The sequence below is a fragment of the Diadema setosum genome, chromosome 6, assembly GCF_964275005.1.
Source record: "Diadema setosum chromosome 6, eeDiaSeto1, whole genome shotgun sequence".
Lineage (NCBI taxonomy): Eukaryota > Metazoa > Echinodermata > Echinoidea > Diadematoida > Diadematidae > Diadema > Diadema setosum.
Genome location: NC_092690.1, coordinates 6111467 through 6255645, shown reverse-complemented (window position 1 = coordinate 6255645; position 144179 = coordinate 6111467). Strand labels below are relative to the sequence as shown.

The 144179-nt window shown below is 36.8% G+C and overlaps 3 protein-coding genes across 3 annotated transcripts; all 3 read right to left on the bottom strand.

The window, feature by feature from the left end:
• Positions 1 to 59153: 59153 nt before the first annotated feature.
• On the bottom strand, positions 59154 to 92300 carry LOC140230196 (uncharacterized). Its single transcript, XM_072310377.1, has 24 exons — positions 92214 to 92300; positions 89569 to 89640; positions 88937 to 89008; positions 88385 to 88456; positions 87832 to 87903; positions 86731 to 86808; positions 85627 to 85695; positions 84617 to 84700; positions 82329 to 82400; positions 81762 to 81833; positions 81342 to 81413; positions 80735 to 80806; positions 78418 to 78489; positions 77654 to 77725; positions 76821 to 76892; positions 76395 to 76466; positions 68141 to 68212; positions 66291 to 66362; positions 65365 to 65436; positions 64631 to 64702; positions 63316 to 63387; positions 61906 to 61977; positions 61451 to 61522; positions 59154 to 60234 (listed from the first exon to the last, which is right to left on the bottom strand). Exons 1-24 carry the CDS (start codon positions 92216 to 92218, stop codon positions 59154 to 59156), a joined length of 2685 nt encoding a protein of 894 aa, XP_072166478.1. The 5' UTR covers positions 92219 to 92300.
• A 7236-nt stretch (positions 92301 to 99536) lies between these two features.
• Positions 99537 to 112497, bottom strand: LOC140229830 (uncharacterized). The gene is made up of 6 exons (XM_072310059.1): positions 112425 to 112497; positions 108039 to 108090; positions 105688 to 105759; positions 104127 to 104201; positions 102229 to 102300; positions 99537 to 99609 (listed from the first exon to the last, which is right to left on the bottom strand). The coding sequence occupies exons 1-6, from the start codon at positions 112495 to 112497 to the stop codon at positions 99537 to 99539; spliced, it is 417 nt and encodes a 138-aa protein (XP_072166160.1).
• Positions 112498 to 130727: 18230 nt separating this feature from the next.
• On the bottom strand, positions 130728 to 135089 carry LOC140230194 (uncharacterized). The gene has a single exon (XM_072310376.1). It carries the CDS (start codon positions 135087 to 135089, stop codon positions 130728 to 130730), a length of 4362 nt encoding a protein of 1453 aa, XP_072166477.1.
• Between the last annotated feature and the right edge of the window lie 9090 nt (positions 135090 to 144179).

The window sequence follows — 144179 nt, the reverse complement described above, 5'->3', positions numbered from 1 at the left end:
GTAAAACGTTTTCCTATACTTACAATGCCGCAAGCCTTTCACCAAGTCCGTCGAAAGCATCCTTTTCGAGCATTTCGATGCCATTGTTGCTCAGATAGCTTGTGTTTTCAAAGTAGGTTTATTGAATTGGTTTTAATATCAGCGTACGGCACAAAACTTCCACATGGGAAATATAGAACAATTCTGAAGATATCATGAACATGCAAAAATACGGATCTACTGCCTCTAGTTTCTGAAGTGTTTTGCAAACCACATAAGGATGAAAATAGAGAAAGCCAACCTTTAATTCATGGTTTGTCTATGCCGAGATCACACTGAAGGGGGAAACATCTAAACCACAAACCACTTTACTTGACCAGAAACGTAATAGTTCTTTATGGAACACTTGAAAGACACGTAACCATACATTTTATTATGTGGTTTGTTTTATGTGTGTGTGTGTGCGTGAGTGTATTGATATTACTGGTATCACTCGGGTGAAGGAATCAAAATGACACAAAGATAGAAGGGCAATCTTTGAAAATACTATTGTTCTCAACCATCTCTATTATATCTATAGTTTTATGCATTTGCCATATAAAAACAAGGACAATAACAAGAAAAACTTTTCAGAATATAATTACTTCAAATTCTGCTTCTTCAGCAAATTTCAAATAATGTTAAATGAAATTGGAACAAAAAAAAAAGATGCCAAATCTGACTTACATGATTTTCAGTTTATGGTTGCCATGACAACCAGCAAAATGAAAAATAGCTAAATTACATATCAAAATGTTTGCATTAACATTTCAGGAAAAGTCACCAAATTTGGTTTAAATTGGTTAAGGACGAAAAAGAGACAAATGAAAATCTGGTGGGGGCACAATGTGCCCCCCCCCCCCCCGGGTTTTATAGGGTTAAGGTGATTGTTAATAAGTTTTTTTTTTTTTATTTGTAATTTCTACAAACGGTTTCATTTGACTCTCATTCTTTTGTGTCTCGATACATTTTATCGGGAGTTTATAATTTGGTGAGCACAGACAAGTGGAACATTACAAATGTGACCCTGCATCACAAAACAAACAGAAAGTCGCCAGACATGAAATTCTAGTTAAGAGCATATTCTGAAAGAACAGACTTTAAGCTTTAAAATGGTGTATAACTTAAATCAAATGGACTCGCCTAACCTATCTAAATATTGGAAAGAAAACACACACTCAGGAAATGTGTGAACTCAGAAAAGAGGCTCTGACGAACAGTGCCTATTCAAGTGCTTAATCTTCACCAAGCCGTGCTGGTTGTGCGATGAATGGGACAAAAAAACGGATGTAAACCATCGGAGTAACAGCAATAAAGGGATTATCAGATTATACTGAAATGGAGCATGCCTTATTAAAACAGAAGAGTGTGTACAAGGTTGCTAAGAAATGAAAAGGGGACTCTAAAGACTCACCTAATCACACTATTCTACCAGAAAAAAAAAAATGTTTGAGATAAACTGCAAAAAACACACTTTCCTGCCCGTTTTATGATCCCAAATTTTAGCATAATGTAGAAGAAGATTTGCTCTTTTAGAAAATATGAAAAAGTCAAGATCGGCTACGTTGTCCCATTTCACCTATTTTCAGTCCTCACACAAAATCAGCGTGTGCGACTTTTTGCTCGTTTTGTGATGCACGGTCACAAATAGTCCTGGAGTTTAGCTAACATCACTACGTGTTTATTTACCCATCCTGTTACATGTCAAGTAATTACATAACTAATATTGAAATACTGAACTTTATCGAAGGTTGGCTCATGTAGAAACAATGCAAATCCCAGAATACTAGACTAGTATGTATTCAGTTAACCACTGGTTTGTAAAAATTCGACAGAAAACAGAAGAATTGTGAAAGTAGCGACGTTCACAACATACATTGTTTTGACGCTGGAGAGTGCTAGAAATGATCCCCGGTGTATTGTTGATATGCTGTTGTTCAAGTTACCTCTGCATATAACCAAGAATATCATTGGACACAAAATCACAGAAAGGGTGAATTTTTAAAACACAAGCAAAAGAGGAAACAAACAAAACACATAGACACTCACACACACACACACACTCACACACAAAAAAAAAACCCGAGCAATTCTTTAAAACAACGAAGCGTTTTTTTTTTACTCATCGACTAAATTGCCTGACTAGAATTGCCATCACAAATGTATATATTAAATTGTCGTTAATCATTTTGTAAATGTCATTATTATATGTGACCGTGCACCTCAAAACGAACATAAAGTCGCACACACTGATTTTGCGTGAGGACTGAAAATAAGTGAAATGGGTCAACTTAGCCGAACTTGACTTTTTCATATTTTCTAAAGGAGCGGGTCTTCTTTTACATTATGCTAAAATTTGGTATCATAAAACGGGAAGGAAAGTGTGTTTTTTAGCAGTTTATCTCCAACATTTTTGGTAGAATAGTGTGACTAGGTGTGTCTTTAGAATCCCTTTTTCATTTCTGAAAAACCTTGTCCACACTCTTCACTTTCAACTCTAATAACTTTTGAAAGGATAGTGCTACTGCTTTGAAATTTGGCATTAATTAAGGACAGAATGTGTTAATGAGGCATGCTTAATTTCAGTTTAATCTGATAATCCCTTTATTGTTGTTACTCTGGTGGTTTACTTCCTATTTTTTGTCCCATTCATCGCATTAAGCGCTTGAGTAGACACTGTACTTTAGAGCCTCTTTTCTCAGTTCACACTTTTCCTGAGTTTGTGCTTTTTTTTCCAATATTTCGATAGGCTAGGAGAGTCCATTTGATTTGAATTATACATCATTTTAAAGCTTAAAGTCTGCTCGTTCAGAATATGGTCTTAACTAAAAATTCATATCTGGCGACTTTTTGTTTGTTTTGAGGTGCAGGGTCACATATATGTCATAATACATAATAGGTTTGTTAAATATTTTTACTGTCTAACTATAATTTCAAAGTGCAGAATAAACATAGTGTGGTGGAACTGTCAGTCGAGCCTTAGGTAAGATCTTTTTTGATTTTTTTTTTAATACTTATTTTTCTTCCAACACAATTTCATACATAAATCAAGATTTTCTTCAGTAATATCACATAAAATATCAGTATACGGATTACAATGTACATGTTTCGAAGAAGGAAAATAAATTTGTAAATTAATTTTATTAACAAATTATACATTGTATTACCAAATTTCCGAATAATTACCTGAGATATTATGCGGAATACCTATGCAGCTTCAGGAAGTAAATTATCAGAAAATATATATACATAAAAAATGGCAAATATATTTTGCTCATTTGGTATCATACAAGAGAAAAATGGTGGTACACGTAAGAGCATCAGGAAATAAATTGAATGCATGCGTTGGTTATTGAATTACTTTTGGCACTTATATGGCGCAATGTTGCATTTACGCTTAGACACAAAATAAATCAACATTCACTATTGTTCATTAGCATAACCAATATACTAATAGACGTATCGTGGCACTGAAGATCATTTTGTAGCAGCTCACTTTCGGCATTCTCATCTTTGTGCGTGTGTTTGTGTGTGTGTGTGTATGTATGTATTCGAAGGGTATGAATGTGTATAGCACAGAGCCAGGCAATGGTCATTGTACAAGTACTTAAGTGTAAATACTCTCTAAAAAAAAATCGAGTGAAAATTTTCACTCTAAAAAGAGTGAATACAAAAAAAGAGTGAATTTCGAGTGAAATTGGAGTGAATTTTGAGTGAAAATGCTCATTTTCACTCATTTTGGAGTGACGTCAGGGATCACTCCAAAATCTTCGGGTGATCCCTGACGTCACTCCAAAATGAGTGAAAATGAGCATTTTCACTCAAAATTCACTCCAATTTCACTCGAAATTCACTATTTTTTGTATTCACTCTTTTTAGAGTGAAAATTTTCACTCGATTTTTTTTAGAGAGTATTATATATATATATATATATATATATATATATATATACTGTATATATACAGTCAGACCATTATGTTATGTTACTCCCGCACGCACTGCGCACGGGGTCGCTTCGTGCGGCTGCGCGCAGGTTCGTGCGATCTCGCACGGGAGCGTATGGCTCCGTGCGCCCCTCACGTATTTCCGCGGTACGTAGCGTGCGCATCAACTTAGTGCGCGTCGCCATTTTCAAGGTTACCGACATGAAAAAGAACGTTGGTGGCGTTTTTCCATTTCGTGAAAATCGCGTCACTACGTACGTAGCAACAACAAATATAAATACAATCTGCACTTTTTGTGAAAATATCACGTTCATGGAATTAAGTCTAAAATTGAAATTCACACACAACCAAAACTGGAAGGTGCTCTTCCTATCTCACAAAACAGAGTGGTGAATAGTCCTCACAATCAATATGAAATACACGCCGATCGTGGGTCCTCCGAGATTGCGTTCGACCACACTCGCACCCAAATAAGTACACTTATTTCCGGATGTTATACATTCATATTTTCATATCTTATGAAATTTCTGAACTTTTTTGTGGTTAAAATTTCAGATCCTTGAAAAATTCAAATATCAACCTTTGTCAAGAAAAAAAGAAATCGTGGTGTTGATTTTTTTAATGTATTGCTGTGGACCTGCAAAGTAAAGGCTTTGGATGGTATGATGCGTGTGTGTTTTGAATAGAGTAGCAGTTTGTATGTACAGATAGTCCAGTGTACATCATGCAGTAGGTACAATGTACCTGTATATGCATGGCAGGTGGAATTGAGGGGAAAGGGTTGACAGGTTTGTTTCTTCATAAAATGTGAGGTTTTTTTTTATTTATTTATTTATTATTATTATTTTTTTCTTATTTTTTTTTCTTTTTCTTTTTATTTATTTATTTATTTATTTTTTATTTTTTATTTTTTTTTTTTTTTGGGGGGGGGGGGGGGGGGGAGGAGTTCACCCAAACAGGTTGTACCGGTACAGATTCTTTGCATGTAAACATATGCAATGGATGTAGAAAATGTTCATCCCATTAACACATGCCAGCTTGTTATTGCAAGGCTATAATTGACAACTTCTACTTTTTTAAAAACCTCCCCCCCCCCCAAAAAAAAAAAAAAGACACAGGTTAACAAATTGGGGAGTGAGGAATATGGGTGATTTTTTTTTCTTCAAAACAATAGTATTACGTAATGCCTATCAAATTTATAAAGAGCAAACACCCTGCAACCCAGAAAAGTAGGCCCGATAATCAATCATCATTTCAGTGATCCAGGCTAGTAATACAAAAGGACTGAAAGACAAAATGTGACCCTGATCAGATTGTGGTAGCACCATCAAAGACTTTTCGATCAGTCTGTGACGACTGCAAATTGATTGTGACCAGCCCTGTTGAAGTACACCTAGTGGGCATTTTTCAATGCATCCGATTGAATATTTGCCCAGTTTGGTCATGTTCAAACCAAGTACACGTATCCAAACCAAGTACTGGTACATTCATCATGTGACAGGAGTGCTCAATTACAAAGACATAAATCCACTGCACCACACTACATTTCCATCATTATATGACAACCATCAGGCAACTCCTCACACACAATTAAACATGCAAGTTTGCAAACATACAGTTGAATATGACCAATAACCATACTACAAGTACAGATGTACTAAAATCCAATCGAATCACATGCATAAAAATTACATTACATTCCTTTTCTAATGGAAAGTGAAAACTCTAAACAGTTCCATCCAAATTTCTTGCTTTGTATTTTTTTTATTATTTGATCAAGTTGTAGATTTACCGCATGGACTGCCAACAGATTTTTTGCATCACAAAACATTGCTATCTCCACTCATTGCATGTCATTAATTCCACTGTATACAATAAACTATTCATGGGTACATAACACTGTACACGTAGGGGCCTATGTTTTCGTAGGAACTTTTCCATTCGTATTGAGTATCATTTGTTCATGCAACCCTGATATACATGTAAATTAAAGTTAAAACTTTTTCACACAAGGACAGACTTTCTATCCCCTACGCAGTATCAAGTCATAACAAAAGCTAGCACATAGGAAATAGAGAATACATTAAAATAAGTTCCAACAATGCAATTTTTTCATCTATGATGATGATGATGATGGGAATTATATATGATAATCAAATAGAATTGCAATAAGGGTATTTTTAATGTCCTTTACCACTCAGTCTGAGTGCTCACAGGGCATGAAAATACATTCTCATGGCATGCAATCTGTGGTCTAGTCTATCATTACCTAAAGGAGATGTATCCTACAATATTCATACAATACGGCAGAATTGGCGTATGCTCAAAGTCAACACATCATTTGAGGTCGTTGATACGTGAAAAGCAATATCAGGTGGAGGTGATGAGGATACACAACAACGACGCCCAGGAAGATGATGAGGCTGAGCTTGCTGGACTTATGAAGGAGGCAGGGTGACAATCCCAACAAACCATGCTGCACAGCTTAAGAGCTTCTTTAGACTCAAGAGGAGGTTCTGGATTGCCAAGACTCAGATGGCATCCCTGCTGAAGGAAATAATGTATTCAAGAGAAAATATGTGAAAATATACTTAATAAAAGAAAAAAAAACATGATTTCTACATGTTCATATAATTCATATGCACTGTTAACTGAAGTCTATGGACATCACTGCTTGCAGTGAGTTTGCATGATTTCCCTCATGGTTACTTGGCTCAATCATGGGATAAACTCATTCCTAATTCAGGGGTAGAGTAATGCAGTACTATGATTTATGTACTGTTTATTGATATTCAAACTTTTTAGTGCACTATTCTACTGATTTCATTCAGTCTCATATATAATAGTATGCTGTAGAAATGGGTTCCACGGCTGTATCGCTTTAAAACCTCCTCCACCACCGTGTTACTGGTTTAGCACTCACATGAATTCAAGTTTGCACTGTGGTACTTGTGTCATGGTGTTAGAAGATTTTGTCATGATCAAACCATTTCAAGTTAGGTTGAATGAAATAAAAGATCCCAGCCCATTAAACATTGGCAACAATATACATAAGATTTCAGTGGTGAGGATTCCTTCATCGGAATTATTTAGAGTTTAGTATCATCAATTAGACTCTGAGTTTTGTGGTACAGTGATAGAGTCCCTAAATGTAAAAGAACATGACATGTTTGTTAATTTTTATTTGGGATGGATATCACAGTATGAGCTTTTTTTCTCTTACAAGTAAATCTATAAATGAGTAATGAAGTGCTTTGAAATAATACAGCACACTGTCATCCAGTGTAAATAGAAAACAAACAGACATTTTTTTCAAGATTGTCAAATGTAGTGTAGATTCTAGAATGAGAAATTCCGCAAAGCTGGTGTTGGGGTAGACGGTCTAAATCCTTCCATCCCATCACTGTAATCAATTGCGATTTAATCTAATAAAATAATGTGTCATTTTAATTTGCTAAGCAATCCTAATTACTAAGATCAGTAGCACACATTCAGCTGCTCGAGTCGAAAGTATGGCGTAGGGCTAATTTTCTACTGCGTGCAGGTCCGAGAGACGTGTCGATGCAACGTGCAACACTGTACAGAGCAAGGACACTCAACGGGACAACCCGGGCGTAGGGCCGTGCGTCGTCCCGCTACAAAGCACGTGAAAAGAAAGACGGGGTCTCCTTGCCTTATAACCTTGAAAAAAAGTTACTAAAGTGAGAAAAGATCACCCTTTAATCGAGTTTATCGTTTCTTTGATACAATATTACTGACCACGATGTGTATTTGTTCGGTTAAGTTTCGGATCTAGTAAATTATGGGGATGATTTCCAGAAATGAGGAGTGCACAACACGAGCGATTTTACATCGCAGCATATGGGACTGGGCTGTGCGCGTTCGACGAACGGTTACGAGAAACCGCACTAGCCCGCCGCGCTAGGCGATAACGCGCACGAACATATGTAAATTCTTTCTTTCACGTGCTCAGATTTATCGTTATTTTACTTAATATTTCTTCTAAAAAGCAAGCTAGGTCTAAATGTTACTGTCAGCATTACAAATAAACATGTATAATGTAACTTCAAAGCATATCCGCTAAATTTCCACATTTTTAAGTATAAAATCTTCATCACGGGATTTCACCTCTTCGTTCAGACATAAAATGTTCGAAAAATTACCTCTTTTTAGGTCGAAATAGCACGTTTCCAACTTCTCGGGAAAAAATCAACACCAGGATGTCAGCAATTCTGTCATGGGGGGACTTCCCAAATAAATGTTACACGTGGATGTCATATTCCAAAAAAGTTCAGAAATAAATTGAATTCACTTTTAGTAAAAGCATAAATTTTTACGAAAAAATCAGGTCAGTCTTGTTTGATAATTGTGCCATTTTTAAGTAGGAAAATATGAATATTTTAGAGAATTATGTGCAGAAATATTGTACTCTCATGAAGTGTAGGATTCGAGACTGCTATTCACAGTATGCATGTGGTCAGCTGCCAACCAGTTTTTTAGTGAATAAATAAAGAAAACATATGAATATTCATTAGCGTCATCCTTTTTGTAAACAAAATGCCGACATCTAAATTCCGTGCGCGTTGCGTACAAAATGGTGCCAAGCGCTAACACTGGAGCGCGGAAATACGTGCCCTGTACGCGCCCGTGCGTAGTCGTGCACCTCCGTGCGGATCTGCACGCCCCCGTGCAGATCCGCACGCCTGCGTGCGGATCCATACTCCCTCGCACGCTGTCGCACGGACCCGTGCGGGTCTCTGTGCGGGTCGGGCGCACGGACCCGTGCGGCTTTTGGGTGCGATTTCGCACGGCCCCGTGCCGCCAGTGCTTGGTTCCCGCATGATCCCATCTCACCTCCCTGGTTCCCGCAGTGCTTACACGGTACGTGTGTATCAGGTGTATACCGCGTGCCAGTCCATGCGCCATTCCCCGGCCGACAGTTTCAGCGCAAGCGTGAAATGAGACGATTCCCGACAATATGAAAGGCTTGTTACTTGCGCCAAGGAGCTTCAAACCCTTGCTTGCTTATTGCCAGTCAGTCGGCAAGCCGAAAAACCCCGTCTAGAATATCCAAGTTCTCGCACGGGTGACCTCGAGTTGACCCCGCAGATCATGATCACTGAATTACGTTTTCACATGATTTTTTTTTTTTTTGACAGGTTAAGGTTAAAACCTGAATGCAATATTGTTTAAATTTTCCAAGAGACATGAAAGGTCATCGACTTCGTGCATGGCTAATTCATTACCGATGTCCCGGAAATAATGGGTTCACATACTCGTCTAAAATTCCCCTAAGAGTCTTCTTTTTCATTGTAGGGCACTAACGAACGCATACCATGTAAAAGGAAAATTATTATCCAGCTATAAGATGATACCTAAGGTGTAACGTGATGATTAGATGGGTCAGCAGCGAGCGCCAGCTGAAATCATAAGGATATCATTCCTTTACTCGGCACGAAATCGCGAAAATATTGTACTGTCCCACATAGAAATTGACGTGTTCCATGGAGGCCCTTTGTGTGTTATGAGCGACCCCAGCGTAACTGACATGGTCAATTATAAGCGTCTACTAGCTGTGATAATCTGTGTTTGTGTCTGTCGGTGGGCATTATGTACAAGTAGCCTATTGCCTCTTGCTTGGCCTCTCTCTCTCTCTCTCTCTCTCTTCTCTCTCTCTCTCTCAACAAGTCATGAATTCACTTTACCCATCATGCCTAATCGAACTACGACATGATTGAGGTAACCGCGCCTTTTTATTCTCATAGTCAAAATCAAACTAATTCTTTACATAATAAAAAAAAAAAAATCTTCATATAATTTCTCAAAATACTCAAAAGATGGCCTCAGTCAAAACTTTCTACAAAGATTGCATACGCCAATCTTTACGGCCTAAACAAGTTTTTTTAGAGAGCTATTAGTTCACCCTGTGACGATGACTTCGATTGCGTTTTGAACTTGTACCGAACTACTTTCAACACAACTATTACCTTTATAGTTCGATTGATGAACTAGTCTTTTGAATTGATAACCGACATTCGTAATCGTAAGCATACAGTAACAAAATACTGTCAATAACAGTTGGAAAATGCAAATGCTATAATAATAGCGCGAAATACACGAGTAACGATCATCTTCATACATTCTAATTCCCAAGTGATGTCGCTTCGAAAATGACACATGGTTTGACTACAGTGACTGCTTCAAGCAAAGAAAAGTAAAAGGAATGGGATATACTTCTAATGATAATATCACGCCGTACAAGGCATTCCACTGTATTTGGTAATGTCGGTTACGTTTTTGTGCGCTTTACGTACGGAAAATAAAAGGCAGATTGATGCTATTAAATGCTAACACAACGCATTCAAATGATTTTTTTTTTTTTTTTGAAATAGACCGTGTACAATGTAATGTTTTAGTATTCGGTTTGAAACTTTAAATTTGCGAGTCCTTTATAAAGTCATATGGGTTATTACATTATCAATTCAAGCAAAAATTACAGTACTTTAAGGATTCGGATTTGCTCAGAAGATTAACAATGCTATCTTTGGCAATAGTTTGCAACAGAGACAATCCGCTTCAATAGATATACAATATAATTCTGTTTTCATAAATAGAAAGGAAAACGTAAATAAGTCAACTTTATAACTTCAATGAGCTTTCTCACCAACTGAACTTGATTTGATCTGCCGTGCATGATATCGTTGTGTGTTCTATTAATTCTATGATATTGTTTAATTTGATATTGTTTAATTGGCACGCGTGTTTTTTTTTTTTTTTATGCAGAATATTTCAGGTAAGTATAATTCATTGAAGCTAATAATGTTTGTACATATGACGTGTTCGTTGTTTTGTATTTTCATTTTTATAATATATCACGTGTCCATTATCTGATTATGACTACGAAAATATGACAACTGTTTAAATGCGGAGTATGTACTGGAACACTAGTGTCTCCCACCAGTATAGACAAACTAATTTCTAGTCGTCTATCCCCGTTTGAAATGGAAATGAAATTACACATCAAAAAAAAAAAAAAAAAAAGAAGAAGAAAGGAAACGAAGTTCAATTTTCAGTAGATTTCAACTGTTTTGTTTAGTGCCTGATACATATAATGGGCAAAATTCTTTAGCGCATAAGCAATCACACAACTTTTGGGAATAAATGTATGTCTTAATGATTGTATCTTATGGAAGAAAACTCGTCTCCTTGCCTGACTTTTAGCTTCTTCTTTTTCAAGCTTGCGGGAAAGAAATAGTTGAACATCAACCGCAATCATAAAGAGAAACCACATCCTTAAAAACAAACACAGGAGTACTGAGACGCACTACGAAATGCTTCCTTTTGTGGGGGGGGGGGGGGTTATTGATTATTCTGAAGGTTCATAGATCACACAATTCATATGGTTCGCTATTAGCTTAGGTTCGTTAAGAAAAAAAATAAACAGATAAATGCGTTCCTTTTCCCGTGGTTCCTTTACCCGAAAGTAATCAAGCAATCACTTATTTCAGTATAAGATTTGTGAATACAAAACGATACTAATTCCGAATATAATAATAAATATGACTATCGGTCTATACTCAACTTCTCAAATGCAGAAAGATTGCAACTGTAAATGTGGTGTTCTGTTAAAAAAAAATAAACAAAAATAAAAATAGGTTGAAGCTACAAGTTAATGGTTCTTTATATGCTATGGTATCATAAAAGTGACCGAGAATAAGAAGCACTATAACTTTAAATTAATATGATACAATCATAATTATAAAAAAAAAAAAAAAAACAACATGAAGCTGTTAGGCCTATACATCAACATTTGCTTCTGATACGTATAGTATAAATTATGTGCAGCTTTGGCAAGCGCGATAAAAGATAATGTGGACGCAACGCCTATAAGGGAAATGTGCCTAATATGGCGGGAATTCAGAATGTTACGGCTGTATACAGCTGCAGCAGAGCAGGCACGAAAGCAGTCGTTGATGCTCTGCAACATTACGACCATGTGCATTATTAGAGGGTTTTTAGTACACGCAAAGAACACGATCTGAAATGACGACTATCGTTAATTAACTTCATTAACTTCCTCTATTGATGCTGTCTTTTGAATCCCCGCCTACAATGGGTTCTCAGGTTCTATTCACTCTAGTAGTCCATGGGCCAGGCCAGATATTGGTACCATCTGAGGTGGCAATACCTTTTTGGTGTCATTTTGTTTGTCGGGCATAGATATGCCTATCAAGCTATGATAGCATTTCCAAATGAGTAGCTTAGTCATAGTAAATTAATTTTAAACCAATTTGGTCTCGTTGTTATATCCCTCTACTTCTGAATCGAGACCAACCGCTATACAAAGAAGAGTACTGTCTTCTGTATGTTCACAGGTGTTCTGTTGTAAACGCGGTGCGCTTAGTCTTTATTCAAGGCAGCGAAGGGAATATCCAAGGGTTATGATATCCACGGCGCTTAGTTTAATATTCAAGACGGCGAAGGGAATATCCAAAGCTTATAAAACAGTGTATATCCCTTTATCTAAAAACAACAACAACAACAAAGCAATTATTTATCATTTTCCGCTGAAAACGCTACGGTGAAAACGCTAATACCATGCCAATGTCGCTTTATTTCCATTCAAACAATGAAATATTATGCAAAAACAATGTACCGGTACACTACAATACATTATAATTGATAATGTTGTAAATGAACAGAGTGGTTTTTGTTTATAATTGATGTATTTGTTGAGAGGGTGGTATAAAAACAGTACAGATAATCCCTTTTATTAGGAACTTTAGATATGATGACGGTACATTGTTCTAGATAAAGACTAAGCGCATTGCACCGCGTGACAGCTGTGGACATCATAACCCTTTGGATATTCCCTTCGCTGTCTTGAATAAAGACTAAGCGCATCGCGTTTACAACAGAACACCTGTGGACATACAGAAGGCAGTGCTCTTCTTTGTATAGCGGTTAGTTTCGATTCAGAAGTATAGGGATATAAAAACGAGACCAAATTGGTTAAAAATTCATTTATTATGACTAAGCTACTCATTTGGAAATGCTATCATAGCTTGATAAGCGTATCTATGTCCGACAAACAAAATGACACCAAAAAGGTTTTGCCACCTCGAGTGGTACCAACAACCCATTTTTCGGGTCTTGGCCCATGGCTATAGGTATTGGTACTTGCTAAACGCATCTCCTTTAGTTTCCATTGACAACAATATGGGAGGAGAATGGAAGCGATCAAGGCCCTCGCTAAAAGACGCTTGTTGTAATACGCATTGTGTGCCTTTCTTTCTTTCTTTCTACTGTTTCCTATTGTTTGTGAGTTAAAAACTTGCGGTAACTAAGTCACCGCAGCCGACACAACGCTTACCGACTCATTCATGCGGCGGCAGCGGCACGGACACAAACGCACTTCACTTTACATTCGGGCTGCCGGATTGGTTAGAATAGTTAATGATAGACCTGTCCTGCGATTGGGTCATTATCTTACACATCCAAGCTATGCCGTATACGGTAGTGCGTGCGATTGAGCGTAAACGCCGTCGCTAAGCAGGACTGTTGTATTGTTTCGTCTATAGTGAAAGAATCAGGTTGTTAGCTTGAACATAGCCCGAACTTTAAGAGCGATTTTCTCCGTTATTTAGAAAATGGACTGACATCATAAGCGTAGATAATATTCGTTTCTATGATCCATAAGGATGTTCAAATGAGTTGTATTACATATCAGTGTAAAGCTTAGTGTCTGTAGAATTCACATATAGGCATAACTACGATCTCATTTTTTGCGACTTTTGACTCATTCCGACGGAGCGCATCACGTGTGTGGCGCTCCGACAAAATGAGTCATAAGTCGCACGGCGAGTTTTCCCGTAATGAGCCGCAAATGAAGGGGAAGCAGTGCTCGGGTCGAAATTTTTTTATACGGATTTTGATTCCTTGATGTTTTATCTGTTTGTACAGAAAATTTCAGCGTGTAAAAATGAGTACAAGTGTCCCAAATCACAGTTTTTCTGAGACAATTTTTTCGGTTACATTTTTTTCGAACGCTCGCCTTTGCGTTGCGTTTCGCACCTATTGTTCTTGCCCGATTGAGACTCCACCTCCGTTTCTAGGGTGTATGCTAATGAGGCATTGCTCTTGACCCCATTGAAGACAAAACAAAGCATGGTGCGCGCGGCGGTCAAGCGGTGAGGGCTTTAGAATTACGCAATAATAGTGAGCTGACCAAGGCTATCGATTGCATGACCAGCGAGTTTCGTTTGATACATGCCCTCCATTTCATGAAGTGGTGATTGATGTGACGCACAAATCGCGCTGAAAAAAATAATTCCAACGAACGATCACGCAGAACTTATGATACTTTATCTATGAGCTAATACAATGATCATAATAATCGAACTTGAAACCTCTGTATGCGAGTGTGTACTTTTACAACGGTTATTAATTGGCCTCATTAATGAATTCATTCAAATAATCATAACTTTCTTTCCCTGGTATGTGCCTTGCTGTTTAAAGTTCATCTCTGGAGATATAGTAGGGCCTATAAGTTGTCAATTACATGTATTCTCGTTTTTATTAAGTCGACAATTCGTGTGATAATTCGCCAAATTTATGTAATGCGTGCTATTGTTTCCCTGGCTAATAAAACTTATTGCCGTATTTCTTATGATGGTTTGGGCCGCGACGGCATGGAGAGAAATCGGAAGATAAACATTATTAATGCCCAAATACAATGTAGGTCGTGTTCCCTTTGGAGGATATTCTGACTCTTGTCATCTGTGTATTTTTTTAGAGGTAGGACCTATCTGAGAAAGGGACAGAAAGCTGTGTCGCTACTCAAGTGTGCTTCTTCATTTTGTTTTGTTTTTTAATCAGAATGTTTGTAATGATAGCTGTTTGTCGTGTATTGCGTGTAGCTGACATGTGAGAGGTCAAGTCTGCAAAGAATTTGGCTAACAGCTTTGCGAAGTAGCAGCGCTAATTGCCCATTGAATTGCGTATTCTGAGGAATTTCAAATGAAAGAACTCGGACGACACTGTTCACGCCTTGTATCCGAGTAAACCCCGCATCAACGAAGCCTTAAACAATGAAAGGTAAACTTCCTGCTATCAAGGGGTGGATAAAGACGCAACCAGTATTCTTTCTTCGCCATTGATAGCAGAATCAGTGACTGAATGGAGCAACAGTGTTGGAGGATCGGCATTGTGTCTGCTAATTTGTAAAAGAATTTTTCAGTCCCCTTTAGTCTTCAGAACCACAGTCAGGGACGCTAAGTTACTCTATCTCCTACAAGCTGTTGTTACTATCTTAAAACGTGAATTTTATGAAAGGTTATAAGTGATCGCGGAATCAGTTCTTCTGCGTGACACATGCAGGCTTTTATAATAGCATACCAAGCTTAAATCGTTTACCTGTATAGAAAGGGCGGGGATACACACTTATCGCAATTATCCGGATTTGAGAGTAATACACTCTACTACTTTTCTTCATCTTTCCCTCAACAAAGACCATGGTAATTCAAAACAAACAAACAAACGAACTAACTAACTAACAAACAAGCAGTTGCATTATATCAGAACGTATACAAATTTTTGTGTTTCATGTATGTATAGGTCATCTCTTGATGTATAGTACGCATTTGTTGTCGTTTTTACAGTGTTTCCTAATAAATGCCTATAGCGAAAACCCAACACAACTTTTATCAAGGAGGAAAGGGAACTTACATTTAAATATAACATAGTTTACAGAAATCAGACATGTAAATAAGGCAATCATATACATCCGCACGGCCGATTATAATCTCTTACTTTGATTATCAAACATGATCGCCGGCATTTACGTGCTTTTTTCTAATTTTTTGAACTTTGCCTCATTTTCTCTTTTTTTTAACAACTGCTCGAAACATTTAAAAATCGTAACACAGTCTGCTAACCCACAACATGACATTCCATTTGATTCGTCACTTTTTGTTGGTCGGGTGACGCCCAATGTTGGAATCTCGAGCGATGATACACGGCATTTTGTTTGTTGGTTTTCGTCTCATCGCTCAAAAGAATTTTGACTACGATTACAGAGATATCATCTACAAGACATAACTGATAGTTTACAGTAGTGATCATCAATTCAGTAAGGATTAGTCAAGTCATGAATTCACTTTACCCATCATGTCTTTTCGAACTACGACATTGTTTGGGTAACCGCGCCTTTTTGTTCTCATAGTTCAAACTAATTCTTGACATAATCAAAACAAATAATTTTCTTTATATAATTTCTCAAAATACTCGAAAGATGGCCTAAGTCAAAACTTTCTACAAAGATTGCATACGGCAATCTCTACTAGCCTCAACAAGTTTTCTAGAGCTATCAGTTCCCCCTATGACGATGATTTCGATTGCGTTTTGAATTTCCATCGAACTACTTTCAAAACAGCTATTACCTTTATAGTTCGATTAATAAACCAGTCTTTTGAATTCATAACCAACATTCGTAATCGTAACCATACAGTAACATAATACTGCATGTCAATAAAAGTTGGAAAATGTAAATGCTATGTCAGTAGCGCAAAATAAATGAGTACCGATTATCTTCATACATTCTAATTCCTAAATGATGTCGCTACGAAAATGACGCATGGTTTGACGACTGCTTCTAGCAAATAAAAGTAAAAAGGAATGGGATATACTTCTAATGATAGTACCACGCCGTACAATGCATTTCACTGTATTTGGTAACGTTTGGTTACGTTTCTGTGCGCTTTATGTACGGAAAATAAAAGGCAGATTGATGCTATTAACATGCTTACACACAACGCATTCAAAAATGTTTTTTGAAATACACCGTGTGCAATATAATATTTTAGTATACGTTTTGAAACTTTGAATTTGCGAGTCCTTTATAAAGTTATGAGCAGGGTTATTACATTATCAAGCAAAAATTTAAGTATTTAGGGATTAGGATTTGCGCAGACGACTAACAGTGCTATATATAGCGATCGTTCGCAACAGAGACAATCCTCTTCATTAGATATACAATGTAATTCTGTCTTCATGAATTGAAAGAGAAACGAAAAGAAGTCAACTTTTTAACTTCATGTAGCTTTCTCACCAATTGAACTTGATTTGATCCGCCATGCATGATATTGCTGTGTGTTCTATTAATTCTATTAAATTATTTAATCGGCGTGCTTGTTTTTTATGCAGAATATCACAAGTAAGTTTAATTCATTGAAGTTCATAATGTTTGTACATATGGCGCGTTCATAGTTTCGTATTTTCATTTTTATAATATATCATTTTTGTCCATTATCTGATTCTGACCACGAAAATATGGTGACTGTTTAAATGCGGAGCATGTACTGGAAAAATGTAATGTCTCCTGTCAGTATAGACAAACAAATTTCTAGTCTATCCCCGCTTTAAATGGAAATGAAAAAAAAAAAAAAAAAACAAGTTCGACTTTCAGTAGATTTCAATCGTTTTGTATAGTGCCTGATTCATGTAATGGACACAATTCTTTAGCTCATAAGCAATCACACAACTTTCGGGAATAGATGTATGTCTTAATGATTGTATCTCATAGAAGAAAACTCGTCTCCTTGCCTGAATTTTAGCTTCTTCCTGTTCAAGCTTGCGTGAAAGAAATAGTTGAACATCAATCGCAATCATTAAGAGAGGCACATCCTTAAAAAATAAGCACAGGAGTACTGTTTTCTGTATGTTCCGTAGAGCTGTAAAATGCAGCTCTATGGTATATTCACAGGTATTCTGTTGTAAACGCGGTGCGCTTAGTCTTTATTCTAGACGGCGAAGGGAATATCCAAAGCTTATGATACAGTGTATATCCTTTTATCTAAAAACAACAACAACAACAACCAAAAAAAAAAAAAAGATTCCTCTTGAATTTTACCGTATTTTGCAATTATCTATCATTTTCCGGCAAAAACGCTAGTGTGAAAACGCTAACACCACGCCGATGTCGCTTTATTTTCATCCAACAAAAAAGGATAATGCAAAAACAATGGACCGGTACACTACAATGCATTATAATGAATAATATTGTAAATAAACAGAGTGATTTTTGTTTAAAATTGATTTATTTGTTTAGAGGGTAGTATAAAAATAGTATAGATAATCCCTTATATGAGGAACTTTAGATATGATAACGGTACATTGGTCCAGATAAAGACTAAGCGCACAGCGTGACAGCTGTGGACATCATAACCCTTTGGATATTCCCTTCGCTGCCTTGAATAAAGACTAAGCGCATCGCGTTTACAACAGAACACATGTGGACGTACGGAAGACAGTGCTCTTCTTTTTATAGCGGTTAGTTTCGATTCAGAAGTATAGGGATATAAAAACGAGACCAAATTGGTTAAAAAAAAATCATTTTTTATGACTAAGCTACTCATTTGGAAATGCTATCATAGCTTCATAAGCATATCTCTGCCCGACAAACAAACTGACACCAAAAAGGTTTTGCCACCTCAGGTGGTACCAACAACCCATTTTTCGGGTCTTGGCCCATGGACTATAAATTGAAGTGTGTTCATGCTACATTTGAAGGGATAGCATATAGCGAAGGGAAAACAAACCTGAATGGCCATCTTCAGGAAGCTATTTTTTGTTGGCGATTATGAATTACTTAACTATGAAATTGAAATAAAAACATACAGAAAAAAGACTGCAAAATCTTTGCATAATGGGCCATTATTTATAATCAAGTTTCCATTACTTTTCTTTTATGATACATTTCCTTCGATTAGTGCTCCTTTATTCTTTCCCATTACATTTCATCACTTTCCTTTCCAGCTATCCACTTCATTCCTGCCTACAAACGTATACAGATATTTTGCCCGTATATTAATCTCAAAAGATATTGCCATAACATAGATAGGCAAACCTGACCGGATGTAACATTACATTTCGATTGCTAAAGTGTGATCGGATTACCATCCATCAAAAAGAATTTAGAAGACCATCATATTTCTCTCCCCCCCACCCTCTTTGATCTCTCTCCCTCTCTTTCCAGTTATCCAATTCTTTGATTGAATAATATCATTAGTGAAGATCACTTCTCGATGATGCTTTGCCTGTATTATATATATATAATATATATATATATATATATATATATATATATATATATATATATATATATATATATATATATATATATATATATATTTATATATATATACATATATATATATATATATACAACAATATCTAATATATGTACATTCATCAAACAACATTTAGAAGACCAGCCTATTTTTCTCCCTCTCTCTTTCTCTCCCTTTCAATCTTTCTTCTCATCGCATAGATTCCAGTGTTTCGCCTGAAGACCGGAAGACCTCATAAATGTTCTATCAAATATACAAATTCCACAAAACAATAGTCTTTCCGGTTAGTGATGAGTTTTCATCATAATAATATTATAACAAATAACTTCTGTCTTATCACTATGTGAAATCTTATTTCATGTGATTCGTAATGAGCAATACTTCTTGGCAGTAGAGTTTTAAGTCAATTATAACATTGTACATACAATTGGCAGCATTTAACCCCTACTGTTGAATCACAAATGTGCTCGTTGATCTCTTTTGTTTATCCCATGGAAACCTTAAGTCATATCTGTAGGCAGACATAATGGATAATTCCAGAAAGCAAACTTCTTATACAAAAAAAAAAGAAAAGAAAACAAGAAACTTCTGTGTGGATGGCAGGTACCGCAATAGCATGGATTTTTTTCAGATTTAGTTATCATAAGTTGTCAAAGAAAGCAAGAAAGATGCAATGATTTATTTGAATATTGAAAATCCCATCAGGCTCTTGTCAACATTACGAAAGGGATAATTGCTGAAACAAAACCGAGAAACTAACTCAAATGAAAGATTGGTCTGCGAAACTCAACTTCGATGTTGCTTGAAGTTGTTTTTTTTTCTTTTCTCTCATACCTATGAATGACAGTCTGATTATGTCATTTACAGGTCGTTCAAATAATCTACTTGGCCAACAAATCAAATAGAGGATATTCTGTATAACATTCATGCAACGCAAGAGCCGATGGTTATTGCCTTTATGGGGTCCTATATATTCATCATGGTGAAACACAGCCTAACATATGCGAATGTTTTACGCAAGAATACTTTGAATAGACCAGGTGGCCAGAGTATCAGGTTACATTGTACCTCATTGAATAGACAGGATGTTGATATAAAGACATTCCTGGACGCGCTCGTAGAAAAGTCGGGGATTATGAGCATAATAGAGAAGTTCAAAGGCCGATTACAGACGGTCTCTTTTTTTCTGCACCGGTCCATAGAATGCATTTGCCTTCGTAGAAATAGTCAAGGCGCTAATTCCTGTAAGAGGCTTAATTAAGGAGTTCGTTCAACCCACCCCGCAGAAAAGGTTTGACCAGACAAGGTGGTAGATGGGACCTCTATGAACATCCCCAGGTAGTATGTGGTTCCAAATTGTGGTGTCAGTAGAATTTTACTGGCCACTTTTCATCATGATTTGTTGGAACAAACGTAAAAGAGTCTGCAAATGCCAAGACTATTACACGCACCACTAGCACTGCTACAGGCGCCAGTGCCAATGCTGCGTGTAGTAGTCTCAGCGCGCATATACTTTTTCTTCGATAAACAAGGGTTTTGCCTGCAAACTAACTTTTCACGCCAAGCTGGGTTCGGTGTATTGTAGTTTCTAGCCGTTTTTATTTCGTCTTTATTTCAAGAGTTCAAGCAAGCCGAGTGAGAGCGCATACCCGGTGATTGTGACGACCGAATCGCAATCACTGGGTGTGTGCTCTCATTCCACTTAGCGCAATATATACAGCGGGCTTCGGCATAATACACAAGCTGCAACTCAGAGAAATAAAGACGAAAAAACGGCTGGAAATTAAGACTAGGGTCGGTAAACGCTTGTCGCTATTTGGGGCACTGAAAACGACAAACTCACACAGTTTTTACATTTATTTCATGAAGAATTCATCAAAACTGCATAAAAATTTATATGTACATGTTGCTAGAGATGTCATCCATACAGTGGGATTCATTGTAAGTTATAATATTGTGCATGGTTACCATGGTAACCGGATGCCTAAAGGTGACTGGTAACCCCCAAATGCCTCCTGCTGCTGCAAACATTGTTTTTTTTTTTTTTTTTAATCTTATAGATGCAATAAAAAAAAACACACAATTTGTTTTATTGATTTTCGTTAAAAAAAGTTTTCCCTGTTGCCATGGCAACAAGTATTATCCAATCAGAATTTAGTTGTCAGTAACTCAAAAACTAAAGCCCATAATTTCAAAAAGCTCAATAAGCATGTCCTTCTGCATAAAGTGTACCACATCAGGTATATGTGAAGAATATTTTGAAGCATTCTCAAGTAACAGCAAAATTTGTAAGCAAAGGCATAATAAACAGCCATTGAAAGAAAGATATCATTTTCAAATAGTAAACTGCATGAAAAAGTAGCATCCGTCGTACTTTCAACACAAATTTGACTTCAAAGCATAGGCAAATGTATATAGTTTTTAATAATGTAAGGACACAAATTTCCCTTAAAAAATAAGATGAATACAGAAAGCAAAGCCAATATTCTATAGTAGCTCTTTCGAGTATTTACAGAGCGATGGTTATTCAAAACAATCCTGGTAAAGAGCAGAGGAAAGCAATTGATTGTATATATGTTCTTAAAGGAAGTTTATTCAAGAATACCGATAAATTCCTTTCTAAAGAAGGAATATACACGTGCGATGGATTAGCCATCAAAGAATTAAGCGTACCTTTGTGTTCGTTAGCTATTGTAAAAAAAAAAAAAAAAAAAAAAAATATATATATATATATATATATATATATAGAATGAAATGAAATATCATGATATGTAAATTTTATTCAAAGCGTGCAGTAATGAATTAATGCTGAGGAGAGAATGAGGGAAAAATCTTGGGCGTCTTTTCCCTTTTTATCCAGACTATATTTTACAGTGTAGAGCTCATCTACAATGAATGATGTGCACGAAAGGCAAAAGAAACAAACCTGTCTAAATTCCAGATATTTTTGGGAGTTACCAATCACCTGTAGGCATCCGGTTACCATGGTAACCATGCACAATTTCATACCTTACAATGTATCCCATTGTATTGCTGACATCTCTATAGCAACATGCATATATATAGTTTGAAGGCGTTTCGATGAATCCTTCATGAAATAAATGCAAAAACTGTGATAATTTTGTCATTTTCAGTGCCCCAATAGCAACAAGCGTTACCGACCCTAGTCTTAATTTCTAGCTGTTTTTATTTCGCCTTTATTTCTCTGAGTTACAGCCTGTGTATTGTGCAGAAGCCCGCTGTATTGCGCTAAGCCGAGTGAGGGTGCGTGCTCAATGATTGCCACAAAAATCGGTTCGGGCGTCACAATCGCTGGGTATGCACTCTCACTTGGCTTGCTTCAACTTGGAGAAATAAAGACGAAATAAAAACGTCTGGAAACTACACTACACCGACCCCAGCTTAGCGTGAAAAGTTAGTTTGCAGGCAAAAACCTATGTTTGTCGCGGAAAAAGTCTTTGTACGCTAAAATGACTATGAAATCTTCGCATAATGTTAAACCATTTTGAACACTCGAATATGCCATTTTCTCTTCCTTTGTAATACATTTGCCTCGATTCGTGCTCCTTCATTTTTATCTCATTGCATCACATTACTTTCCTTTCCAGCTATCCACTATGTCTTCTTTATTCTCATCATCTTCAATTAGTCGTCTAGATTGAATATCCTCATCGATGGTGGCGATCACTTATCCAAGATACTTTGCCGGTATCATTATGTATAATCTAATAAGATATCACCATAACACAGATTATAGGCAAACCTAGCCGTGTATAATATTTCATTTCGTTTGCAAAAGTGTGTTAAGATTACCATTCATCGAACAAAATTTAGAAGACCAGCCTATTTTATTTTTCTCTCTCTATCTCTCAATCTTTCTTCTTATCGCATAGACTCCGATGTTTCATATGCAGACCGGAAGAGCTTATAAATGTTCCGTCAACTGACTTGAACATGTGTTTTATAAGATCATATAGTTGTAAGTGAATATATAATTATATATATATATATATATATATATATATATATATATATATATATATATATATTCTCCACCCTTTCTCATGTCTCTCTCTCTCTCTCACACACACACACGCACACACACACACACACACACACACACACACACACATAGACAAAACAATGATCTATCCCGTTTGCTGATGACTTTTATCATATATATCATATCACAGTGATATGATATATTACACAGTGATAATCACTGTGTAAGATTTAATCTCACTTGATGTGTAGTGAACAATATCTCATCCCGACATTACGGTGTATATAGGGTTGTAAGTGAATCGTGATTGCACATAAACTTTGCAACATTAAACCCGACAGGAAACCTACAAATGCGCTCGTTGATCTCCTTTATTGATCCCATGGAAACCTAAGTCATATAATCATGGTCGAAATCTGGAGGCAGTCATGATAGATAAATTCAAAAAGAAAACGTCTCTATACAAAAAAAAAATAGATAAATAAATAAATAAATCGTGGATTTCACAGGTTTAGTCATCATTAGTTGTCAAAGATTGCGAGAAAGGTGCAATGATTTAATTGAATATTGAACATCCCATCAGGCTTTTGTCAACATTATAAAAATTGTTGAAACAAAACCGAGAAACCAACTCAAATGGAAAGTTTAGTTCGCGAAACTCAACTTCGATGTTGCTTGAAGTTGTTGTTTGTTTTTCTGTCATACTTATGAATGACAGCCTGCTTATAAGATCGTTAAAAGAATCTATATACTTGACCAACGAACCAAATGGAGGATCCCTGTATAGCATTCATACAACGCAAGAGCCGATATTGCTACTATGGGGTCCTATATATTCATCATGGTGAAACACAGCCTAACATAATTACGCGCGTGTATTACGCAAGAATACTTTGAATAGACCAGGTGGCCAGAGTATCAGGTTAAATTGTACCTCCATGAATAGTCAGAATGTTGATACAAAAACATCCCTGGACGCGCTCGTAGCCGCCATCTGAAAAGTCGGGGATTATGAGCATAATAGAGATGTTCAAAGGCCGATTACAGACAGCCAGTTTTTTCTGCACCGGTCCATCGAATACATTATAATGAGGTGCTTCGTATGTATTATGTAACCTTTTTTACGGACCCCAATGATTTAATGGTTGTTGGGAATCGAATGTGCAAGTTCTCATGTGGTTGTTACCAACATTTATCATAGCATTTATACTTCGACAATGACATACGCTGCAATAAAGCGAGAAACAAGACATATGGCAGAAGTTTTTTGTTCTTTTCTATCTCTTTCTCTCATACGCTTAGCATTCACGGGAAATTGTATATAAAAATTACGATGTTTGATATTTTGATGCTTGCAGCATTTTCAAAGAAACCTTGGGATAACTAGACCGGTGGTGTAATGTAAAACATTTTCTTGAATAAAGAAACGATTCAATCAATATCTATATATATTTATGTATATGTATATATATATATATATATATATATATATATATATATATATAAATGTATGTTTATATTTCTTAATCTATGTATATGTATATATATTTTGCCAAGATTACAAACCTATCGAGACGGAAACTGTTAATATATTGTCCTATCCTGCAGCGACGATGTTTTTTTTTTTTTTTTTATCTCCTGCTTACGACAATGTGGAAGCTCTACATATATTTCAAGGCTTTGGGGGAATATCAGAAAGGACAAAGAATGTGTGTGTGTGTGTGTGTGTGTGTGTGTGTTTTTTTTTTTTTTTTGAAGAGAGGCAAAAATAGTAGAAATACTAATACACCATACTGATAATGTAACAATATGGAACATCTACAATGTACATTCATTATTACCTTTTGAGTGATCATCAACATCATCATCATCATCATCATCATCATCAACAAATGGTTCCCTTGATGTAATTATACAATAGCTTTTCTCTGTTGTTGTTAATTGTCATTATTACCATAATTATTTCTACACTGTTCAAGTTATCGAGTGATAAAGACACACAACCGCACAATTTTTCTAATTTCTTTGCAAGGAGAGATACATGTACACACGGTGATGGTACTCCATATTCTTAGAAAGATTGCAAGTGATCTCTGCAATGTAGAAAATCGTCCATTTTTGGACAGGCATGAGTGTTTACATGTAATACGCAGTTGCACAGACTTGTAAGGGCTTTCATTGAACATTGTACAGTGTGTACATCGTATCGTCTTCTCGCGATCGCTTGCAGGCACACAGGCATGGGCACGGATCCACAGACATGGACACGCAGGCGCACACATAGTCATGAGCACACACTTACAAAGGGGATATTATTATTTACAATGCATGCACGCACGGCCTCCTATGGATTCGCACGCAGGATGCTAGTCCACTGCCTAGACTGCCTTCGTATACCGCCAATGAGGGCGTATGAGAGAGTGAAAAAAAGATAAGAGTCCCGTGTCGGGACTAGCAGGATGCTATAGATTCGCACGGACTCGCACGGTAGCGTGCCAGCACCACGCACGGTACCGTGCCAACACCTCGCACGGTAGCGTGCCAGATGGTCCGCACTCGACGGTGGCACGCAGACGCACGGAGGCGCACTGACTGGCACGCAGCCGCACGGAGGCGCACGAGGTCGCACGGGGTCGCACGGGGGCGTACAGAAGCGCACGCACCCGCACGAGGCCGTATGAAATGGCACGGAGCCGCACGCACCCGTGCGAAACCGCACGCAGCCGCACGAAGCAGCCCCGTGCGCAGTGCGTGCGGGAGTAACATAACTTAATGGTCTGACTGTATGTATATAAATATCAGGGCTCCACACTAACTTTTATTTTTGGCCACCAAAATCATTGATTTTTATTTGTTGGTGGCCCGAAAAAAAAAAATCAAGAAAAACTAAATCGGTCCTACTAAACATATAGAAAAGTAAATATTAAGTATTACTGAAGTGATACAGGTACCCCTGTCTAAAATTTTGTTTTGGCATTGTAAAGAGCCGAAAGTTACCGTTATTCATTTTTGATTGTAAAAGAAATCATCCAACATTTAATAGTATTTCAACACCTTACGGGAGCCGAATGTTGTACCATTAATCATTTTCATATGTAAAAAAAAAAACAACCAACATTCATTTGTTATCCTTATTCATTTCCGAACGTGAAAGCAAACATCCGCTATCTATTTTAGTATCTAACTGAGCCGATTGATACCGTTATTTATTTCCAAATGTAAAAGCAACAATCTGGTATTTATTATAGCATCCTACGGAGCAGATTATTATCGTTATTCATTTCCAAATTTAAGAGCAAACATCCTACATTCATTTCATTATCGTACGGAGCCGAATGTTATTGCTGTCCACTTCCGAAAGTGAAATGAATCATCTGAAAAATATTTTAGCATTGTACGGAGCTGAACGTTACTGTTTTTCATTTTTGAACGTCAAGGCACACATCAGACATTTATTTTACCATCAAACGCAGCTGAATGTTACTGTTATTCATTTTGAATTGTAATAGCAAACATCCGTCATTTTTTCAATCATCATACGGAGTTGAATATTATTATTATTCATTTCCGAACGTCAAAGGAATCAATCGACATCTATTTAGCATCTTCCAGAGGTGAATGTTATTGCTATTTACTTTCGAACGTGAAAGCGAGCATCCGGCATTTATTTTATCATCGTACGGAGTGCGACCCGGGCCACCCGGGCCACCGGGCCACCGTTAGTGTCGAGCCCTGTATATATTATATATATATATATATATATATATATATATATATATATATATATATATATATATACATAGACGATGGAGACAAACAAGTTGACATAATGCATTAGATTCCAACTTCATTTATTTGTAAACCAAATTTTCGACCCTTACACGGATCTTCCTCAGGGTAACAGGATACCAGGATACCAGGGTAACAGGATTTTCTGTTACCCTGAGGAAGATCCGTGCAAGGGTCGAAAATTTGGTTTACAAATAAATGAGGCTGGAATCTAATGCATTATGTCAACTTGTTTGTCTTCATCGTCTTCATGCTCTTATTCCAACACGCGGATAATAATACCATTATGTATATATATATATATACACACACACATATATATAAATAAATAAATATATATATATATATATATATATATATATATATATATATATATATATATATATATAATTATATTCAATACAGAAAAAAAAAACCACAAAATAACACAAAAGAATTTCCAGCATTGAGGGGGTTCAAGAATACAGTAAATTATTTCTATCCAAATACTCACGAGCAGTTGAACTTCTCACCGCCGTTCTCTAAACGCACACCAGGACACAGATCTACATGGCAAGACATTTCAAAGAAATTATGATCATTAGGCGTAATTAGGGTTTCGAACTATTTTTCAATTTTACTCTACTTCCCACTTAACGCTGCTTTCACACCATAACGCAACTGTGTTGGAAATTAGAACTGAATGCTACCTTTTCACAAAAAGAGAGAGAAAAAAAACAGCAACAGCAAATGGATGTCTTAAAGATGCAAAATAACACCCCCCCCCCCAAAAAAAAAAAAAGAAAAAAAAAACATTTTCAGCAACAATAATCCATACTATAAGGGGATATGAATCCAAACAAATAAACATATCGGGTACCTTGCCTGGATTGGAATAGAATGACTTAATTTTTCCTGGTATATCTACATCCGCGTTAACATTTCCAGTGAAATACACTGTAATAGGATTATGTTGAAGCCTGAATAGTTGTTATCATTATAATTTTTGTCGTTGTTGTTGTTGTTGCAACTTGTACCCCATATCATTTGTCAATCATTTCTTGAAAAGAAAGGGAATTAAATATGTTCGGGAGACACACAAGAAGAGATGATTATGAAATTTCTTTTGCAGAAAACAAAACCAAGACTAAAAGCAGTATGTATAATATCATATTTTCTCGACGCATATTCTCATAGAACATCAACGTCACGCTATATGAAGAGTTCGATTTCAAAAGGTACTAAATCCATAATTTCAAATTCCGAAAAAAAGTGATTTTTTTTTTTAATTATCATATTTAGCAAGCTCAGACTGGAATGATATTCATCCTTATTATACTGCTACATGATACAACACTAAAACCACTCTCTAAAAAATCTAGGTCCATACATTTATTTTTAATGAATTAATCATTTTTATATTTTTGTGGATGTAGTACTTTTTGAAACCGGAACTGGATGTAGTACCTTTTGAAACCGAAATTTCACATACCAGAGATATGACATGACGTTATGACATGATTCGCGGATTTATTTTTTCCAGCAATGGTGTTGATGCTTAAGGGGGCCTAGGTAATTGACAATGCCCTGCCCTATTTAGCAGCAAGAATAAAAAAAAAAAATGTACACAGCTATGCCCCACTTCTCCCTTGCTGACCAATATTTTGGATGAGTGATTGTCATGGTCATAAGCATTCACTTAATTTTCTCAAGCTTCAAATGATCTGCAACCATCGAGCATGGGGGATCCATTATGAGTTAGCGGTTATAGATGGGGAGGAGTCACAATATCTCACCAGGTGGTTTCTCTCTTCCCTTTGCGTTTTTTTTTTTCTCTCACAAACTTTATCTCATGATTTCTTTTTTTCTTTTTCTTCTTTGTATTATTTTTGGGCTATTTTTCTCTCTGTGAATTCTCCCTTCACCTGTCTCAAGAGTACTGCATTGATTATCTTTTTTTTCCTTCATTTTTTTAATGGAACTTCGAAAGGAAAAGGTGGCAAAGCAGCATCTCAATGTGCTGTATTTGAAGAGTTTGTTCGCAAAAACCGATAAGTCAATTTTTGAAGATTTTGAAGTACGGTCTCTGTCATAAAAATACAAAATAATACCTTTTAAATGATATATTGGTCACTACATAAAAATAGTACATTTTTTAAGTTATGGTCAAAATAAGCAAAATCTGTTTTTATTATTCTCTTTTTTAAACCTTTAATCGCAAATATCTCCATTTTGCAAATATGCACTTATCGGTTTTTGCGGACAAACTCTTCATTTTCTCAACGCTGTAATTAAATGCATTACATGAATTTCATTCTGGTATGTTCTTTAACAGGTAAGATAAATCTGATAATATAAAAGCTGATAAAATCAAGACCGTCGAAGAGTAATATGACCACCTATACTAAACACACAATTAATATTACCTTTGTGGCATTGTAGAAGTAAAAGGTATGATTTAAAGGAATGCTTTTCGTTATAAATCTAGTGTTCAAAGCTTCATGCCACTACGCACTTTCCAGCCCTGGTGCTTTACATTATGTACGTACAGAATAGCACAGCATACCCACAGGTAAAGCACTAATGGTAGGGATATCAGAATTTTATGCCATTCTATACATTTAACTCTTTATGTGCCATGGTGGAAACCTCCTGTGTGCCACGTTATTCTGAGACACGAAGGTAGTCATGCTTTGAGAAAGAATTAACTTCTACAAATTTCTGTTAAGCTGGACATAATAGTGAGCAAACTTAAAGAGGAATGCCAAACTTTGTTTCCATATACACTGTACAATGTATAACAATTCTATTTTCATTTTTTCTTTTGAATTACCAGTTGCTACATTACTGTAAAGGCATGACTTTTGCACATAAAATAGTGACAGAAACTTAAAATGTACACGCAAATCTAGTTGGGAACACCGCTTGATAGTCGATCACCACATAGAATGCAAGCCGTATGTGAGAGGAACCAATGCGCAAGTAACGCTTTGATTGTACCGCAGGATTAGCGATTTATCGATCGGTTTTGGCGGCTTTGTTTGTTGAGCAGAATATGCGAAGTTGGCACGCCGTCGACTGAGAAGGACGTGCTAACGTGGCACATAAAGAGTTAACACACACATACACACACACACACTCACACACACACACACACACACACACACACACACAAAATGCTTTCAGACTAGTTGTCACACACCTTTTTGCTGTGAAGCCATTTATATAAGGCATAGTCCATACCTACAAAGTGTTTGTACTTAATTCTGGGAACAATTTATGGTTTAAACTCATATAGCAGTAACGCACAGTACCAGTAATTAACAGTAAATGCAGTACGTGGGACTACATGAAAGTCGCGTAATATCTCCAGTCTCTCTGCCGTTTCTCCTTTACTTTTGTCTACTGCTTTTCATTTCTGATCCTTTTCTTGGATGGTTTGTTTCGTCAATGAGTCCTTCTTCATTTTCCTCCATTATGCTTGATCAAAATGTGATGATTTTTTTTCAAGATATTTGTGATATTTGCATGGTGATTTTAATAGAAGGGCAAAAGCCAAAAGGCAATATCTATTCTTTACAGATTAAGTAAGTAGACAATGGTAGAGGGTCAAGTCAGTGCTGCTCTCTTATTGGTCAATTTCCCGATTATGTCATTGGAGTGGATGTAGTACCTTTTGAAACCCTGCTTAAATGGATGTAGTACCTTTTAAAACCGAACTGTTTTTTGAATGTAATTTTTTAACACTTTCTGGTTGGAAATTCAGCTTTTCGTTAGTACAGATGCAAAGAGGTCCTGAAATGAGTACATCAAGACCAAAAAGTGGATTTTGATTGAAAATGGATGTAGTACCTTTTGCAACTGAGCTATTCATATCATGGGTATGCCTAGATACTGCGTCAGTTAACCATGACCTAAAAGTCGTGTTCATCACCATCTTCATAGATCAAAGTATATTACCTCAAGTTCTAAGTACTACTTTCTTCAGGAAGATAATGGAGCAAATGTTGCGGTGTATTCATATGAAAAAGTGTAACCCTAAAACGACCAGAAAGTATTACGCGTATGGAAGCTTAGTGCATTCGTGCGCGCACTTATCAGTTAACTCTTTATATGCCACGTTCGCACGCCCGCCTCAGTCGACGGCGTGCCAACTTCTCATATTCTGCTCAAAAGCACAAAACCCGCCAAGATTGATCGATAAATCACCAAATGCCACAGAACAATGGAAACGTTTCTCGTGATTCCGTTACTCTCATATTTAGCTTGCATTTTTTTTTTTGTGGTAATTGGCTATCAATCGGTATTGCCTGCTGGATTTGCGTTTAAATTCTAATTTTCTGCCACAGATGACGGTTTTGTGTGCAAATGTGCAGACATTTACTGCACTGTAGCTACTAGTCATTTGAAAGAAAATAAATAATAGATGTGTCATGCAATTTACAACAAAGCAAAGTTTGGCATTTTCTCTACAACTTTGCGCATTACATAACCAGCTTAACATAGGTTTTTATAAGTTACTTAGATTTGAAAAGCAAAATATTTTCTCAAAGTATGACACCCTTGATGTCTCAGAATAATGTGGCACTCAGGCGGTTTCTACCATGGCACATAAAGAATTAAAGAGGGATTGCAAATTTTTGAAAATTTCAAACTGTTTCAATTTTCCGAAAGATAAAGTCTCTAGATCTCGTATAAAACATTTGTCTTCAACTATATACATATGTCATTATGAAGGAATAACAGCATTGTCAGAGAGCGCTTCCTCGCCAAAATCGGAAAACGGTTTCCGATCTAATTTTATGCAGAGACGTCATAACTAGGAAACAGCACAGGTGGCACGCATCGACCGAGCTTTTGATAGATTGAATTATTTTCCGTACCAAAAAAAAAAAAAACACACAACAACAACAAACAAAAAACGGCTGGATGACCCATATTCAGCGAAATCAACATGGCATCGTTGGACTTCCATGGGGTCCAGAACATGGAAGTTATACAAATACAGTGTGAAATTATGAAATTGGGTATACTTTTTTAAAATGTAGATATTTGAAATACATACGTTGAGAGAAAGAAAAACAACAACATCGAATAGCGACTAGCAAAAGAAAAGGATATAAAAGAAAGGGAGGGGAAAATGATAAATCATAACTTTCAATAACCTGTATTAATTCAAATAATGCTGTAATAACTCTTTTTCCATCAACAAAAAGGAAAAAATAAATCAACGGGGCAGTGACCTTAAACATACTTATTTTACATTTGAATATATGAACACTGGGGGAAATTTTGATATCCGTGGGAATGTCATTGTATTCCTTAGCATATTTATATTTAAATGTTTTTTTTTTTTCTTCAAATATTCATTTCAAGGTTTGGGCAGTCCTAATTTTTGTTAAATGTTAAATAAATATATACATGTATACACTATCCATGCGAATCGCATATGAAAGATGTCACTGGGAGGATTATGTTGTTGTTGCTCTTGTTTTTGTGGTAAATTAAAGTAGTTATAGTATGATATAGTACGATTTCTACAGTATAAGTTTAGGAAATCATAGTCTCCGAAAGGGACCACCATGCCAGTTTCATGTGCTAAACTAACAAAGCCGGAAAAAAAAAAAACAGACCAGTTTTGGCTAACTTGTTTTCCCAATTGACAGTGCAACCCGGCGAACGTAGATGGGTTCGTTTCCCGCGGAATGCCAAGTTTCTACGTGTGGAACGTTCTTTTGTATGCTCGGAACACTTTAAAGATGAATGTATTGATTAATATGTGGCATGAAGAGGAGAAGGATTTCTCTTGTCGATTTAAGTTAAAACTATTTTCATATACAACAATCAACGAATTAAAGCACCAACATTCGCACGTTCTACACAACGAACTATATGCGCAGTGCGCGCAAAGGCTTTAACTCTTTATGTGCCATGGTTGAAACCCCCTGTGTGCCACGTTATTCTGAGACACCAAGGTAGTCATGCTTTGAGAAAGAATTTGGTTTTTTTCCAATTTATATAACTTCCACAAATTTATGTTAAGGTGGACACAATAGTGAGCAAAGTTAAAGATGAATGCCAAACTTTGCTCCAATATAAATTGCATGACAAACCTATTTTCAAATTTTCTTTTGAATGACCAGTTGCTATATTACTGTAAAGGCATGACTTTTGCACATAAAACCGTAATAGAAACTTTGAATGTACACGCAAATCTAGTTGGGAACATCGCTTGATAGTCAATCACCACACAGAATGCAAACCGTACGTGAGAGGAACAAAACCGCGAGAAACGCTTTCTTTGTACCACGGGATTAGCGATTTCTTTGTGTGTTGAGCAGAATATGCGAAGTTGGCACGTTGTCGAAGTTGGCACGTTGAGTCAAACGTGTGAACGTGGCACATAAAAGTTAAACGGGATGGGGGATATTCATGTGTACTTTGTGCAGAGTACGTACAGACCCAGCGCTATAATATCTTATCACACACAACGTTTTATAAAATTATACCTGAATTGTTCCTGCAAGTGCAAACCTTTCCTATTAATAAAGAGAAACCATTAAAGTCACATGAATCTCCAGCTAAAATCATGTAGTTTCAGAAACCATCCGAAGAAAATTGATATATTCCAGTAATATTTGGCCAGCCTTTGATCGTACACCGAACATCTGAAATCGGGAAATTTAAGTAAATCTCCATAGAAAAGCTGGAAAGATGGACATTTAATGCCAAATGTTCAGCTCTTTCCTCTCATAGAATGATTACAAAATTGTATTATCATTGTACGCAAAACCTGTTGAAGTTTCAAAATCTCACCAGAATGTGACTTACTTCACTTTAGAGGAATGTGGCGTGAACATGACTTTCATTTGATTCAATTACGTAAATCAGATTCTTTTTTTTTTTCTTCTGGCTGATGCGAAAAAAAACCCCCCAAAACAAATACAGTAGGTAGTAGGCGTTTTAGTATTGGAAATACAATACAAGAAAAATCTAAAAAGATAACTAACCTGAACAAGAAGCAAGACCTATATGCGGCAAGCCCACCATGATTGATATCAGCAATCACTGAACCACGAAACAGAAGCCAAAGCATTAGAGTAGAGAGTTGCTTTAACTTGACTTTCATTCCCTTCAATTAAAGAAACCCCATTGCTGATGTTTCTGGCTAGTGTGAAAGTAAAAAAACAAAAAAAAAACAAAAAAAAAAAAACAAACAACAACAACAACAACAACTACAACAGCAGCAACAAACTGAAAACACACACACACACACACATACAAGATAGGTGTTGGATGCTTAATGTTTCAAATAAGATGCAGGAAAACATTGAGGATAAATTACCTGCCAAAGAAGCAAAACCAAATGGCAGCAACCCCACCAGGATTACCGCCGCAAATCCAAGCATCCCGAAACAATCCATTTTACAATGTCACAAATTGGTGATTGGCATGGCAAATGCTTGATATAGTAGTCGGTTGGGACTATATACAGTGATACCGGCAATAATCTTAATCTGGGTTCTGCTTACACGCAACAAGGAAACAATGATATCTGTGCGCATTTTCATGGGGTAATAGGGAGTTTTCGCTACATGACGGGACCACTAAAAGGACGCGGAAGCAATCAACTCTGACAATCCCCGCACTCGGACTCTCGCCCCCATAATTATTTAAACAGTTCGCCTATTGGCTGGCTGACTGGCTTATTGGCTGGCTGAGTGGCTGGCTGGCTGTCAATCAATTATCAATACATATAATATTCCTGCATTGCAATAACAACAGTGGTGTGATTATCTCTCATAATATTGATACAATAATCCTCGTTAAAAAATGAAGATGAAATAATACAAATATATAATATTATCACAAAACGGACAGAAAGTCGCACGCACTGATTTTGTGTGATTACTGAATTTTTTTTTTCCGTAATTATCTGAAAGAGTTAATCTTCCTCTACATTATGCTAAGGTTGGGGATCATCAGATGAACGGGAAATTGTGATATTTGCAGGTTTTTCTCAAACACTTTTTTTTTTTGTAAAATAGTTTGATTAGGTGTGTCCTACAGGGTCCCCTTTTCATCTTTTAAAAACCCTGCACACACTGTATTCTTCACTTTAAACACTTTTTTTTGATAATTCTTTATTTGAATTTAGTCGTTCAATTTCATTTCACAAAAACAGAAATTTTCACAGAAACAAAACAAAACATCATACAAAGACAAACTGCATTATACACAAACATTGTACAGAATAACGTCAATCTTACACTATATAAGAAAAAAATTCAGTAGCACCAACACTGTGCAAACTAATGTCAAACTTACATTGTAACTCTTAACCAAGGAAACGAAATCCTTTTTTTTTTCTTTTTTTTTTGATCACACATCCTCGCAAAAAGCCCGCCAAACGGGAACATAATAGATAATTTGCTTAAAACACAAAACGGGGCATATTTCAGTGATTCTCGAAAGAAAAGAAGAGAGAGAGAGAGAGAAAAAAAAACGAGGCCATTTGCAAGAAAACATACACACTTGCACACACACATACCCACACAACGCCAACATGCACACCCCCCCCCCCCTCCCGCCTCGTGCGTTCAGCCCTCAGGTTTCAGGTTTTATTCACACATGAATATAAACTCTGCCGGGTAAATTGCCATTTTGTTTCTTATACAATAAAATACTTCCTAATCATAATGTGAAAATAATGTGGAAATGGAAGAAGCAATAGAGAGGAAGAAAAAAAAAAAACCGACAACGATTATGACAATAACTCTCAGATACAGCAAAATCAACACAGAAAAAGAAAATCACATATCATCCTCGGTATACGTCATATATTCCCATTTTAACAATACATTCCAACACACACACGCACACACACACACACACTCACACACACACACAATTCTAGCTGGTCATAGTAGAAGTGACAGATTGAAAACTTTCTGATAAAAGAAAGCTTCCACACATACATTGTACATGTATGGGTACCAAGAACTACTCTGCATGTAGGCCTACTATCCAATGAGAACTCCTTCTTCTTTTTGGTTATGCGATGGAAGGTCCCATTCTTTATTCGGGGTGTTCAAAGACACCGTATTTGCTTGCCTAGGTTTCGTAACAAATTAGCCCTGTACACACACGTGTCTTCGTGGTCATCTAAAGGTTACTTATTTTTTACATGTCACTTTCGCACCTTTACAGAATGACCCGTAAGTATCAGATTTTTTTTTTTTTTATTTCCCCACTAGTTAGAGGGGTCGTGCAGTTTTCATTGAAACCTAAATTCTGGTTTCTAACGTTTTTTTGGCGAGATAATGAGAAACCTCTCATGAAATATGAAAGAGCATGTAACAATATTCTACGAGGAATTCAACGTTTATTTGACGGAAATTGGTTTTGAAATGGCTGAGATATCCAAGAAAGAGCGATTCCAATAAAGTGTGGGACCCACAATTTATAACGATTGCTTTGTTTTTCTTTGTTTTTGGTTGTTGCAGTCATTCCAAACCCGATTTTCCTCAAATGAACTCAACTCCTCTTAAGATGGTATGCTCTGTACTATATCGTAAGTGTTTTCTTGGTATCTCCCAAAAAAGTTAAAAAGCCCAATTCTCATGTCCATCAATACTGTATAAAAACAGCAGGAAAAAAAAAAGAAAAAAAATGAAGATAGAGAGAGAGAGAAAAAAAAAATCTAGATCATCAGCAACCAGTACCATAAAGGATATCTACTGCAAATAGACGAGCAATCACGGCAGTATACCTTGCCTGGATTGATTACAGTGACTTCATTTCCAAGTAGGCCTGTATCTACATCCGCGTTTACATTTCCTCAAAAGACAATCGGAAAAAAAAAAAAAATATTCAACCCTGATTGAGTGCACTTTTTGAATTAGTTGAAAGTGGACACACAATATGTCACTCGTCGATCATTTCCAACAAGGAAGGAAAATCATATGCGCGGGAAAACACAAGTGAAGAGGAAGAAGAAAATAAACAAGCAAACAAACGCGTATATTCTTTCTTCACTTACATCGTCATGGAACGTAATCGTCACGCCACATCATCATGTGCCAACATCATCAGACAGTGTGTGTAACGCTATGGAGTGTTCTGTGCAAATTGGCACTCAACGCACATAAAGGGACCAATGCAATGTTTCTCTCGAGTTTGGTCTGACTTCATTACTTTGCTCTTGGTAAATAACCGATTTGCAGTCTTAGACTCTAAACAGAAGTCCCATGATTAGTAAAGAGGAGGTTAAAGGGTGTGTACAGTTCTGGTCGAGGTGAGGATTTAGCTTGTAACGTTTTGCGAGATATTAAGAAACCACTCTATGAAATGTCAAAGAGCATGCAATTCTAAAGGGTATCAAAAGTTTATTTGATGAAAATCGGTTTTGAAATGGCTGGGATATCAAAAAACAAGGTGAAACAAAGAGCTCCTAATAAAGTTGTGGCCTGTCGCCTGTTATCATTATCACTTTTTGGGATATCTCAGCCATTTCAAAACCAATTTTCATCAAATAAACATTGAATCCTTGTTAAAATTACATGCTCTTTCATATTTCATAAAACGTTTCTCATTTTCTCACTTAGCAAAGTTCAAAACCTGAATCCCCATCTCAACAAGTACTGTACAGTCCCTTTAATCGAATTTTTCAGTATAGAACGGACAGAACAAGGTTTGGAAATTGCAATGATGGGTACAATGCTTAGCCCAGTGTAGGAATTGTTTCTGTAAAACTAAATCCAACCTTCAGTACTTTGGATGTACCTACATTATTCGGGAAATAAGTTCTGCTTCGATTTAATTTGTGTAGTCTGCCTCTCCAGATGTACTTCCAAATAATCAAAATTTGTGTACAAAATCATTTATATTTGATGTGTAGGCAATGTTTTCTTTTTGTCGTATTGTTGCCTGATACCCGATTTAATAAAAGAAAAATAAGAATAAAACGCCTTCGACTAGCCATTAATTATGATTCAAATACCTAAACCTAATTGCTGTTGTTCTAAAATATCGGGATAGATGGGATACGTGTTGTTCCTCACGTGTTTAAAATGCAGGAGAGATATGAAAGATATATTATCTGTTAGAGAAACACAACAAATTGACACCGATATTAAAGGACAAGTTCACCTTCATATACCTGTTCATTGAGTGAAGGCAACAATGCTAGTAGAACACATAAATGGAAGTTTGGGTAAAATTCGACAATCCCTTCAAAAGTTATGAATTTTTAAAATATCTGTGCAATCACTGGTGGAGGAGAAGACTACTACAGTGTATGATGTCACATGCGTACTACGATATAAGGAAAATAAAAAGAGAATTTCACAAAATTTGACTTTTTGAATAAAACGCACATTTTCTCGACTTGTTACTGACTTACGTTAGGGGTAATATTGTTCCCCCTGACTTCTGAAAGAGAGAAGTCGATTGTTCTTTTATTATGTGAGAAAAGTGAGAATATCTTGAATTTTCTTTATACGTTCTTTAAATAGTTGTACTCATATGACATCACAAGCTACAGTAGTCTTCTCATCCAGCCGTGACTGGGCAGAAACTTCAAAAATTCATAACTTTTGAACGGATCGTCCGATTTTCCTCAAACTCTCATTGATGTGATCTACTAATACTGCTGCATTCACTCAGCCCACATGTCTATGAAGGTGAACTTGTCCTTTAATCCTATATGATCACCACAACCCATTTTGCAATGTCACACTTTGTTTCATTGTTTGTTTGTGAGTCCGTCATTTGAGAAGTGCACGATGTATCGCTCGATTCGAATATGATATACACCAGCAATATTCCCCGAACATGGCTTCTGACTACACACAATAGAAGGAACCGATGGTATTGGCCCACAACGCCCAAAACATTTTCCTGAAATATGACATCATTTAATAGATATTTAAGGGTCTGCCTTATCTTTGTCACACACTCACATGTCGTAACTACATGGTCACACGCACATATATACACACACACACACACACGCACACACACATACACAAACACACACACATACGATGAAGATACATAAACACTCTTTGCAGAAAAGGATCAAGATTGACTAGAGGAGAATGTCATCTTCTTTGATAAAATATTTAGCAATAAAACATGATTATCATCAATCATCCTTTATACGAGATTTCAACCGGGTATTGGCAAACCTAATACGTCAAACGATTGTTATATAGTTGTATAATTGAAAACAAAAATAATAGCATTAAATATTGGCAAGCACCGCTTCTAATCATTTTCTTCCATTTTTTATCAATAATAATTATGAAAAGGAGACATGCAAGAAACGGCGGAACTGCACTGGGCAGAACGTTTCTGGAGTTATCTTAATAATCATGATGGTAATGTTTAATTCACAAGAGGAGTGTTTTTTTTTTCTTTATAGTTTAACATCATTTGCACCCTGGACGCTAATAGGAAATGACAACCCACAGGGATATTAATATTGCACTGCGCTCTTGCCCCAACGATCTTCGATTTCTTCTTCAGTATGGTGGTAAAACAAGCAATGGGGGCATTTAACAATGATGATGCTGTTTACATCCAATGCCGCAGAGATGGCAGTCTCTTCACTCTGAGGCACCTGGCAGTATACACCAAAACAAGTCAGCAACTTTCCTGAAGTTCAGGGAAAACAAAGATACGAAGTGCGTCCCGTAAAATTACAGTTGACACTACTTGGTCTGTAACTTCATACTCTTTAAGGGTAAGTCTAGCTAAAAAAGATGGAAAATAATGCTGACCAAGTATTTGTTGATACAATTGTGTGCTATATTAACTTATTGACACTGTTATAGGTTTTACACAAGGTTCACAGTGAACTCTAGTATAATGTAAAAAAAAAATACATGTTATTTTAGAAAAAAAAGTCAAGATTGGCTTGGTTGACCCATTTCACCTATTTTTAGTCCTCACACAAAATCAATGCGTACGACTTTTTGTTGATTTTGTCAGTGACTCACGGTCACATTTGTGGTCAAATGGTGTATATTTGGTTGGCACGGGGAGTACTTAACACGTTTAAGTAAAAAAAAAAAAAAAATCGCTCTAAAGTTTGGGGATTTACCCTTGCTCTTGAAGGAACATAAATAGCCTTGCACATGAAGTTTGTACTATTCTTTGCTTTTTACTTCAATGCATTTCAATTCAGTTCACTTTATTCATTATTACAAAAGCAGAAGAATGTATACCCTGTAAAATGGACGGGGAAGGGGAATTCACCATTAAAATGAAAGGCTGAGACAAATGTGATCTTTTCGTAGGGTTGAGGACATTAAAATATACACATACAGATTTGGAATTTGATTTATTTAAAACCTTTACTTAAAAGTAATCTTTAGTGGATGCCTTCTTGAAAACTGAGTCTAAATTATTCCAGAATTTCAGACATCCAAAAACATCGATTTTTTAATTCTTATTTTTAGTAAAATTACAAGTGTCAAACAGTGTGTGAGTATTTAATGGTAATATAATGCATATGTATATATATATATATATATATATATATATATATATATATATTATTGGCGGTATTGTAACTGCCTCTGTCTGTAAAGCACATAAATGGCGCATATTACGTAAACTGGTTTCAAACAATGCAACATTAAAATAATCAAGGTGAGGCAAGGTAAAGGCATTATGTAACATAAGAGAATGCAACAGCAATGCTGAGCTAAGCTTATGTATTATACCTACAGAGATACTTACCTACAGGAGATATATATAGGACGATTACTTTGTAATGTATGTCTGTCGCTTTTCTTATGAATTGAAATTACTTTACATTAATTGGCTATCTTTAAATGCACACAATACCTGGAAATAAAATGTAGTGAAAGGAGGCTTAACAATTGCCTTTCCTAGTAAATGCACACATGTCCAACAGGATTTTTTTTTTTCATATTTGAACAGCCTTCATGATATATATATATATATTTTTTTTTGTCATCAATGGAAACAATGAATTCTCATTTTCCAACTTGACTACCCAGTATAGTATGATAAAAAATGACTTGAGGATCTTTACGTGTTTGGAAAGTAGAACTTATTGATGGAGAATAATAATCAAATGCATTGGCAACCAATTTATCATCTAATACAATGTACGACCCTTGGATATACACTGAGAAATCTCGACAAATTGTCTTGTCTACCAAACATGTCACTCAGAACTTTCCAAGCTTTACAAATACCACTTCTGTTTCGTTCTAGGAAACGTGTATAATACTCATGTTTCCGTAATCGCATAAGCCTATTTAGTGTATTTCTTTTAATATCTTTTGGAAGGGAAAGTGATGTGTTTACGATGTATTTCTCTTTTTTTTTTCTTTTTTATTTGGTAATTGATAAAAGGATCACTTTCGTTAATATTCATAGCTTTTTTGGAGTGTATTTCTTTACCCTAATTGCCTCATTCCGTGGTGTAGTAGTGGTTCACACAGGGACTCAAATTCGAAAAAAAAAAATCTTTGGAGTTTATAAGGCAGAGGAGATCATTTAGTAAACTTTTTTTTTTTTCGAAGCCCGTCCCTAGTGTATTTTTGGACTATGCTTATGTTGGGCACAATGAAAATTACATATATACGAAAGATCTGTAGTTGATCAGATTTATCTCTGATAAAATATTCTGGGTGTTACAGGTTTACCCGTAACACATGTGTAGGAAGGTTGTGTCAAACGAGTTGACTTATTAGTAATCAAAATATCGAAACAACACACATTATGCTCAAGATAATCACCAGTGGCGAGATGTGTAGAATTTTAACAGTTAATGAGAAAAGAAATCATAATTGAAATTACCTACAATAAAACAGCGTTTGCTTTTTTTTTTCTCGATAATTTGCAATAGAGACACAATTGTCAAATAAATCATTAAATGCACAAGTGGTCTAGTGGATTCATGACAACGGTCGGAAGATCAGGAGGTCGTAGGTTTGAATCCTGTTCGATTTCGCGGACGCCCATTGTTTCTTTTATCATGACTGCTAACACATACTAAACCACAGATCAGTTCATCGCTTTTTGGGGCAACTTGTAAATCAAGTATTATTTTTTGCTGTTAAAACATCTGGACGGAATATCTTCATAACTTCATATCAGCATCGGCTCCATCCGGAATTGAAAAACCATGTATTTTGCAAATACGAGATCTTATTTGCCTTGTTTCCGTAATTGAATAAGTCTATTGAGTCTATTTATATACGGTTTGTACAATAACTAATTTCTTTCAGAAGGGGAGAAAGATATGTATTTTTGCGATGATTTTTTCCCTTTTTTTTTGTAATCAGTTGATGACGTGATCCTTTTTGTTATCCATGGTTTTCTACTCTCTAAAAAAGAAAATCGAGTGAAATATTCACTCTTAAAAGAGTGAATACAAACAAGAGTGAATTTAGAGTGAAATTGGAGTGAATTTTGAGTGAAAATGTTCGTTTTCACTCATTTTGGAGTGACCTCAGGGATCACTCGAAGATTTTGGAGTGATCCCTGAGGTCACTCTAAAACGAGTGAAAATTAATATTTTCACTTAAAATTCACTCCAATTTCACTCTAAATTCACTTTTTTTTTGTATTCACTCTTTTAGGAGTGATTTTTTTCACTCGATTTTTTTTTTTTTTTTTTTTTTTTTAGAGAGTAGGAGAGCATTTCTTTAACCTAATAACCCCACTGCGCTGTACTGTCGTTCACTTTATGGACTGAAATTCAAAAAGGCTTCAGAATTTGTAACACATTTCCTCTGGGTGGAATACGATTCACATTGACAAGAGGTCCTCAGTGATATTGTTTTATTTTTCGAAGCCTGTTTTCAGTGTATTTTGGGACAGTGCCTGTCTTGAGCACAATGTGTGTGTGTGTGTGTGTGTGTGTTTTCTTAATGAAACATCAGTAGGGAATCTGTTTTCGCTCCAAAAAGAGAATAATACTCCTGGTGTTATCAGGTTTATCCATAATACTTGTGAAATTGATTCATATGTGAGTAGATTGTGCTAGACAACGACACAATAAGAGACACAATTTTCAAGTAAAACATTAAATGCACTAGTGGTCAATTCATGACGGCTCTCGCTAAGATCAGGAGATCGTAGGTTTGAATCTTGCTGGAGTATGTACTCCCATGACTTCGTTTGTCATAACAACTCATTTACTACAGATCAATGCCGCGTTGTTGATTTTCTTGTCGATGTGGGACAATTTGTAATCAATTTAAAGACAAACTGACCCACGATAATCACGCAGTCCTGCAAACGTAAACCAATAAGACAACAATAAACAACAAACGATGCATTCAATGTTTATGTTTCAGTTAAATGTGGTGAAAATTATTTGCTTTTTTTTTCGGAAGGTGTCAATTAACTTTCCCTGTTATGCTCGTCTGTAGGCACGTACAGTGCCTAATCTGCCTATATATTCCTTCTCGTTAATTCCAAGTTTAAACTTCTAAAATCAACCAGGTGAATTTATACTGCAAAATGATAAATACATAAATGAATAAATAAATATATAAATGCATACATAAATGGATAGATAAGTAGATAAATAAATAAATAAATGAAATATCTTTATCATACATTCCAATATATATAGAGGTAAATGAAAAAGTCACACATATATCACTCAAAACTAACTAAATTCAGGGCCTCTGAATGCAGTTATGTGAAAGATGGTTGCCTATTCGGGAACTTGAATGACCGACGAGAGATTCCGTCGCCAGCCTGCGATGAATTTGAATGCTCATTGCTGAAATGTGTGCTCTTCTCGTAAATTTGAATGTTTGGATAGTAAATTCGAAAGGAGGGGATTTTGAACTTTATTGCCGATTCAGTGCAACGAGCGTGGAATACATGATATTGAATGCTGGAAATAGGGACTAGAATGACAAAAGTATGAAATTGACCGGTAAAATCTGTGTCATAGTTACTATACACTTTCATACTTCTTCTAATATGTAACATTTGTTTCATAGGACTCCTTACATTTGTAAATAAGGTACCAATCAAGAGGTTTTAAATATTTGAAATTTTGCTTGTGTCGGGGAACATGTTAGAGTGTGAGACTTTGCAAAAGTTCCATTCCGTGCGTTTAACCAAAACCTGATTTTCAAGTCCGAAACGTTGCATGACCAGCTTCCTTTGTCAATGTCACACTTTTCCACACAGGTTGCAGTCACCCGCTCAACGGTGACAAGTATGCATGTAACAAGAAATACCGGCGGAAGGATAATTCGAAACACTACAGAGTTTGCAGTACATGTCTTGAAAAGTTGTTGTTTGAATACGCACGCAAAAAGAGGGACATTTGCAAGAAAGAGTCTATTTCAAATAACTGATTGTTTCTATGACTCTTTTTTCATTAATAACAGAGGGACTGGACTAATGTTTAGAAGAAAAACGTACGTTTTGTCATTACTAAGAAATAACCAATGTCAGAACAACGAAATAAAGTTACAAATTGTTTCATAAAACCTATGTTACTATACCAAATTCGATAAATCATGTCAATGTGCTGTTTATGCATGACCTTAGGGTCCTTATTACATTTTGAAATGAAAACAAATGCCAACTTTCTCAGCCTACTTGCTTATTAGCATTTACCTTATGTGTATAAGTAATATTTGCAAGAGTCAGTGGAAGGAATGACATTTTATTTTTTTCGTAAATTGAATATTTAGGAAGCTTTTTTTTTGGGGGGGGGCATTTGTTGATGTTGTCATGTCGTTCTGATTAAATGACTTTCAAACTTGGAGACACTGATTGTACAAATAACCTGGAAAACCAATGCAGGAGCACAGCTAATAGAACAGAACATGAAGATAAGAAAAGGAAGTGGCTTGACCTAGCAATTTTGTTGCTTTTATTTTTAGAGGTATGTGTTTTTGTTACGGCGAAATGATTGTTGAAAATTAAGGTGCTGGAAATTAAAAGTGGCATAACGGAGATTAACATGCAGTAACCGAATACAGAATGTGGCCTTGGATGCGATGAACAGTGACGACAATTTGTTGGTGTTTTCCCCCTTTGTCTAGTTCAGCTTGAATTCCGAAAAAAAAAATAGGTGTTTAAAATAGTGTGTGTGTGTGTGTGTGTGTTATTAAAGAAGTTATATCGAATCAGGGTTGAATTTTCGAAACCCAGAAAATAGATCATGTGATAAGTGATGGGGGGGGGGGATAGCATGCTTTTTGGGGTGGGGAGGTGGGGTGGATTTGACAGACTATTGGAGTCGCTGCGTCGGTGTTCATTGCGTTTAAAGTGTTAACAGAAATTTGTATTCACCACTACTGTAACTGACCTGGTAAAAGTTAATACCTGTATCTAAATATGAATCTGAAAAACTAACAACCTAGTTGCTGTCTGTGCGTTCAGTTTTCGTATAGATTTGATACACATCACAAGGGTTGAAATTAAGATAAATGAAAAGGGAATTTGCATAAGAAATATATTTCTTAAATAAAGTAAAGATAATCCTTAATGTTACACATATACTTTAGGATATACACAGGCTTAATAAGTGTCATGCCAAAAAAACAAAACAAAAACATATATGTGACCCTGCACCACAAAACCAACAAAAAGTCGCCAGATACGGATTTTTATTTAAGAGCAGATTCTGAAAGAGCAGACTCTAAGCTTTAAAATGATGTATAACTTCATTCAAATGGGCTCTCCTAACCTAAGCATTGGAAAGAAAGAACACATTTTAGAAAGTGTGAACTGATAAAAGAGGCTCTGAAGTAGAGAGTGTATTCAAGCGCTTAATCTTAACCAAGCCATGATAGCTTAGGGATGAATGAAAAAAAAAAACACACACACACACACAAAAAAAAAACAGGATGTTGACCTCTAGAGCAACAACAATGAAGGGATTATCAGATTAAGTTGAAATTGAGAATGCTTTATTAACACATTCTGTAGATGATAAATGTCAACTTTCAATGCAGTAGCATTATTCTTTCTAAAGTTAATGGAGTTGACAGTAAAAAGTATGGACTGGGATTTTAAGAAATGAAAAGAGAATTCCATGAGAAACACCTAATCACACTATTCCCTAAAAAAGTTTTCGAGAAAAACTGCTGAAAACACAAGTTCATGTTTGTTTTATGATCCCAAACTTTAATATGATATAGAGAAAGAGTTGATCTTTCAGAAAATATGAAAAACTCAAAACTGGTTAGGTTGACCCAAATTACCTATTTTCAGTCCTCATACAAAATCACTTGGTGCGACTTTTTGTTCGTTTTGTGATGCACGGTCACATATATGTATTTACCAACACACAGTCAAGAACGATGTATATATATATACACATATATATATATATGTATATATATATATATATAATTATATACATAACTACACATAGACCTACATTGTACATGGTTTTGTATGTAAAATAATTATATACCTATGTACATAAGCCTATTATGTATGGTTATATAGTGAAAACTTTGAGCAAAGAAAATGGGTTTTCATCGGGATTCGAACCCGAGACCTCCGGATTACTAGACCGGTGCTCTACCGACTGAGCTATTGAAAGCCCTAGATCGGTGTTCGTCCCAAACCCTTAACACTCTTTGCTCGTGTGGTCAGAAGCTGTGTGGTCGTGTGGTCACATACACACACTATAGCTTCTGACCACACGAGCAAAGAGAGTTAAGGGTTTGGGACGAACACCGATCTAGGGCTTTCAATATATAGCTCAGTCGGTAGAGCACCGGTCTAGTAATCCGGAGGTCTCGGGTTCGAATCCCGATGAAAACCCATTTTCTTTGCTCAAAGTTTTCACTATTTATTATTTCATTCTGGTCAGTTTTCCCTTACTTGTTTAAAAAAAAATATATATATATATATATACTTATGTATAAATACGTACATATAATAAAAAAAAAAAGATACTTTCAGCAACAATTCATCAGCAGGTGTAAAGTACCTTAGTCAGAAAACTCAAAAGTGACTGTCATGTTGCTAATTATGTCTTTGTTATTTATTACGTTTATACAAACTGACAAAATGTAATTATCATGAATGAATTTCACAATCTTTCAAATACGTCTTACAGAAATATAATTTCAAAATACACTGCGCTCTCTTTTACGTGATACAATGTGATACTGTATGCACTAATCTGTTGTACAGTGTTTTCATTACACAAGCCAATACGGCGAAGCGGTTAGGGACCTACATACAAAGAAAAAAATTATAATAATAACGTCCCTTGCTCAAAATGTACATCTAGCATTAGTATATTGTCACAAATGTACACTCTAGTAGTTATGTACATGTATGATGTATTGTATGCATGGTTGTTTTAATGTGTATGTACACAGGTTGACCAGATTAATGGAGAACATTCTATGTGGTATAGATATAGTACATAAAGGCTGACCAGATCAGTGGAGAATTTTCTAGGTGGTATACTATGTGGCTATGCAGTGCATGCATGTAGCAGGAAATACATTATAGCTCACTCAATCTAGGATGATTTCACCCATTCCAGAATGTTCTGGGAAGTGCTAACATATTTGGCTGAGTGAGGCACTGTCCCTGTAGCCCAATGTGATTGGTAGTTAATTTTGGCAATGATGTTTATGCAGTGAGTCATCCAGGTTTCCTGGAATTTGGACTTGCCAGTATGTTCAGGTGTGCTGTGGCCCCAGGTTGGAGAGAGTTATAGAATGTGCTAGAAGGGGGTGAATAGATAGTTTATAAGCCAGAGAAATTCTGCAGGAGGCAGAGTACCCAACACCTCTGCTCTGAGAGTTACGTCACTTCTGGCTCTGAAGCGACTTGTTAGAGTCATCCTGTGTTACCGGCTGACCTGTTATGTTTGTGGAGATAAGGCCTTGGAGACATTTTGCCTGCGGAGAATTAATTTGCCTACATTGGAGATAGACTCCATATTTTAATGTCAACGGACATTGTTACGGCAAAGCTGTGACGGACTGGATTCCTAGTGAGATATTACTGGCTGAATCATCATTCAACGCATCGACTGGACGTGGTCGTCATAACATTGGATTCTGCACATTTCGCTGGGGACATATACTGTGGATTTAAACGTGGACGTATATCCTGGATTTTCACCCCGGATTTATACCGAGGATTATCACAACCTGCGCGTTTGAATTTACGTCGGAGGAATCATTCATCGGTGCATCGCGGATCATTCATCTGTGCATCGACCATCGTATCTGGACACTACCAGGGAACTTATAGGGACTTTGTGATCTAAGATTTGGATGCATGTAAGTGATTCCACCACCGATTTGTGATTGTTTCTATTGATCATTATTATACTGATGTGAAAACCGATACCGAGTCTGTACCCAAAATATCACCGTTAATAAACCGCCTGAACAATAGTTGATGGTTTCTTTTGTGCGATCATTCTCAGTGTGATTTTGGTCGTAACAATATTGCAACAAAAACATTATTCACATATCAAAAGCACATCTTCGTTACCATTACACAAAACGATATAACATAGAGTCAGGTATCAACATTATCGTTGTTTAAAACTTCGATTTATCCTCATTGCTTAACCCGTTTAGGACGGTTTGCTTTGGCGAGCGAACACCCCCACAGACGGACAGGTTTTCCAAAATCGAGCCCGAGCCGAGGGTTACTAAGGGGGTGTGACTTACGGTCACGCTTTACCCAATCATCAAATTGCCGTGTATGCGGTGTAGGAATCCGCTTTCTGATTGGATGAATAACGACCGCTCATGAATAATAATGTCGCTTCCCTTCGCTATCTGAGTTCGCGCGCGCGGTTTGAACTTCACGTACTGTACGATCGTCAATTTACGTTCCCTCGTCAACTCAAATGAATAGCGTCTTTTATTATTGGGCACCAGGCTATGTCGAGGGTGTCGCAAATTTCTACTACATAATTGTCTTGAATTTACTGATTCATGGAGGCAATCTTTTATGGAAACTGTAATCCGTTGATCACAATTTACTGATTCATGGAGGCAATCTTTTATGGAAACTGTAATCCGTTGATCACAAGCCTTCAAAGTCTTTCAATGAAAAGCGATCGATCGGAGGATTGTGTACAGGCTTGCGTATTTCCATTTACACGACTGTAAGATACGCCAAGTAAATCTCGTATTGTGGCGATATCAAAGGCACGCGAACCCACTCTTGACTACCTGTTGTTCACAAAATTCCTTACCATAGCTAGTCAATGAATTTTGGAAACAGAAGGAAGTTTATTCATTGTATACAACATTTGAAAATCTGTTACACCTTGTTTGTCCCCGCTACTTGTATCCAAATACAAAGCTCGCGTGTCTGTAACAGAAGCACGTGGCTTTATTTCAACACTAGGCAAACCATCAACGATGTAATATTACAAGTAGAATTGGTGATACTGATTTATCAAAGTCGAATTTCGTAATAGAATAACGTCCACTTGAGTTTATTTCTTGGTTCTGTTTCAGTAATTCCCATAAAATTGACAAGAGCCTGGAATATGTTCAATATTCAAACAAATCTTTGCATCTTTCTTTCTTTGAGACGAATAAAAATGCATAATCCACGCTTGCGCGATACCTGCCATCCCCTGAAGAAGTCTGTATAAAGAAGTTTGCTTCCTGAAATTATCAATCGTGACTACCTACAAATTTCGATCATGCGACTCATAATAGGTTTTCATTGGATGCATACAAGATATCACCGAGTGGATTTGTGAGTTTATTATCGGGGTTTGATGCTGCTATTTTTCTGTGCGATCTTACAATTCCTTTACAACTTCGACGTAATGTCGGGAAGATAATGATTATTCACTATGTATCAAGTAAAATGAGATTTCACACAGTGATACAAGACATATATTTAATTATTATAAAAAGTAATCACCAACCTAAATGAGTATCGTTATTTCTTACATAGAAAAAAAAAAAAAAACTAAGAATAAAACACCGGTCCTGTTTAAGCCAGTTGACAGAACATGTATGAGCTCTTCAGATGAAACAGGGGAGTCTATACGATGAGAAGAGAAAAAGGAGAGAAAAATAGGCTGGTCATCTAAATTTTGTTTGATTGACGGTAGATAATCTGAAAAGATTTTTTAAAACGTAATGTAAAATTATACAAGATGAGGTTTGCCTACAACCTGTGTTTTGGTAATATCTTTTTACGTTTTATATAATACATATGTAATGTATATATATATATATATATATATATATATATATATATATATATATATATACATATATAAATTTTATGGGCAGAGTATCTTGGAGAAGCGATCATCACCATCAATGATAATATTCAATCTATACACGTTTGTATATATGGGAATGAAGAAGGGCATAGCTGGAAAGGAAAGTGATGAGATGTAATGAGATAAAATGAAGGAACACTAATTGAGACAAATGTATTACAAAGGAAGAGCAAAACGGCAAAAAAGGGCAAAAGGGTACAACATTATGCAAAGATTTTGCAGTCATTTTTTGTGTACGTTTGCCTTTCAATTTCGTAGTTACGTAATTCAAAATAGCCAACAAAAAAAAAAAAAAAAAGATAGCGCCATGAAGATGTTCATTCAACCTCGTTTGCCTTTCACTATGTCCTATCACTTCAAAAAATGTAGCATTAGCACAATTCAAATTAGAATTCCCATCGAGAATTCAGATTCGCATCAATGTGAGAGAGTATCTTTTCAGACAGGGTCGCAGGTGAGCATTTCCGAGTTCGTCGGAGAAGTTCATTCATATTAGAAACAAAAAGGTTGACCACCCGCCAGCTGATAGAAGAAGACGACATGACCATGGGAGAACGGCGAGCACATGTCACATAAGCTTGAAGGTCTAAAATCATTACATCACTTCAGAAAATAACGAAAAGATGATATGTTTGTTGAAATAAACGACATTTCTCCCGACATTCTTCGATCTCTCATAACAGACGGTTAATTTTGCTGAAATGATCTTCTCTTATGTCATGAGTGTAAATTAATATTATTTTGTTTTATTGTGTATACCAGTCATCGCCCGGCAAAAGACAGAAAATGAAGTACTATTCTCATTCAATAAGCATAATGTATAAAGGAAACGAGCATTTGCTGCAATCGTTTATGAATATGAAAATGCTTCAATGCGATTTCACGAAGTCTAAAGGAATGAACGCAAGTAGGTCTACGTAAATACAGAGATGTATAATGCAATTGTTATAAAAAATACGCAGCCACGATAAGTGCATAAACCACTTCAATAGCAGCATGAAAACATTTGATCACATCATTATGAGATGGACAAGAACATTTCATGCTTTTATTGCTCGAAATTCCTTGCTCCTAAACAAAGTAGAGTGTTCAATTGAAGCGACAGGTTATCACATCTCCGTCTCTCGCAAAACTGAATCATCACTTCGCAAATTTGGAGTGCTTTCTACAAATTTACATAAAAAAGTTTATTTTTCTTTAGGCATGAGTTACCATATGCTACTGATTATAAATCGATTGAGCTACAAAACGGTAGTGTGTTGCTAAAACCATTATAACTCAATGATCGCGAAATCATTTGACTTGTGAACTTCCGAAAGAGATGGACTGAAAAACCCAGACTTCTAAACGTATAAATAATTGACAGAGCGACTATAGCCGAAAATTAGCATATTATGAAGAATTCATACAAAACTAGAACCAAAAAAGACTAAACAGTCAGCATCACCATTGTCGGTATCGTCGTAATATGGGATGTAATTTTATTTTGACTGCCTCTTTGAAATGCTGCAAACATCAAATACTGAACATCATAATTTTTATTTGTGAATTCTAAGCGTATGAGAGAGAGAGAGAAAAAAAAAAGACAACTTCTGCCGTATGTCTTGTTTCTCGCTTTATTGCAGCGTATGTCATTGTCGAAGTTTAAATTCTGTTATACATGTTCGTATCAAGTACATGAGAACTTGCACATTGGATTTTCGACAACCATAAAATCATTGGGGTCCGTAAAAGCGGTTACGTAATACATACGAAGCACATCACTATAATGCATTCTATGGACCGGTGCAGAATAAAGAGACTGTCTGTAATCGGCCTTTGAACTTCTCTATTATGCTCATAATCCCCGACTTTTCGGATGGCGTCTTCGAGTGCGTCTTAGGAATGTTTTTGTATCAACATCCTGTCTATTCAAGGAGGTACAATGTAACCTGATACTCTGGCCACCTGGTCTATTCAAAGTGTTCTTGCCTATAACACGCACACATGTTACGCTGTGTTTCACCATGATGAATATAATTGTAAGACCCTATAGTGGCAATATCGGCTCTTGCATTGTATGAAAATGATGACTATTATACAGTATATCCTCTATTTGGTTCGTTGGCCGAGTAGATTTTTTGAACGATCTTATAACATAATCACGCTGTCATTCATAAGTATGAGAGAGAGAAAAAAAGCTTCAAGCAACATCGAAGTTGAGTTTCTCAAACCAATCTTCCATTTGAGTTTGTTTCTTGGTTTTGTTTCAACAATTTTCATAATGTTGACAAGAGCCTGATGGGATGTTCAATATTCAGATAAATCGTTGCATCTTTCTTGCAATCTTTGACAGCTAATGGTGACTAAACCTGCGAACTCCATGCATTTTTGTATAAAGACGTTTGCTTTGTGAAATTATCCATCATGACTGCCTCCAGATTTCGACCATAATTATATGACTTAGGTTTCCATGAGATGAATAAAGGAGATCAATGAGCGCATTTGTAAGTTTACTGTCGGGTTGTATGTTGCAAATTTGATGTACAATCATGATTCCCTTACAACTCTAAGGTAATGGCGGGAAGGTATTGTTCACTGCACATCACTTGAAATTAAATGTCACACAGTGATATGATAATCATCAGCAAACGGGATAGATTATTGTGTATATATATATATATATATACATATATATATATATAACACCTATTCAAGTCAGTTGATGGAGCATTTATGAGCTCTTCCGGTCTGCAAACGAAACATCGGAGTCTATGCGATAAGAAGAAAGATTGAGAGTTAAAGAGATAAAAAATAGGCTGGTCTTCTAAATTTAGTTCCATGGACGGTAATCTGAACACACTTTTGCAAACGAAATGAAATATTACACACGCCTAGGTTTGCCTACAATCTGTGTTATGGTGATATCTTATGAGATTATATATAATAATACGGGCAAAGTATCTTGGAAAGGTGATCGCCACCATCAACGGGGATATTCAATCTAAACGATTAATTGTAGATGATGGGAATGAAGAAGTGGATAGCTGGAAAGGAAAGTGATGAGATGCAATAAGATAAATCGAAGCAGCACTAATCGAGGCAAATGTATTACAAAGGAAGAGCAAAACGGCATATCCGAGTGTTCAAAATGGTTCAACATTATGCAGAGATTTTGCAGTCATTTGTGTGTGTGTGTGTGTGTGTGTACGTTTGTCTTCTAATTTCACAGTTAGGTAATTCAAAATCGCCTTAAAAAAGATCGCCCAATGAAGATGTTCATTCAATCTCAGTTTCCTTTCACTATATCCTATCACTTCAAATTACGTAGCCTTAACACAATTCAAATTAGAATGTCCATTGAGAATTCAAATTCGTCTCAATATGAGAGAGCGTCTTTTCAAACGGGGTCGCAGGTGAGCATTCCCGAGTTCGACGGAGAAATTCATTCAATTTAGCAACAAAAAAGGTTGGCCATCCGGCAGCTGTAGAAGAAGCCGACATGATCATGGAAGTATGGCAAGTACAAGCCACACAGGCTTGAAGACCTACAATTATTACATCACTTCAGAAAATAAGGAAAAGACGATATTTTTGTTGAAATAAACGACATTTCTCCCGGCATTCTTTGATATCTCATAACAGACGGCTAATTTTGTTGAAATGATCTTCTCTTATGTCATGAGTGTAAATCAATATTTTTTTATTGTGTATACCAGCCATCCCCCGATAAAAGACAAAAACAAAAATGAAGTACTAACAATCTCATTCAATAAGCATAATGTATAAAGGAAACGAGCATTTGCTGCAATCGTTTATGAATATGAAAATGCTTCAATGCGATTTCACGAAGTCTAATGGAATGAATGAATGTAGGCATACCTAAATGCAGAGATATACGTAGACATAAAAAAAAAATACACAGGCACGATAAGTGCATAAATTACTTCAATGGCAACATGAAAAAAAATTGATTACATCGATAAACATGAGATAAGACAAGAACATTAATTTCATGTTTTTATTGCCCGAAATACCTTGCTCCTAAACAAAGTGTTCAATTGAAGCGATGTGGTTATCACATCTCCGTCTCTCGCAAAATTGAATCACCACTTCGGAAATTTGGAGCGCTTTCTACAAAGAAAAAAAAAGAAAAGTCGGTTTTTTTTTCGGTATAAGTTGTCATATTTGACTGATTATAAATAGATTGAACTCAATGATCGAAAAAAAAATTGACTCGTGAACTTACGAAAGAAGTGGACTGAAAACACCTCAGACTTCTAAATGTATAAGTAATTGACAGAGCGACTATAGCCGAATATTAGCATATTATGAGGAATATTCATACAGAACTAGAACAAAAAAGACTAAACAGTCGACATCACCATCGTCGGTATCATCGAAATATGGGATATTATTTTATTTTGACTACTTCTTTGAAATGCTGGAAACATCAAATACCGAACATCATAATTATATCTACAATTTTGGCGAATGCTAAGCGTATGAGAGAAAAAAAAAATGCCATATGTCTTGTTTACTCGCTTTATTGCAGCGTATTTCGTTATCGAAGTTTAAATTCTATACATATATGTTGGTTACAACCACATGAGAACTTGCACATTCGCTTCCCAACAACCATAAAATCATTGGGGTCCGTAAAAGTGGTTACGTAATACATACGAAGCACATCACTATAATGCATTCTATGGACCGGTGCAGAAAAAAGAGACTGCCTCTGAACTTCTCTATTATGCTCATAATCCCCGACTTTTCAGATGGCGTCTACGAGTGCGTCTTAGGAATGTTTTTGTATCAACATCCTGTCTATTCAAGGAGGTACAATGTAACCTGATACTCTGGCCACCTGGTCTATTCAATTTTTATGAATTTACGACTTCGATGAAGTAGCACAATCGACTGCGTTGTTTGTATGCAGTACATCCCCTACTCGGTTTGTTCTTGACCAAGTGGTTTCTTTTTTTTTTAACGATTTCATAACATAATTAGAATATTATTCATGACGGTAAAACTCTTAAAACAACTACAGGTAACATCGCTGTCATGATAACAAACAGACACAAAAACATTCACACACATCACATGCATGCAGGGACACGCAAAAGATTTACTTTTGAATTTATTCAATTCGCCGAGTTTTGGCAAATCCCAGGACTCGGCAGCGGAAGAAGAAGGCCAACATTTCATGCCAATAATGGTAAGCAGGTTGTCATGCCGAGGTGGCTTTCATAGAAGATCCATAAGTACGACATTGCATTCCTGATAGAACACGAAATAGTATGCTACAATACTTTATCATAATCAGTGTGCTAATAAGGTAGGTGCGTGCACGCAACGGTCTTGACCGCCGCACGCACGCTTTTCACTTGAGTGTGACAATTTGCATACCGATGCAAATGAGATCGCCAGAGCGTGCGGCTGGTCGCTCGTCATTGGTCAGTTTCCCGACCGTTGCGAAGGTCTGAATGTCGTGAAAATTGCACTCATGTTTGTCAATATTTTGCTTGTTTATAGACATAAGATATGACCAATCATCACAAAATGTTCACAGATGGCAACTTTGATGTATGTAGTCCCACAAAATATAAATCATTTTCAACATAGGCATCGTATTGTTGGTGAAATTCTAAGTTTAAAAATGCGTGTTCATTTCACTCTCTCAGCCCGAGTATACTCGGGACCAGTCCACAGCCTGGAAAACGTCAGCCCGAGTATACTCGGGACACGTCCTAAACGGGTTAAGGATACATAAGGATGCAGTAGATTATAATGAAACATTCTTGGGTCTTTAAAAACAAACAAATTTGAAAACATTGTACACACGGCATTTCATATTAACTGCAATTTACAAAGATACTACAGTAAATCAAACTATGGAATTATTGCGATCATTATTACTTACATGTCACGTTAGTATTGCCACTACTTTAATCTGGTATACATATCCGTATACCTAATGTCATTTCAGTACCATTTAAAACAAGAGCAACAAGAACAAGAACAAAAAAAAAAAACAACAACAACAAAACTGATTCTCTTGCATCTGCCAACCACTGATTCTAAGCCGCTAGAAGTGTGTAAAAAGTGCAGATTGCTAGTGTGCACACCGTTCAGGACAACTTAAAACAAGCATAGACCTCCGCGGTTTGCACCTTCAACAGACGATAATTATCTACACCACAGATATGCGGGCAGGCATTCGAAGAAGTTAAAACATGCTATAACCTTTTAGGAGAGTTTGCTTTGAAACACGTTTTCAATTATATAATTTTCCTGTAGTCTAGCGATTGCCTACAAACGCTGTGAACCTTGAGCTTGAACATTGCTTGATAATAACCAAATATTTTCCCCCCATCAGCTCTGACTAGATTCTATTTGCAAAAGGGATCTTGCGGCTGATATATTGAAGATATTCATGTCAAGTTTTCCTGACTAGTCACATCCAATCACTAAAACAGTTGCAACTTTTTTTTTTTCATAAAGCTATGTTGACAAACTCTCTAAACTTGCTAGATATTTCAGTCCTAACCCATAAGAACATTCAATAAACGAAGTGATTATTATATTTTCTTCGTTAATGACAATGTAAAATATGGCTCGAGCCGAGACTATGAAGCAATTTGGTGTTGAAGCTACACATTCGAACACTCATAACGCTAAATTTGTCAGAAGGCCAAGTCGTATTCAGAGAGAGAGAGAGAGAGCAACACTGAGCAGATATCTGAAAAAACGCTATAAATGAGGGCTAGAAGAGGGAAAACTGGTTCTAATGTATCGGAAGCTTTATCGCATGAGGATTCTATATTCTATACGAATGAATCAAAAATCATCTTATAGTGTTCAATTATGTTTCTATCTTGACCCATATCACACTCCTAGAGCCACTCTATAATCATTCTCTGAATTGCACCTCAATAACATTGAAAAGTGCAAAAAGGTAAATTGGGCTCTGGCGTCTTGAGCCTCGAAAGAAGTGTAACACCTAAAAACAAATCAAGGGGAACAGCTGGGAACTCAACGAGGATTCCCGAATAAAGGTTCGAAGACGGACCACTGTCTGTAGGCGCGGCGCTGTATGGAGATCCATTAGCCAAAAGGATCCCGGTACAATAGGGTTGCATGGATTCCTGCAGCAACAGCAATTCGACGCACGAAATCAGACTTGAAACCAGCCAGACCTGACGACTCACTCTGAGGAAGAAATTGTCTTACGCTCGTTCCTTCCTTTTGCTTGTCAAGAAAAAGAAGAAACTTAGAGCTGTATGCTCTTTCTGAGGTCATCAAGGAAGCTTACAGCCATCTAGCAAGGCTTGACGAATGTATTTGTCTTACCCCCGACACCAGTATTTCTGACTGTTTTGTTTGTTTGTTTGTTTGTCTGCGACACATTATATTATCATTGATTTTTGTTTACATTGCTCCCTGCGATCAGGGTACAGGAAGACCTGTTAAAGGAATTATATAGTTTTGGTTCAGACGGGGAATAAGGTTTTAATTTTGGGTGATATGATTATTCGAAACTGCTTATATGGAATTCAAAAGAACATTATTCTAAGAGGAATTCACATTTTTTATTTGATGAAAACTGGTTTTTGAAAGGGATGAGATACCCCCTTCCAGAACAAAACAAAACAAAACAAAGCAAAGCAAAGCAACGTGTTTTGTTTTTTATGTCACCGAATGAATGAATGGGAAAGTGCATTTACGGTAGTTTTTCTACAACCTGTTTTTTTTTTTTTTTTTTTTGAGAGTAGTGAGATCAGGTATGTCTTTTAGAGGCCCCTTTTCATTTCTTGATAACCCTTTGCAAACTCTTCACTTTCAAGTCTGATAACCTTTGACAGGATAACACTACTGCTTTGAAAGTTGGCATTAATCATGGACAGAACGTTTTAACAGAGTGTGCTCACTTTCAATTTAATCGGATGATCCCTTCATTGTTGTTGCTCCAGAAGTTTACACGCTGTTTTTTGTCCCATTCATCGCACAGCGTGCACAGTTTGGTAAAGATTAAAGGCTTGAATAGACAGATAGACCCTGTACTTCAGAGCCTCTTTTTTTCGGTTCACACTTTTCCAGAGTGAGCGCTTTCTTTCCAATATTTAGGTTAGGAGTGTCCATTTGAGTTATACATCATTTTAAAGCTTAGAGTCTACCCTTTTAGAATCTGTCCTTAACTAAAAATCCATGTCTGGCGACTTTTTGTTTGTTTTGTGGTGCAGGGTCACATTTGACAATGATTTTTCTTGTGAAAATTTATCGCGCTTCAAAAGTACGTTATTAAGGCCTGCGTACGCTGATTTGAGAGTTACTTGGTTCTGGTGTTTTCTTGACGTTGTAAGTTCGTTGTAAGTTGTGCATAAGCAGAAAAAGGTCATTATTTCGTACACTCAGGCGTGTTTGTCTTTGAATTCACGGAGATAAGCAACGCTTATATAATAATTATTCAATTAACCCTTGTAAGTGTTTACTAGCACATCCACCTGACAGCAAGCCTGGTATTTAACAATGTTGGTAGAAAGCATTTGTTTATGCATTCAACACGAAACTATAAAATGAATGCCTGCCGAAGTGTCAATTGACAGACCATTCTTGTCACCTGCTCTGTGCAAGTTCATTCTTTGTTTGAACGTGAATTCCATAAATTGTGGGCATGCTTATGCATCATGCTACTTTGAAAACGAGTAAAGTGCTAACCAATTGAGCAAAGAGACAGGTCATTTGTACCAATGTGCCCATGAGCTAACTGTGAACTGGCTTATATAGCCGACCCGAGCCAACCTTCCCAGAGGTTGCAATGGCTGGTCATGTCTGGTTGTTGACATCATAGAATAATATATAGAGATTATTTATTAGTTATTGTTGCTATTGTCGGGTACACTATAGAGAAAGAAGAAATGTAAATAGGCCTATGTAGATCTGTATGCATGTGAGGATATATGAATATAATATAATATTGATACTTTTACACCGTCCTTTAGACTCGTACTCATGAGAGAAAAACAAAAACAAAAATACTTTCAGGAACTACTACTTCTGGAAGATTTCTTGGCTTTATCAAAGTAATACATGAACGTGTATAGCATCGGATTCAGAGAAGAGTTGATAGGAAGAATGAAGATGACACTCCAGGCATAGAGAGATGTCGGTATGTCGAGTGAGTTTGTCTGAGTCAAGATACCCATTAAAATGATAGGCATCCAGCAGGCGAAATCAGTTCCGATCAGAATCGCCATTCTGCGAGCAACTTTGATCTCACGAGACCGCGAGGCCGTGTTCGTGGTCGCTTTGCTTGACCGACTCACTTTGACGAACATGACGACATAACAAACTACCATGAAGATGAACGATAATAAGTTGACGCCAATAAACACAACAATTGAGTAAAGCCACGGGGGACGTTTAGTGTCGTCTAGTGGCACGAAAGTAACTGTAAAATCCCTACTCCATTCAGTTTCTTTGGTTGTAACTAAGACACCTGTGCCACCAGACCTCAAGTGCAGAGGAAGGCCTATGCACACGTCTGATTGTCCATACAAATCCGGTATCTTTGAGTTATCAATAAATGTGGGAACAGAAATTACAAAGACAGAGAGCCAGGTAGTACAGAGCAGGATTTTACACGCTCGGTTACCTATTCTCCAGCCCTTTAATGGAAACGTGATACATATGAACCTATCTAGAGTGATCAACGTCAAACTTATCACAGATGCTTCACTCGAGAAAAATGCCAGAAACCCTGCAAACCGGCAGAGACCTGAATTTCGCCACAACGGCGCCCTCAGGAAATAATCCGATCCAAAATGCAAATCTGCTGAAGTTATGATCAACATGTACACAGCCATGATACAATCAGCTAAGGCAAGACTTGCGATCAGTCGATTCTGGACCTTGCTTTCCTGTTCATGATAGAGACGTAGGTACAACACTGCGCAGTTGCCGATGAGGGCAGTCATTCCCATTAACCATCCAAACACTCGTAATACGTCACTCGGGTAAAGACTGCCGCAGGTGTCAAGGGGGTTCGTCGGAACGGTCGATGTACAGGTAGTGTTCGCTCGATTTTCCACAAGACAACAGAGCCGCGTATCAGAAGTCGATCTACATAATAAGATAAAAAAAAAACAAATACATAGAGTAAATATATGAGAAACGGAAAAAATGGAAGGCAATGATTGCTGATAATAAAGGTTACAGCATAGAAAGAAAAGGACCGTATCAACTAGTAAAATATATCACATACACGAATCCCTACACAGAAACACGATTATACACAGATATTGGCCGGTTAGATTATTTAAATTCCAACTCTGCATGACCTTATGTGCTATACCCTACAACAGAAAAGAGCTACCACCTTCATAATTTAATAGCAGGTGATTTGCACTGTTACGCGCTACTATAGGTATTAGTATATACTTTGATTGTTATGGCCGTATCTGCCTTAAATACCCTTTACGTTAAAGATAAGAAAAAAAATACGTGTGTATGCTGTTACAAATCCAACAAATGTAAACAGATATCATTTATTAGTTGCAGAGTGAACAAAGAAAATTGGATTTGGTCTGGATGGATTATCATTTTCTTTGCTCATTTGCTTTTTTTTTCACTTGTACAAATCTATTAATATTCATAGAATTTAAATTTCACGCAAAGTTCAGTTTGTGTGTGTTTTTCATAACCACTTAACTTGACAGTCGTTCCGTAATGGGATGCATGGACGTATGGTTGTTCGGTTAATGGCACTTCGGCCCGTACGAGTGACAACCATACAGGCATTCTAGGGCTGTACACTTGCACAGTTGAATAGTTGCACAGTTGCATAGTTGTACGGTTTCTTGCGTTCTGATTGGTTAAAACCTTACATCCATTCCATGGCTGTATAGCTGCATAGTTGTACTAATTTTGACTCCCCTCGCCCGCCATACGATCGTGCGGCCATAGTCGCACTGGCGGAGAGACAAAATGATTTATTGCTTTTGGTCAACTTCGCTAGGCGAGAGGCCGGACGCAGCCTGCTAATTTTTCAAGCCTAGAGGGTCATAAAAGTTTCTCTTCCAAAATATTACAGTTCCTTGCAGACCGCATTCCCTGTTCTAATCTTATACACTGTATGTATAATGTATGGTTGATTTAATACCTTGCTATCAATACACCAGTTTTGAATCGACAATTTATGGAATTTGGTTTTGGGCAACCTGCTGTGAAATACAAATGTTTTCCTTTATAAAGACCACGGAAAACGCAAATTAAGAGTCTCTTGCCCTTTTGTTGTCTTGGAGTGGGAATAAACACAAGTATTGAATGATAAACTTACATAGCTACAAGCGACGTAAGTGGTTCTACCGTGTTTTCGTCTACATCACGCAAATCCACTTCTGTTAGGAACCTTTAAAATATGAACGAAGAGAGAAACAAAGAGAGGGGAGGGGATATTTTGACTAGTCATGATTTTACTGGGTTAATGAAAGCTTAGTATGCATGTATGTGACATGAATGTATCATGTCATTACAAAGTGCTGTATAATCCAAATTACAAGTTCAAACTAAGATAAATTCACCTCCAGTTAACATTTCTTTGGTTCTGTTTTCCTATACTTTTTCTTCATTGTATAATCAACCGTTTGGGTATCTTAAGTGCCGATTGGCGTACAGAAACAAAACATAATTTGTTCACAATGTCTTTAGTATCAGGCCCAGAAAGGGCCAGACAGGGTCGGTATCAAACAAAGGAAAACAAAATAATGTTTCATCAGGCATTTGCACACTTACAAATATTCTACTTTGGAAAGGTTGACGAAAGCTTCTGGTTCAATGTAAGTTATTGGATTATTGTCCAGTGCTCTGTAAAGAAAACAAGCGAAATCATACCGCGTTTAACAGGCAAATATATATCAAGATCGCAACATGAACTGTATACATTAAGCCATTGCAGAGTTTGATAATATATTTTTTTTCCTGTCATGTATTCATGATATTGAGAGAGGACAAAGACTGGCTTTTAACTCTTTATGTGCCACGGTGGAAACCCCCTGTGTGCCACGTTATTCTGAGACAGGAAGGTAGTCATGCTTTGAGAAGGAATTCTGTTTTTCCAATTTCTATAACTTCTACAAATTTCTGTTAAGATGGGCATAATAGCAAGCAACGTTAAAGAGGAATGCCAAGCTTTGTTTCGATATAGATTATATGACGAATCTATTTTCATTTTTCTTTTAAATGACCACTTGCTACATTACTGTAAAGGCATGACTTTTACACGTAAAACCGTGACAGTAACTTAGAATGTACGAGCAAATCTAGTTGGGAACACCGCTTGATAGTCTATCACCACATAGAATGTAAGCCGTATATGAGAGAAACAAAAGCACGAGATACGCTTTCATTGTGCCGCGGGATTAGCAGTAATTAGCCGATTTATCGATCGGTTTTGGCGGCTTTGTTTGTTGAGCAGAATATGCGAAGTTGGCATGCCGTCGACTGAGTCGGACGTGCGAACGTGGCACATAGAGAGTTAAGTAAATATTTACAAAGGAATATTCCAAGGTCAAATGAAAAAAAGTGAGAAAAAAAAAGAAAGGTCGGCATCCATTTCGTCTAGATCTGTTTGATATTCAAGAAGTTCTATTTAGACTATCCGTATGCATAAAGTAACTGATATATTCATTTCGCTGTATTTGAAGGGTTTGTTTGCAAAAACCGATAAGTCCATTTTTGAAGATTTTGAAATACGATATCCGTCATAAAGTACAAAATAATACCTTTTGAATGATATATTGGTCACTACATATAAAGGTATATTTTTGAAGTTATGGTCAAAAGAAGCAAAAATTTTCTTATTTTCCCTTTATTTTTCTTGACCTTTAATCGCAAATATCTCCATTTGGCAAATATGGACTTATCGGTTTTTGCAAACAAACTCTTCATTTGTTTAAAGAAATCATTGATATTGACGTATTTTGCGTTGAGCCCCGTGCATTCTTCAACAACTCCGGGATATTGAATCAAAGAACTACATGTTTCTTCATTTGTCTTTAGCGTAGTCGTGTTATATTTCTTAGTAGCATATATGTATCCATTCCAACATGTACAAAACTGCATACACAATGTGATAACAAAAGCAGTGATATCGACGATGTGTATACACACGTGATAATGAAAGTACACTGTATCGTTCCTTACAAGTATGTCAGCATTGCCTGGTTCGAAAACGTGTGGGACTGAAGAAGAGGGACCGCGTTCGTTGACAGGTTCCTTCCAGAGGAAAATAGAAATCAGTTAAAAGTGAAAGAAAAGTAATATGAATTAAAATGGTTTGCACAAATCACATCTAAACCTTAAAGGTAAACAAAACACCGCCCAGTACTTGTGATAATTGAATTGAATTACTGAAACTGTACTGGTCTTTAATACTCTTAACACACAGTTGAAGTTGTTTATCTTTTTATATTTCACGTCACATCTGTAAATGTACATAACAAAAGAGAAACAAAATACAAACAAACAATTAGCAAAATACAAAATTGGTATGACATGTTAATTACGGAAGGAATCATAATATAGCAATGCAACTGATGATAAAAATAACAATAATAAATTGTTTCCTGTTAACATTTTAATAGCAATCCAGCCGTTCGAAGGCTATAAAGGCTGTTGTGGAACATCTATCACAAATTGTCGCAAATACCCATCAAACCTTAGCTTCAAAAATGGAAAAGGTAAATACTTTAAAGCAGGATATGAGATTTAGGTAATGTGGACAAAAAAAAAATGGCTCATGGCAGTAAAAAAAGCAAGAGGAGGGAAAATTGGTCTAAGGCACAAAAGCATGAAAGCAAACAACATGGTATAGACACGAAATTAAAGCAGGGATGTGTATTCAGCATAATGTCCATGTAAAACACACACACACACACACACACACACACACACACAAGAACACGATATAAATTGATAAGAACGATAGATAGATTCATGTAGTAAGAAAAGGTACGCTGACAACTCTGATCGTAATATAAATTGCAGAAAAAGAAAAAGTGATTGCCGGTTGGAACACACAACATTCAATACGTAAAACACAACTAGAAAAAAATATGGAAACAAAATGTGTTCTTAAAGATTACTTCCTACAGCAAATGAAAGCAAGAACATTTGCTGAATAAGATTGCACGAACTATGACAGATAACGGACAAACGATTACTGGTTCACATTGTTCAGTTGTAATGATATGGTGTGAACATTTTTGGAATGTTTGTTTATGTTTGTTTGTTTGGTGTTTTTTAAGGCCGCAGTCGATTGTTTGATGACAGAAATTAAGACATGAGGTGTTAGCAGAGCGTGTCTCTATTGCAATCACAAAATACAAAAAGAAAAAGAAAATGTCAGTACTTTGTTTGTCATTTCCATGTTATATCTCGCAGTCATAACAGTACGAAGTGTACTTAGCATAAGAATTTAAGATAAAATTTAAGGTACCGAAATCACTCAAACACTTACAAGGCATAAAGGCTGATTAATTCGTAGAAAATCCCACCGCTCACACTTTTGATCCTGTTGTGCGAAAGATCTCTATTGCAATCACAAAATACAAAAACACAAAGATACAAAAACGAATATGACCTTATAAAAGAAGAAAAATAGAGATGATATGCGTGATAACAAATAAGACAATCATTATATTATACAGATTCTCTAAGTAACAAGCAAAGTACTTAGGTCCTACAGCCTCTAGAGAGAGAGAGAGAGAGAGATAAGAAAAACAAATCGGTATGGGACCTTTCTTTACAAAGTCAACCCTAAATAAGCAGCTGCAGAGCAATAATGTTGTTCATTTTTTTTCAACTATGTAGTTTTTTTTTTGTGTGTGTGTGTGTGTGTGTGTGTTGTCCTTCGGTGTTTTTTCCTCGGAATTCCTGAAATAAGACGATTATTAAGCTGTGACTGTTCTGTGAAAACGCGAAGGATGTCCTGAGCACTATCAAATAGAAAGATGTAGCACTGATAAAGCGAGAGCAAACCCCAGCATGACTCCAGTCAGCATGACATTTATATAGCACATACTGTCCAGTGAATGTGTAATTAACTCACTAACATTCATTTCCGTTTTAACATACTTGCTACCAAAACTATAAAACATAAGCCCTCGCCTCTCCCAAAAGTTATTTAATATTATAAAACAAAAGACGCATCGAACATTACTAGACAAAAGTATTTTGTTCGCACATACTTACAATGTCACCAAATGATCCAATCCTGCAAATGCGTCTGGTTTGATTTCACTAATGTCATTGTGGCTTAGATCACTGTTGAAGATTAAAACAAAGGACAGAAAAACAAATGTGTTTTACTTACTCCTTCTGTATTAATACTTTAAATGAAAATTAAAAATGTGTTTACTTCTTAGTAGGTGTCAGTTAAAAGGTAAAGTTATCTTGGCAAATATGAAAAACCCCAAATAATCCAATGCTATATAATACAGTACTTCAAAAATTAAGTTTAAAAAGTATATATTTTTTATTATGATAATGATGTTAACAAGGGTGCCCACTTGCATAACGTACAGATTAGACTTCCGATGTTTATTCCGATATAATTGAAATAATAAACTGTATTAGAACCTATAAACGATTCAATTCCTAAGATGCGAAATCAATTGAAGTGTCTTGGAGAGTTTAAGATTTATACTAAACAATTTTCCACAGCCCTAAGAGTGTCTGGGTTATTGTTTATGAGATATAAGTATATATTTGAAACCTACATCGTACAAGCTTTGCTTTTTAGTAGGTTCCTCATATTACGCATTATGATTAGATTCTCATACATTTCAGCAATTCTATCTCAAATTGTCTGTTGTGTTAAACGTATCTTATTTTGAAATCAAGTGAAACATGAAACTTGAGTATGAAATGTTTAACATGTAACATGAATAACACACACACACACATATATATATATATATATATATATATATATATATATATATATATATATACATATATTTCAATATATCTGCTGACGAACGTATAGGTTTCAGGTTTGGTAATGTGTTTAATTTTTAAGGTATGGGCTTATACATTTACACACGGATATTGTAAAGGTATATTCCTGTTTCATACAAAAGAGAGAATTATAGTGATCCCCTCCCAGATGCACTTACAGTTCTGTTAGAGTGCTAACGGCCTCAAAGGAGTGACTGTCAATACTTCGCAGCTTGTTATATGACAGATCTCTATTATTGCCAGTTGAAGAGAGAGAGAGAGAGAGAGAGAGAGAGAAGACAATTAAACATATGTACAAACCCTTACATGTTAATTATAACTAATATGTTCATTCACTTTATAGCATTTCATTTTTCCACAACACGTTTCTTTGTTGTTGTATCTTAACCCATTCAATACGGGAACATGTTGTTATGTGTAATTAAGTGTATGGGAATTTTGGAATTCAGTACGGAATGGGTTAAGAATAATTATTATCATACAGAGTTGTAATTTGCCACAATAAACTGCTGAGAATACAACAGTTAAGCACTAATAACTTGTTATCTTTCTCTTTTTTTTTTCGACAAATAATGTGAAGAAGTAAGAAACTTACGTTTTAATCATGAATATAGAGAGTTTTAAGTTGTTTTCATATTTGCTAAGCTTTTATATTGTACATAAAGAGGTTCAGGTTTCGTTCTGATGCTGTAATTACTTGAAAGAAAAAGAAACCGTCCGGTAGAAGACCTGGTTCGCAGAGAATTATATTATATGGGTTAGTTAAATATCGGTTAGTGATTGGCTAAACACAATCATTAGTTATGTTCGCCCATTTTTGTAATGTCCTCCCACGGGGAAATAATTTCATGTTAACAATGACAAACGATAACAAACGATTGAACAGTCATACTTTTCACGCAATCGATAGGATAAATCATCTTATAACCTCCCTCAATAGCATTTCAAACTCTTCTGATGGAACATTCGGTATGTTTCCTTCCTCGCCAGTCATCATCTATATAATACCATTCGATGAGAGAGTACAAATTTAAATGAGAAAAGCAAGAAACCTCCTAGTTCACACAACGGATATTGAAGTGACTTAGTAGTAGGATTGACTGTTTAGTTTGCATAACATGCAGCTGCCCTTTCCCTTTGTGTACAAAAATGGCGTGTACAAATAAACTAGCATGACTCAATAGGCGGCAGCATAATTATAGTGAAATAATGTTATATAGAATAATTCTTACTATCCCAGAAGTAAACATAAATAGAGTTCAAATAATTTCAAGTTTTGAGGTAATTAACTCTTTATGTGCCATGGTGGAAATCCCCTGTGTGCCACGTTATTCTGAGACACGAAGGTAGTCATGCTTTGAGAAAGAATTCTCTTTTTCCAATGTATATAACTTCTACAAATTTTTGCTAAGCTGGACATAGTAGTGAGCAAAGTTAAAGAGGAATGCCAAACTTTGCTTCCGTACACAATGTATGACAATTCTATTTTCAATTTTTCTTTTGAATTACCTGTCCAGTTGCTACATTACTGTAAGGGCATGACTTTTGCACATAAAATAGTGACAGGAACTTAGAATGTACGCGCAAATTTAGTTGGGAACACCGCTTGATAGTCAATCACCACAGAGAATGCAAGCCGTATGTGAGAGGAACAAAAGCGCGAGAAAAGCTTTGATTGTACCGCGGGATTAGCAATTTATCGATCGGTTTTGGTGGCTTTGTTTGTTGAGCAGAATATGCGAAGCTGGCACGCCGTAGACTGAGTCGGACGTGCGAACGTGGCACATAAAGAGTTAATCATTCCAATTTTCGTGTATGCACAGTGTGTTACATATCATTTGCATTTTCCTGCCTCCACTTTTGCCCACCCATGAAATACTTTATTTCATGTTCAGCACTTAAGCGAGGGTTTGCTTTACCTTGAATGTTTTCATGATGTTGTTTTAAAAATGCTGTAGGGCTAACCATAAAAAAGAAATGAACAACATAAGTGGTTTTTCACACTTACAAATAGAATAAGTTGTCTAAACCTTGAAATTCACTTCCGTCGATGGCGTTTATGCTATTGTTTGAAAGTAACCTGTTGGCGTAACCAATAAAAACAAATAGTTATCTGTTATTTATATCATCACACTCTAAAAGTTGCGCTAAATTTACATTTACATTATGATATGATTTATAATATGACAAATATCTTAAATATGTAGGATATGTTTAGTGACCCTGCATCACAAAACCAACAGAAAATCGCTAGACATGGATTTTTAGTTAAGGGCAGATTCTGAAAAAGCAAAAATTAAGCTTTAAAAATGATGTATAAATAGCTCAATTGAAATGGACTCTCCTAACCTACCTTACAACTAGAAGAAAGCACACTCTGGAAAAGTGTGACCCAAGAAGTACAGGGTCTGTGTATTCAAGCGCTTAATCTTTACTAAGCCGGGCTAGCAGTGGAGTGAATGGGACAAAAACAGGACGTCTACCGCTGGAGCAACAACAGTTAAGGGATTACTAGATCAAATTGATATTAAGCAGGCCTATAAGCACATTCTGTCCATGACCAATGCCAACTTTCAAAGCAGTAGGATTATCTCTTCAAAAGTTATTAGACTTAAAAGTGATTAAGGTGCAAAGCGTTATCAAGAAAGGAAAAGGGGCCTCTCAGACATACCTGATCTCACTACTGCACGAAAAAAGAGTTGTAGAAAAACTGTTGAAAACGCACTTTCACATTTATTTCATGATACCAAACTTACGAATAAAGTAGAAGAAGGGCAGCTCTTTCAGAAAATATGAAAAACCCAATAATGAATTGGTTGACCCGTTTCACCTTTTTTGAGCCCTCACTTAATATCAAGGGGTGCAACGTTTTGTTCGTTTTGTGGTGCACGGTTTGAACTATGATATAATTATGATCATAACATAATTATAGAGAGGGTGTAAGAGAGAGACAGACACACAGAGAGACAATCAGAGACATAGTGCGATAGTAAAATGGGCTTACCGCCACTTTTAAACAGCTATAAAGTACGTCAATCAACACAATATAGAAGAAAATAAAACTTAATTCATACACCACTTGAATCATAACAAGGAATAATCGTGAGGCTATCATGAATGACATACACTGCTTGTATTCTTCTTATCACTTTTTTATTTCCTGTTTTAATCGCACATACCTCAACTTATCAAGAATCGTCATCACGCCGCGATTTGAACGGTAATTCTTCAAAATCAACATGGCGCTATATTGAAACTTTCAGTTCAGATGGAACATTATCTTCTTAAAGATATGTAGCAATGTTTGGTGTTGGTGGATGTTCATTAAATGTTGGTGATCTTTTCACGTTTTTTGTAGAAGTTTTCCCGGCCAATTTCGCACTTTTTTCCACGCCAATTCCAAATTGCTGCATTCAATTTAGCCTAGATAGCACGTTCGGTATTTCAATTTTATAATCTTTCCATTCAAATTCATTTTGGAGCATTCAAATTACCTTTAACATCATTCGAATCAGCACTTTTTCAGTTCAAATTCGTAAGGTAAGCACCATTTCGCAAATCGTTCATTCAATTTAGCATGGTATAGTCACGTGATCACATATGTGTGGCGCTCCGACAAAATGAGTCATAAGTCGCACGGGGAGTTTTCCCGTAATGAGCCGAAAATGAAGGGGAAGCACTACTCGGGTCGAAATTTTTTTATGACGGATTCTGATTCCTTTATGTTTTATCTGTTTGTACAGAAAATTTCAGCGTGTGAACATGAGTACAAGTGTCCCAAATCACCGTTTTTCTGAGACATTTTTTTTTCGGTTACATTTTTTTCGAACGCTCGCCTTTGCGTTGCGTTTCGCACCTATTGTTCTTGCCAGATCGAGACTCCGCCTCCGTTGCTAGGGTGTATGCTAATGAGGCATTGCTCTTGACCCCTTTGAAGACAAAACAAAGCATGGTGCGCGCGGCGGCGTCGGCGGCCAAGCGGCGAGGGCTATAGAATTACGCAATAATAGTGAGCTGACCAAGGCTATTGATTGCATGACCAGCGAGTTTCGTTTGATACATGCACTCCATTTCAATGAGTGGTGATTGACATGACGCACAAATCGCACTGAAAAAAATAATTCCAACGAACGATCACGCAAAATTTATGATACTTTATCTATGAGCTAATACAATGATCACAATCATATCGAACTCGAAACCTTTTTTATGCGTGTGTGTACTTTTACAACGGTTATTAATTGGCCTCATTAATGAATTTGTTCAAATAATCATAACTTTCCTTCCCTGGTATGTGACTTGCTGTTTAAAGCTCATCTCTGGAGATATAGTAGGGCCTAAGTTGTCAATTATTCTCGTTTTTATAAAGTCGACAATTTGTGTGATAATTCGCCAAATGTATGTAATGCGTACTATTATTTCCCTGGTTAATGAAACTTATTGCCTTATTACTTATGATGGTTTGGGCCGTGACGGCATGGAGAGAAATAGGAAGACAAACATTATTAATGCCCAGATAGCTCGTGTTCCCTTTGGAGGATATTCTGACTCTAGTCATCTGTGTATTTTTTTAGAAGTAGGACCTATTTGAGAAAGGGACAGAAAGCTGTGTCGCTACTCAAAAGTGTGCTTCTTCATTTTGTTTTGTTTTTTAATCAGAATGTTTGTAATGAAAGCTGTTTGCCGTGTATTGCGTGTAGCTGACATGTGAGAGGTCAAGTCTGCAAAGAATTGGGACAATTGGGTTGGCTAACAGCTTTGCCAAGTAGCAGCGCTAATTGCCCATTGAATTGCGTATTCTGAGGAATTTCGAATGAAAGAACTCGGACGGCAATGTTCACGCCTTGTATCCGAGTAAACCCCGCATCAACGAAGCCTTAAACAATGAAAGGTAAACTTCCTGCTATCAAGGGGTGGATAATCACGCAACCAGTATTCTTTCTTCGCCATTGATAGCAGAATCAATGACGGAATGGAGCAACAGTGTTGGAGGATCGGCATTATATCTGCTAATTTGTAAAGGAATTTTTGAGTCTCCTTTTGTGTTCAGAACCACAGTCAGTGACGCTAACTTACTCTATCTCCTACAAGCTATCGTTACCATCTTAAAACGTGAATTTTATGAAAGGCTAAAAGTGATCACGGAATCAGTTCTTCCGCGTGACACATGCAGGCTTTTATAATAGCATACCAAGCTTAAATCGTTTACCTGTATAGAAAGGGCGGGGATACACACTTATCGCAATCATCCGGATTTGAGAGTGATACACTCTACTACTTTTCTTCATCTTTCCCCCGACAAAGACCATGGTAATTCAAAACAAACAAACAAATAAACAAACAAACAAACAAGCAGTTGATTTATATCAGAACGTAGAGATTTTTTTTGTGTGTTTCATGTATGTATAGGTCATCTTTTGATGTATAGTAGGCATTTGTTGTCGTTTTTACAGCGTTTCCTAATAAATGCCTATAGCGAAAACCCAACAAAACTTCTATCAAGGAGGGAAGGGAACTTAAATTTAAATATCACATAGTTTACAGAAATCAGACATGTAAATAAGGCAATCATATACATCCGCACGGCCGATTGTAATCTCTTACTATTATTATCAAACATGATCGCCTGCATTTACGTGCTTTTTCTAATTTCTTGAACTTTGCCTCATTTTCTCTTTTTTTTTTTTAAACAATTGCTCGAAACATTTAAAAATCGTATAACAGTCTGCTATCCCACAACATAATATCCCATTTGATTTGTCACTTATTGTTGGTCGGGTGACGCCAAATGTTGGAATCTCGAGCGATGATACACGGCATTTTGTTTGTTGGTTTTCGTCTCATCGCTCAAAAGAATTTTGACTACGATTACAAGACATAACTGATGGTTTACAGAAGTGCTCATCAATTCAGTAAGGATTAGTCAAGTCATGAATTCACTTTACCCATCATGACTGTCTAATCGAACTACGATATTGTTTGGGTAACCGCGCCTTTTTATTCTCATAGTTCAAACTAATTCTTGACATAATCAAAACAAATAATTCTTTATTAAGTTTCTCAAAATACTCAATAGACGGCCTAAGTCAAAACTTTCTACAAAGATTGCCTATACGGCAATCTTTACTAGCCTAAACAAGTTTTCTAGAGCTATCAGTTCCCCCTATGACAATGACTTCGATCGCGTTTTGAACTTGTATCGAACTACTTTCAAAACAGCTATTACCTTTGTAGTTCGATTAATAAACCAGTCTTTTGAATTCATAACCAACATTCGTAATCGTAACAATACAGTAAGTACTGCATGTCAATAAAAGTTGGAAAATGTAAATGCTATAATAGTAGCGCAAAAAAAAAAAATGAGTAACGATTATCTTCATACATTCTAATTCCTAGTGATGTCGCTACGAAAATGACACATGGTTTGGTTCAAGCAAATAAAAGTAAAAAGGAATGGGATATACTTCTAATGATAGTACCACGCCGTACAATGCATTTCACTGTATTTTGTAATATTTGGTTACGTTTCTGTGCGCTTTACGTATACGGAAAATAAAAGGCAGATTGGTGCTATTAACATGCTAACACGCAACGCATTCAAAATGTTTTTTGAAATACACCGTATACAATATAATGTTTTAGTATACGGTTTGAAACTTTGAATTTGCGAGTCCTTTATGAAATTATGAGCAGGGTTATTACATTATCAAGCAAAAATTATTTAGGGATTCGGATTTGCGCAGGAGACTAACAGTGCTATATATGGCGATCGTTCGCAACAGAGACAATCCTCTTCAATAGATATACAATGTAATTCTGTTTTCATGAATTGAAAGAGTAACGAAAAGAAGTCAACTTTTTAACTTCATTTAGCTTTCTCACCAACTGAACTTGATTTGATCTGCCATGCATGATATCGCTGTGTGCTCTATTAATTATATTAAATCATTTAATCGGCGTGCTTGTTTTTTATGCAGAATATCACAGGTAAGTTTAATTCGTTGAAGTTCATAATGTTTGTACATATGGCGTGTTCGTTGTTTTCTATTTTCATTTTTATAATATATCACGTGTCCATTATCTGATTCTGACCACGAAAATATGGCGACTGTTTAAATGCGGAGCATGTACTGGAAAACTGTAATGTCTCCTGCCAGTATAGACAAACTAATTTCTAGTCTATCCCCGCTTAAAATTGAAATGAAATTGAACAAAAAACAAAAAACAAAACGAAGTTCGACTTTCAGTAGATTTCAACCGTTTTGTATAGTGCCTGATTCATGTAATGGACACAATTCTTTAGCACATAAGCAATCACACAACTTTCGTGAATAGATGTGTCTTAATGATTGCATCTCATGGAAGAAAACTCGTCTCCTTGCCTGAATTTTAACTTCTTCCTGTTCAAGCTCGCGTGAAAGAAATAGTTAAACATCAATCGCAATCATTAAGAGAGGCACATCCTTAGAAATAAGCACAGGAGTACTGAGACACACTACGAAATAAAAACGGGCCTTTTATCGCTATTGACAACGCATGACATTGAAATGCTTTTTTTTTTCCTTGGGGGAGGGGGGTAATAGGCCTACAATTGATTATTCTGAAGGTTCGTTAATCACACAATGAAATATGGTTTGCTATTAGCTTAGGTTCGTTAACAAGAAAATTAAATGCGGTTCCTTTCCGGTAGTTCCTTTACCCGAAAGTAATCAAGCAATCATTTTTTTTTTTTCTGATAAGGTTTGTGAATACAAAACGAAGTGAAGAAGGCCTAAGTATTAATTCCGAATATTTTTCAGTATTATTATTTATGATCCACTTCTCAAACGCAGAAAGATTGTAACTGCACATGTGATGTAAAAAAAAAAAAAACAATCCGCTTAAGCTACAAGTTAATTGTTTTTTATATGCTATGCTATTAGAAAAGTGACTGAGAATCATTGTAAACCCAACGTGAAGCTGTCAAGCCTACATCAACCTTTGCTTCTGATACATCTGATACTTCTGATAAGCGATAATTACTGTGCACGCAACGCCTATAAAGGAAATGTGCCTTTAATATGGCGGGAATTCATAATGTTACGGCTGTATACAGCTGCAGCAGAAAAGACGCGAAAGCAGTTTTTGATGCTCTGCAACATTACGACCATGTGCGTAATTTGAGGGTTTTAAGTACACGCAAAGAACACGATCTCAAAAGACGACTATCGTTAATCAACTTCATTGACTTTTTCTACCGATGCTGTCTTTTGAACCCCCGCTTAGAATAGGTTCTCAGGTTCTATTTAATAGGTATTGGTACTTGCTAAACGCATCCTCTTTAGTTTCCATTGACAACAACATGGGAGGAGAATGGAAGCGATGAACGCCCTCGCCAAAAGACGCTTCTCGTAAGACGCATTGCGTGCCCGCCTACAATAGGTTCTCAGGTTCTATTTAGGTATTGGTACTTGCTAAACGCATCCTCTTTAGTTTCCATTGACAACAACATGTATGGGAGGAGAATGGAAGCGATCAACGCCCTCGCTAAAAGACGCTTCTCGTAAGACGCACTGCGTGCCTTCTTTTCTTTCTACTGTTTCCTATTGTTTGTGAGTTAAAAATTGCGGCAAACCACAACGCAGCCGACACACAACGCGTACCGACTCATTCATGCGGCGGCAGCGGCACGGACACAAACGCGCCGAAGTTTACATTCGGGCTGCCGTATTGGTCAGAATCGTTAATGATAGACCTGTCCTGCGATTGGTTGATTATCTTACATACCCAAGCTATCGCCTTATACGGTAGTGCGTGCGATGGAGCGTAAACGCCGTCGCTAAGCAGGACAGTTGTATTGTTTCGTCCCGTGAAAGAAACAGGTTGTGAGCATGAACATAGCCTGAACTTTGAGAGCGATTTTCTCCGTTATTTAGAAAATCAACTGACATAACAAACGTGGTTAATATTCGTTTTTATGATCTATAGGGATGTCGAAATGAGTTGTATTACATATCAGTGTAAAGCTTAGAGTCTGTAGAATTCACTTATAGGCATAACTACGATTTCATTTTTTGCGACTTTTGACTCATTCCGACGGAGCGCCACACATATGTGACCGTGCACCTCAAAACGAACATAAAGTCGCACACACTGATTTTGTGCGAGGACTGAAAATAAGTGAAATGGGTCAAACCTAGCCGAACTTGACTTTTTCATATTTTCTGAAATAGCGGTTCTTCTTTTACATTATGCTTAAATTTGGTATCATAAAACGGGCAGGAAAGTGTGTTTTTTAGCAGTTTATCTCGAACATTTTTGGTAGAGTAGTGTGATTAGGCGTGTCTTTAGAATCCTTTTTTGATTTCTGAAAAAACCTTGTCCGCTTTCTTCACTTTCAACTCTAATAACTTTTGACAGGATAGTGCTACTGCTTTGAAAGTTGGCATTGATTATGGACAGAATGTGTTAATGAGGCATGCTTAATTTCAGTTTAATCTGATGATCCCTTTATTGTTGTTACTCTGGTGGTTTACTTCCTGTTTTTTGTCCCATTCGTTACGGAACAACATGCGCTTAGAAACATCAGTATCGAGCGCTGTATAAATGTTATTCACTATCATTATCATTAACAGCAAACCTGAGTTAAAGATACACCTTTATTATCATATTTAAGTGTGTTGCTATTGAAAACAAAAATTCACATTTAAATACGTATAAATCACGGTTCTCACCTTTTCAAAAATAGAAATAACATTACGCCAATTTGAATGAACATGCTTGGAATTTGACTGCCCATACGCGATATTGAATGACTGAAAAACCATCTGCCGCTATTGTTGGCGAATTTGAATGACTGAAGAACACGTGCCAATTTGAATGCCCATTTTACGAATTCGAAAGGCACATATGCGAATTCCATTGATCGAAATGTTAAATTGAACGAACAAGTTGCAATTCTGAATGGCAGAATGTGCAGTGACGAGGATTTTCGCTAAATTGAATGAACCTTTTTATCAAATGGACTGACAAAAGTGCGAAATATTTTATAGGCCATGAAAACCTATATTATACAACGAGGTCACATATTGTGGAAATTCAGGATCATCATACCATCGATGTCGTGTTAAGTTTGCCTCATGCATCTCATGGTTTTTACAGGTACCGATAATACAAGTGATGGTGCAAAAAAAAAAAGAGTTAGCTTAAAGGGAATCATAGCAACAGTTTGAATATCTGTCTGGTCACGTGTTAACAATGAGACTTGGACGTAGAATACTTACAACCACCAAACGTTGATTAAACCATTAAAAGCCCCAGCCTCGATGAACGATATGTTGTTGTTTGAAAGATACCTGTCCAGGTACAACAATGTATGCGTGTATTCATTTAAGTCAATGTATACAAGAAGAAAGACAGACTAAAAGTGTGGAAAAAGAGACAGATTATAATGATCAGCTAATGATTTGAAACATAGAAAATGAATCTATAATGGGATCGTACATGTGTACCGTTGAATGCAGTTGTCCAATATACATATGTACCGTTGAATGCAGTTGTCCAATAACAATAATCATTAGCGATAGTAATAATGTCAGCAATACTAATTGTAAATGAGTATGAATTATTAAATAATTAAAAATGTACGACCGGATTTAGTAGAGTATTCTTTTTTATGGAAAGCAAGTCATACAGATAGATATACTTACAGCCACCGTGATCTCTCAAGGTCCCTAAAAGTGTCATTTTCAAGCCTAGAAATGTCATTGTTCCAAAGGTACCTGCGGTACATTAAACAACAACAACATCAACAGCGATAAAACGATGAAGGTAATATTTCCAAATTTGATATTAAGAACTGTAGTTTCTAGATTAGATATACATTTCTGAAAATGTGGTCTTCTAACAGTTGATATCAATGGGAATAATTCGGCTTATTTTCATTCTACATTAGAAACAGAATAAACTGAATGATGAGAAAAGAACCGTTACGCATTGTGGATAAATGATAAAACATCCCTGAAAGTATTTTTATTGAAATGGAATGGCTTTTACAATCACATGATGTAATTTCTAAAACACGCAAGAAAGAAGAAACAGGCAGAAAAAAAAATAAATACGACTATATTGTGCAAACAAGATCATTATGTTTATGTATATTTGAAGAGTTTGTTTGCAAAAACCGATAAGTCCATATTTGTCAAATGGAGATATTTGCGATTAAAGGTCAAGAAAAATAAAGAGAATAATAAGAAAATTTCTGCTTCTTTTGACCATAACTTTAAAAATATACCTTTTTTATGTAGTGACCAATATATCATTTAAAAGGTATTATTTTGTACTTTATGACAGAGATCGTACTTCAAAATCTTCAAAAATGGACGTATAGGTTTTTGCAAACAAACCCTTCATTTATGTAATATGCACACAAAAACACACATACACATATATTATACACATTGGAAGATTTATTTTGGACCTGATGTTGCCAGAGAGTCATTTTTGTCTTTCTATTTCTTCATCCTGTAGACAACATACTTACAATCGTATAATGCTGTCTTGACCGTTGAAAGCTCTGCCATCGATTCTCGCAACAGCGTTTTCAGTCAAATCACTATTTCCTCGACACAAAGAAATGAATATGTCATGGTCAGTTCAATAGTAGTTGTTATTACAATTTTGAAAATGATTTCTATAATTGCTGCTACTAAAATCGAATTTGTCAATCACTAGCAATACAAATAACTCTGCGAAAGAATTCGTTAATTAATTCAAATTGAGATCAAAATGTGATTTGTAGAACAGAAAACTGCAAGAGCATCAAAGTGTTCTTTATACATGACATGTATCTCGCACTTAAAAGATTGGTCCAAGGCATTATCTCCGTTAAAACCACTTTTCCTCCGTGAAAAAGTGAAAAAAAAAATAGTAGTAAAGTGTGAGTAGCATATAGTAACTGTTTCTTCTTTGCTAAAATGACAGTACGATATTAACAAAGGGAACAATAGAACATAGAGCAAAGCAGTCTGTGAACCATCAAAAAAGGAGTTCAATCCATGTTAAATGAATGACACAGAAGCAGCAGCTGAAAAGAGTAATGTGTCTATTTAAGTATTCGTACACCATACAAAAAGACAGATATACTAAACATAGACAATCGGCAGCACGCCGCAAAAAAAAAAAAAAAAAAAATCTGAGTAATAAATTGTACATAGTCCTAATATATAGGCTACTTGTGCAAAAAAAAAAAAGAAAGGCAAAGAAAACAAAATATTTGAGACGTGTTCAAGGTTCAAGTACACTTACAAGAAAGTTAGGCTTTGTAGACCAACTAATAGTTCTCCATTTATTTCGGTAATGTGATTGCTTGAAAGATCTCTGTAAAAAGGTTTATAAGAATAATGACAATAACAATAAATAATTGTATACACAATATTGTTAATACAATAAAAAATGACAATACGGTGGTTGTAGTAAAGTTGCAGTAATGTCGAGGAACCGTGTGTAATTCAATTATGAAGAACGCATCGTTCATAGCATTCAAAGCAATTTAAAGACCATTTACCATTCAGTGAATGTTCATTTACAATATTAATATACTTTGATAAGCATTATATATATATATATATATATGACCGTGCACCTCAAAACGAACATAAAGTCGCACACGCTGATTTTGCGTGAGGACTGCAAATAAGTGAAATGGGTCAACCTAGCCGAACTTGACTTTTTTCATATTTTCTGGAAGAGCGGGTCTTCTTTTACATTATGCTAAAATTAAGTATCATAAAACGGGCAGGAAAGTGTGTTTTTTTAGCAGTTTATCTCGAACATTTTTGGTAGAATAGTGTGATAAGGTGTGTCTTTAGAATCCCCTTTTCATTTCTGAAAAACCTTGTCCACACTCTTCACTTTTTTCACTTTTTTTTAACTTTTAAAGAGATAGTGCTACTGCTTTGAAAGTTGGCATTTCTTATGGACAGAATGTGTTAATGAGGCATGCCTAATTTCAGTTTAATCTAATGATCCCTTCATTGTTGTTACTCTGGTGGTTTACTTCCTGTTTTTTGTCCCATTCATCGCACAGCCAGAACGGTTTGGTAAAGATTAAGCGCTTGAATGGACACTGTACTTGAGAGCCTCTTTTCTCAGTTCACACTTTTCCTGAGTTTGTGCTTTCTTTCCAATATTTAGATAGGTTAGGAGAGTCCATTTGATTTGAGTTATGGATCATTTTAAAGCTTAAAGTCTGCTCTTTCAGAATATGGTCTTAACTAAAAATTCGTGTCTGGCGACTTTTTGTTTTGAGGTGCAGGGTCACATATACAGTATGTATATATGAGGGTTTGTGCGTGTGTATCAGCGTGTGTTTGTGAGTATACAAAAAGTACATATTCATTTACAGTTCCAGGTGTAAACGAGACATTTATATTTATTAAAACATAAGTACACAAAGATAATGAAGTAATAACGTGGGTACTCTATTGATACAACCAGACAGTACCATTTTGAAATTTATCAACGCACACTAATTACAAATATCCTTTTACTGGACTGAGTCTATGTCCTAAATATGCCATTTGTCGTCCTTTTTGTCTGTAGCTTATATTTGGCAATTCGTCCCTGGATAGACGTATACAGACTTATATTCAATAAGGTCAACAACTCACACACTTCGTTTATTATGCTGCAAACTATTATATAATGTACAGGCACAAACTTAGGCTATTTACGATACAAATATGGATATGATCTTGCATCATAACACCCCAATAAAATAATCGCCACATATTATTATTTCTTTTTTTTTAGTTTACGGGCAGATTCTGAAAGAGCAGACTCTAACTTTTATGATGTTGCATAAATACAAAGAGTACACACCCATCCTGCATGAGGAAAGTGTGCACTGAGAACAATATTATATATATATATATATATATATATATATAAGAAAAAAAGTAGGAGGGGGCTCATATGCCTAATCTTGACTAACCTTTGTCCAACAAATGAGACCAAAAAAAAAAAAATATATATATATATATATATATATATATATATATATATATATAGCACTCCCCAGCAACAAAACTGAAGATAAAGTCATCTTAAGCTGTTGCCTTGGAAACAAATTCTATCCATGAATAACACACTTTCAACGCCGTTATCATTTCAACCGTTTTAACCGTTATTGTAGTTAAAAGTGTTGTTTCTTATGAACCGAAAGGATACACGTCATCACACCTATTCTACCAAGGAATATTGATCAAGGAAAAACAGTTAAAACACACTTTCCCATTTGTTTTATGATTCTAAACTTTCGAATAATGTAGAAAAAAAAAGATTACATTGCTCTTTCAAAAAGTATGAACAATTAAAGACTTACAGCACTTGAATCATTAATTTACCTATTTTCTGGTCCCCACGTAAATAAAATTGTTGCGTGCGACTTTTAACTGTTTATTCATTTTGTCTTCTTTTTTAAGGGGGGAGGGCAGAGAGTGGTGGTGCAGGGGCACATAGCAACAACACCATTATACTTACATGTCAACTTGAAGGAAAAAATGTAGATATAAAAGGGAGAAGTTTTCGTGTCAAGTACGGAGAGAAATTTTTATGCACTTACAATCTTACAAGACTTTGGAGCCTTTCAAAAACTGGTCCGTCGATCCTTGTGATGTTATTTCCTGATAAATCCCTTTAATGCATGTGTGGAAGATCATTTTTCAAGAACAGAAATTAGAAAAGCAAGAAAAATTTTCAATAGAATCATTTAGCATGCGATTATAATTCACATATGCAGTAAATACAAATTTCTTGACAATCATCGTATATTGTGCATGCAATTTTATTTGAACACACTTGGTTTGCTTTTATTACTCTTTTTCTTTCTGCATGTCTTGCTTGTAGTTTTGTTTTGTTTTTCTCCTTTACAAAAATTGTCTATAGTTATATTGCGTCACTTGTTTCAATTGGTAAGTAAATGTAACCCTCGTCATGTAGCTGGTTTATTGCAATATTAGCAACCATGACACTCAACTCCAGTTACATCCTTTGATTTATGACACCTTTAATGTAATTACTAACGGGTAAAAAATATCACTGGATCTACATTGAGTCCATAATCTGTATCATTAATAACGATGTCACACAAATATAACAAAATGGAGAAAAAATACTAAAAATAAAGCCATATAGATCTGTAATCGCCATTTTCGCCTTTGTGTACTCACAATTCCAACAGCGCGATGGGATCAGCAAAGACGTATCTTTCGATGTGTCGTATGCCGTTGTTTGAAAGGTCTCTACCATTTCGGGAGAAAGGTTGCAAAGATGTATATCGAACATTTAATAAAGGAAAAAAGCTTCCTGGAGATTTAGCGATATGTAGGAACATCGTTGCGCGTTCATAACACACTCACATCGGAGACAAACCCTCCAGCGAATTTGCAATTAGAAATAATAACACACATTTTTAATGATTTTGTTCTGTGCTTCATCAAAACTGTGTGACGTTGTGGAATATACAATTGGTACACAAGACATGATAGTCCTACATCATGCTGTGCGCTCAAAGACAAACAAACAGACACACAGACACACACACACACACACACACACACACACTCATACACAAACATAAGTATACTTACAAGTTGGTTAGGTTGTCCAGACCATTGAACGCGTTCACTTCAAGAACCTTAATGTTGCTATTGGAAAGATTTCTGATTCGATCACCAGACAAAATAATTTAGATAAGATAGAGTTATCAAAACAAATCCTTGCATCAAATATGTCAACATAATGCAAAGTGTATCTGACGAGGCGATAAAATACATCTAAACGACAACGTAAGACACGTGAAAATTAATGCAAATTGCGACATATTAATGCAAATTTATATTATACACATGTTAGGAAGTATTCTGAATCGTATATTGAAGTGTGCAATTATATTTTTTTTTTCCACAAAACGTCTCCACGCTTCAATTAATGTTATGCATATAAATATATCGCTTCCAGTATTTCGCATAGACATGATATTCTGGCGTTTTGGGTTGGACATCATTGGATGCATTGATAGCTATCAATTTTTCTCTCTCCCTTTCACTCTCTCACTCTCTCTAATGCGCTATGCCGCTTATAATTATATTAACTCTACTTTTTGTTCAAAAACTTTGGAATATTTCGGAAAGAATAAGGAAATGTCATAGACTTACAAGATTGACAATTTATCCAGACCAAAGAATGTATCTGTCTCGATCACCCTCATATCGTTTCCAGACGCACCCCTGTATGGGAAAGATACAATAATAAAAGCAAAGACAGGGAAACTGAATAGAAGAAAAAGAACGTGTACTTTCCATTTACCAGATAGTGGTAACACATACCTCTGTTTGTTTATACCGTTGCAATTTTGCAACAAAGAAAACACTGGATTACGTTTGTGTCATCAGTGGGTTAGGCACATAACAACCGCAAGATGTTGGCAACGTTGTGAAGTGAAAAGGAGATCAGATGAAATGAAAAAAAAAAACCTTTTTATAGCATTCTTCTTGTAAAGAAATCGACATCAAAAAATACATTACAAGCGTTTAACTCTTTGTACTCATACAGCGATCAATCCCCAGTCTTATTCTGACAAAGGGAAATATTCTTAATCTTTTTTTACACCATCTGAAGCTAAAAAATACTGATATTAATTGAATTTGTATGTCTTTCAATCATACCATGCATACATCAATAATGAAAAATTCGTTTTCTGCAATACTTACATGGAGAAAACAGTGGGAAAGTCTTCAAATACTTGCGGTTCGATTGCTGTTATATTCAGACCCGAAAGGTCCCTGGGTTTTTAAAGAAAAAGAAAAAAAAAACTATGAAAGTAATAACATGCACCCAAATCTAAGACGGATGTTTTTTTTTTTTTTTTTTTTCAAAATGGGCCTTAATTATATCTTGCATTTACATTAACTCTTTATTTGCCAGGGTGGAAACCCCCTGTGTGCCACGTTATTCTGAGGCATGAAGGTAGTCATGCTTTGAGAAAGAATTCTGTTTTTCCAATCGATACAACTTCTAAAAACTTATGTTGAGCTGGACATAATAGTGAGCAAAGTTGAAGAGGACTGCCAAGCTTTGCTTTCATATAGATTTTATGACAAATCTATTTCTGTTTATTTCTTCTTCTTCTCCTGAAAGAGCAAGCCAGTCTTCTTCTACATCATGCTGACATTCGGGATAAAAGAAAACGAACATGAAATTGTGTTCTAAGCAGTTTTTTCTTCAACACTTTTTGGTAGTCATAGTGTGATGTCTCTTAACTTTTCTTCCTATTTCCCTATAAACCCTGTCCATACTCTTCACTTTCAACTATAAAAACTTGGAAAAGATGACGCTACTAAAAAACCTCAAGATTGGGAGGGTCGAACAGTTTCACGTAATAACAATGTTCAATGCCTACACAAATTCAGTGCATTCGACTTTGTTGGTTTTGTGATCCATGGCCATAACTGTAAAGTGTAAAATATGTGACCCTGCACCACAAACACACACACACACACACACAAACACACACACACACACACACACACACACACACACACACACACAACAAACGCCGGATATGGATTTTTAGTTAAGGGCAGATTCTGAAAGAGCAGACTCTAAGCTTTTATGTATTACTCAATTCAAATGGGTTCTCCTAACCTTTATAAATACTGGAAAGAGATGACACACACTGGAAAGTGTGAACTAAGAAAAGAGGCTCTGAAATACAGGGTCTATCCAAGTGCTTAATCTTTACTAAGCCGTCTTTACTAAACCGTGCTACCTGCGATTTGATTGGGAAAAATCATGATGTTACAACTGTACTACCAACACTGAAAGAACATTGACGCTACTACAAGTTGGCATTAACAACCTACACAATGTGTTTATAAAGCACGCGCAATTCACCTTAATCTAATAAACTTTTTATTGTTGTTGTCCTGGTTGTTTACATCCTGTATATTGTCCATTAATCACACATCATGATTAATTTGATTAGCTAGCACGGCTTGGTTAAGATTAAGCGCTTGAATAGACCCAGTGCTTCAGAGCCTCTTTTCTGAGTTCACACTATCCAGAGTGTGGGCTTTCTTTCTAATATTAGAAAGTTAGGATGATCCATTTGAATTGCATTAATAAATTCCGGTCTTTCAAAACGTGCTCGTTTTTGGCTTTGTGATGAAGGGTCACATCTTATTTATACACTGTTTACTGGTTCAGTAACATAAATTATTAAATAATAGCATTATTACACATAAATACATTAAAAAATGAGTGGAACACACACACACACACACGCACACACACACACACACGTACACACACACACACACACACACACACACACAAACACACATACGCAGGTATAAGATGTACACCTATTTGTTCCCAATTCCAAGGTGGTGACAAATAGGAAGCCTTAACTACTAGTAGTCATTTAAACACAGAACCTACTTACAAGAAGGGTATCACCGGGAAAAGGCGAAGTAAGTTAATACGTCCGTCTCGCGTAATTTCAGATATGCCCTGCCTTGTAATGGTCCTGATCAAAGAAAAAAAAAGATAGCCATTAGAATGAATATTTAGGGCAATAGAATGATATATAGTCAATTGCAGTTAATGAGATTACTTTCTTTATTGTTTATTCCAAAAAAAAAAAAAAAAAAAAAAATATATATATATATATATATATATAATTTATATGTACACTATGTGCTCTTACTTACTGACCGCTCGTTTCTAGATCGCCGGTAATGCGATATCTATTCGTGTGTGATCATTACGGGCGCTTCATATGAGTTTCAATATAACGGATAGATCATTTCAAATAGGGGAAAAAATAAAGGTGTCAGCGATATCACTGATATTGTTTCATGAGAATATCTAAAAACAACAACAACAACAACAGTGCCATAAGGATTAAGACATGAAAAAACGTCACACTATTAAAACATCCGAGTCAGAACTGACCTGGAACTGGGGTCACACATGGTCCGGGTAAAAAAAAAAAAAAAAAAAAAAAAAAAAAAAAAAAAAAAAAAAAAAATGACTTGAAATTTGGTCATGAAGACCCCGAATGGGGTCACCCTGACCCAATTTATGACTCTGAATGGGTCATATCTGACCCCATTCCTTGTAATCTCTGACCCGGAACGGTGTGTGACTCCAACGGACCCAGTTTCAGATCAGTTGTGATTCAGATGTTTTAAGAGTGTGCACTCATAGATATTGTACCTGGGTAGAATGAAATTGTATGAAGCCTGAGTTAAGTTTAGCGATCATACTAAATTGCCCTCGTAAGTCTTATATTGTAAATCCCACATATTATCTACATTTCTTCGAGATCTCTCAACGTGTCTACTTAATCTTATCATAGTATTAAATACACTAGTTGTGGTTTCACTTGAGGGTAATGCTGTAAGTACGGGGGTTATCAATATGAAGCTAAAGTAGTTGAAGGGTACGTACGATCGAACAATCTTGTTGAGACTATTGACGTCGGTTTCACTGGTCCGGTTGTTACCATAAGATTGACTTCTGTCACACGACAAAGGCGAAAAAGAGACAGAAAAAAATAAAATGCACGTTTATTGTAGACTTATACTTGTAGTATATTCAGCTAGCTCCATCATAAAAATTAATACCGACTTTTCTTCTTTTTTTTTTTTAGCATTCATTGTATTTTTCGGAAACGAATTTAATTTACGTCTTATGCACTGCAAAGCCGTGACTGATTGACCCCAAGCAGTAACCATATTTATATCAGGTGCCTATGGATACAGCTGGTGAACATTAAAATACAATGTATGATTTTATCATGTGACCTTGTATGACAAAAGTGACATACAAAAAGTCGCATGTCCTGACTTTACGTAAAAGCAAACGCAGTTTCTTTGGTACATCATTCTGAAGTTTGTGATCATAGTAAGAATCGGAAATCATGTCTTTAGGAGTTTTTGTACAATACTATTTTTGTAGAAGAGTATAGGGTTAGTATATCGTGAAGACCCTGTTCATTCTTTAAAAAATAAGTTTTACATAGTCTTCACTTTCATCTCTAATTACTTATGAAAGGATGACACTACTGATTCAAAAGTTGGTATTAGTTATGGATAGAACGTTTTGTTTCAGTATGCTCAGTTTCGGGTTAATTTGATATCGCATATTGTATAAGAGTGAATATTGTTAGGTGTGATTGTTGTTGCTATGGTGTTTTACATCTTGTTTTTCTTCACATTCATTGCACAGCTAACACGGCTTGGTAAGATAAAGCACTCAAATAGACTATGTAATTATAAAAGCTTTAAGTTTGTTCTTTCAGAATGATTATATGCCCTTAACTAAAAATCCATGTGTGTCGACGTTTTGTTGGTTTTGTGATTGCACACAAACACACACAGACACAGGCACACACAGACACACATAAACACACACACACACACACACACACACACATATATATATATATATATATATATATATATATATATATATACACATGTATCTAGAAAACCAAAGAGTATATTGTTTAAAACTACAATATAACACATTCTTCTGTGGTAATATACTTACAATAAAGAAACGGAGATCAGTCTTATAAGTGTGCGTAATTCAAAATCATAATTCTGGCTTGCAGCGGTCAAGAGAAACCTGTGATTGGGGATTAAAAAATAACGTTGATATGAACCCTTTCAGCGTTAATAGAAACACCAATATTACAAATACCCGCCACAGGAGTACCTAGCATTTCATCACACACATAGCTCGCAGACCATGATTGTATTGAATGTGAAAAGAGAGAGAATAGACAGTGTGGGTTGGCCCGAGTAGGAATGAACACGTTGTTGGTCATGTGACGTCTTGAATGTTATGCACCATTAACAAAAAACAGAGGAATTCCTAAACATAAAATTGCAGTCCTTGCAGGCTGGCCTTTTGATTTGACCACTTTCATTGACAGATCTCAGCCATTTCAGTGGACATGGAATGTTCTTTCATGATACCACTCAAACTTGGGGGAAAAATACAACTTGTCGTTGTTTTCTTAGATAATGTGCTCAGTCAAGAATGACCTTGTCAAGAGAAGAGGGTACCAATAGAAAAAAAAAAGTAGAGATATAATTTCCTCGCAGCTAACGTTGTGTCCTCTCCATAGTGACAATAATGATATCGTTGTAGCTCTTGAAAGTGTGATTACTATTTTTATACGCATTGAAAATTTTGTCCATGCCAGAAAGGACATATATATATATATATATATATATGTATACATTATGATAAAATTAGGTAAACTGCTTCAGTCTAATAGCGCAGTACATAAATAATTGTCATTACATGCTGTTCTAGAAAGAACTATGAATTACAAGCCTAGTTTTTACCTGTCGTCTCCCCTCTATTTCCCCATAATTTTCTTTCATAGCGCACATTTCACAGTTCATAATTATGCTATTTTATTTCATTACTGTTTTTTTTTTTGTTTAGCCTCTTTGATTTTGTATACAAAGAAATATTACGCTGTTTTAAACATTTTGGGGGTAGTTAATAGAATGGAAATGAAAAAAAAAATGAAATCTAATGGAATGGAATGAATAAAATGTATGTATGTCATTAAGAAAGTTAGTAGATTTAAAGCGATGATACAGAAACCAGTGCATCTACTTAAATGATGCTCACCACTGAAGCAAGCTGTTCTGGCTATCAACAGCATCTCTTTTTATGTCAGGAAGATCACCTCTCCATAAGTCTCTAAGAAATTGCCAATGTAATAAACAAAATAAGAACAAAATAAAAACGTGTCACAAATCTTTCTTGAAAATCTTCGCAAAAATGTATACGTTTTGTTTTTGTTGTTCCTCTAGACAATATGAAATAAATAAGGTAAACAAATGAATAGATTAAACTAAAACAATGCACAATGAGTCTATTCAATCCAATTAAAATAAAGAGGATAAAAGTGAACAGTGAATATTAGTTACGTTTTGGTTTATATTTGTATAGTTGTAATATCATTGTGTATTCAACGAAACATGCCCTACGAAATCGCATTCCCCTCAGGACCGACAGGTTAAATGATATCAGGATACGTCTGGTTTCCATCGATTCTTTCTCTATTGTTTCCTCTGCTCATTTTAAGTAAATTCGTTTATTTCAATTTCTCCATGACGTACCAATTGTGTTAATTACTGAACAGAGAAAAAAAAAATGGGTTATTAGCTCCTTCACTTACAGCCTGGCATTGACAGTGAAGCTCACGAATTCACGTTCCTCTTCCAAGTTTCCTGCGTTTTCCTCATGGTACCTGTCGATGTTAAAGTCAAGTGATGAAACAAGTTAGTATAAGATATGCTCTTATCCTTTTATCAATAGATTGACTGTGACTTTTTGAAGTACCTCCTAAGTGTCATTACAAATATGACTGTATTTCAAATAAGTCGTTATGTGAGGTATCCTGCTTCACTACATGTTTTAGATATGAGCATACATAGTCTTTGAAGAAATACTGTTTTTAATTGCATATTCAAATGATTATTTCAATCATAGGGACAACTCGTAGTGGATTGTACGGAGGTCTTTCTTTTTAGATAATCACTTTTTGATGTAAACGAAAAAGAATATTAATTTGTTTGTCCTCATGAAAATGTAGCCTGAATGTAGAATATTGGACAATTATGAGTCAATCACCCTCTTTTTTTGGGGGGGGGGGGGGGGTGGGACAGGTAAAGGTCATGTCAATAATAAGATTTTAATAGTGAGTTAAACAGAAGGAAAATACACTTACAGATAAAACAGACTCGTGAGACTCTCAAATGCTCCTCTCTCTACTTCCTTAAGGTCGATATTCCAAATATCTCTGCAAAAGGGAATTTAGGATGAGGAAACATGGCAAAAATAACAAAAGCAATATTAAAATGCGCATGTTCAATACCAAAATTGTGTTTGCCACATGACTTTCATGTTTACACATAATTTGCAAATGATGCAGCAGCTCGAATCAACAGCAGATCAACTTTTGCTTCTTTCATTTTGTCGAGTTATAAACATCATGCAGTATGGATATTGTAGACATTGGAATTCCTATACATTCACACTCATAAACATTCACACACACTTAAGAATCACACTGCATCTCAAGGGAGAGCATGTAATGCAATAAATACACTATATTTATGTAGCATATTCAAAAAAGCGAAATTGTGGTAATCACCCTCTGGAATTTAAAAGAAAAGAAATGGTAATCACATAGAAAGTTGTGTACTATATCAGGTTAACCAAGAGCTTAATCCAGTCGCTGACAGTGTTCTATTTATGATAATGTCCTATTGTAAAATCTTTTGCCTCTGTTTACCGAACATTTTGTAAAGTTTTTGTCACAAATTTGATATTGATGGGCATAGACTCAGTTATACTTACAAAAGCAGTAGACTTGCCACGTTGTCGAATGAATTTCCTTTTATCACTGCATTGTTGTTGTTCGAGATATTTCTGCAGTATGTAAATGAAAAAAAAAATGCAAAGCAATTCCATGTACTGTACTAAATCCAATCTTCAAAGGGAATTTGACTTTTCGAATGACTTTTAGCGCGATTTTCTATTCAAAGCTAAAGTGCACCCTGTCAGACATAAACAAGAGTGTATTTCCTTTTTCGTTATACATTTTGATGATATAGAAAAAAGCTCAAACATCAGTCTGCGTAACACAACGAGCGAAATGTCTCAAGACAGCAATTGTTCAATTGAGAACAGATTACGAAACATAAAATTATACAGCATTTTCGCTTTCTGTTACAAATAAAGTCAGTTCATATCCAGATGTATCAAGTTCCAATCGACATCAGACAGTGAAAATAATTACCCAAACATTTGTTGCTTCACTTTGTTTTTCCTCTCTCTCTTAATTATTCATTCATATTATGTGGCCTTGCATCAAACAATATTATGTATGTATATACATATACATACATATATATATATATACATATATATATATATATATATATATACATGTAAGTAAGATGTGCTATGAATGGAGAAAAAAAAAACAAGATGTAATTTGCCGCAGCAACAACAACGAAGGGGTTGTCAAATTAAACTGAAATAGAGCATGCTATATCAACACATATTTCATTCATGATAAGTGTCAATATTTGGAGAGTAGCAGTATCCTTTCTACAGTTATCAGAGTAGAAAGTGAAAAGTGTGTACAGGCATTTTTTTAAACAAAAATGGTATTCTATACAACACTCATAATCACACTATTCTCCGAAATAGTGTACGAGAAAAAAGAAGAGTAAAAAAGGTTTCATTTTATTATTCCAACTTTTAACATTAAAGAAACGAAGTCTTGCTTCCTCAGAAAATATGAACAAAAAAGAACTCATACATGACATAAATATATAAGCCTTTAATACCCCTACAATTCATTAACTACACGTTTTTTTTTTTTTTTTTGTTTCTTTGTTAGGGGGGAGGGGATGGGAATGAGGTATGTATGCCTTCAAAAAAGGGGAAAAAATGCCTGTTCCAATTATATTTTTATACACATAGTTAGGCGGGTGTGAAAGAACCAGATATAGGAGTTATGCTTCTAACTGTAGTATAACGTGAGGAATTATCACGTGATAGGATAAAAGAAACAAAATAATAATGAACGGAACTCCCTTTCATGAAATTTCTTTATTACAACGATATTTTTTATTTTTTTTTACTCTGCACCACAAAACCAACAATAAGTCGCAAGAAATATATTTCTAGCACAGAGTGAAAGAGGAGACTTTAAGTTTAGAACGATGTATTACTCGACTCAAATGTAGTTTCTAAAACTATGTAAGTATTTTAAAGAAAACACAAACTTTGGCAAAATATGTACTGAGAGAGTGACATTCCATAGCAACGAAAATGAAGGTATTATTATTGATATTATAAAGATAGAATTGTTCAATTAATATATTTGTATTAATGACAAATGTCAGCTTACAAAGTAGAACAACGATGCTTTAAATGATCACTGCTTTTCTTCAAGTAATGTTCCAAGGAAGCCATATTTTGGGGGTCTTTCAACAAAAGATAAATTAATTGCCTGCAAAATAAGATAACTACATGCATTCCACTACTCTGAAACAGCTGAAATCCCACAAAAATAACGGATAAAAATTACCTGTAATGGACCAACATAATATTATAATTAGTTCAGTAGCTCAATTTGCTCAAATTATTACATTCATGCAGAGCATCCTTGTTTCTACGAACAGTCAAAGTTTGATTGCTTAGCTCAAAATAAAATATATGATGACAACAGTGTGGTCCAGGGTTGTACAGTTGTTTCTAGTATACAAGGAAGTAGCACATCTTCTATTTATCTTCATGTACAGCACGCCTAGGAGACAGCTGTTTTAACTACTCATTTTTTTTTTTATGAACTACACATCCTTAAATGCTCATTTCAAACACTTTTAAATGGTTTAGAATGGTTGAAAAGCAAGTGTTATACATTTCTTTAAAGTTAACAGTTTACTACAAATACATATATACACATTGTATATATATATATATATATATATATATATATATATATATATAATTTGAAACATGTGAGGGAAAACTGACCAGAAACAAATAATAATAAATAGTGAGAACTTTGAGCAAAGAAAATGGGTTTTCATCGGGATTCGAACCCGAGACCTCCGGATTACTAGACCGGTGCTCTACCGACTGAGCTATATATTGAAAGCCCTAGATCGGTGTTCGTCCCAAACCCTTAACTCTCTTTGTTCGTGTGATCAGAAGCTATAGTGTGTGTATGTGTGCCACATACACACACACATTAACCTGACATAAACCCAAAGGATGTAAATCAACTTTGGAATAAATGCGAGGGATCGCCGAAGCGATGCAGCTTTTTGTAATATAATTTGAACATAATATATATATATATATATATATATATATATATATATATACATACATAGAGATACATACATCATATATACATATTCATTTGGCTTTGTCCTAGGTAGTCACAAACTGAGAGCGTACATGCAATCCGAGGGAACACTTACAACATCAGTAGATTAGTGAAAGGATCAAAAAGGCCACTGTGAATTTCCAGTAGATTGTTGTCCGCAATATCACTGAAACAAAAAAAAAAAAAAAACAACAACAACAACAACAATGCCTTGTTCGATTACTATTAAAGGGTGAAATTGACCAGTGACCGAGACGTGTTTCAACGATATCAAGTCCAAGGGGAAGGGGGGACTTATTGTGCTCCCTAACACATTGTCATTTGCCACTCCTACGCCCTCATACAAATTTCAACTAAATTTGGCGACTTTTCCTATTTTTTTTAACAATAACTAATTTACTTAATAAAGGATATTTCCTACTTACATGAAAAGTTCAATCAATATTGGCACATTAAAAAATCAACTTTAAGAAATATCTGGTCGTTACTGAAACTTGATACAACAGATAGCCTTGCTCTCAAGTCAGTGGTTGTCTTTATGCGGATCTTATCTTATTATACGAGCTATACTGACATGCTGAATGCGCGTTGTCATCTTCTCATGACCCTTAGGCCTGTGTTGTTTATTTGTTCGGGTTTGCGTGGATGTTTCTGTGTTAACGTGCATTTGTTTAAATGCGCGCGCGCGTGTGTGTGTGTGTGTGTTTGTCTGTGTGTGTCATTTTTACTTCTTATGCAAATTCCCTCCACATTCCTTACTAAAGCTAGTGCTATTTCAATTTCATGAAAACCAAATTATTTAAGTAATACGTAGGTTCATAATGGGAATGTTCTCGTAGTTGCTGCAGGTGTGTATGTATTATACTCTCTTTTTTCTACTTTTGTCTGTGTTTGCTTTATGACACTCTCACCCTCCTCTAAGAAACTGTTAATTCTTCGTAGCAATAAATTTGTATTATTTGGATATGGCTTGAATTGAATTGAATTGAATTGAAGTGAAATGAAATGAAATGAAATAAAATAAAATAAAGGAATATTTCATACTACTAGTTGCCAAGGCAACCATAAACTGACAAACATGTTAGGCCCTTTTTTTTTAAACTTAAAGAGTATAGGATTCGCGTTTCTTTGCTGAAATTTGCTGAAGAAGTAATTTGTTAAGTAATTATGATCTTGAAATGTTTTCCTGTTATATCCTTTGTATGTGAAAAGGCATAAAACAATATGTATATTGAAAAAAAAAAGCAATGGTTTATTTAAACAATGTTATATTATTTTCATTCCTTCAATCAAATTATGGTTGTAAAATAATTAGCTTATCATACTATCAATCTGCAAACTCGAATTTCCATGAAAATTTGATAATTACAATGTATGCGTGTTCCATTCTCAAACATTTTATCACAGGTCTCATAATGAATTTCTCTATGTTAATATGACAAGTGTCCCCATGTGATACACCTGTACAACAAACAAACATTTACACACACACACACACACACACACAAATATATATTATATATGTATATATATATATATATATATATATATATATATATATTCAAACACGCACACACACATTAACATACACACATGGCAAAGTCTCCACTATCAAAACAAATTGTCTATATTGAAGAAGCAGTTTATAAAACCTGTCATTGGACAAGCCTTTAAAACATATAGTATTACGTTAGTAAATCTCGAGTTTAGATCTCTGGGCAGATTTGCAGTTGATCAATAGGTGAAACATTTTTTTTTTTCATGTTTTGTTAATGAAAAATAAAAGATGAAAGATATGACAATTGTCATAAAAGATGGCAAAATAAATAACTGAATAAAAGTTTGCTCTCGCAAAGGATACATACAGGATTAGAAGTCTACTCAGCCCATCGAATGCTCCCACTTCGATTTCTGTTATGTAATTCTGTGCAAGGAAACTGTGTAGGGAAAAAAGAACAATGTTATCAGTAGGGTTTTTAATATACTATGGTTACTTCTGTCTTCGACGTTGCCGCATTACAATTCATATCCAAACAACCATAAAAAAAAAACAAATGAAAAGTAGCAGCCCTCACTTTTACGTGAGAACTCAAAAAAGATGGAACCGATCAACAGAGTCAATGTTGATTTATCATATTTTCTGAAAGAACTATTCTTCTTCAACATTATTCTTTACCTCGGGATAACTACATGAATGGGAGAGTGCGTTTACCGTATTTTTTCCTCCAACCCTTTGGGGGAGAGTAGGATGATTTAATAGGTAAAACATCTAAAGGAGGCCCCTTTCCAATTATTGAAATCGTTTGCACACTCGTCTTTTTCAAGTCTAATAACTTTTGAATAGATAATGCCACTGCTTTGATGTTCATATTATTCATGGACAGAGTGTGTGTTAATAGAGCATGCCCAATTTCAGCCCAGTCTGCCAAAACCTTCAATGCTGTTGCTCCTGTGGCTACATACAGTTCGTATTCTGTTCTTTTAATCACACAGCTATCACGGCTAGGTAAAGATTAAACACTGGAACAGGCCCTGTACTTCAGAACCTCTTTTCTCACATCACACTTTTTCACAGTGTATGCTTTCTTTTCATTATTTAGATAGGTTATATTAGTCCATTTGTGTTGCACAGTTACACATCGTTTCTTAAGTTTAGAGTCTGCTCTTCCAGTACCTGCCCTTAAAACCAAAAAATTATATCTGGCTATTTTACTTGTTTGTTTTGTAATGCAAACTTGACACCCTTGGAATGAATACATTTCTATAAAAAAAAAAATCCAATCTGATCAGATATGGATTAAGCACCATTTGAAAAGCACCTCTCTGTGTGCATATACAGACTGTAACAAAATGTTAGTGCAAAGTGTACAAAGTGTGTTACAATTTACTTTGTGCGTGTTTGTGTATGGGCGTATGTGTGTTTGTTTGTATGTGTATGTGTGATATCATTCAAACAAGTAGACCCACTTACATTGCAAGAGCACTTTCTAGTCCATCGAATTCTCCTCTCCGTAGAGATCCAATGCGATTCCTAGAGAGATCCCTACGTTTGAATAGAATCAAAGATACATATCTTTGGGTGAGTATTTTATGTATATATATATATATATATGTTCATCTTGGAATTTTCCACGTGTTGGACTTCGAATGTTGTAATTATTAGAAGAAAGAGTCTCAAGTACGCCATGGATCCAACGATTACACAAAAATTTAATTACAACATTTTCGGTCTGCCTCAGACCTTCGTCAGTGCAAAGACAATGATGGACATCATTGTCTTTGCACTGACGAAGGTCTGAGGCAGACCGAAAATTTTGTAATTAAATTTTTGTGTAATCGTTATATCCATGGCGTACTTGAGACTCTTTCTTCTATATATATATATATATATATATATATATATATATATATATACATACATACGCATATAATATAAAATAATATATGTGACCCTGCACCTCAAAACAAACAAAAAGTCGCCAGACATGAATTTTTAGTTAAGACCATATTCTGAGAGAGCAGACTTTAAGCTTTAAAATGATGTATAACTCAAATCAAATGGACTCTCCTAACCTATCTAAATATTGGAAAGAAAGCACAAACTCAGGAAAAGTGTGAACTGAGAAAAGAGGCTCTGAAGTACAGTGTCTATTCAAGCGCTTAATCTCTACCAAACCGTGCTGGCTGTGCGATGAATGGGACAAAAAACAGGAAGTAAACCACCAGAGTAACAACAATGAAGGGATTATCAGATTAAACTGAAATTAAGCATGCCTCATTAACACATTCTGTCCAAAATTAATGCCAACTTTCAAGGCAGTAGCACTATCCTTTCAAAAGTTATTAGAGTTGAAAGTGAAGAGTGTGGACAAGGTTTTTCAGAAATGAAAAAGGGATTCTAAAGACACACCTAATCACACTATTCTATCAAAATTGTTCGAGATAAACTGCTAAAAAAACACATTTTCCTGCCCGTTTTATGATACAAAATTTTAGCATAATGTAAAAGAAGACCCGCTCTTTCAGAAAATATGAAAAAGTCAAGTTCAGCAAGGTTGACCCATTTCACTTATATTCAGTCCTCACGCAAAATCAGTGTGTGCGACTTTATGTTCGTTTTGAGGTGCACGGTCACATATATACATACAGCGTAAGGTCCCTTTGATCCAAGGAAAAATAAATTCTGAATTTTGATGGTGCATGATAGATCTGTCGTAAAGGATTATATACATTGATTCTACAGTTACACGTCAAATGCAATGTGTATACTCAGAAAACGAATCCAATGCACATTCCAAATACATTATACAATCAAAATCTTCCTTAATCCAATTACCAACAGTTTTTCGAAGGAACTATTGTTGAACCGAAAAAAAAAAATGCTTGATAAAGGCAAGCAGAAGAATTGAGCCCAAGGAAGACTTTTTTTTTTCGTATTAAGGAATGAAACAGAACTTGGCGACGGTCTCTTCCTTAATGAGCTTGTGCTTAGGCCGAAGAACGGCAATGTTGTTTTTATGTTTCTTTTTTTTTTTACATACTGTGCAATAGCTTACGAAAGAACACGTGTTTGTTGTGTTCTCTTGTAAAGAAAAGAAATAAAGAGGGAACATATCTAATTTCTTTAAGAGAAGAATCGTTTAATAACCGCGTTAATTGATAAGTTATATCTTTAGAATATTATATACACGCATACATATATATATATATATATATATATATATATATATATATATACATTTCATACTTACAACAGTTCTACAGAAAGACCACCATATGAGCTGAAGTTCAGTGTTGTGATCTCATTTCCGAGAAGGAACCTATTGTCACAAGAAACAATACAATACGTATTAACTTATTAAAAAAGAAAAAAAAAAGTTTATGTCTCTTCCTCATAACTTGATTCTTTATTGCCATTTGGCCATAGCCAGTATTCAAATCGTTCAATTAGGTAATCATTTTCATTATTTACAAATTGGAAGAGGTAAAGAACTAGCAGAACCAAGCTTAAAAAAGTACACATGTTTCATGGTACAATGCATACCGAGTTAAGATGTCAAGGAATGCAAACTTGCAGTAAAACAATAGATGTACATTTATGACAAAAATGATTAACCCCTTATGCAAATTAGTATCATTTTGATGGGCCAATTGCAATAAGACTTTAAGCAAGGTTTACTGCTCTTAGTATATTAAAATTAAATTTACTAATGTAAAAACACATAAATGGGGATCCTGCTTTATGGAGACTGGTTGTGTTTCCTGAATTTTTTCAACTTTCATATTCATTATCAAATTGTTCCTCATCATTACCCTGTCAACATCATCACACATCATAATCATCATATTTCACTTTACTTTTATTCGTATCTATGCACTAGGAATATAAAAACGTAATGTATTTACAGTGTCTTATATTTTGTAATATTTCTCCATTCCGCAAACAATATGTCTTTTTTGTGTATTATCTAGATAGGTCCCTGGGCTGCCACGTGCTCAAGCTTTTGCTTAATATAGTGGCAGTCCGTCTTCTCATAATTTCTCAGATAATTATTTGGAAATTTGGTAATACGAGTTATATAAGAGCAATCCTTCTTTCACACGACGTGTGGGTTTGGATCAGAAAAGAAATAGGAAGGTGTGTTTTTGCATTTTGTTTTTCTCCTGAAGAGATTTTTTTTTTTTCAAGTGTGATAAGATATGTTTCACTGGCCTGTAATATATTTTTTAGAAACCCTTTAAACCGTCATCACTTTCAAGTCTATTACTTTTGGAAAGATAATACTACTGCTTTAAAAGTTAATAGGGTTGTAAACAGAATATGTTGGTATAGCGTGCAAAATTTCAGTTTAACTTGATAACATATTAATTTCAGTTGCCCTGGAGTTTTACGTTGTTGTTTTTTTCTTATGTACGTCGTACAGAACACAGCTTAGGTCATCAAAGCACTCGATAGAAAGCATTAGCCTACCTCAAAACATCTTATCTATGTAATAACTTTACCAGAGCGTGGGCTTTCCTTCCATATAAAAAAAAGGAATTATTTCTTTCTCTTCTTTGTGAGGAGAGCATTCCTTACATGTTTCCTCCAGATAGGATGAATATATATATATATATAGAGAGAGAGAGAGAGAGAGAGAGAGTATTAAAACAAGTTCGCGCGGTTGACTGCAGGTTCATCCGTATGAACCTGCAGTCAACCGCGTGAACCTGTTCCAATACTTCTGTCTAAAGCTCTTCCTTTGAGCATATCGAGCACTCTTCATAGAAGGATAGAATCACCACGTGTATATTATATATATATATATATATATATATATATATATATATATATATATATATATATATATATATATATATAGTGTGATGATGCTGATATTCCTACCGCACGCCTCTGTCATCTTAAGTGAAATTATAGTTGAGACAATGTAGATAACAGAAGATGTCGCATGAAACCGGCAGAGTTGTGAAGCTTTCGACCGTGGTCTTCCTCAGCTTTAATGTCTGCTAAGCAGACGTTTGCGTTGCCTGGATGTCTGCTTAGCAGACATTAAAGCTGAGGAAGACCACGGTCGAAAGCTTCACAACTCTGCCGGTTTCATGCGACATCTTCTGTTATCTACATTGTCTCAACTATATATATATATATATATATATATATATATATATATATATATGATGTATGAGTGTGTTTAAGTGTGTACCGTGTTTGAGTTGATTATACTTACAACCACGTGATCTTGACACCAGAAAATTCCCCCGAACTAATTGATATTATGTAATTATCAGAGAGGTCCCTGAAAAGAGAGAAAAACGTATACATTATATTTTTATTATCTTTAATGCTATTGCAAAAATAAAGAGAGGGGGATACACCTTGCCCTCTGTCAACCACCACGTTCCCTTTTAAAAAACAACAACAAAAACAACTCAAGTACCCACCTCTGCAAATTTCGTAGGTATTAAACAACTGATTTAAACTATACCAAATTATAAACGACGACTTTGATATAAAAACATTGTATTATTAGTCCTTCCTATTCAATTACAGTAACTTCGAAATGCTCAAATCAATATTTCAACTGATTTGCAAGTTTTTTGTCATGCGAATTCATATTCAAGAGATCAATGACGCTTCCATCACCCCCCCCCCGTTGATTGATTAACGTGGACGGTTGTCTTTTTTATTCTTTTTTTTTTTCTTTTTTGTTGTTTGAAAAGTACGGTGATGTGAGAATCATAGTAATGCCAAATAAAAGAGAATTATGACATATGACCGGGTAACTGTACGTTTTTCATCCATGTAAATTTTACGGCAACATAGTAAAGTATTTCACATGTACACACCCTGCAATCTAAGACGCACACACCCATAATTTCAAATTCCTTTGAATTGCCATAATAAGAGCTGTATTACTTACAAAACCAGGAGTTCCAAGCCGTTGAAAGCGTGATCTTCAATTTCCGTGATACGATTGTTGGATAGAGTCCTTGGGTCAGACAAAAGAAGTGACATGTATAAAATGTAGACGAAGACGTGTATTCTACCCACTATACGAAGGCGTTGATTTGAGCCATTAAAAACTGTAATATACAGCACCTGAAAAGGATGCAATTATCCAATTGGTCAATTGTTCACATGTAACGTGTAGTTAAAAGTTCCCTTGCACACTGCTACTGTCAACCGTGTAAGTTTGTTTGAGCAAAGAAACAAGTATATTAAAATACAAATATAAACTATAGAGAAGCACTCTGAGAGCGCAGACCTCTGACACGTATGCAGCTCATTTCCATCATTGATCTTGTTCTTCCACAGAGATATCAGTGATTTTTAGCCATACGTAGTTATACATGTAGCATTGTGTGCTTGAAGTCGCCCGATTCCCTAATGTAGAATCCTTTGTTACGTCGTAAACCCTCAGCTGCACGGCACGCCTCGCCCTGGTAGAAACTAGAGCACGCACTTTATTCAAAAATGTTCGAGATAAACTGCTAAAAAAAAAATACACTTTCCTGCCAGTTTTTTTGATCCCAAATTTTAGCATAATGTAAAAGAAGACGCGCTCTTTCAGAAAATATGAAAAAGTCAAGTTTGGCTAGGTTGACCCATTTCACTTATTTTCAGTCCTCACGCAAATCAGTGTGTGCGACTTTAAGTTCGTTTTGAGGTGCACCGTCACATATTACAAACACGATTGCAATAACGATTCAAATCATCGTTCAATTCACGCGGTAGCTGTTACTTCACGCATTGTGTTATTTTTAATTTCAGACCGATAATTGGAAAGGGAGGTTTGGCTTCTTGCAAAGTTCTCATCAATCATTCTTGAGCCTTCATTTTTCCGGGATGATTGGAAGGTCACAATAATCTACTCCCCGAAAACACGCCTGGAGTTATTAAATTATGTTTACACGTCTAGTTTCCTTGCTTTATTCCAGCGAAACGCGATTGAAAAATAAATACACCTCCGGACAGTTTGGGTTATTTTTACAACTCAACTGTAATGAAATTTCAAATCACCCTTCGCGAATCCACTTTCCATTCACACGGCAAGCTTGCTTTATTGTGTTTTTAATTAAGCAATCTCGGCTCGTGCGAATGTCTGGAATGCAAACTATAAAATAACTTAATGTATTTCAAATTTTTATAGCAAACTCCAGGGGCGGATCCAGGAATTAAAGGGGGGGGGGGTGGGGCGTGACTAATATTGCTGGTGGCACTCCGGGTTTCATTTCATTTTTTTTTTCATTTCTTTTGTTTTTAAGGAAAAATAAAGGGGGGGGGGGGACTTGCGCCGGTTGCACCCTCTCTGGATCAGCCACAAAAAAAAAAAAAGAAAATAGTGCGTGGTCTTTCCTCGTACAATGGAACAAGATCTATGGGGAATGCATATTACGTCAGACGTATTGCAAAAAAAAAAAAAAATAGTGCATGGTCTTTACTCGTTCGGTGAAAGATGAGGCGCACTATTCAACTCGGCTTTGCCTCTACCTTTCACCTGGCGTGACTTCTTGTACCATCGAACTCGCGACCATTCACTATATGTATAGAATTAACTTTTGACCTTGGAACATTGCTCATTGCGTACTATCGTCGGATGAATACAAGTGCAGCCCGTTTGAAGAATATCGCAAAACCTAAACAATAAGATAAATTACTCAAGGCCAATCGCGTGCATCAAATAATTCATAAAAGTTCTTCATCCCTGTGTCCCTCTGTCAGCAACAACGTTAATAACAATGATTATTAAAACGTTTGTGCATAGATCATGAAAATAATATGAAATTCCGTCTTTTTATTTTTTTCTCAAGGCTTAAGAACGGTTAAAATTGAATTTATGATTATATACACAAATCGTTCAAAGGAGTTAATAATCAAGATGTGCTTCTTCAATCGTAAAGGTTAAATGGTGAAACGTGCTTACATTAAAGGGATGCTATATAATTATGGTTAAGAGGGGATTCAGCTTTTGGCTTTTTGCTTGATAGTTTTAGACCGCTTGTGAAATATGAACGAGCATACAATTCTAAGCTGAATGCAAAGTTTGTTTGATGAGATTTGGTTTTGAACTGGCTGATATATCTAAAAAAAATTAAAACAACACTTCTCCCTACACAACTCCCCCCCCCCAAAAAAAAAAAATACAATCCATTGATATACACCACATACAATGAATAAATTGTCAAAATGCTACTGCAGGCTCTTGAAATATAATGCCTTAGCTCTACTTTGCAGAAAACTCCATTCCATTTTGTTCAGCGGTGACAGAGAAATGTAGCATGTCATGAGTCTGATTCTTCCAAGTGTAGCACTTCGATGCTTCTGTGTGTGACTACAATAGACAGGACTTGGAGGGAAGAAATTCTTGGCATTCTATAACAAAATCCCTTATTTCTCTTTGACCATTGAAGCAAATCGAATGGAGTTTTCTGTAAGATGTGGGCAACGAGTTATAGTTTCGTACCCTGAATTTGTATTAGGACTTTTTTTTTTTTTTAGATATCATTACGGATGGTCCCGTTGAATTTTCGGGGGGAGGGGGTGGCATACGGTATAGCGTCAAATGACTTAAGTAATGGCAAAGTATCTGCGGCAATATAATACTCACAACCACAAGAGTTTATGGAGGCCTCTGAAAGTATTTCGTCTTATCATCTGGATGTCATTCGTTGACAAATCCCTTAAGAGCAATAAGATGTAAAGGAAAAGGCCTGTCATTTTATGCATTCAATGACATGGTGGTATAGTGTGTAAAATAGACATGCATGAATACTTTTTGGTTAAATAATAATTAATGAATTACTTGATTATTTCATAAGAAGACAAAATTGAAAATAGGTCAATCAATCTATAAGTAATCAATTGCGTGCAACAATCAAACTAAAAACATCAGCGAAGAAAACAAGCTAGAATTGTAGAAGAGGTAGAAGTATTAGCAAGCTGTCACATAATACGCGAAACCTAGAACCGTTATATAGCCATCAAACCCATGGATGGTTGTGATTATGAATACGTCTCGTTGTTACAAGTCCAAAACAGAAATACAAAAACGATTTTCGTCATTAGTAAATTCCTATTTTCTTCTTCCGCTAAAAAAGGAAAGCTTCGACTGTTGCCACGAGCATTTCTCCTCTTCTCGAGCATTTCTCCTCTTCTCAACAAATCAAAATAATTATTTGCAATTGGCTTGATATCTCCTCTTTCACATACATATAAAGATATATGATGCCTTTCGAAAGCAAACTTTTAATTCAGTAAAATATGTATTTTGTTCATTTCGTTGTTTTTTTTTCCTTTGTGACCCTGCACCTCAAAACAAACAAAAAGTCGCCAGACATGAATTTGAAGTTAAGACCATATTCTAAAAGAGCAGACTTTAAGCTTTAAAATGATGTATAACTCAAATCAAATGGACTCTCCTAACCTATCTAAATATTGGAAAGAAAGCACAAACTCAGGAAAAGTGTGAACTGAGAAAAGAGGCTCTGAAATACAATGTATATTCAAGCGCTTAATCTTTACCAAACCGTGCTGGCTGTGCGATGAATGGGACAAAAAACAGGAAGTAAATCACCACAGTAACAACAATGAAGAGATTATCAGATTAAACTAAAATTAAACATGCCCCATTAACACATTCTGCCCGTAATTAATGCCAACTTTCAAAGGAGTAGCACTATCCTTTCAAAAGTTACTAGAGTTGAAAGTGAAGAGTGTGTACATGGTTTTTCAGAAATGAAAATGGGATTCTAAAGACACACCTAATCACAATATTCTACCAAAAATGTTCGAGATAAACTGCTAAAAATCACATTGTCCTGCCCGATTTATGATACCAAATTTTAGCATAATGTAAAAGAAGACCCGCTTTTTCAGAAAACATGAAAAAGTCAAGTTCGGCTAGGTTGACCCATTTCACTTATTTTCAGTCCTCACGCAAAATCAGTGTGTGCGACTTTATGTTCGTTTTGAGGTGCACGCCTGTCCGGTGATCAGGAGGTCGTAGGTTCGAATCCTGCTCGAGTATGTACGCCCATGATTTTTTATCTTGGCTACTACTAAAACACTGATCAATTCAGTGCTTATTTACGTCGATGTAGGGCAATTTGTCAATCAGTTGCAACGGTCACATTTGTTCATCTCTCTTTTTTTTTTTTTATATGAAATAATTAACCACCAATGCATTTTCTTTTAATTGATTATCTGGGTCGGCAAGATCTTAAGGAAAGATTCTGATTCCTGGTTTCCTGCTTCCCTTCAGCTTCATGTATTCCAAAGTTCTGTTTCTACTCTGTGTCTGTCATGATTGTTCAACAATGTCTGTCTCTGTTGTTTTTGTTTAAGCTGAACAAATAAATTTATTTCAATAATAATACTAATATAACATATATATATATATATATATATATATATATATATATACATATATATATATATATATATATATATATAATAATAATAATATGTACAATACAAATATCAAAGACACTATTTCGATATACTCACAATGCTAAGAGACTGTTTCCCAATCCTTCAAATGCGCCTTCTTCGATAAGTGTAATTTTATTCTTCCTGAGATAGCTTGTGATATAAGGACCAAAGAAAGCATCAGCTTTGTGAAAATTGCCAACGAATTGCAGAGATACTTAGATATCTCATTTTAATAGTGGTCACTTTCTAAATAAGACATAGAACATCAATATTTTTTTACCGTATAACCACCAAACCTGCTGGCTTCCGAAGATTATAATGCGATTAATAAGCTGTAGCAATTTATATCAAACGAAAACAGGAAAACAATAAAAAAAAAAAAAAACGCACACGCACATACAAACACACACGCACCGACACAAATTTCTTCGGATATCTCAATATCCATCCGATTCCCTCCCTCCACAAAAAAAAAAAAGAGAACAAAAATCTGAGATTCATGTTTCTGAGATGAATACAATGTTGTCACAATAAGTGCATTATTGACGATAATTGAAAAACAAATATGTGGAAATGCTACAGCAGTATTATGTTAGGAGAGACTCTGTATTTCACAAATGGTTTCTGTATGTCTGCTGAGCAACTCTTATTAGGTGTAGAATGAAAGTGAATCGCTAAATCCTGCATTTTAGTTGACTGACTTAATTCGCTCACAATAAGAAACTAACATTACCGATTATGTCATCTTTACCATAGACAACTGTTTTAGTTTCCTTATGTACGTTATACACTATTTCACTGAGGAATGCGTAGCAATATGTGGAAATAAATTGAAGACCTGAATATAAGAACGACCCAAGTCCAATCTTTGGCCAAATTCAGTTTGACATGGGAAATTGTAGCTTATGCATGGACTCATCCTGTGGATAGATGCTAAATCCTAATTACCCCGATAGTGCCTGAAATGAATGATTTAAATCTGACATGAATGTAAGACTGAAGAACTTGGGTCATTCTTACATTCATTATAGCGCCCTCTCTCATCTCCTATAGCAGACTATCATGTACATGATTCAAAGAACGACTCACGGTCCATATGATTCAAAGAACGACCCAAGTCCATCACACAAAATGGCCTCTCCACAATTAATGTAAATTTTGATTGTTATTATGTTGTAATTTGTATATACAATGTTGCCTTCCCATCACTGTTAAATAGAATATTGTTGGACAAATAACAAAAACATGAAGTTTGTTTTTTTTTTCTTTTTTAAGTTTACTCGAAATGGTCTTCCATGGACTTGGGTCGTTCTTATATTCAGATACTCAATTAAGTCAAAGACGTGAGAGGAAAAAAATCGTGGACTGGAAATTTTATTATATATCTAATAATAAAAAAAATACATAAAAAAATAGAAATGACAAGATCATACCAGAATACAGAAACATTTTATAAACGGTATAGGTCTAAAGGCAAACGGGCAACAGATGATGTATATCTCATGATCGGCTTCGTCTGGATTAAAAAGGTGAAATAAAATCAAGCATGAAAGTGAAGTCACGTAGCAAACCAAAGCGGCAAAGGTGAGAACACCGCGCACATTAAGTTATGTACAGCTGAACAATTTGAACTTACATAGATTTCAAACGGTTGTGTTCAAGAAATGCACCTCGGACAATTGTGGAGACGCTGGCGTTCAAGCTGCCGCTGTATCAAAACAACAACAACAGCAAAAAGGAGTTATTAGTCAAAGCAGTGCGCTTGTGTCTCATGTGTGTGTCATATTAAAGCATGATGACAATACCCGCAAATATCAGCAAACGACCCAGTTGATGTGTGGCATGTCAATACATTTTGAAATCGATACTCTTTGATACGACAATCGACCACTACGGTAAGTATTATACGCCAAAACAGCAAGGATTGTATGTAAGATAAAACTAATGATGTTTCGTTGGTTTCCGTTCTGTTGTTATTATTTTTTTTTGTTCCATTCTTCGAACAGCTTGCACGGCTTGGTAAAGATAAAGCGCTTGAATAAATAATAGTAAGATCAACAGTGGCAAGAACAATCTCAATTCTCGGAGAAAAACAAAAAGCTTTTATTTCTGTACCCCCATCTCTTTAGAATGCTCTTCAACTGAAGATTTGATCAGTTTAAAAAGCATCTGAAGTCAAAGATGTTCGCATCTTGATTTGGTACTATATCCACAAAAAAAAAAAATGTTGAATTGCTGAGTGGATGTTATTACCTTTATATGTTCTTCTGCGCCTAAGAATATGGGAACTTGATCGATAGTCCCGTAGAAATTCTATAAGTATGATTATTATAGCTATTATCATCAATCATTATTATTACTATTATTTGAGTATTATTATCATCATTATTTAGATTTCAAAATTTTTTCGAGGTAACTAGAAACATTTAAATAAATTCTGAAACAGCATACAAGGAATTCAAAATTTATTTGAAAGAAATCAGTGGTGAAATTTTGGAGATATCCCCCGAAAAGTGAGATTAAGTGGTCCCACATTTGTGACCCTGCACCTCAAAACAAACAAAAAGTCGCCAGTCATGAATTTTCAGTGAAGGCCATATTTTGAAAGACCAGACTTTAAACTTTAAAATGATGTATAACTCAAATCAAATGGACTCTCCTAACTAAATATTGGAAAGAAAGCACAAACTCAGGAAAAGTGTGAACTGAGAAAAGAGGCTCTGAAGTACAGTGTCTATTCAAGCTCTTAATCTTTACCAAACCGTGCTGGCTGTGCGATGAATGGGACAAAAAACAGGAAGTAAACCACCAGAGTAACAACAATGAAGGGATTATTAGATTAAAATGAAATTAAGCATGCCTCATTAACACATTCTGTCCATAATTAATGTCAACTTTCAAAGCAGTAGCACTATCCTTTCAAAAGTTATTAGACTTGAAAGTGAAGAGTGTGGACAAGGGTTTTTAGAAATGAGAAAAGGATTCTAAAGACACACCTAATCACACTGTTCTATTAAAAATGTTCGAGATAAACTGCTAAAAAACACACTTTCCTGCCCGTTTTATGATACCAAATTTTACCATAATGTAAAAAGAAGACCTGCTCTTTCAGAAAATATGAAAAAGTCAAGTTCGGCTAGGTTGACCCATTTCACTTATTTTCAGTCCTCACGCAAAATCAGTGTTTGCGACTTTATGTTCGTTTTGAGGTGCACGGTCACATTTTATTAGTATCTCTTTGTTAATAGATACCTGAGCTTTTTCAAAACCAATAATTTTCTTCGAATAAACTTTCAATTTCTCTGTGAATTATTATATGCTCTGCCATATTTCCGACTTACCTAAAAAAAATCAACTGCCATGCACTGACTACTTGTAAAGGAGAAATGAATCCGATAACATTTCCTTCTCATTACTACATAACTCTAGAAAAAAAATGGCATTCGATTACAGACGGGCAATAAAAAAGAATATTGAAACCAAAATATACAGAAATGAAATAGGTATGTGCCATGATCACACGTCTCACTCAGTCGACGGCGTGCCAACTTTGCATATTCCCCTCAAACGCACTTATCCGATCGATAAATCGCCTAATCCCGCGGTACAATGAAAGCTTTTCTCAAACGGTGTTCCCAACTAAATCTGCATGTAAATTCTAAGTTCCTCTCACGGTTTCATGTGCAAAAGTCATGCCTTTACAGTAATGTAGCAACTGGTCATTGAAAAATTGAATAGAAATAGATTTGTCATACAATTTATATCAAAGCAAAACTTGGCATTCCTCTTCAACTTTGCTTACTATTATGTCCAGCGTAACAGAAATTTGAAATTTATTGATTGGAAAAACAGAATTCTTTCTCAAAGCATGACTATATACCTTCGTGTCTCAGAATAACGTGGCACACAGGGGGTTTCCACTATATCAAATAAAGAGTTCATGAATGAAATACAAGCAATCAATTACTTTGATAATTGAATACTCACGTGCAGTTGAATTTCTCACTGTCTGGCTGTGGCTGCCCATCAAGACACTGATCTGTGCATGAGGAGTCATGAAGAGTACAGCTTTCTTATTGTACTGATGGACTGAGTCATTTATCAAGTCGTCACATTATGTGTGTTTTGATACATTATAGTTACTACTGCTAATGGTGTATTGTGTATGAAATGAAACATAAAAAACGACAGATATACAATAGTACAAACGATTTTCAATTGTACAGTCTGAATTAAACAATAACAAACAACACAACCAGTCAGGCACAGGCGCAGAAAACTGCGCCTCCCACCAGGCGCAGTTTACTTTGGGGTTATCCGCCCGAGCGACAAGCAAGTTAGTCTAGCGGGCGACGTATTTTTAGCCTGAATCAGTCCTTGATTGGCAGTCAATAGAGGGCGCGACGATGTGGAAGTCAAGTTGACTAAAAATACGTATTTTTAGTCAACTTGACTTCCACATTGTCGCGCCCTCTATTGACTGCCAATCAAGGACTGATTCAGGCTAAAAATACGTCGCCCGCTAGACTACAAGCAAGTGTGCCCGCTACAATCGATTCTCGTAGTTTCTGCGAACAGTCGGTTCCATTGATACCGTCTGTATACCAGGCGCTCGTTACTGCTTTTCTACATCTCTCTCCCTCCCCTCTATGCCTCCCCAACCCTCCCAGCCTGTTCCACTGATGTGCAGTGCACTCCTGTATGCAAGACAGTCGGTGACAAGTGTTAAACGTCCTTTAGAACAAACATGATAGTATGTATACTACATTGTATCACCATGTCTACCGAAATACGGCATGTATCAGGCACATCACAGAGCCACACGCTCTCACAAACAAACGCCATCGCCATGCACAGAATATAGCTCTCCTCACACCACTGACCATACTTAGCTCATTGATACATCAAGAAATAGGCTAGTAAGAATGAAAAGTAGGATTAATTGTGATTACCTTGCTGGATTTGCCTCAATCACAGAATCATCTGCAAATAACTCTGATAACTCTGGTATATTATGGGCTCTCTGGTATAACTCTGTCTCTCTGGAATCTCATCTAAAACTGCAGTGTAAGAGCCTTTCATACCCATTGCATAGTCCCTGCCTCTGTGCTTTGCCCATGGTTAGGGAGGTATAGGCCCTACAGAGATGAGGCTGGCACTTTCACAAAAAGTTCTTTGTTTTAGACTGCTGCCCTATGTTTACATAATACCGATAAGAACCCAACCTGCCAGGGAGAGTACTAGACCGAAGAGAGAGGGGGAAAGAGATGATGTGTTAAGACATGGGAGGTGGCTGTGCTGGGGGAGAGAAAGGGAAAGAGTGTCCCTGCCAGTTGTTAAAGATAACATTTCTGTCTTACACTTTTCGACGCCTGTTGCGAGAGGCTAAAAAAGAAAGCAAACCGTTGGTCATTCAAAAAACATTAACCTAATTACGTATTCCGACCAGAATTACGCCAGATGTCATGGTTTTTTCTCCCTAGAAAAGGATTATTGTGCAAGATTAGCTATTTGGCTTACTACAGATGAGAAATCAGAAAAGTGTCAGGGTTCAAATTTTCCTACAAAATTAATATCGATTTGGTGTCTTCATCACCAAAATTTTCTCCATGCCTTTTACACTACGAGCATCGCGTTGCATGATGGGTATTGTCATTATAATAGTCATGATAGCAGAATTCGGCGCTTTTCGACAGGCGCAGTTTTCTGCGCCTGGGCCTGACTGACAACCAAACCAGTACACAAACAGAAAGATATTTATGAATGTATCAGTTGGATATATTTACGTTATACTTCCGCATTTACATTTCGTTCGTACCACCTCCAGTCTATACATCTATAAGTGGGTTCACACCACTGATCTCTATCTAGGAAGTACATAGGTTGGCCCAACCATGCTATGCAAAAAAAAAAAAATAAATAAATAAATAAATAAATAAATAAATAAATAAATAAATAAATGAAGCCGCCGCGACGTCATCTTACCAAGGTCATTCTATGGGAATTTGCAGGCATTTACAACAGCGATTGTCACGAAGTGATATTGTGAGCTCAGAAACACACACACACACACACACACACACACACACACATAAGGTGCAAGGTAAGATGGCGGCTGGGTGACTTCCAAGCAATTTAATAGCTTCAGATGTCTAGATACACCTATAGAGATGAGTGGTTCTCATCGACGACGGACCGAATATGGTGAGACAGCAAAAAGAAAGAAAGAAAGAAACAAACAAACAGACCCCCCCCCCCTCTTCGTTTGTCGCAAACGGTCATCTGCATTATGAAATATGTAAACACAGGAATTAAAGCACGTGATACTTGGGTACACCATTGTAAAGAGTTGGTTTTGTTGATCACGGAGCAATTGTTGCAGTTTTAACGAGCACACATTTCAAGCAACTTTAGCACTGCTATCGATATGTAAACCTTTGATTTACCAAAACAAATTTCAACCTAAGGGTTCCGACAAGGGCATCAAATCTGTATGAAATTATGTTCCTGAAAACATTAACATCACACCAGCAAAACAAAGAAGCAGTATCGTAAAATTAGGCCTATTTTTTGAGCGGTTATAACTCTCTATGATCTTAATGGAGACGTTTGACGTTCGTCCCCTGACTGTTTGGCCGGGTATTGTTGTCGGCTGATACTCTGAATTTGTCTAACGTTACAAAAATCTGTTTAATTATCATAGGGCGAGGACCTTTTACAAAAGACATTATTAAACACAGTACCTTCTTTTCTACATAGGCCCTACGGTCACTTCCCTGTTCTGCGGGTACCATTTCGTGGCTTTGTTATGTCGGGATAACGAAGAGATAACCATGTAAGCTACAAGAGGAATATTGGATTTCGCTAAGAGAAAACCATGAAGGTGTGATGTTCTTCGCATAATTATTATTTTTTCCGGCCCGTAACCATTATTTAGGATTTTAGAGTTCTCAGGGGGTTCGCCGGTGAGGATGATTCGCTTAAAAAGAACAGAAACAAAATGCAAATAATTCTTTAAACAAATCATATTCATTTTTTAACTATTTGTGAGAAATTAATTGGTTATCTTCCCTACTTTTTTTCCATTCCCCCTTTGTCGGCGTTTATTGGTGAGAGCCAAAGTTCCGAGTGAAAGGCTAATGGAGTGATGTCTTGACTGCAAGCGACAAGATCCTAACACAACAATAGCAAACCACAGCTGGGAGGAGAGAGTTTAAACCTCTGTCTCGCGTTTTGGATGTTGAATTTGCAAGTTATTGATTAAGAGGTTTACACAACCAAAACACATTTCTTTTCAATTTATTTAGCATGTTTTGCTTTAAATATACGAGTTCCCTCACGTATTTAAGACTTCAGTAAAATATATCTGCAATGTATTGTGTGATTATACAATGTTGTTTTTCGTGTTGAATGTCATTTCTAACATACATTTTATGTGGGAGTTGGATTAAGAAAGAATTACTATTGTTGCCCATTTTATACTGCTCTCCCAATTCACCCAGCTGAATTAAACTTCATATCGCTACTTACCCACTTTATTCCACTTTGTTGGAGACAAGAAGGGTATGACTTGTTTGACTTTAAATTAAATCGTTAACAGAAAACTTGCAAATGCTGGTGTTTGCTATCGTGGAAAGAAACTTTTTGTCATCCATTATAGGCTTGTAATAAATTAGACCAAACAGTAATTGGACGAAATGATGACTAGACCAACGCTGGTTACTAGACCAACTGATATTAAACAGTCTATTAGACCAAATGGCTGTAGACCAAGTGGTAATAGAGTGTAAACCGATCCGGATCATAGCCTCTTTGAAATGGTTGTTTGAAGGTTAATTATAAATTCAAAACTCGTCTTTTAATATTGCTTGAGAAAAAGTACCAACGCACCCTTTCGGCAAAACCGGAGGGAGGGGGGGGGGGGGGGGCTTTGGACGAAGGGTGGTGTTCCCATTAACGCGACGCGCCACCACCCAACCCACCCTTTCGGCACAAGCCTCCATTATATACTGTTCATAAAAATGCTAAGAGAAACACTCACAAACACATATGTGCATTTTATATATATATATATATATATATATATATATATATTCTTATATACATTTATTATTGTATAAATGTATAAGAATATGTATATATGTATAGTGAAAACTTTGAGCAAATAAAATGGATTTTCATCCCGATGAAAACCCAATTTCTTTGCTCAAAATTTTCACTATTTATCATTTGTTTCTTGTCAGTTTTCCCTCTCTTTGTTTCATTATATATATATATATATATATATATATATATATATATATATTTATATATATAGAAAATAACACATAAAAATACACGATAAGGACGTTATAAGCATCAAAGCTAACTCACCTGGCAAAGAAGAGAGACAAGCATGCACCAAGCCCACGGCTACCAGCAATCCAAAGAGCCATGCACAGCCCATGTTCCCGGATACACACAACCACACGTACACATGGAAATAGTAACACACATGTACCAGCAACCTATCTCCTATACGATCGAATGGAATATGAAGTATTTTCATCGAACTTGTCCCTGAAAACTTGGTCGCGGTAATTCACGTTTTCTGCCCGCAAGTTTCCGATTTCCCCCAAGCAAAGAGAATACTGCATGCAAGCGTCTTTTTTTTTTTTTTTTTTTTTTTTGGTGGTGGTTCTCTGTCCTACACGTATGTACATGTATTATGACACAAGTACATGACATACACACACACAACAAATATTCTAAAAAAAAAAGTAGTGCAGTTTAAGCGTGCACATGCCACACGATACCATGCCCATAGGGTTGTGTGTGGAACTTGGGCGTATTTGACTCACTGGTAGAGAAAGGATTAAATCACTTGATAGAGCAGCAATCGCACTGTGCATAAGTCATAATATGTCTGCATACAAAAGCGTGAAAGTTGAGCGTCGGTGTGTAATATATATTGATGTCAATAAAAGAGTCAATGAAACACCGCAGAGGCCAAAAAAATGGCTGTTGAGATGTTTCTTTGACTCGGGCATCCCTCCCCCCCCCCCCCACCTCTCTCTCTCTCTCTCTCTCTCCCCTCTCTCTCCCTCTCTCTCTCTTTCTCCCTCTCTCTCTCTCTTTCTCTCTCTTTATTTCTATGTGTGTTTGTATCAAATATGCCGATTTTATTTATAATGATAACGATAATGAATAACATTTATATAGCGCTTAATACTGATGTTTCTAAGCGCATCAATCCGGGGGAATATATATATATATTGTGGCGAAAATGCGATAGAGCACCTTTAAAATATGCGGCTCATGCCCTTAATTTCTGAACATGTGTAAAAATTCCATAGACTTTGCCCCCCGTGCATTTCCAATGGAGAAATTGTATAGAAGGTTTTGGAACACCCTATAGTTTTGTGAAACACCCTGTACAGAAACCAAGGTTAACGATGTCCAAAGTAGGGAAAAAGGCCAGAAGCCCTAGGGAAAAGGGCACAGAAATTATTAAGGCATAGAAGTAGGGTTGTATAGTACTCCAATACATTTTGATACATGATGGGTTAATAAGACAGGATTGGTCACGTGACAATGGCTCGAGAGGGTATAAATACCGCGAGCTCACTGCACAACTTTTCAGTTGGGTTGGGGGGTAAGTGCGGGTCCACAGCACTCTCTCCTTTTTGGTAATAAACTATAGAATTAATGGGGAAACACACAGAGCTTAGCAGAGAAAACCATCGGTTGTAACAGCAGGAAACATAATATAGCAATGCTGCACTGAACCGTATTTCGGACTGTCGTTTCCACACCAGCCTCCTTCTTGCAACTGGTAGTCTGTAATACTAGACCCTGCAAATGGGTTGCTGTATGGTTGATTGGGAGAATGATATGCCTGGGTTTCTAATGCGCCTAGTGAGTCCGAATGCACGTATATAGACGTGGTGTATGAGATAGGCTGCATATGAGAGCTATATGAAATAGGTGCTGATGTGCTGCTACACATAGTACACATCGTCGGCGTTTTCACGAACTGACGCTATTTCGATTTTGGTCAAAATTTTCAAAATCGAGATATTGGTGCCAAATGAAAGTGCTTTCAAAACTCTACCAAATCCCAAAATTTTAGATCACAAAATTAATTATTCTTAATTTTATCAAAGAAAGAAAAAAACGACGGTACTCGAAATATCGAGAAATTGAGAAAAAGGAGTTTCACGAACCGACGCACGAAAGATACGCCGGTTCGTAAAACCCGAATTGCTACGGTGAAGAGCATTGCGGGTTTTACGAACCGTCGCAGTTGCATTACTTTGAGCTTTGTTCAACTTACTGGCCTAGAATTAGGTTTTGGCCCTAATCCAGATCTCAGAGTGAGAACCAAACCTTCTGAAAGATGAATGACGGCCTAAGCCAGCCCACTGTCCACGAGTGAAGTGAATGGTAAGCTATAATCCTATTAAAATCATGCTCAAAATAACAGTTTCAGTTGGACTACCATAACCATTAATTGCGGTAGTGTGTAGTCCCATGTATTCAATCGCGTGATGCTTATGAAGCCTAGTCTGTAAACGCCATCCAATTTCAAATTAGATCCCAAATCATATTATTTATTGTTTCTTTTCAACTTATGTCGTTACTTCTGAGACTACTGAGTACTGTAGTCGTAACGTCTGTGTGCAAGACATGCAGATTGCAAGATTTCAAAGTCTCGAAGACACTAAAAGCCTTGACTTTTGAGTTGAAAATGAAATCATGAGATTGACAAAGTAGGCGTACTAAACAAAAAAAAATAAAAAAGTCTAACAGTAAAACTCAAAGGAAGAGTAAAGAATAAAGTTAGACATGTTAGACTTTTACTTTCAAGTCTAACTATTAAGTCTAAGTTAAGACTTGTAATACCAGTTACTAAAACTAAGATCAGCTGAAGTCTAAGACCAAGTCAAATTAGCACAGTTCAGAGCCGTACCGGTAGTCTAGCTCTAGCTCTACATCTAGACTAGTGGTAATAGTAGGTATAGTCCACCCATTTTTTCCCCCAATCTTTACTGGTCCATTCCTGAAAAAGTTACTGGTCAGTGTCCAACAGTGATTTTTCCTGGTCAGGGACCGTCGGACCAGTGCCAGTGTGCAGCGTTGGTGTAGATGTCATCTATGACAGTATGTGGTCTAGTGATACTACCTAAACACTACGAGTACTCTACAGGTTAGGTGGCTTTCCTGTACAGTGCAGTGTTAAAGTATACTTGTGAATTCAGCCCTAGTACCGTACTGTGTGTAGTGTATGTCTAACGTTAGTTCGAGTGGAGTACCTAAGCACAGCGGTGGGGCTTTTTCCCCCTAAAACTTGTGAATGTGGCCCAATCAAATGGCGTTTATATATTTACGCTTGATTGATAGTGATACAGTGGCGCTGTCGATTTCCACAGCAGCCAAACATAATCTTTTGTCCTTTCTTCTTTCCTTTTTTCCCTTTGTTCTTTCACTCTTTTTATTCTTGGAATCGAAGGACTTCCTAAGAAATGTCCCTCGACTGATTTAACCAGGACTCTTGAGTCCTGGTAAACCTAACCTTACCGAGTAACCGTTAACGTTTGTTAGGCCTAACATAACAGTAACACTGACTTAGCCCTGTATTGACTTTGTCTTTGGCCGACTTACTGAGATGGCGAGTCTCACTCTTTAACGTTAGTCTAAACGTAGTCGCTAGATCTGTCAGTGTCAGTGTCACCGGTTATTGTATATGGTGCCATCTCTAACGTACTTTAACAAGTTGATGTTAGTTATCTATGTCAACTTACTGATTTAGTAATAGTGGTACTGTCATCCTGTTGGACATCGCCGAAATATCATCCGTGACGTGTTAATTTCGTGTCACAAAGACACAAGTTGCCAAGATCTAATAGTATTAGATGTCTAGATTTAGATGTAGTCTAGATCTAAGTAATATGAAATCTGTGTAACTTAAAAGTGAAAGGTCTAGACTTCACTTAGTCTATAATTAGACCAGATATTCATGAGGCAAAGGCCTATTTAGTAGATCTATTCTTATTCTATTTTAATGTCTATTCCTGCTAACTCGCCACGTGTTATTCCTAAGGCCAAGGACTTTCGGGTTAGTGATTTTTTTTTTTTTTTTGATAAATACCAAACAGCAGACGTGTTTCATTTGCATTCTTGCACAGACTTCATGAAAATATGTGCAGTATCAAAGAAATATGATGCACATGACAATGCCACTGTTTTATAGGTGAATGGTTAATACCTTTAAAAGCTGAATGATAATGTAGAGTCTAGGTCTAATTAAGATGATACAGTCTCTGATAAGAAACAGGTTTGATTGTCGTAGACTGTTTCCCAAATGCAGTTAGTAATATTCAGCTACTTCAATGCAATGCCTTGTTTACAAGTACATGTAGATTTATATTCATGTGAATGATAATTCAATTTCTACATGAGACTTACTAAGTGCTAGACATAAGATCTTGCATCATTAAAATGTGTAAATGACGAGACAATTTGAATATGGATCAAAGACGAACAGCAGTATATTTTGACATTCTTTGATCCTGCATAGGCCTACCATTCTGTTTTATGTTTAATATAAATAGAGCAAAATAATTTCAACTTCAGTTTTGTTGGCTGATTTTTTTTTCTTCTCAAAATTAAAGTTGTATCTTGTACCATGATGTTTGATTTTAATCAAAAGTTCTTAATTTCTTTCTTTTCTTTCAGATGACTGGTGCCATGTAGTAGCGAAGAACTGGACTGTCTCAGAAAAGAAAAGAAAAAATACAGGGTCGTGTACATCATCAACGGATGTGAATACAATGGTAATTAGAGTCTAGGTCTAATCAAGATGTTAAAGTCTCTGATAATAAAGAAGTTTGATTGTCGTAGACTGTTTCCCAAATGCAGTTAGTAAAATTCAGCTTTTTCAAAGCAATGCCTTATTTACAAGGGCATGTAGATTTATTCATGTAAATGATAATTTAATTTCTACATGAGACTTACTAAGTGCTAGACATAAGATCTTGCATCATTAAAATATGTAAAAGGCGAGACAATTTGAATATGCATCAAAGACGAACAGCAGTATTTTTTGACATTCTTTGATCCTGTATACCATTTTGTTTTATGTTTAATATAAATAGAGCAAAATGATTTCAACTACAGCTTAGTTGGCTGATTTCTTTTTCTCAAAATGAAAGTTGTATCTTGTATCATGATGTTTGATTTTAATCGAAAGTTCTTAATTTCTGTCTTTTCTTTCACATGACTGATGCCATGCAGTAGCGAAGAGCTGGACTGTTTCAGAGAAGAAAAAAAGTACAGCATCGTGCTTATCATCAAGGAATGTGAATACAATGGCTTAGGAAAGAAGACAATCTACAGATAGGATAGAAGGGAGAACTTGGGATGAAGGGCGACAACATAAGGACGGTGTATCTACATTAAAAATTTGATTGTAAAGTGGAAACATGAAAGAAGATTCTAAGATTGAAGGTGAAAACATGCATTCCATTCTGTGATGTCGTAATTACAATTTTGCTACACTTTAATAACACTACTGAGAGACATTTATATCAAGGCAAGCTTCATGTGGATATGGAATGTTAGATTTTCTTTAAGTGTTCATTGGTATGTATTTCATGATAATAAATCTTGAAGGTTTTGTGTGGTAATCATAACCTTGTGATACATCTTGATAAATTTCTAAGTGCACATTGGCAATATTCAGATGATGCTGTAATCAGATGAAGTTAGATGGTTGAATAATCATTGCATAGTTGTAATAGTTATCGACTGAGGATTAACATGCCCTTCACTGATTAATTTTTCGTAAACGGTGATAATTGCGAGAGTCAATCTAAATTGTCGGGGGCATAACCAAATGTGTCACACTGTCAAAATGTGTATATCAGAAACTTTTCGCTCGCTGTACGAATTTTCACAGAAAACAGATTTATGAGAGTCACAAATGGTAGCTTAGACCCATTAACAAAAAGTTCCAGCTTCATCTTCAACCATGTTCATGATACATGTTCATCTACATTTTGCAAACATTCTGAATGTTGATTGAGACATGTTATACATGTATGTATTTTTATGAAGTTAATGCAACAAATAATCAAATATGCATCTCTGCTAGATGATAATATTAATCCAGTTAATGACATGCCAAACTCACATCAAACTGTAATTCATTCTATTCTCCTTTATTCTTTTATTTATTATTTTGTTGTCTTCAACCCACTTTGAATGTGTTACGTATGATTCTTATAAACATGGGAAATGCACTCCATATAACTGATAGGACTTATAACAAATTGACATAATCATTCAACCATCACTAGACAGTTCTGTTATGAGATGTTCTTTATTTAACTAAAATTGTAAATTATGATACGTGTATGCTCCCATGCAAACTCACAACAAAATACAGAAATATGATTTCTTTTAATAATAATTCATTATGTCTCTAAATGTACAATTAAAGAAAGTGATTACAAAAAGGATGTCAAACATTGTATATTGAAATAGATTATTCATTTGTCTCCATCCGTAGTAACACATGCAACTGCAGTGTGCAGTTTGTGGGCTGCTGTGAAAAAAAAAAAAAAAATCACAGGCAGCCCAAGCGGGATTCGAACCCACGACCTCCGGATTACTAGACCAGCGCCATAACCACTAGACCACCGGGATGCCCTAGCACTACCTTTAGACATGAATGATTAAATATAGAAGGGCTTGGGGGCGCTTCGAAGTTAACTGCTCTTATTAAATATGCACATGTCATTTGCAACTCGACTAAAGATGATTAAACGCACTGAAATTCTTACTTTAAATAATATTCATAATCTGTTTTTTTGTTCTTTAATAGCTTGGGATGTACACTTCATACACTGTATCGGTCTACATTTCGCCTACAATATGGAATTTTTTCCTTCGAGACGTTTGTTTTTTACAAAAGAAAATTAAGAGTCCTTTAAAGGTGCTGTAAAACAGTGGCGTGTTTTTTTTTTTTTTTTTTTGGGGGGGGGGGGGAGGGGAGTCAAATTAGCCTTGGCCCCTCTCCACCGTCCTTCCCCCCCCCCCCTTTGGCTGCATTTTTTTTTTTTAGTCATCACATGAAAATTCGTCTGCATCCACCCCGTAGTTTTGCCGATGACCTTTCTTTTTAATTATCTTAACCACACACAATTTTGGCCGAATTTCCCCACCCCTCTTGTGAATTTGCTAGCACATGTGTTTATAGTACTGGTGGATTAAGGATTCGGAGGGGGGGGGGTCGGCCAAAATTTCTCTTTTCTCATATGTAACAAGCCTACGGGGCGAAAGGCTGATATTATGGGCTTTCTACACACATTTTTAGATGCTAATTATTGGTTAATATGAGCACGATCATTTATGTTGCGATTAATTTGTTTCCTTTTCATATATGTATAACTATTAGAGACTTAATTGGCTTGGCACTCCTTACATCGACCTATTTTAGACACCCATTTCCTTCTCTCTCTCTTGCTTTTTCTCTACTGCACTGTGAATAGTGTAACTACATGTACATGCAGTACCTCTTCTCTTTTGTATGATATACATCAAGTTTCCATCTGAGCATAATGTGTGTTGCAGCACTCACAAGCTTCATGCATATGCAGCAACATCTTTTTATGTTCATATACATAATTATGCTTGATATATTAATTTGAGAATGTTATTCTTTCTTTTGTATATGTTCCGTCCGCACTCTATAGATGTAAATGTAAATTGTAAGATTTGGTGCGCATGTTCGAACTGTGTTTCTCTTTTTGTGAACACACAAGAACTGATGTAATAATGAACTTGAATTACGCATATTCTTTAATATTGATTCCATCTCCATTTGCCATTAGATATTTATTGATTTATGGAGCTCTTCCACAATTGTTATCCTTCCCATTGTCATTACTCATCTCTGAATAATTCAAATTTGATACTTTATTGAGAACCTATGTTTCTTCGATTACATAATGTACCTCTTCAATATATTGCTGCAAAAGGCATAATAAAACATGACCATTGTTATATATTTAAGATGAAGCTTGAAATTCTGATAATTTTGATATTTATGTATTTTTAGGAGTTTATCAGTTTCGAAGAGTGCATGCAGGATGAGTTTTATGTTTTTATATGATCAAGTGCAGCTATCAAAGAATCTGTTGAGCAGGAAAGAGAAAGATGGAAAATGAGGAATTATGAGTGAATTCGCATGCAAGCCAAATGACAATAATGACACCGATAAAAATTGTGACAAAGTAAAAGTCACAAATAATGTGGAATAATAAGAAATAAAGAAATTGATAGATTATTTCAGAGAAAGAAATAACAGAGTGCATGAGTATGAAAGATGAGTAAATGCAAGTAATCATTACTGACTGGCACATCTTTTTCCCTATATTTAGCGGTATCCTTCATCTTAGAACAAACATTCATAATTATTATGAAAGAAGTGAACTGAATTTGAATTAAAAATTATGTGAAAAATAAAGAAAGTAAGTTAAAAAAGTAAAAAAATAAAACAGTAAAAAGTAAAAAAATATGAAACACAGTATACCGAGTACATATTAATTACCAAATGATAAATGTCCACGTGCAAAAGTGTTGAATAATATATCCACACAAAAAAGGAGGGGGGAGGGCAAAGAAATCTTTGGAGCGATCAACGACAGCTCTAATAACAATGCTAAATGAAGATGAAAACAAGGACAACACGCTTTTTAGAACAATTAAGAGAAACTGGCGTATATTATCATCTTAATTATCACCTAATGTATTATAATCATCACAATAATCATTACATGACAATTAATTTCAATTAATAAGGTTATTGTTGATAAGCAGGTATAGCCCTAATAGTATTTGTATGTAAACACATACGAAAATGAAATAGCGACGGTTCGTAAATACACGCGTATTGCACGTTACCTATTGTGCAGGCCCTACAGCGCGGGTCTCACGAACCGGAGTAATACAACTTACGTCGGTTCGTGAGACCCGCGCTTAAGTACATAACCTATGGTGCGCGCAAGAAACGATGGATTTACGAACCGACGCAGTGAGTTTGAAGACAGAAATATCGTAATTCTTTTGAATTCACACTAAAATTACACTATGGATAGGAAGAACAACTTCCACTCTCATCACCCTGTCAAAATTTTCACACACAAGACAGGAAAAGTCATTGAAAACGTTGTCTAGAACTTGTGAGATCTTTAAACGCGATTTTCTCAGAATTGCATTTTCGCTCAAAAACGAAATAGCGTCGGTTCGTGGTAACACCGACGACATTATACCTGTAGACACAAGAATTAAGGCTCTTGGACCGCTCCCCGGCTACGTTACAAAAATTGGTGGCAGTGGTGGGATTTTGGGAAAATTTTGAAACAGGCAATTGTAGTATACAGGGATATACGTTGAGAAAAGCGTTTTGAAATCCCAAGATCCAGTGATACGAGCCCATACTATCACAATGGAGAATCTAGTTGGCAGCCCAGGCATGGAAAGCGATGAAATTATTTTTCAACCACAAGGCAGGCAAGATGAGGGTAATGAAGCCAGAGATTCATCGGAAACAGATGTGTCTGACAGGGAGGAAAATGAGGATTTGGCTACAATGCTTGGCAGGCTTTTAAAGCAGAACAAACCTCCCAAAAACAAACGCAGTAACACAGCTAAGGCTCCCACTTATGACGGATCGTCAGCTTGGGATGATTTTGCAGTCCAGTTTGATGTTATTACAGAACTGAATGGATGGGGTTACAAGACAAAATCAATGCAGCTAGCAGCCAGTTTGAGGGGAGATGCTCGAGCCGTCTTGAGCGATCTCGAAACAGAGAAAAGGCACGATTTCAAGTCATTGGAGGCTGCCCTAAAGGCTAGGTTTCAACCCGAAAACCAAACCGAGATGCATCGCGTAGAATTAAGAAACAGGAGGAGGGGGAAGGATGAATCCTTACCAGAGCTAGGGCAAGCGGTGCGGCGCCTTACTAGGAGGGCGTATCCTACAGCAAAGGCGGAGCTGCAAGATGTTCTAGCTAAAGACCATTTCATAGATGCGATTCAGGACCCTGATATCCGATTCGGAGTGTATAACGCTCATCCTACTTCACTTACGGAGGCTATTGCGGCGGCTGTAGAAGTTGAGGCTTTCCAAATAGCAGAGCGTAGGCGAAATTTCCCGCAAAGGAAACAGGTCCGTAACGTTAACGTCGGGAATAAGATGGGCAATGTAAAAGATGATGGAGCAGTCATTTCTTCAGATGCAGTGGAGAAGATTGTAGCTGCAGTTATGGCAGAGCTGTCAAAGGCAGGGGTGACGAAAAAGACTGGCTTCCACAGAGATTCTGAGCCCACACAAATGGGCGGGCGTTCATCTGGTTCGCCGAGATGCTGGAAATGTGGAAGACTTGGGCATTTGCAGAAAGACTGTAAGAGCCAGAGCCCTGGAGGTAGAATGCATGCACAACACGGTGGAACTACAGAAAGTAGACAGGGAAACTCAGCCCAGCCGAGTCCAGGGGTCGGGGACCGACAGTAGATAGCTCACGGCCCTATACAGTGTTTACACGCTTTTGCAGTGGAGAAACAGACGGCATCATTATACCTGTACAATTCAATGGGCAAGAAATTCACTCTTTGGTAGATACGGGAGCAAATGCAACAATACTTAGTACAAAGACGTTTGAGAAATTTGAACCAAACCAAAAGCCTGAATTACAGTGGACTGATGTAGACATGACCATGGCAGATGGGGAAACCAAACCAATACAAGGGAAGGGCAAAATGAGCATCAAAATTGGAAATGTCACCCTGCGTCATGACATTTGGATAGCTGACTAGAGCCACAAGCAATAATCGGGATGGATCTGTTAAAGCTTTTCAAATGTACGATTGAACCAAGTCAGAATATGGTTCGGGTTGGAGATGAAATTATTGATGCAGAGCAGCATGACTACCCAACCGTCTACACAGTGCGTTTAACAGAGACAATATGCATTAAGGCAGGAGAAGAGATCGTTGTCCCAGGGAGATTAGATGGGGTACCAACCACATTACCGAATGGTATGATTATGGAGCCGAATGAGAAGTTCGTGGAGAAATACCCACTATTAGTAGCAAGAGTACTAATAGGCACAGGCAGAGATACACAGTCCCAATAAGGATAGCAAACGTCGCTGAAGAGACACAGACGAAATACAAGAACACTAAGGTAGCAACATGTCAGGAAGTAGATGAGGTGCTAGTGAATGACGAGACTGCAGAAGAGTCTATCAGAACAAGCAAAGACAACACAGGCGAGCATGTCCCCGAATATCTGAAGGAATTATTGGAAGCAAGTACAGAAACACTCAATGCTAGCCAACGGGATGATGTGGCCTCATTACTTCACAATTACCAAGACATTTTTTTTCCACTGGCAAAAACGATATAGGCAGAACTGGAATTGTGAGACACACTATAAACACGGGAAAATCTGAACCTATCCGACAACACGCAAGGCGCCTGCCCATTCACAAGAGGGAGGATGCAAAAGAACAAGTCTCCGCAATGCTGAAGGAAGAAATAATAGAACCTTCCTCTAGCCCATGGTCGTCGCCAGTGGTGCTCGTCAAAAAGAAAGACGGATCAACTAGATTCTGTGTAGACTATCGCAAACTCAACGACATAACCAAGAAAGACAGCTACCCACAGTCACGAATAGATGACTCGCTCGATAGGCTCGGAGGAACAAAATGGTTCTCGACTTTAGATCTGTCTAGTGGCTATTGGCAAATTGAAATGGATGAGCATGACAAGGAAAAGACCGCATTCGTAACTGAGGGAGGGCTATTCCAATTCAAAGTAATGCCTTTCGGACTCTGCAATGCACCAGCAACGTTCGAACGATTGATGGAGCAAGTGCTGCATGGTCTACAGTGGCAGACATGTTTGGTGTACTTAGACGATATCATAGTGTTCGGACAGACATTTGAACAAGAGCTAGAGCGACTCACAGAGGTATTTCAACGACTGCGTGATGCTCATTTGAAACTATCCCCCTCGAAATGTGTTCTCTTCAGGCACCAAGTCCCATTCCTCGGGCATATTATTTCTGAACATGGCATAGCAACGGACCCAAGCAAGATTACTGCAGTGAATGAGTGGCCGAGACCAAAAACAGTGAAGAAAGTCAGAAGTTTCCTCGGTTTTTGTTCTTACTACCGGCGCTTTGTGAAAGACTTTGCACGCATTGCCAGACCCCTGCACAAGTTAACGGAGAAAGGCGCTCCGTTCAGATGGACGCAAGACTGCGAGCAAGCTTTCGAGACACTCAGGCGCGCCCTAACATCGTCACCTATCCTCGCATTCCCACGTGATGATGATCCCTTCATCATTGACACAGACGCAAGCAATGACGGAATCGGCGCAGTACTCTCACAGGTACAAGATGGCCAGGAACGTGTTGTAGCTTACTTCAGCCTTGAATAAAGCAGAAAGGCAGTATTGTGTGACTAAGAAGGGGTTGTTGGCACTCGTTCAGGGAGTGAAACACTTTCACCCTTACATCTATGGAGCAGAATTCCTGATCCGTACTGATCATGGGGCACTGCGGTGGTTGATGGGGTTTAAAAACCCGGAGGGGCAAGTAGCACGATGGCTTGAACTCCTCGGTACTTATAACTTTCGGATCCAGCATAGAGCAGGAAATTCGCATGGGAACCCTGATGGACTTTCACGTAGACCATGCGTGGACTGTAAGCATTGTGAGCAGAAAGAGGCAAAGCGTTTTGCTTCGGATGATGAGCAGGAAGCTCATGGGACTGATGTCCGGGTTCACAGTGTGGGGATACAGTCGGATCTGTCTGAGGACGCTCAGAACAGATGTGCTCTGGTATAGGGAGCTGGTGAGTTGGGCATGTGGCCGATGCTCAACGAAGAGACAGGCGTCTTTTCGGATGGTTATGGCTTGGAAACAGGCAAATTATCGACCACCGTGGAAAGAAGTGCCACTGGAAGGACCAAAACTCAAAGCATATTGGATGCAATGGAACAGGTTGCATCTGAGGAATGGTCTGCTCTACCTTAGATGGGGAAGTGAAGATGACAGCGAACTCATCTGGCAACTCGTTGTACCTGAAAATCTAAAGGCAGAAGCATTGAAGGAGCTTCACGATCACAGAATCTGATGGAGACATACTGGGATCACATGCAACGGGTCTGATGGACGAGACTGTGACATTGGTCGTCCTCCGTCGTTAATACGTAGTTAGCATTGTCCAAATTCGGATGAGGAGTGGTAGTACCTTTCACTGTGTGCGGTTTAGCATGCAGACACTGGTCCACACTCATCCAACCGAAATTGTAATTTGATTTATTTTGGCTAATTTTGGTTTAAATAAGAATGAATAGAATAGAGAAAAAAAATAACATTTTGGATTGTTTTATAAAACGAAGCTAGCCCCACGTCCTGGCTAGCTGCTAAGAACCAACGACACAAACCTGGGAAATGCAGCAGAGGATGATCAACGACACACACACTGGTTTTGCAGCTGAGGATGATCGACCACACAAACCCCGGTGACTACCGTGCCCGTTTGAGAAGAAGAATTAATGAAGAAAATCTAAGATGTTAAATACTGCATGTAATGAGACATAGAAGAAATTGAAGTTCTCGAAGAAGATGAAGAAGAGAAGAAGACGAAGAAAGTATAGACATAAGTCTAACTGTTGAAGTGGATTGTTTTCAACCTGTAGGCCCGAATCATGGAGGTCCCAAATTATATTGTTTGGAAAAGTTTGATTTTGTTCCCGGTTTATACAAATGAGAAATTGGTAGATGAAGCAAATTACAGGAAAACCCAACTATGTCCTAACATTTCGGCCTGGGAATGGGGAGAAATGTCCCACCAAAATTCAAACTCCATGATTCAGGATGTATATATGTACACTTTGTAAATACATTTCCAAGTTTGTAATCTGCAAGCTCTGTTGACACCCAAAAGCTCATAGGGGAAGTACAAGATGATAGTGGGAATAATATGACTTGATATGTTTGATTTTTGATACAGTTGATAATGAAGAGAGTACTGACAAGACATTCCACACCAACCTCCAGGAGTAGGTTTCATTTTAAGGAGGGGGTAGTGTGGCGAAAATGCGATAGAGCACCTTTAAAATATGCGGCTCATGCCCTTAATTTCTGAACATGTGTAAAAATTCCATAGACTTTGCCCCCCGTGCATTTCCAATGGAGAAATTGTATAGAAGGTTTTGGAACACCCTATAGTTTTGTGAAACACCCTGTACAGAAACCAAGGTTAACGATGTCCAAAGTAGGGAAAAAGGCCAGAAGCCCTAGGGAAAAGGGCACAGAAATTATTAAGGCATAGAAGTAGGGTTGTATAGTACTCCAATACATTTTGATACATGATGGGTTAATAAGACAGGATTGGTCACGTGACAATGGCTCGAGAGGGTATAAATACCGCGAGCTCACTGCACAACTTTTCAGTTGGGTTGGGGGGTAAGTGCGGGTCCACAGCACTCTCTCCTTTTTGGTAATAAACTATAGAATTAATGGGGAAACACACAGAGCTTAGCAGAGAAAACCATCGGTTGTAACAGCAGGAAACATAATATAGCAATGCTGCACTGAACCGTATTTCGGACTGTCGTTTCCACACCAGCCTCCTTCTTGCAACTGGTAGTCTGTAATACTAGACCCTGTAAATGGGTTGCTGTATGGTTGATTGGGAGAATGATATGCCTGGGTTTCTAATGCGCCTAGTGAGTCCGAATGCACGTATATAGACGTGGTGTATGAGATAGGCTGCATATGAGAGCTATATGAAATAGGTGCTGATGTGCTGCTACACATAGTACACATTATACCTGTAGACACAAGAATTAAGGCTCTTGGACCGCTCTCCGGCTACGCTACAATATATATATATATATATATATATATATATATATATATATATATAACGTAAAAATAAAATACAGCATTATGTACATATTATGATACAACGACAGTAACAACATCAACAGCAGAATTAACGTTGTGTAAACAGATAAGATTTTGACAATGAATTAAACCTATCAACATTTTCAGCGTTACGAATATAGAAAGGGAGTTCATTCCAAAAAAGTGGGGAAATAACAGAAAAGGCCCTATAACCATAACGTGTACAGGTGCGGGGACCACGTGATAATTGGAGAGTGGAGGAAGAACGGAGAGAACGGGTTGAAGTGGAGGAGCGGAGAGAAATTGAGTCTTTACGATAAGATGGGGCAAGATTATTGCATATCTTGTAAACAATAAGGAGGATTTTAAAAGTGATACGTTGATGAATGGGGAGCCAGTGGAGGGATTGGAGAACTGGAGAAGAAATGTGGTCAGATGTTTTTGTAAGGGTAACAAGCCTAGTATTGAAAAGAAAACAAATGCGAGTTCAATGGATAGAAACCGATAGTTCTACCTCTCTGTGTTGCTTTCCATGAAAAAAAAAAGTGTAATACTTATGTGGCATGAAGCTAAGTGAAGTCCCAATCTACATTTCAATGACGTCTATCTCAGTATTCGTCTGGGTTTTTTTTTTTTTTTTCGGGGTTTGAGCCAAAGTGGTTTGTATTGAGCTGCACCCTCGGTCCTTAGTCGCTGTTTAAATGAGTCTGTCTGAAGGTACTGACCACTTTCAAGGTTTTCATTTTTTTTATTTCTATTTTTCTTAGATTACATATTTGCTTCTGTTGAAATTGCTGTCATATAACAGTTATTATGCATTCCTGGCCAAACATAAAGTCTACCCACGGGCGTAACCCTCATTTTAATCCTCACATCAAACCAAACTTAAAGTCCAACACAACCCTGATCCTTAATCCTGACTCCCTGAAGAAACCTCTTTCTACTCATTCTTTATGTTCTCTTTTTTTAAAGAACACAGGTATTAAATAATATCAAGAAACGATTTTTTTTTTAAAGATTACCCGTTAAATTGTATTTCTATGGGAGTTTTGCTCGTGGTATCATTTATTTGTCAGATAGCATGGCTCTAATGCATCGTTCTTTGTGTTGTGTTGTTTTGTTGTTTATTTTTATTGTTGTTGTTGTTTTTTTTAAAGGTTTGTGTGTGTTATAACGAATAGCACCCCCATAGTGAAAGTACGATGAAAAGGTCATTTGAAGTTCAAGATGTTATATTATGATATATTGTATGTGCTAAATATGACAGTGATATGTTAAATTATATAAAATTGCAGAGGGAAATTATGATGTGAATATATATATATATATATATATATATATATATATATATATATACATACATGTATATTTATATATATAGTTGTGGTTGGTGGCGCCGTCTGTGGATATTACATTGAGAGGGTTCAGATGTAGGGTTATTTAGATTTTGAGTTGTTTTCATGCACAGTTTATAGCGATGAGGGCAATGTTTAACTAGTGAGGTTTATAAGGGTCAAAATAAATAGTTGATGTTTATAAGGTCAAAAGAAGACATATATATGTAAGAAAAAAAGACATGATATAATGTGAAGTGTTATCTATTTTTTTTTTCTATTTTTATGATATGATTCGGTATCCGTTTGTTCGTTCCCCTGTCATATTTTGTGTAATCTCATTCGGTATTTGTATCCCCTCTCATTTGCTGTGGGAAGTGCCTTAAATGTAAGAACACATTGTCTTCCCTTATCTCTTATTGTTGTTTTTTTTACGTGTTGAATGGTATAAACAATTACTGTTGTTGTTTTTTTACGTGTTGAATAGTATTGGATTATGTATAATTCAACCGGCAATTATCTTTAGGTTTTCCTAGTAATCTCATATCACACTACCGTCTCCTCCTTTTCCCACTATTTGAATTCATTCGAAGACCTGAATATAAAAACGACCCAAGTCCAATTTTTGGCCAAATTCGGTATGACAAGGGAAATTGTTGCTAATGCATGTGTCACAGGGGACTTTCCTCTGAATGTGGGGAACGAAAGTCCTCCCTGCGACTGGGATCTTTTCTATAGTCAAAGGTTGACTTTCTCTAAATGCAGCAGATTGTTAGCAGACCATTCACTCATTCAACTCTTTCGACTTGTGCAACTACAGTGCCTCGAAAGAAGTAGCCAATCACACAGTGTTCTTACAATATAACAATCAGTAAGATTTATTATCTGGTCTCGAATTGTGGTCGTTTACAATAATAACATATTACAAACTTGAATACAGATATCCAATTCCACTTGTCTTGAGCTTGGTTGCTCTGCTCGTTGGTTTATTCTAGAAGCTCCCGTGCTTGGTTGCTCTAGGTTGTCGACGATGCCCTGCCTGAGGTAGCGTGTCGTCTCCCCTTTCTTCTGGTCCTCTCTGGAACCCTAAACGGTGGCTCTCTCTCTGGAACCCTAAACACCCTGTTAATTTAATAACATGATACCTCCCTTATAATTTGTGGTCTTTGGTTATTCCTGATTCTATTCATATAACTTCAACAAAACATATGATTGTATATTCCATCATATTAACATTGATTAGCCACATATAATTTCCATAATAATGTTTCACCATGGATCATTATCTTTCAATGTTGAATAGGGGTGATTAATCAGCCCATTAAAATCCAAGCGTTGCTCTAATTCTCTATTCCTTTCATAATGCAATTAAAATTCGGTTTGACATACAAACATCACACATACAATGCAATATCGGGAATTACATAGGAACTTACAAGGCATAAACAACTTCAATTAAATGATCGTGTACTTACAACAGTTGTTGGTGTTTACACTCGAATCCTCCTAGATTCTCTGCTGGACGGTCAGGCTGTCCAAGCCGAAATGCAACAATCCCTGAATCACACTGATTCCAAATAACACTCTGCTACTCTCTAACTTCGCAATCTCGAAGTAACGTAGCCTGGTCCTGAGTGTTCCGCAAATAATGTGGCATCTGAATTTTATGCCCAAACACTGCATATTTATACATTTGTTGGACCATAGGTCTCCTTGTAAAATTAATTAAATGAAGTCAAGTGACTTCCTAGAAAGTTTTCATAGAAGTCCTGCCCCCTTTTCTTATTGGTTGGCGTTTTCTGTCTGTCAAAACTTTCTTGAGTATCTCATTTTGCATTGGTCAAGCCTCTGCTGACGTCATCATTTCCTGTCCACGGAAACCAAAATTCTTTGAAGTGGTCCTGTTTTGACCTAGCTAGAAACTTGTGTTTGACGTCGTGAATGACGTCCACATACCAGTTAGTATGAGGCATACTACCAGGGATACCCTTTCCTCGTATTTTGACGTCATGTAGGGTTTACTCATCCCCAAAACATTTAATTCCAAATCACTCTCTTTTACTTTGATTGTGCATCGCAACATCTCCTTATATGGTTATTTTGATGCAAGCTTTTGTCTTTAAAGCTGCACTTCTTTTGTAACCATTGCGATAACATCAATTTCTTACATGAGCTACCTAATAAACAGTAGTACAATGAGACAAATTATTACGTGACAAATACAAAATATGTCATATCATGACACGACCCCCCATTTCAAGATAGTACTGCTATCTACAATAGTATTTTCACGTATGAAACTAATTTGTCCGTACATACACATGACAATATCAACATTCGATAATCCCCTCGCTATGGGTAAACATGCCCCTCTTACTCTGGACATCGGCTAAGGAAGTCTGCCCCAACGTTATCTGTTCCCTTGACAGCGGTCACGTGGTAGCGGTAGGATTGGAGGGCAAGTGCCCAGCGCAAGACTCGGTTGTTTTGCAACTTAGCCTTGGCAATGTACATGAGGGGACGATGATCCACCTCAAGTTCAAACTCTCTCCCATATAGGTAAACATCGAACTTTTTTACTGCCCATGCAATTGCGAGGCACTCTCGCTCTATGACGGCATACCGTCGCTCTGTGTCTGACAACTTCCGGCTGATGTATGCGATAGGGAACTTCTCTCCCTCTACGCGCTGCATCAGTACTGCGCCGATGCCTACGTCAGACGCGTCGGTCGCCAGTATGAACGGGGATTCATGGTCTGGAAGATGGAGTATGGGGGATGAAGTCAGTCGGGACTTCAGCGTGTTGAACGCCTGCTCTTCCAGGGGTCCCCAGTCTACGCGGTTGGCTCTGTCTTTCTTAGTCAAGTCAGACAGTGGTGCGGCGATAGCTGCAAAGTTGGGTATGAACTTGCGGTAATACCCAGCTAGCCCTAGAAACGCGCGTACCTCCCGCTTTGTTTGCGGCACTTCCGCCTGTAAGATCTGCTCTACTTTCTCAGGGTGAGGCTTCAGCGTGCCGCCACCTACGACATGCCCTAGAAAGTCGAGAGTCTTGAAGCCCACATGACATTTACTTGGCTTCGCGGTCAACCCAGCATCTGCAAGCCTCGAGAGTACAGCTTGCAAGGAATCCAAGTGTTCTTCCCAAGTCTCGGAGAACACAAGGATATCGTCGATGTAGTTCACTACATTGTCGAGTCCAAACAGCACTTCTCGCATCAGCCGTGAGAAGGTAGCTGGTGCATTCACCATACCAAACGGCAGCACGGTGAAGTGAAACAGGCCTTCAGCGGTGACGAATGCTGTTTTCTCCTTATCAGACTCGGCCATGGGTATCTGCCAATACCCCTTGCTGAGGTCGAACTTCGAAAAGTACTTACCTCTTGACAGCTTCGCCAGGAGAGTGTCAGCAATCGGAATAGGTTCTGGATCGAACACAGTTATAGCATTCAATTTGCGGTAGTCGACGCAAAACCTGTTACTTCCGTCCTTCCTTTTCACTAGTACGATCGGTGACGCGTACTTGGATCGTGATTTCTCTATCACGCCCATATTTAGCATTTCGCTCAATTCTGCTTTTACCGCAGCTTGCATAGATTGTGGTAGGGGATACGGCTTGCTTACCACGGGGTCAGCGGTAGTGAGTGTCACTGAGCATTCCATCGCGTTTGTTCGCCCTGGTACATCGGTTAATTGTGCATCGAACTGATTTAGCAGATCGGCTACCTGCGCTGCTTGTGACTCAGTAAGTTCCGCATCTATCACCACGTCGGCCACGCTCTCATTCTGCGCTAAGGCGGGCAGTCCTATGCACGGTCGATCGAGATCGGATTCGACCTCTTCTTCGACTACGGAGATGGCATTCGCTTGGACTTCATTGTCCCTACTTCGCGCACGGTCAACATACTTCTTCAAGAGGTTAACATGGTAGGTCTTGACCTTGCCATTGACCTCCACTCTCACATCACATCGCCCTAGTGTGCCTGTGACCGTATACGGTCCCTGCCATTGCATCAGGAGTTTGCTTGCGCTCGTTGGCCTCATAATGAGCACTTTATCGCCAACCTCAAACTTCCTGTCACGCGCCTTTGCGTCATAGTACTTGGCATATCTTTTCGATGCGCGCTTGAGCTCCTCATGCGCCACTTTGCAAGTCTCCTCGAGTCTCGCTCGCAGGTCCACAACATACTCGTATGTTGTTTTGACCTCTTCGTCGACTGTTTCCGCTTCCCAGATTGTCTTAATCAAGGAGAGAGGTCCACGTACAGTCCTACCATACAGCAGCTCAAACGGACTAAAGCTAAGGCTAGCTTGTGGTACCTCCCGATACGCGAACAACAATGCCGGTAAATAACGGTCCCAATCTTTGGGTCGCTCTGCACTCATTCGTCGCAGCATGGCTTTGAGAGTTCCGTTGAATCTCTCAACCAACCCATTGCACATGGGATGGTACGGAGTTGTGTTAAGCTGCTTTACGGACAACAAACGCCCTAACTCCCTCATTAGCTCAGAAGTGAACTGCGCCCCTCTATCAGAGAGAATCTCATCTGGCAAACCTAGGCGGCTAAACATCTCGACAAGCGCCTCAGCCACTCGCTCGGTTTCAATGCTCGGTAATGCAATTGCTTCTGGGTAGCGAGTTGCATAATCGACCAGCGTCAAAACATACCGATTCCCACGATCGGTCTTGGGGTCAAAAGGTCCTACGAGGTCAATCGCCACGCGCTTGAACGGAGTATCAATGAGCGGCATGCTCGCGAGCGGCACGCGACCCACGCTCCCCTTATTCACGGTGCGCTGACAGATATCACATGATATGCAATATCGCCGGACGTCATCTCCCATGCCTGGCCAATAGAAGCTTTGCTGTAATCGGTCGAGTGTTTTCTGTGTTTTTAGGTGTCCAGACATTATGCCATCATGGGCAAGCGCCATTAATCCATCACGGTATGCGCTCGGCACGGCCAATTGTCGAACTGGCTTGCCATATTCCAATTTTGTAGATTGGAATTCGCGATAGAGCAGGCCTCGATGCACGAGAAACTTGCTCTCATTTCCTTTGCTTGTGGTCGTTTTCTGACCACTCTCTGCTGCTCGCCAAGCCTTCGCAAGCGTCGGGTCAGCCTTTTGCGCTGCTTCATACTCACCTTTACTCGTCGCGAGTGAGAGTGCACTTGCTGTCGGCAGTGGTTTGAGGGGTTTCGCAATTTGCGCTTTCTGGCCACGTGTCTCTACCGCCCCTCCCTCGGATGATTCAACCATCTCTTCCTCCTTTACCACTACCTCGTCACTATCAAGTGACCACTGTGGATCGGGATTATTTTGGTCCCTGACCCCGGGAATATTCCCCAAAATAAGCTCATACATTGGGTCTTCCATAACCAGAGCTTCCACTTCCCCAGTGTAGAAAGGCGTGTCTACCCATACCCTAGCAATGGGGAATTCTCTGACAGTCCCGTCTATCAAAACCACCCTCTTCTTCTGCCCTGCAACAATCTGAGGGGTTCTAACAAACACTGACTTTACCACGGCTGTACTACAGCCACTGTCCCTTAGAACGGACACTACATGCCCTCCTACTTTTCCCTGAAGAACAGGCATGTTCACACCTGATGGTCTGACTCCCGAAGAGCATCCTGCCTCGAGAAGGGGTATTTCATCCCCCGAAGCTAGCTTCACATACGAGCCCGGCTGTCTTGCCGTTTCATATCTAACGGTGTTAGCCTCAATACAGGCAGCCCCCTTTCGGTCCTGACTAGTCTTCTCCTCAGACCCCTTCATTTCATCCAAAGCAGCAGCCCGGTTTGGTCTCGGACTATTCGTTTTGGCCTGGCAGTTTCGAGCCAAATGACCTGCCTTCCCACAAACATAGCAACCACTTGATCCCTTATTTCCTTGTGGGCCACTGAATTTGGAAGCCAAATGACCCTGATTTTGGCCCTTGTCAGGTCGCTTTTGGTCTTTGTAGGAGTGGTTCTTTTGTTCCTTATGGGGATGGGCCTGACTGTATTGATCCGCTAGCTTCGTCATTTCATTTAAGTTTGCCGGATGTCTCTCGCGGACAAACTGCTTTAGCTCTTTCGAGCTCCTGGCATAAATTTGATCCATTATCATCAGTTGAATTAGGTCATCAAACTCAGCCCTAAAACCAGCTAACTCTAACCAACGCAAGAGATAGCGCTTCAGCCTCTCGGCTAACTGACTGTGAGTCTCGCCAGGCTCTACCTGCGAGCTCCGGAATTTAGCTCTAAATCCCTCTTCGTTCAACTCATACCTTTGGAGTAAGGCGGCCTTTAATTCATCGTAATCATTTGCAAGTTCTGACGGCATTCGGGAATACACTTCCAGGCCTTTGCCCGTCAACAGCGTACTGAGGGGTAGGGCCCACTGAGTTCTGGCCCATCCCATGCTCTCCGCATATCTCTCAAATCTGCATAGATAGGAATCTAAGTCATCTGTCTTCTCATTGAAAAGAGGTAATTTCACCTTTTTCATGCCATTACTAGGGGAATCATTCCTAGGTCTGGCTGCTGCAATTTGCAGCTCCAGCTCTTTCATTTCTTTCAAATGTTCCCTTTCTTTTTGTCGTTCCTCTCTTTCCTTTTGTTGCTCCTCTCTGAGCTTTTCTTCCTTCAAGTCTAGTTTCTCCTTTTCATCCCTAGCAAAATCGACCAATTCCTTGCCTGTCAGCCCTGCCTCCTTCCCCAGTTTTATGAGTTGAGAATACACATCCATTGCAATGTACAGTCACGTTACTATAGCAACAATCACTCAATGTAATCTGACCTTAAGACACTGGACCTTGAGCCTAACTCTCACTGGTCAGACAAGTGGCCACTGGCGGTCTAACCTTTGGCTTCTTGTTTCGAGTTGTCAGTTGCACATAAGTTGACTGGTCTAGTTATTAACTTTTAACAATTGCTGCCCGGGTTCTCCACCAATTCTTGTCACAGGGGACTTTCCTCTGAATGTGGGGAACGAAAGTCCTCCCTGCGACTGGGATCTTTTCTATAGTCAAAGGTTGACTTTCTCTAAATGCAGCAGATTGTTAGCAGACCATTCACTCATTCAACTCTTTCGACTTGTGCAACTACAGTGCCTCGAAAGAAGTAGCCAATCACACAGTGTTCTTACAATATAACAATCAGTAAGATTTATTATCTGGTCTCGAATTGTGGTCGTTTACAATAATAACATATTACAAACTTGAATACAGATATCCAATTCCACTTGTCTTGAGCTTGGTTGCTCTGCTCGTTGGTTTATTCTAGAAGCTCCCGTGCTTGGTTGCTCTAGGTTGTCGACGATGCCCTGCCTGAGGTAGCGTGTCGTCTCCCCTTTCTTCTGGTCCTCTCTGGAACCCTAAACGGTGGCTCTCTCTCTGGAACCCTAAACACCCTGTTAATTTAATAACATGATACCTCCCTTATAATTTGTGGTCTTTGGTTATTCCTGATTCTATTCATATAACTTCAACAAAACATATGATTGTATATTCCATCATATTAACATTGATTAGCCACATATAATTTCCATAATAATGTTTCACCATGGATCATTATCTTTCAATGTTGAATAGGGGTGATTAATCAGCCCATTAAAATCCAAGCGTTGCTCTAATTCTCTATTCCTTTCATAATGCAATTAAAATTCGGTTTGACATACAAACATCACACATACAATGCAATATCGGGAATTACATAGGAACTTACAAGGCATAAACAACTTCAATTAAATGATCGTGTACTTACAACAGTTGTTGGTGTTTACACTCGAATCCTCCTAGATTCTCTGCTGGACGGTCAGGCTGTCCAAGCCGAAATGCAACAATCCCTGAATCACACTGATTCCAAATAACACTCTGCTACTCTCTAACTTCGCAATCTCGAAGTAACGTAGCCTGGTCCTGAGTGTTCCGCAAATAATGTGGCATCTGAATTTTATGCCCAAACACTGCATATTTATACATTTGTTGGACCATAGGTCTCCTTGTAAAATTAATTAAATGAAGTCAAGTGACTTCCTAGAAAGTTTTCATAGAAGTCCTGCCCCCTTTTCTTATTGGTTGGCGTTTTCTGTCTGTCAAAACTTTCTTGAGTATCTCATTTTGCATTGGTCAAGCCTCTGCTGACGTCATCATTTCCTGTCCACGGAAACCAAAATTCTTTGAAGTGGTCCTGTTTTGACCTAGCTAGAAACTTGTGTTTGACGTCGTGAATGACGTCCACATACCAGTTAGTATGAGGCATACTACCAGGGATACCCTTTCCTCGTATTTTGACGTCATGTAGGGTTTACTCATCCCCAAAACATTTAATTCCAAATCACTCTCTTTTACTTTGATTGTGCATCGCAACATCTCCTTATATGGTTATTTTGATGCAAGCTTTTGTCTTTAAAGCTGCACTTCTTTTGTAACCATTGCGATAACATCAATTTCTTACATGAGCTACCTAATAAACAGTAGTACAATGAGACAAATTATTACGTGACAAATACAAAATATGTCATATCATGACAGCATGGACTCATCTTGTGTATAAATGATAAATCCTAATTACCCTCGGAAATGCCTGAAATGAATGAGTTAAATCTTATATGAATATAAGAAGGAAGGACTTGGGTCATTTTTACATTCATATTAAAGCGCCCTCTCTCATCATTCTCTCATCTCATATTGCAGAACATCATGTATATGATTCAAAGAACGACCCAGGTCCATACGATTCAAAGAACGACCCAAGTCCATCACACAAGAATGGCCTCTCCACAATTAATGTAAATGTTAATTGTCATAATTATGTTCTGATTTGTATATGTGACACTGCACCTCAAAACAAACAAAAAGTCGCCAGACATGAATTTTTAGTTAAGACCATATTCTGAAAGAGCAGACCTTAAGCTTTAAAATGATGTATAACTCAAATCAAATGGACTCTCCTAACCTATCTAAATATTGGAAAGAAAGCACAAACTCAAAAAAAGTGTGAACTGAGAAAAGAGGCTCTGAAGTACAATGTCTATTCAAGCGCATAATCCTTACCAAACAGTGCTGGCTGTGCGATGAATGGGACAAAAAACAGGAAGTAAACCACCGGAGTAACAACAATGAAGGGATTATCAGATTAAATTGAAATTGAGCATGCCTCATTAACACATTCTGTCCATAATCAATGGCAACTTTCAAAGCAGTAGCACTATCCTATCAAAAGTTATTAGAGTTGAGTGTGAAGAGTGTGGACAAGGTTTTTCAGAAATGAAAAAGGGATTCTAAAGACACACCTAATCACACTATTCTACCAAAAATGTTCGAGATAAACTGCTCTAAAAACACACTTTCCTGCCCGTTTTATGATACCAAATTTTAGTATTATGTAAAAGAAGACCCGCTCTTTCAGAAAATATGAAAAAGTCAAGTTCGGCTAGGTTGACCCATTTCACTTATTTTCAGTCCTCATGCAAAATCAGTGCGACTTTATGTTCGTTTTGAGGTGCACGGTCACATATACACTCTTAAAACATCCGAGTCAGAACTGACCCGGAACTGGGTCCGTTGGGGTCACACACCGTTCCGGGTAAAAAATGACTTGGAATTTGGTCATGAAGACCCCGAATGGAGTGACCCTGACCCAATTCATGACTCTGAAATGGGTCATATCTGACCCCATTCTTTGTCATTTCTGACCCGGAACGGTGTGTGACCCCAACGGACCCAGTTCCGGGTCAGTTCGGACTCGGATGTTTTAAGAGTGTACAATGTTGCCTTCCCATCACTGTTAATTAGAATACTATTGGACAAATAAAAAAAAAATATGAAGTCTTTTTTTTTTTAATTTACTCGAAATGGTCTTCCATGGACTTGGGTCGTTTTTATATTCAGATACTTATTTTCCTTTCCCATCCCCTGTTTTATGATTTACGGACTTGGTATGATAACTGATATGTATCTCCGCTTGCAATTATACATGCTGCGTCAATATCATAATCTTCACTTCCAGTTTTCATGGTTTTTGACATTGATATAATAAAGAATGTTGAACAACAAAATCCCCACTTCTACATTTTTAATTCCTTGCCCATTTTTACTTCCTTGCCCGCTCTTCTCCATCTTGCCATACTCGGTCTTATACGTACAAATCTCATTTCCTGTCGTGCAATACCCTCACCTATCCCATTGCTGATGCTCAGGTCTGATGTGTACAAATATCACATATCTTATTGTCATATACAGTATGCTTATATTATTATCAATGTTATTTCAATTTCATTTATGAGTCCGATGTAAAGCAACCGCACCAGCCTTCGAGCTGCAGGGTCATTATTTTATATTTGAACAATAAACCATTGAATTGAAATTGAACACCGCATTAAAATTAAGATTGCAAAGGTAGTTCAGGGAGGTGATACAGAGATGGAGTGGCAACTCTTCGTAATTCATGCAAACACATGTTTGGGTTCAAGGCGTTACAATGGGATGTCTAGCATTCCATTACGCTTTGAAGTCATGCTCGGCACCGCTCTAGTTGCAAGACGAAGTTCGGAGACGAAGAACGCATTTCACATTTCGTTGAATTACACGCTTTATTTCACCGCAAAATTTTATATGAAGTACTCGAATTGATTTAGAATAGTTTAGGAAAGAATTCAATATTATTAACATGTATTTCTAGTTTCTTCGTAATTCGCAAATCGAAAGGAAATGAAAATTAGGCCCTCTTAAAAACCTAATTTGTTTTATAATGCGCACAATTCCGCATGTTAAATTTTCTATCTTTTAATAAGGGATATTTTGATCTCTCAAATAAAGTACTCCGTGAAAGCGTGTTCCAGCGTGTTTTTAAACTATCTGGTGTTAAAATTGTGAGTTTTACACTGCATTTTGATTCGCTGCTCCAATTCAAGGTACAAAAATTCATTGTTGCCATCACATTGAAAGAGAAAGCGAATTGCAGTAGGAGCAAATATTTCTAGATGTGAGAGCGCTAGTCCCCATTATTGATGCTCTCTTTTGTCAGAGCACATGGGTAACACCTGAAGTTGAACGCATAACTTCTCGGCGGTGCCGTGCATGACTTCAAATGAGAGCTTTAGTTGCCTCTCGTTCTCTAGCACCTCCCTGGGTAGTTCAAAGCAGCGCTGTAATTTATATGCCGCGATCGATTGTGCAACAGTCTCATGGCCACCAGTAAGATTAAAGGCCGTGTCACACCTTTCCGGGCAAGCTACGCGGGCTTGTTGCGAGTACGAATTTTCCAGCACGCAGAATTTTCCGAATTTTAAGTTAAATAATATCATGAATAAACACTTCGCAATGATTGGCAATTTTTAATATTTGTTCTTATTGGCTTTTAAAGCGTTGAGTCACTACGATACCAAAAACCTTGGAAACTATATTGAAATTATCTTTGTTTATTTTGGGACCGGGTCACGTTTTGACATTTATAAAGTTGAATCATTTGGCTGCCTTTCTTCATACTTCAAACTTCAAATCAGACACGGATATCTGGTGATTTCATATGTCTGTATAGGAGAAATACGTCAATAATTGCGGTACCTTGATTTGCATCGGTCGAGAGAAGAAAAATAGTGAATCGATTCTGAAATTCTGAAATTTCAAAAAAAAAAAGTAATTGCAATATCTATTAATCGCAAATATGTCCATTTGGCAAATATGGACTTATCGGTTTTTGCGAACAAATTCTTCATTTTCAAGTCTGCCAGAAATGATTGGAGTTCCTTCGAGGGTTCAAGAGCCCCTCCTGAAATGCGGCTCCTGGACTGTATACTACATGCCTGCCCTTTTTACCTCTTACCAAAAGTTTCTTGCTCTCCAGCTTTCTGAATTATACATTCATGACATCCCGACATGCCAACATTGTACGTCCACACTTATCCGAATCATTGTAACCTATCAGCCGTTGATTCAAATTGAATATCTTTACTTGTATGCAGTACTAATATTATTCTGTTGCAGTATGTGGCTTCTCTGGATTTTCGTTAGTAACATTTTATTGGAATGTTGTTTTCTTTTTTACATTTTGTTTTTAATCATTTCGCCTCAATCATTACGATGAAAATATACATCCCTTTTCCATTTTCCCGTTTTCATCATTATGTGACTGTATCCTGGGACCTACGATTTAACAAGCTTCTCTTTACGTAAGTTCCGGCATAAACATTTCTTGTACTTTCAATATAGCCTTATACCACTGTAAAAAAAAAAAAAAAAAAAGACCTTTTGTGTTCATAATAAGACAGGCTGGGAAGTTGCCCATTAATGTCAAGTTTCACCCAGCTTTGTCTCGCACTTTAGTACCGTATGATTATTTTTCCTGTGCAATTTTACGATGAATGTGAAAAAAAAAATAATTTGAAATGAACATGTTTTCATTCAATTCAACCATCCCATTGCCAAGTGGACATATCAGATCTTCAGACTATATAAAACTTGTAAAACACTATTCGGATTTATCTGTATAACCCTTCTTTTTGGAAATTTGGCAGAAGTTAATGTAAATGTGTGTAGAAAATACAAATGCTGAAAATATTAAGTGCAAACTATTATCTTTAGGGTAAAAAAAAAAAAAAAAAAACACGTCTGAAAGAAAAACACCAAATAAAAATTTGTCTTCATACTGTTCATTACTTGGGCTTTCGTGTTTTGTTTCTCTTTTTTGTCGTCCAAGCTTGTGTAATTTGTACTTAACTCTCATGTTATTAATTTGTGAATCATTTATAGGACTTTATTATTATTCACTCTAACTCACGTGTGTTTTTCTAATTTGGGGAAAAATGTGGCCGAAGTTCGAGTGTGCACGGTAGGCCGCTGTGGTTTCCATACTTAGAATCATGATTAACTTTTTTTTTAACATAGTCTTACAGACTTAAGCAGAGCTGGTACCCCGATGTTGGAATGTTAGACTAAAAGCTGGCTGTTAACCCACGCACGGAAGAAAAAAAAAAAAGAAATCTTGTTTCATTCAATCGGAGGAAAGCGTAAATAGGATTCATGATAATTTTATAGCTCAGTTAAATGCGTGGTGTGGTCGGCCTCAATTACAATTTATCTGCCCCCCCCCCCCCCCCACGGAAGAAAGCAGTAACTGCATAGCTGCTGAGCTGAGATAAATGCGATTTTGTGTTTTTTGCAGATTCTTTAAAAACACAGAAACATTAAAAAATAATTTTGTGGTATGATTATGCACCATACCTAGTTGTCTAACAATACCTAGGAAAAAATTATGTTTCCGTTATTTTTTAAATGTTATTTAGGAAAATGTAGTTACTGCGGTGGCTCACCCTTTATTCTGGGTAGTTTCCCCATGGAAAAAAGCAGTAACTGCAGACGGCCAGGAGTCTGCTGTTTTCCCCATGGAAAAAAGCAGTAACTGCACATGTCACATGACCATAGGAGGAGAATTGTTACCACCACCAGGTTATAAAGTTCTTCTACTTTCTGGTTAGTCTAGATCTATAAGATCTAGGACCTATCGCTAGACCTAGACTAGGTCTTGTCGATTGAATGGCATTCTGTGTAAAAATAAGGTAGACACCTATGTACCCTAATTGAACTTTGGAGTGCCCGGCCTGGCCCCTGACACATGACCCTGGACTAGACAATAAAGTCAAGTCTCTTCGTCTTAGATCCTAGTCGAACTCTGACGTTACACTTAAGCTAGACTACAGATCTATGCCCAATGTTAGTGCTAGACCTAGATCTATTACGTTAGATTAGGCCTACTGACATTTTGTCTAACACTAAACAGTTAACAATAGATTAGACTCTAATGTTAGATCTACTCTGTAACGTTAGATCTGGTAGACCTAACTTTAGGGCCTAGGCCTACATCTAACGTTAGACTAACGTTAGTGTATTAATACTAGTGCTCATCTCCCTTCAATATATTTTCAGCTCACCTAGATTTTCTGATTCTGGCCAAAGCCATGACTACCATGACTTTTCCTCTGCAATTCATGATAGATTTACAGGCATGCCTGGACCGCAGAAACTGTGTGACAGCATGGTTAGCACTGGCATGATCACTCAGACTGTACCAAACCTGCAATACTGTGCATGCACACAAGTGATGAGTGTGATGTGATGCAATGTTTAGCTAGTTACTGTATGCTGCAGAATTTATGCGCATGCAGCTGCAGCTGCACGCGTATTCTGCACTCTGAGCGCGCTGAGTCTGCCAGGTTTGCTAGTCTCCAGAAAGAAGCTTTTTCTACAACTTGTCATATGATTCCCTGCGGGCAGAGTCAAGTTACTGGTGAAACAATGTTTTTATATCTACTCCCCTAAATTATGGAAGAAACTGCTGTTTACATTGTTAAAAAAAAAATTAGTAGATAAAATAAATGGTATTAGGGAAAAAATATACAGGAAGGACTATACAGAGTCTCAATGATTAGACTAAATTGTTAGTTACTGCTTTTTTCCGTGGGCTTGTTAGTTACTGCTTTTTTCCGTGGGGAAACTTGCAAAGTTGAATCAACTGGATGCAGTTACTGCTTTTTGCAAAAGTGAAAAATTGCATTTTTGGTCACTTTCATTTTTTTTTTTTTGCAACACTGACTTATTAACATTGGAGAGCATTGGGTAAACTATTCATTTTTGCAAAAAAGTAAACATTCATAAAAATGTCAGTTACTGCTTTTTTCCGTGGGGGGGGGGGGCAGATATTATAACTGAACCCAGTGCCATAAGACCATCTAGACTGCAGCTGAACATGAAGTTTTTACTCGTCCTCTCAGACAGAAAATGAAAGCAGAGAAACACTTAAATTATTTCTCACATTTTGTTTGTTTGTCTGCTTTCCTGTTGAAAGATTTTATCAAAGAATTTGCCAGGCATGTTTGAAACTTACTTTGCGCTTACTAAGTAGCAAAGCTATAACGAGAGACGATCATGCCATTGGTTAATTGTTTCACGAAGTCTTGACAAAAAGAGATTTGCTTGATGGAATCTACCAGTATTTTTGTACTTCATTCACAGGAGATAGAAGCTAAACTTGAAGGATTCATCTCTTGACAAAAACTAGAACAATACAAATGAATCAAGATTCACTGGAAGGCCTTTTTTCACTTTGTTCACATCATAGACATCGGCAACATTATGTTCAAAGATTCGGAGACTAATGATTATTGATAAGACAATATCGTAAATCGTAAGCAATTAAAAAATATTAATGGTGTCTTATCAAATCTTAAAGAAATAAAATGTGGAGTACCACAAGGGTCTATTCTTGGGCCTCTTCATTTTTTTTTAATTGTATATAAATGATTTGCCATATTCAACATATGATGTAGATTACATATTATTTGCAGATGACACAAGTGTATTTTGTAAAGGTACAGACCCAAAGACATTATTTTATAATATGAATGTTCAACTTGATTGTATAAGAAATTGGTTGTCGGTAAACAAATTGATTTTGAATGTTGATAAGACCAAAATATATTATTTGGAACAAGAACTAAAATTGACAGTAATTTGAAATTGATGTATAGAGATGAGGAAATTAAACGAGTATATGATATAAAATTTTTGGGTGTTTTTATTGATGATAAATTGTCCTGGAATTCTCATGTGAATCATATATGTTCAACAATATCGAAAAGTATTGGTGTTCTGTACAAATTACAATTTCTTCCACAGAATATTTTAAAGATGCTGTATTATTCGTTTGTTTCAGTTTACATAAAATATTGTAGTATTGTTTGGGGTTTTACTACAAAGAAGAATATTGATCGTATTCATAAATTACAGAAACGCAGTATTCGTTTCAATAAACCAACTCTTCATATTTAGCTCCCAGTAAG

What these genes read in the sequence shown, in the direction of transcription:
- LOC140230194 (XM_072310376.1), bottom strand. Translation starts at nt 135,089, where the DNA reads ATGGATGTGTATTCTCAACTCATAAAACTGGGGAAGGAGGCAGGGCTG.
- LOC140230196 (XM_072310377.1), bottom strand. An exon ending in TTGGATCATTTGGTGACATT is followed by an intron (nt 64,703 to 65,364) that starts GTAAGTATGTGC and finishes TGATTGCAATAG; the next exon opens with AGATCTTTCGCACAACAGGA. An exon ending in TTAATCAGCCTTTATGCCTT is followed by an intron (nt 63,388 to 64,630) that starts GTAAGTGTTTGA and finishes TTCCTCTGGAAG; the next exon opens with GAACCTGTCAACGAACGCGG.
- LOC140229830 (XM_072310059.1), bottom strand. Translation starts at nt 112,497, where the DNA reads ATGGGCTGTGCATGGCTCTTTGGATTGCTGGTAGCCGTGGGCTTGGTG. An exon ending in CACAACCGTTTGAAATCTAT is followed by an intron (nt 104,202 to 105,687) that starts GTAAGTTCAAAT and finishes TTATATCACAAG; the next exon opens with CTATCTCAGGAAGAATAAAA. An exon ending in GGAAACAGTCTCTTAGCATT is followed by an intron (nt 102,301 to 104,126) that starts GTGAGTATATCG and finishes ATTGCTCTTAAG; the next exon opens with GGATTTGTCAACGAATGACA.